At 42.0% G+C, this 144,179-nt stretch overlaps 1 protein-coding gene across 1 annotated transcript; it reads right to left on the minus strand.

Moving 5' to 3' along the window:
* Positions 1 to 23,856: 23,856 nt before the first annotated feature.
* TES (testin LIM domain protein) lies at positions 23,857 to 84,330 on the minus strand. Its single transcript, XM_033958766.1, has 7 exons — positions 83,972 to 84,330; positions 61,288 to 61,373; positions 40,772 to 41,024; positions 38,756 to 39,088; positions 35,719 to 35,934; positions 34,079 to 34,237; positions 23,857 to 25,715 (listed from the first exon to the last, which is right to left on the minus strand). The coding sequence occupies exons 1-7, from the start codon at positions 84,008 to 84,010 to the stop codon at positions 25,524 to 25,526; spliced, it is 1,278 nt and encodes a 425-aa protein (XP_033814657.1). The 5' UTR covers positions 84,011 to 84,330; the 3' UTR covers positions 23,857 to 25,523.
* Positions 84,331 to 144,179: the final 59,849 nt, after the last annotated feature.

The raw sequence follows: 144,179 nt of genomic DNA on the forward strand, positions 1-144,179 counted from the left end.
AGCGCACCTAAGGAGCAGGACATGCTCCTTAGTGTGCTCCTTCATGTGCAACCTGAGAGTGCTGCTCTATTACATTTTATCCTTGCTTTCTTCAGGAAATATTTTAGGCATCTAAATTTTAAAAATGTCATCTTTGTTGTATTAATATTTTTTTTATGATTCTTGCGGTTCTGAATTTATTGACCATATTTGAACTCTCAATTCATCCTCACTTATCCAAAACCAACAATATGTTGGCACAACAAGATAATATCCCTACTATATGGGGTCATCATCCCCAACATCTAAAAAAGCCTCCCTCTTATAAATCAACACTTACCAAGGTTCCTATTTCTACATATGTTCCACTCAAATGCCAAAAATACAATACTACCCTGAATTTAGGACTTATAAATATAAGATCTCTTAAAAACAAATACCACATTATTAAAAGAAGCTATTTCCTTGCAAAACATACATATTCTCTGTCTTACCGAAACATGGTTAACAGAAGGAGACGAAGCCTACCTTTCCTATTGCTGTCCTTTGGGCTACTCTTATTTATACAATCACCGATATAATCGTAAGGGAGGGGGCTTAGCCATAATTTTCCAAGATAATATGGTCAGTAACATCGATCACTCTACTGGCACTGTACCCATTGAATTTATCCAAGTTAGATTTAATACTAAACCAGTTTTTGACGTTCTACTTTTATACATTCCCCCACCTATTGGGCAAAACAACTTATCGCTATTACAAAACCTAATCTTTGATTTTTGCACCTCATCCATCAATCCATTAATCCTAGGTGATTTCAACATTCATTTTGATGATCTAGCTAACTCTTTTACTAATGACTTATTATTGCATACCAATACCCTAAATCTCCAACCAATAATTCATAGCCCAACCCACTCAGCTGGTCATACACTTGATATGATTTTAATGCCTAAAGACAAACAGCTATATCATTCCAATCCTCACATACTACCCGTCCCCTGGTCTGATCACTTTTTTATTTCCTTCAATATCTATCTCAAACAACAAATTACACATTCGCAATCTAAACAAATTTCATACCGAGATTACACTAAACTAGAACTATCAAACTTTGCCCCTTATATTACTCATGAAATACTAGATTCAAATACTAATTCATTAGAGGAACAACTCAACTCTTGGAAATTGACAATACAATCCATATTAGATAAAAACGCACCATTAATCACAAACTATCTCTCTCCGCAAAAAAAATAATCCCTGGTTCTCTAATGAACTTTCATTACTCAAAAAACAATTACGTTCTCTTGAAAGAAAATGGTGCAAAAACAAATCTTCTACTAACCTAAAAAAGTATAAGGATCATGCAAATTATTATAAATCCAAAATCAATTCCGCTAAATGTAAGTATTATTCCTCAAAAATCTCAAATACAAAAAATCCTTCAATTCTTTATTCCATTCTAAAATTTATCTCACCAATTTCACAAAAGCAAAACAATAAAATCGTAAATAATTTATCAGCTCAAGAACTTGCGGACTTTTTTTGTAACAAAATTAATAACATTTGGAATAAACTAGGTTGTATACCATTGAATGAAATCTCTAATTCTCCTATTGTAGGAATGCTTCCTACTGCTAAATGTTCCACTTTCAAACTTCCCTCACTTAATGAGATAGAACTTCTCTTTCAGAGAGTTAACTTAAAGGGGTCTCGTTCAGATATCATTCCTCCTCTCATTTTAAAAATTTTTTTCTCATGCTTTGGTTCTTTCATACATTCTTTCATTACAAACAGCCTTAAATTCAGTTTAGTACCTTCTTCATGGAAAACTGCTATTATCTTACCGATAATAAAAGATCATACATCCAATTTGGACGACCCATCAAACTATCGCCCTATAGCTAATCTACCATTTCTTGCTAAACTAACGGAACAGTTAGTATTTGAACAACTATCAGATTTTATAGAAGCAACCAACGTTCTTCATCCAAACCAAACAGGATTTAGGAAAAATCATTCAACAGAATATTCATTAATCGGATTAACCACAAATATACACTATTATCTTGACCATCACAAATCCATTATTCTTTTTTCTTTAGATTTGTCTGCCGCATTTGATACTGTTGATCACGAATTACTTCTTAATAGACTGAAAGCCATTGGAATTTGTGATCAAATATTTGATTGGTTTAAATCATTCTTATCCAATCGTTCTTCGACAGTGACGTTCAACAACTCTAATTCTAAACCATACTCTCTTAATTATGGTATCCCACAAGGATCCATTTTATCGCCACTACTGTTCAATATCTTCCTATCTCCTTTACTAACGTTATGCCAATCTATAGGATTTACTACGTTTAGTTATGCTGATGACATTCAAATTATACACCCTATAGATCCTGAAAATAAAGAAGAAATTCAACAAATTAATTCAAAATTAGAAAAAGTCCAACAATGGCTTACTACACACATGTTAGCCCTAAATGTACAAAAGACTAAGGCTATATTGTTTACTTGGAAACAAGGAATCAATCTGCATGTTCCCTTTACTCTTAACAATATGTCTATTGAGATTGTATCATCTTTAAAAATACTTGGTATCACTATTGACAATAATTTTTCCTACCATGATCATTTAAATAATACTGTTAAATCATGCTTTTACAGACTCCGTTTAATCCGATCAATCTCAAAATACTTAGAACCGAAATCGCTAAATATCCTACTTCATTCATTGATCATCTCTAAACTCGATTACTGCAACTCTCTACTGTTAAATATTACACATAAAGAAAAGAAACGTTTACAAATTATACAAAACACTTAAGCTTATTTACAAAGGAAAAAAATATGATCATGCCACTCCCTTTCTGATTAAATCACACTGGCTCCCCATAAATCATCGGATTACTTACAAAATTCTATTATTAACATTCAAAACCCTCAGCACTAATGAACCCCAATTTATAAATAATCTACTTATTCCATATAATACCTCACGTCCATTACGTTCAAATAACCATAAACTTCTAACGATCCCCTCTTTAAAAATTATTGGAACCCGCCGTCAAGATATGTTCTCTGTATCAGCGCCGCAACTTTGGAATTCTTTTACCCTTACAGTTAAGAGAAGTAAATAATTTAAGCGACTTTAAAAAAAATTTAAAATGCTTTTTATTCAAGGATGCCTTTAATGTTTAATGTTTAACTTCTGAATTACATATGAGATCCTCTTACATGTAAATATCTTTTACATTACTTATAAACTTATTAGTCTACTATATATTTGTTAAGTAAATTTCTCAATTTTATTATTTTATAATTTTATAATAGTTCATATGTTATTTCCTATTTAGTATCATATTGTTTTTATTTACTGTATAAATTGTTAATTTTATATTTTATGTTATTTACTATTTTAATATCATGTTTACTCATAAATTGTAATTCGCTTAAAAATAATTTTAATTAAGCGATTAATCAAATATTAATAAAACTTAAACTTAATGAAAAAGTAATCATTTTCCCTGTAGATGATAAATGAGAGATAACCATTAGTGTAGGCCGGTAATCATAAATGGCAGTGAGTGGAGTTGAAATAGGTTCCAAGTGCAATGGATAGTATTCTATAAGCTGCATACATTGCAAGGTGACACGCCCATGAAATGCTCATGCACCAAGCACATGTTCACCCTATATCACTGCTGAATGAGCTCTGGATGATGTTTCTGGAATCTAATGGTAAATCAGTAGTTGAATAAGAACAGTGGTACAGTGGATCATGTTTTCTAAGCTGTGAAACGGCTAATTGAGAGAAGTAGCCTAATGGTTAGCATAATGGTCGGAGTACTGGGGGGAACCAGGTTTGATTCCCACTGCAGCTCCTTCTGACTGGGGACAAGTCACTTAACCTTCCATTGCCCCAAGTACAAAACTTACCCCCGCGTTAGGCTTTTTTTAATCACCGGCCTTAGCAGTATTAGCTCTGATGCTCATATGAATTCTATGAGCGTCGGAGCCAATACTGCCTAGGCCGGTGATAAAAAAAAGCCTAACACGTCTTAAAAAAAAAAAAAAGGGGGGGGGGAGGGTTAGATTGTGAGTGCACCAAGGCCAGTTAAAGTATTTACAAATACTGTATATACCGTATTTAAAGGGAATTATCTCCCATTATGTCTGCCTTCAGACTTCTAGAGGGACAGATCTCAGACTAGAATTTTGGCACTTGCATACTGCTTTTGTAAGACAGCAGAAAGACAGCATATCAGCATAGACAGAGTGGGGGCTGTAGGTACAATGTTTGCGGGGGGGGGGGGGGAGGAGGAATAAAAAAATAACAGAATTATAAAAATTTAGGAGAATTATGCTTGATTACTGGGAGAAAATCAGTGCACCAAGTAAGTTCCTTTAAATATGAAGTATTTGATCATTGGGGGTTGATGTTCAAAGCAATTTAACTGGCTAGAAATGGTTCCCAACCAGTTAAATCACTTGTTTGGGTCTATCTGCTGATATTCAGTGGCACTTAACCAGTTAGTCCCAGTGAATATCACCAAAGACTGCTAAACTCACAGTTGGCTATGTTGTGGGTGTTTTGAGGGCAGAGTTGAATTTATTTCCCATGGGAGTGACTGTGGAGTCTCTGATATGTACTGGCACAGTTTATTTGCTATCTTGCAAGAATTTTTTCTGTTTTCAGTTTGAAGTTTGCTTGTTATCAGATTAGATGGATGCCAGAAATATGGCTAGAATATGGGTGCTAGAAATATGGAACAGTAAATATTTCTTAGAGTGATTTATCAGCTAAAAGGGATTTTATGATTTTTCTAACTCTGGGCTGTTTATTGCTGCAATGGTGGTCGTTCTGTGTGTTTGTTCTTTTTTCTCTAGGTACTGCACATTTCCCTGGCTGTTCTAAGATGCAGCAAAGCTCCTGCTTTCCTGTTGCCATTTTCTTTTTTTACAGGAGGGACCTAGTTCCAATACCTTTTCTTTCTTCTGCTAAAACTACCACATGGCCTTCATGTCTTAATGAAACAGTCCAGGCTCTGACTATCCCGAATGTACACATAGAGGAGTAAATTCTATGAGTATATATGGTACCTAAAAATTTGGCACAGAAAAAGTGCTATTCTATAAGCCAAGCTTAAAGTTAGGCACAGTTTATAGAATAGCATTTACATTTGGGAACCGTGCTTAACATTAGGCACAGCCATTTGCACCAATGAAAACATGGCACAAATGCTTGCACCCCTGATCTGCCCATTTTCACACACCCTTTTTTGACTTTAACATAAAATCATAACTGATTCTAATTAGTGCCAATTATTGCTTGGTTAAATGCCATTTATTGGCACCTATTCATTTGTTGTTCAATTAAATTGTGCTTGCAAATCAGGTACCTGCCCAGCCAGGATTACAGACTAGAGAGCTGCACGGGAACGGGGATGACGGGTTCCCCCTTCGGATCGCGGGGATCCCATGGGGATGCCCCCTCAGGTCATGGGGATCTCGTGGGGACCACCCTCATGGTTGGGGGGATCCTACGGGGTTGGAGGCAGCTCGAGCTGAGTGGCTCTCATCTTCTTTTCCTGCCCTCCTGCTAAAAAGAACTTACAGTGTGCACACTAGGAAGAAGCAGATCCTCCTGCTAACTTGTTCTTGCTCACTCCCGCCTTGAAATGGTGTATCACAAACGTAATACAGTCTCTTGTTTTAAACAATGCTCCCAGCCACAGCAGCTTAGTTACTCAGCGAGTATTCACCTACTGGCGCCCTATTGTGTCCATTCAAACTGGAAAGGTACCGCCTCTTCACTTAGAGAGGAACCAGATTGGCTGTCTGCCATTCTTTAAAGACATAACTAGCCCACCTAATAAGGTAGGTTGAGCTCTTGCTACTTAGCTCCCCTTACCCGTTCGAACTGGTTAAGGGGGAGAAGGTGGGCGTGGATGGTGGTATCTTTAAATTGGTGGGACCTCGAGGGATTAGTTACCGTAGTATATCTTCGTTAGAATTGATCAACAGTCGGAAGATTAGCATGGTTTAAAAATACAAAAAAAGGAGCAAACGGAGGTGAAAACAAAAGCATTGTTGAAGAGAAGTAATTGATCAATTCTGCGTTGTATAGTGAATGTGCTGGTTCTTATGCTTGCTGCCGATTTTTTTAATTAACTAGGTTCTGTAGTTCAGACGGTAACTTCCATTGCTGCATGGATAGTGTTCTCTGCCTTTTTATTTACATTTTAAATCGTTAATGCTTTTTGAAAGTTGTTAAAGACTAGTTACTTTTAGCTTGGGTTTTTGAGTGTTTATGTAGAGACTGGTCTCTTAATATAGTACCTCTTAACTACATATGTGTTTCTATGCTTGTCCTATTATCTCGGTTGTGCATGCTGAACCATTTGTTGCTGTGCCTTAGAAAGAAATGTATATAGTGCTTTCTTGTGTAGGTTACTGTCAAGCAAGCAGGAAAGGGAAACAAGTATACTAGTCAAGTCTCAGCTGTCCTTTCCTATCATTTCTGTTAAGAAAGAGGTACTATATTTAAAGGGTTGAAGGATGACCGCAGCACTATAGAATTATTGTGTGATTAGTGGGTTTTTTTCATATAAGAGTTAATAAGGAGCTAAATGAGGGTGAATACCCGGCAGTGGAAATCTGAAAGAAAACAACTGAAGGACTAAATTTCATTCAACAGCTATGTTTAGAAAACAACTATAAGGAGTTACCCTACCTCTTAAAATATCTTATTATAATATAGCACGCCATATGTGTGTCAGTGAGAGGGAAAGAGAGATGGTGTACATGGGGAATGGAAGAAAGTGGAGAATTTTTGGTCATAGGGAGGGGGTGAGGTACAGATAGGGAAGAGAAAGATGAGAGGGATAAATGTGGTGGAAAGGGAACAGTGGGACAGATTGAAAGGGATGCATGAGGGAGGAATGTTGGACATGGTGGTGAAGGGAATGGAGGGAGAGATATGGCATGGTGCTGGAGAGGGGTGATAGAAGAAGAAATGTTGGGCATGGGGCTGGTGGGTAGGGGCGAAAGATGCTGCACATGGTCCTGGGGATGAGAGAGGGATAAATGCTGGACCATGGTAGGAGGAACCAATGGACAGCAACAGAAGAATTTGCAGAGAATGGGAAAGCGGAAAATAGGAACTGGGACCAACTTGATGGAAAAAAGTCTCCAGACAACAAAGGTAAAAAACGGTATTGACTAAAATATGTTAGCTTTGGGAAATGTATATAGTGTCTTTGTATTGTGTTAAAAAGAAAAGGAAATGCATTTCCGGTTTTATTTCTACAGTGTAGTTGAAGTACTTGCTGACCTCTGGCTGTGGCTGGTGGTGATCCCCAAGCAACGCAAGCAGAGGACCTCTTTTAGAGATAGCCAGAACTCCCCTCCACCAAGCACAGCAGCCGTTGGCAGCATCCATGAGCTACTGAGGTGCCAGCATCTGTGACTCAGGGATGCTACTGCTTCCTGCCAATCTTGGCAAAAGGGAGCACCGGCCTTCAGAGGAAGTCCTCAGCTGACATAGCTTGGGGGTCCTCATCAGCTGAGTATATTTTATATTTACATTAGAGGCTCTGGTAGAAACCCGTTTACAAAGTATGTATTCTTCCCAATTAATATTTCCAAATTAATAAACTGTCTTTGCTTATTTGTAAATGGGTCTCTACCAGAGCCTTTAATTCAGTAGCATAATTAAATGAAATAACTATTTCTGAAGTTTATAGGGACGGGTGGGGATGGAGGGGATTCTTCACGGGGACGGAGGGATTCCTCGCAGGGACGGGTGGGGGACAGAGGAATTCCTCATGGGGACGGGTGAGGACGGATGGGATTTTGACGGGGACGGGTGGGATTTCTGTCCCCGCGCAACTCTCTATTACAGACTGCACCAGAATCTGAAAAGGCTCTGCATCAAAATATTTTCTAATACACCTAAGTTTTGTCACCAAAAGAAAATATTGTTTCACTTCCATAGTACAAAGTTGATTCTGTAATCTTGGCCATCTTTCAACACCCCATTGCCTTCGCTGGAGAAAGAAGTGCATTTGGTGGCCTGAGTCACCAAGAAATCCACCTTTGGAGAAATAAATCGCCAATTGAAAGTCTCTGCAATCAGGTAAAGCTTAGATATGGCCTTGGCCACTATCAGAGCACCCTCCGGTACCTCCCAGTGATCTGTGAGCATTTTTTTGCAATGTCTAGTTGGTCAGGAAAGGAGAAAGACTGTGACTTCATGCTACTCATAAGAGAGCACTGCATTGATGAGAACTGATTAGCATCCAATTTCAACCCACTATGAAAGTGCCCGTCTGAGAAAAACATGAGAACATCTTCCGGATCATCCAAATCATCTGCCGGCAGACTGTCACCCGACTGTGCATGACTCTGCTGTTGGGGACTAGTGTCTTTGAGGGAGGTACCACGGGAACTAATAGGGACACTATGGAAAGTGGATTTGGCAAATTTTTGTTGGCTAAATAAGCTTGTAACAGCATATAAAATCTGGGGGGAAAACCTTGCTCTTGAACCCTGCTTAGAGCTCATGAAGCTTTTGTAGGCTTTTGGTACTGAATCGCAGCTGCGTTTCACCAGAAACGTACTTGTGCTGCCCTCTAACTGTAGTCTGGAGTCTTTAGACTGTTCACAGATGGACTGAGCACCAGAATTTCCTGAAGGGGCCGGGGGAGGGAGGGAAGGACTAAAGCCAAATGCCGTGTGGAACCTAAAACACGGATGCTCACTCTTTATCCATCTGTTTCAAACAGTGTATGAATCTGAAGTATCCTGCCCTGAGGCGTCCAGCTGATCTGTTTTCTTGCAAAAACAAAGTGTTTTGAAGTAGATAAAAACTTTTAATTCAAATTGAGAAAATCCAAGATGGCCACCCTAGGAACATATTTTTTCAATAAAATATCCTGGGGAAACCAATGTAAACCACAAAACATAATTTTAGGATTTTGGGGTTTGGGAGAGGGGGGTACATAGGGCTAACTCTCAGACCACTGGAAAACTAAAAACAAAACTGGAGCCCCACCCTCACCCCGCCCCAATGTGTGCTGGGAGCTGTAAGATGGAGGCTGATTCAGCTTACAGAGAGATTCTCTGCCTCAAGAAGCCTGATAGTTAACTTTCAGCATCTTCTGACTGCCTCTCGGGCCCAACGTCCCGGCCAGAGGCTTCCACCTCACCCAGAGATGCTGTGTATGTGAATAGGTGGAGGAACACAGTTGTCCCTGATCCTGGATACATCTTAATGGAGCCAAACAGCTTGTGCTCAAACCCACTGGTGGACGAACTTGGGGTGAGCAATGATCCCAAGGGAACAGTCTCTGAGCCCTAATTTGTGAATGCAGGCTGTCCATGTGAGTGTGCTGCAAGGCAGCCAATCCCCTGGAAGCAGACTTCACCAGTAAAGTCTGTGATCTCTCAGAGCCAGAGCTGTCCCCACAGGGAACCTGTGCAGTACGAATGGTGGAAGTTATGAAAATACTAGTTAGAGAAAAAAAATTAACACGAGCAGAAAGCACTAGCTCGGTGTCTTGCAAACTTTGTGAGCCGGTGGCACACTACATAGGGCCACATGACTCAAGGGCGTCTGGAAGTGTGTGGATGTCAATGTGATGATGTCATGCACAGGCATGACATCACATCACGTCAACATCTGTGCATCTACGGAGGCCCTCCAGACAGGGCCCTGAGACCCCAGTGAGGGGATGCTAAAAAAGAAAAGGTACAGAAAGGAGAGATGCCAGGTAGACTGCTTACAGGATGTGCCTTTCACTGTGAGAGGCACATCCTGTAGGCAGTCAGCACACAGTTTGTAATACACTGGACTAGCTCCTACTGTCTCTCTTGTAGGAAGACAACTGGAAGTCAGAGGGCAGTCCTGAGGTAAGAGGGGACGGCTAAAAGCTTCCTACAAGATATCTCACAAGATGGGATTGGCTACCCATTTGTCCAGGAATAGAGTGGGATTGTACAAGAATTATATTTATACTGTAGTAAGATGGGCAACTATCCTTGTTTATCTAAAATCAGTGTTAATTCTGCCCTACATATGGAGTATGATCTCAATATCTGAAATTTACTGCTAACGCTTGCCATAATACATGACTGTGGTGAGTCAGAAGTAGTGTTCCTGGTTCAAATTTAGACATAACATAAGAACATAAGCAATGCCTCCGCTGGGTCAGACCTGAGGTCCATTGTGCCCAGCAGTCCGCTCACGCGGTGGCCCAACAGGTCCAGGACCTGTGCAGTAATCCGCTATCTATACCCCTCTATCCTCTTTTCCAGCAGGAAATTGTCCAATCCTTTCTTGAACCCCAGTACCGTACTCTGCCCTATTACGCCCTCTGGAAGCACATTCCAGGTATCCACCACACGTTGGGTAAAAAAGAATTTCCTAGCATTCGTTTTGAATCTGTCCCCTTTCAACTTTTCTGACTGCCCTCTTGTTCTTTTATTTTTTGAAAGTTTGAAGAATATGTCCCTCTCTACTCCAGTTTGAATCCCAAAAGGAATCAATTAACCTTTTTAGGATTAGGGCAAAAAAAAAAAAAAAAGAACCCTTAGCAGAAAATCTGAAATTATTAAAATATTCAGATTCCTTGAGGGGAGGACAAAAAGGGTCTAAGGTGCAGTTACTAAGCTACATTCAAGTTTTACACAGGAATTTCCTTCTCATTTCCCACCCTAAAATGGAATTTGAAATGTTAATGCATTGTGACTGCACCTTACTGTTAACTAGGAAATAATTTCTCCATGTTAACTGTTAACATCCCCCTCAAGAGATGTAGCTAACTATATTGTGTGTTATCTGTCATATAGTTATCATATAGGAGTTACTTTTTCTCTGCTGGGAATGTCCCCAAACAGAGGTTAATGCAGGGGATTTGCAAATATCACATAGAAAAGAAAAGGAATCTTGTAAGTAGACTAAAGGAAAATAGATATCAGTGATGTGCAAGTTGATCCTTATTTCTAAAAAAAACTTCACATTTCTCCTCACAAAGTTAGCAGCATCAAGGTGGCTAACAAATGCATTCTTTAATTGAACTCAGGACTGGGTTAACCTAAGGACTAGAAGAGGCTCTGGATTAGGGCACTGGTGGTAAAAGGCACCAACTGACCAGGGTTGTGACATCGCCTGCCCATAAGTTAAGCTACCCTGTGGCTACACTTCTCCCCCCTCTAATGCTGCTGCCCTGTACCAGCAGGATGCAGCTTCATAGGCCAGCTTTCATGAGGAGGGAGGGCCAGTATCAGCATCAGAGGAGGTAAGTGCAGTGCTGGCCTATGAAACCACATTCTGCTGGGACTGGGCAGCAGCTTCGGAGGAGGGAACTAACTGAAGGTTGGGGCATGGACCGGGGCTCTTTAATCTCTTGAACTAGCAGGCCCTGATTATACTGCATGAGTATTCTAACATTTTAAAATCTCTAACCTAAAATCTATTTAGAAAGATCTGTTCCATCATAGTTCTACGTCTTTCCCTTCCTTTCCTTTCTACCATTTTCATTAACGGAACAGAGGACAAAAAAAAAAAAAACTGGGCATACCTAATGATTACACAGACTGCCAACAACAAAAAAAGTCTTGATGCCTTGGGTTTGTTTGTTTTTTTTACTTGTTCCTGTGGTTATTTGGGGCACCGATTCAGAAAATTACATTGGATAGACCACATCAGCTCTAGTTTCTTAGACATAGTTGAATTTATAACCACTATTTAAAAGATCTCTTCTTCAGAATCGAGATGTCATAACAATTTTTCTTTTTTTGAATGGGAAATTTATGTATTTAAAATTATCCACCTTTTATTTTTTGTGTCACAGCTATTCATCTACTTCCTTTCCTATAATGCACACTGGCATAAAAATGTAAAGCCCAAATGACAAAATTGCCTTTGTTCTATTACATAGTTATGTGCAAAAAATTTAGATGGTAAACATGGTTTTCTTAGACTACATAAATTTGCTACATAAAGATTTCTAAACCTGATCTGTTTAAAACAGTTGCACATAGATTTAAATTCTAACGATTTTTTCAACTTTGTCTTGTTACCTGATTTGTGTTTTTGCATACAAGTTAGCAGATATAATAAGTGTTTACATATTTCCAACTGTAGTTTTACATCCAAAACTTTAGCTTGTAAAAGGTAAATAACTTAACTGTATAATAGTTATGATCATATAGGTAGTGGGTGTATATTCCAACTCATATCATTTCATTTTTGCAGATCAAATACCATCGAGATTATGGCTACTTCAAGATGGAGCTGCTTGAATTATCCCAATGTATTTTGCTATTTGTGGGGAGTCCACACTGAAAACAAGTAGGAAACCTATTTCTAATTTTGTAAAAAGAGCATAGGTAGACTATTTTGTGTCGAGATTGGAGATCAAGATAAGCCATGGGCTCCTCATATTGTATGCAAAACTTGCATGGAGCATTTGCGCCAATGGACAAATGGAAAGAGAAGCTGCCTGAAATTTGGAGTATCGATGGTTTGAAGCAGGAGTCTTAAAGTCCCTCCTTGAGGGCCGCAATCCAGTCAGGTTTTCAGGATTTCCCCAATGCATATTTAATGGGGAAATCCTGAAAACCCGACTGGATTGCGGCCCTCAAGGAGGGACTTTGACATCCCTTGAACTTTGGAGGAAACAAAAAAACCACTTTGACTGTTATTTTTGTACTGTTAATAGCATAGGCATCAATTGAAATAATTGTAACAAAGTAGTCTTACTCTGATATACCTGATAGCCAGGTGACTAAACTAAATTAACCCCCTCTTGGCTATTTTCTAAACTATAAAATTATATACTTTTCTATATTCTCCGAGTTGAGCTTTATTACATAGAGAAGACCTGGTCTATAAATCTAAGTGTTAGGCCTCCTTTTATGAAACTGCGATAGCAGTTTCAAGCGCAGGGAGCCGCGCTTCTCCTGACACTCATAGAAACTGTTATTGCAGTTTCATAAAAGGAGGCCTAACACTTAGATTTATAGACCAGGTCTTCTCTATGTAATAAAGCTCGACTCGGTTTACATCAATTGAAAAGAAAGAGAATATAGAAAAGTACATAATTTTATAGTTTAGAAAATAGCCAAGTTTTTACAGAAAAGTTGAAATGAATCTAATTGTCTTAACCTTAAAGAGATATCATTCCATATTTTTGTTAGTTCGAAAAGATAGGATTTCCCTAGTTTGCAAGCGAAAACAATTCCTTTAAGAGAAGGGAAAGATAGTTTGAGTTTGAATTTTTGTGCGGTCCTAACAAAGCTGTTTTTGAACATTCCAGGAAAGAGGTACAAGTGAAGAGCATATACCAAATAATAATAATAATAATAATAATAACTTTATTTTTATATACCGCCAGCTATCTTGCGACTTCTAGGTGGTTTACAATAAAGAATCTGTGAATACAATGAAAGAAAATGTAAATACAATAAAGAGAAACTTTACGTACAATGAATTAAAGAGTATAGCAGTGTACATCTCAATACAATAAAGGGAAACTTTACGTACATTGGATTAAAGAGTATAGCGGTATACATCTCGTGCAATGGATTAAAGAGTATGGTAGTATACATTTGATAATATTAATAATGTTAGCAACAGTTTGTGTGTTGCAAGGCTAGGAAGTGCCCAGCTATTTGCACAGAAGTAGAAATGTTCCGTAAATTGAATAGAGTGTTCATAGTTAGTGGTTAGGGGTTGGGTCTGACAGTTCGCATGATCAGGTATGATCAGGTATGTGATGATGTTACGGGGGGGGGGGGTTGATGTTCCGGTTCGTTGCCTAGGTATTTCAAATAGAATCTTGAAAGTTAAACAGGAACATTTCAAGAGTATCCTAGAAGATATCATAAGCCAATGAAGTTTGGCTAATAGTGGAGATACATGCTCAAATTTACCCTTGCCAAAAATCAACCTTGCCGCGGTATTCTGAATTAACTGTAGCCTCTGCAAACTAGTTTTGTACTCGTTCCACCTTTCCGTGAACTACTACAGCTCTCAGAAGATGAGTCTGGTATGCCTGATATTGCACAAGGTAAAGAAAGTGAGGGCAGCGACAGTAATTCCCAAACAACTTCACATAGTGAACATTTTGACCAGAATGAATTGCGTGATCTGATTAGGGACTTAAATCTTTCCAAGTAGTCTACTGAATTGTTTGCCTACAGACTAAAAGAAAGCATGTACTTGCTGCCATTCTTTATCGAAGATAACTTAGTATTCTGCAATGATACTGGAAACAACCTGGGTCTTTCAGAATATAATCCAAGCGAGTGGCGTCTTTGAGTTCAAAACATAGTTTGAAATGTGTTCTTTTAAATAATGGCAACAAATATGGTTCTATTCCATTCAGTCACTCCACCAGGATGAAAGAAATGTACAAGGCCATCTCTTTAGACTTGGAAAAGATAAATTACCAAGAACATGAATGGGCAATATGTGTAGACTTGAAGATGGTTAATTTTCTTCTTGGTCAACAAAGTGGCTACACAAAGTATCCTTGCTTTTTATACCTTTAGGATAGTAGAGCCAAACATAACATTGAGCAAAAAAAGATTGGCCTCTGAGGGAACATATGGTGATTGGAGGACAAAAATGTAATCAATGAACCTTTGGTAGCACGAGATAGAATCATACTACCACCATTACATATAAAGCTAGGCCTAATGAAACAATTGTAAAGGCTTTGAATAAAGACAGTTCGTGCATTGACTTCATAGCACATGTTAGCTGGACGTCCCTTAGAAAAACTGAAGGCATAAATTTTCAGTGGTCCACAGCTCAGACAACTTATAAATGACCTACATTTCATAGCCTCAATGAATGAAATCGAATCATGTCCCTGGTCTTCATTTGTTCTTGTTGTGAAAAACTTTCTTGGCAACAAGGCAGACAACTACACACAATTAGTAGAGGATGCGCTATTTCATTTCAACAGACTTAGCTGTAATGTGAGTGTTAAAGTCCATTATCTGCACAGATACTTAGATCGCTTTCCAGAGAACATTGGTGACTTAAGTGACGAGCAAGGTGAAAAATTTCACCAAGACATAAAAACAATGGAAACCAGATACCAAGGAAGATGGGATACACACAGGATGGCAGACTATTGTTAGAATCTTATGCGGGATTGTCCTGGCAGATTCCACTCTCAGAAATCTTACAAAAGGAGCTTCTTGTGTGTCAAATGACTGGAAAGTTTGTATCACAATCTAGTTACTTTTGAGCAGAACAATGTTTAAGCCTGTTGCTACAGGTGTCTCTACTTCACATATATTGGGTGGCTCTATGTTCTTAGGTACTATGTGAAGGTGGAACATAAGAACATAAGAATTGACGCTGCTGGGTCAGACCAGTGGTCCATCGTGCCCAGCAGTCCGCTCATGCGGTGGCCCTCTGGTCAAAGACCAGCGCCCTGAGATTACCCTACCTGCGTACGTTCTGGTTCAGCAGGAACTTGTCTAACTTTGTCTTGAATCCCTGGAGGGTGTTTTCCCCTATGACTGTCTGGAAGAGCATTCCAGTTTTCTACCACTCTCTGGGTGAAGAAGAACTTCCTTACTGGCTAGAGAGCCCAGTGGAGTACAACAAAGGCAGAGTGACGTTCTTCTGCAGCAGCATGTAGCTACAGGGAAATAACTTTACTGTTTAGAATGTCTCACCTATTGCAATGAAAGTAGATTTTCATGTTGTACACTTTTCTTTTAATTTTTAATATGCTTCCTTCATGCTTAAGAGATGTTTAAACACTACATTAAAATATCCTGATTTTTTAATGGGCGAGCAGAGTGAAGAGTGGTATATGGCACATTCTGTATCTCAAAAAGTAGAGCCGATGGGAGAAAATTGGTGACATTTTTGGAATCAGCAGGTCAAATATGCTCAGAAACAGGTCTAACCTTTGAGGCACCAAAATGAATGCTGGCCAGTGTTATAGATGACATTTGCACATATAGACATGAAAACAAATATTGCATGCAGATTCATTAGACATACCATTATCTAGGGCACAGTTCTTCAACCGCCGGTCCGCAGAAAATTTCTGCCGGTCCGCGCAGGGCTGGCAAGATCAAGTCGGCAGTTAAATTTCCTCCCGACTGCGGTTCCTGCTGATTAATGTTCCTCCCAGCCTCAGGCGATCAAGATAGGCTGCCAACGTCGGGGCCTTCCCTCTGTGAGTCTCGCCTGTTCGGAAACAGGAAGTTGAAACAAAATAGGCGGGACTCAGAGAGTGAAGGTCCCGACGTCGGCAGCGTGTCTTGATCGCCGCCCCTGCCGAGTTGCTGAAGAGGGCCACGGGGAAGTTGCGATTAGACCGAAGAGAGCTGCAGATTCAGGTGCAGGTGGAGGGAGATGGTCAGCGTGTGCAAACAAGGTCCTGGGGAGCCTTCACAGTGGCTGTCTCCCCTTCCACCAGCTCTCCTATTTGCCAGGGCAGTGATTTACCGGCAACTTCCTGCAGGCAAGTACTGAGAGCTGCTGGAAGGAGAGGAAGCCACTGTAGGAGGGTGGGAAGGTGCTGGATAAAGGGAGAGCTGTTACTGGACTTGAAGGGAGTTAGAAGGAGAGATGCTGCTGGGAGGGGAGGAGGGAAAGGGATGGGAAGAGAGTTAATGTTGGATAGAGGGAAGAGGGAAGGGAGAAGAAGGAGAGATGCTGCTGAGAGGGGAGGAGGGAAAGGGATGGGAAGAGAGTTACTGTTGGATAGAGGGAGGAGGGAAGGGAGAAGGAGAGATGCTGCTGGGAGGGGAGGAGGGAAAGGGATGGGAAGAGAGTTACTGTTGGATAGAGGGAGGAGGGAAAGGAGAAGAAGGAGAGATGCTGCTGGGAGGGGAGGAGGGAAAGGGATGGGAAGAGAGTTAATGTTGGATAGAGGGAGGAGGGAAGGGAGAAGAAGGAAAGATGCTGCTGGGAGGGGAGGAGGGAAAGGGATGGGAAGAGAGTTACTGTTGGATAGAGGTAGGAGAGAAGGGAGAAGGAGGGATGCTGCTGGGAGGGGAGGAGGGAAAGGGATGGGAAGAGAGATAATGTTGGATAGAGGGAGGAGGGAAGGGAGAAGAAGGAGAGATGCTGCTGGGAGGGAGGAGGGAAAGGGATGGGAAGAGAGTTAATGTTGGATAGAGGGAGGAGGGAAGGGAGAAGGAAAAAAAGGAAAGAGGGTAGGGAGAAAGAAAAAAGGAAGGAAACAGCTGGCAGGGAGATTACAGGAGGGGAAGGGGGTCAGGGTGGAATGGAGAGATCAGATGAGAGAAAGGGGAGAGAGAGGAATGAGAAAGTAGAGAGATATTGATGCTGGAAAGGGGGTCAGCAGAGAAATAAGAGAGGGATAAAGATGCTAGATCTGGTGTAAGAGAGATAAAAATGAAGAAGGCAGTGAAGCTGGAATGAATGATGTAAAAAGGAGAGAGGAGGATGGACAAGGAAGAGGTGCATAGAAAGAAGTCAGATACATATGGAAGGGGGAGAGGGCAGACATTGGATGGAACGGGCAGATGCTGGCAGAAAAAGAGTGAAAAGAAGATGAAAGCAGAAACCAGAGACAACAAAAGGTAGAAAAAAATAATTTTATTTCTATTTTGTCATTAGAATATATTAGATTTGAATTATATATCCTGCTAGAGACATAACTGGGGACTGCAGTATTCTGTTAGCATATTTCTATGTAGCATTCTATAATAACTTGGCTTGTTCAGTTTTCTTGATAGTAGAGGGGATATATGTGAAGGGGAGGGGAGACAGGGGTTTTGTTGGTCTGTGCTCTGTATATTTGTGTTTATAAAATCACAATTGTTCAGAATATTGTTTCTTTTTATACTTTAATAAAATACGTTCAATATAAAATCATAATTGCGGCTTGTGCAGATGGGATCAGATGATTTGCGGGGACCGAGCTCGCGGAGATGGGGCGTAAATGGGGTTTTTAAATTTTAGTCCTAGTAGTTTGCCGGTCCACAAAATAATTCTTTTATTTCTGCCGGTCCACGGGTGTAAAAAGGTTGAAGAACACTGATCTAGGGGACCCATGAATTGGTTTGTGTGATCACTTGATAAAATCAGGTAGACCTAATGGCCTCTTTTACAAAGCCGTGCTAGCTTGCTGCCGTGCGACAACAGCCCCAAAGCCCTTTAAATCTCTATGGGCTGTGGGGCCATTTGCGCAACACAGCTGCTAGCGTGGCATTGTAAAAGAGGTTGCAAGTGTTTTCATCATCCCTCCAGGGTCCTCTTTAAATGTGCCTGCTTAGCCGTCAAGTTCCTTCAGGGCATCCTCCCTCCCATTATTCCACTCTTTTGGAATTCCTCAAACCCTAATTCCGCCAGATCCTCCCAAAAATTGAAACTATCTTTCCCTTCTACAAAAGGTATATCCCACACAGGAAAACTAGGAACATCCCTCCCCTTTAGAACCACAGAACTCTGGAATAACCTCACATCCCCGCTCAGAAATTCTAGCTCCCTCCAACTTTTCCGCAAACACCTGAAAACTTGGCTCTTCTCAAAAATCTAATACCTCCCGTTCTCTGGTACCCTGGCCCCTCTCTATCCTCTTAGCTCCTTTCCTTTAACCCTTCATTGGAGTTCCTTTCTATCCTAACTCTGTAAACCGTACCGAGCTCTACGCTTGCAGAGATGGCGCGGTATACAAACCTAAGGTTTAGTTTAGTTTTTATTGCTACATTTTTATATTCAGCTGTCTCTTAAATCCCCACAGAAGAGCTAGACTGCAATTTAAAAACAAAATACCAAAACGTGATACTCTGTCAAGCTGGAAGTAATTCAGCTATTTTAATCTGTTTTGATTTTGAAATAAATTCTATTTGATGTCTTGGTGCCAGCAATTTCTTAGAGTAATCATATCAGGTTATCTTAGAGAGTGACTACCTAATTGGATTGAAACCATTTCTAGGTTCAAGTTGCTAGTTAATCTATGCTGATTTGCTATTTTGGATTAAGCTATTTTCGTGTGTATTTGTTTTGTGGCGATGTTAGTTCTGAACAGTTTGCACTCTGAATTCTTTGTTCTTATTTTTGAAATGTTAAACATTTATTGAAAGAAAAATACCTCTTACATATTCAATCTGTTTCTTTTTAACTTATGTTCCACCCACCCAAGTTGAATAGTATAAAGATAGACCTTCTGGGTAGGTATGGAGAATTTTTCATGTTAACCCTTTATTTGGCAGTTGGTCAGAAGCAACATGTGTTTTCTATGGCTCTTATGGGAGATCAGAAACTCCAAATGCTTGTTACTTGGCACTGTTGTTCTCGTTCAACACCAAGTTACATAAAGAAGCCTTTTCACCATCTGCCAATTAAAGGGTTAACTAAAGCTATGATGACCATAATATAGCTTTTAATTTGTATCACTGCAGCACAAACACTTAAGGAAATACTCTTGCTATGACTACAACCCAGATGACTCTTCAACCCAGCCATGAAAGTACTTTCTTTTCCTAGCAAGAATGAACTTTGAGAGCAGAAGAGCATGTGACAGTCATACTAGAGTCCATCAGATCTTTATTAAAGAACAATTCAGACAAATACATGTCTACACTCTTTAATTATGCTGTGATGTAGTTCATTATAAAATAATTGCATTGTGTGAACAGAGCAGTTTAATTTACAGAGGATTAGCTTGCTTTAAAATTTTTGATTCCATGTATCATAAAACCATTAAAGATTGAGTTTTTAGATTTTTCTATTTTGGAATGAAGTTAATAGTCCCATTGTCATTACTTTAATTCTCACCATGTAGATAATCTGTAACATTGTACCTATATGAAATATGTAAACCACTTCTGTTGTACCACAGAAAGGCTGGATATCAAGAACATTATCTGTAAAAAAGTACTTAAATCACTGAATTGTCACAAACCTTCCACACTGAGATGATGATTGTACTGTGGTATCTGTCACCATCTAGTGGTACATTCTGAAACAACATTAAACAGGTAAAGTGAGAAAAGTTTAACAACTCTTAACATTACTTGTTTCTTCAAAAGAAAGAAAATGACATTAATTTTTTTTTTGTCTGGGCTAGGGGTGCTCAAGCTCAACTCTCATCACCTGCTCTGGTTTTCAAAAGTATCCACAATCAATATACATGAAATGGAACTGTAGGCAGTCCAGAAAATATGACTTGTTGGGTTAAGAACCAGTGATCTGGCTGGCAGTAGAATTACTATAGCAGATGGCAATTGCTATAGCAAGTTTGTTTTGATTTAAAAAAAAAAAAAAAAGAAAAAAACCAGAACAAGTTATGAGTTTTTTTTGCCTTCTGGGATGATGATATATTTTAAACTTTTAGAGACCTCTGCATACCTGAGAGAGAATTCAAATATTGGTGGGATGGTGATAATTTAATATACTTTTCTTCCATTTTGTCGCATCTCTCCCCCACCCCCTACCAAGAATGAGCACTCAGGTGCCGTTGATAGAATCAGGGTCTCTCATTATGCACTAGATAATATTCATCAGTGGTACAGACCACATGTAATTATATTTCACCTCATTAAGTCACACATATTGTTAAAAACTGTATTTAATACAACCCACATCATTCTTTCCTTAAGGATTCCTGAGGAAAGTATAGACTGACGAAACATGAACCATCTTGGATCCTTAGTATATCCACTCATCTGGATTTTGCAGCCTTATTTTTTATAGCATTAAAAAAAGTGATTTTATTTTGAACTCCTGTTCTCATCCTGGTAATAAGTGGCTTTTCCACTTTGCATTTTTAATGCCCTGGAATGTGCCAATCACAAGTTAGGCATCATTAATATAATTGCACCTAGTGCTGCCTAAAGCAGTCTTAGGCACCATAAGAATTGCCGCTGCTGGGTCATACCAGTGATCCATCGTGCCCAACAGTCCACTCACATGGCAGGACTAGCCTTACCTGCGTACGTTCCAGTTCAGCAGGAACTTGTCTAACTTTGCCTTGAATACGTGGAGGGTGTTTTCCCCTATAACAGCCTCCTGAAGAGCGTTCGAGATTTTTACCACTCTCTGGGTGAAGAAAAACTTCCTTACGTTTGTGCGGAATCTATCCCCTTTTAACTTTAGAGAGTGCCCTCTCGTTCTTTCTACCTTAGGAGAGGGTGAACAACCTATCTTTATCTACTAAGTCTATTCCCTTCATTATTTTGAATGTTTTAATCATGTCCCCTCTCAATTTCCTCTTTTCAAGGGAGAAGAGGCCCAGCTTCTCTAATCTTTCACTGTATGGCAACTCCTCCAGCCCCTTAACCATTTTAGTCGCTCTTCTCTGGACCCTTTTGAGTAGTACTGTGTCTTTCATGTATAATGACCAGTGCTGAACACAGTATTCCAGGTGGGGGCGTACCATAGCCCGGTACAGCGGCATGATAACTTTCTCCAATCTGTTCGTGATCCCCTTCTTAATCATTCCCAGCATTCTGTTCACCGTTTTCGCCGCCAGAAAACATTACAAACTTAAGTGTACTTTATATCAGAGCTTTCTTGGCCTAAATGAGTGTGACTAAGTCAAACCATGCCCAAAACACACCCTTAACCATGCCTATTTTCTGGTAGGCACCTTGGAGTAGACACCTATCAAGTTAGGTGCCTACTAGCTAATTGATTGTACTTTGTTTTTTTAATTGTAATTTTCAAATTAATTGTGCCAATTAAGGCTATTTAAATAATTAAATTAAGCACCTAGATCAGGTAAGTAGGCCTATCTGGACACCTAACTTTAGGTGTCTTTTATAGAATCAGGGCCTCAGTGACAAAGGGACTTTCTTTAATACTGGATTAAGGCAAGTGAGAAATCAAAATGTAAAGAATGCAGAGTACCACCAAATAAACACTAAGGGCTCCTTTTACAAAGCCACGGTAGAGGTTTCTACAGCAGGCCGTGAGGTATATGCTCCAATACTTATAGAAATTCTATGAGCATTGGACCATTTACCTTGCCGGCCTGCAGTGGAAACCTCTAGTGCAGCTTTGTAAAAGCTAGCATAAGTCTCAATTACAGATATGGATCTTCAGCCATCTTGAAATGAATTTCCCTGTATAAAAAACACAATCTAAAAGTGTTATTGAATAAATTTTATCTTTCAAAACCCAAATATGAATACGTGGCTTGGAAAAACTATATTAGAGGCTTCTTCTTATTTTATTAAACTGTTAAAGACACATCTGTTCAATAGGCAGATATCTTAATGCGTTCTGTTTTTTTAAATTATCTATGTTTCTAATTGATATATTTCAATTTTAACTGCTTGTTTTTACCTTTGTTATTTTATTCTACACTGTATGTATTAACTTTCCTGTTGTGAACCGCTTCAAACCTTTGGTATAGTGGTATACTCTATAATAAATCCCTAAGCACCTATGCGCACTTAGGGTTTTGTGATCGCTGCGCCATGCTGTGTCCCTCCGTGCTGAATTCCATTTTGGAACACGGAGGCAGGGAACACGCCAGCAACTCCCCCCTCCTCCCCTCACTCACTAACCGCTGCTGCTGCTCTTCAAAGTAGCCTGTTGAGGTTCGCCGGTCGGCTGTAGTGAACCTCGCAGGCCGCTCTCCACCTCGGTAGCACATTCCCTCTGAAGCGGCCAGTAAACCTCAGCAGGCTGCTTTGTTGAAGAGAAGCGGCAGCAACAGTCGTGCCGGTGGGCCAGAAGACACCAGGAACCATGGATGGAGGGAGGATAAGAACGGGAGGGGGAGAAACAGAAGGGGGCCACGGAGCAGGCAGGCATGGCACAACAGGGGACCATGGGGAGAGGGAAAGGTGGCTGCTTTGGCGGGAAGGGTGTGCTGGGGGCAGACAGCAATCATGGTTGGGGGGGACAGAAGGGGGCCACGGAGCAGGCAGGCATGACACAACAAGGGGCCAGGGAAAGGGGGCTGCTTTGGGAGGAGGGGGTGTGCTGGGGGCAGACAGCAATCATGCTTTGCTCTGGGAGGGGGGAACATAAAGGGGCCATGGAGCAGGCAGGCATGGCACAACAGGAAGCAGGGGGAGAGGGAAAGGGGGCTGCTTTGGGGGAGGGGTGTGCTTGGGGGAGACAGCAATCATGTGTCCCATGCTGGTAAGAAGTGGAGGGGGAGAGGGAAAGGGGGCTGCTTTGGGGGGAGGGGGAATGCTTGGGGGCAGACAGCAATCATGCTTTGTTCTGGGAGGGAGGGAACAGAAGGGGGCCACAGAGAGACAGGCAGGCATGGCGCAACAGAGAAATACAGACAGCTAGGGGGCCAGGGAGAGACACAGATAGAAAGAATGATAGACAGCATCCAAGGAGAGAGAGAGAGAGAGAAAGAAAAAAAAACCCAGACAGACATCTACTCTAGCACCCGTTAATATAACGGGCTTAAACACTAGTATAAAAATAAAATTATTATTATTAATAGTAGAAATCACCTTTTGCAAGAAGCTCCAGTGGTAAACATCTTTAAATAATAAAATAGCAAAATGCTTGAAAGTGGAAAGAACATTTAAACAGGAGACGTGTCAAGATCTTTCATTAGGCTTGTAATCTTCTCAATATAGCAATTAAGGATTACTTGAATAAATGCATTCCTTTTGTCATTTAGTTTGAACTTTAAATTGGTAAAACTGTATGCATTCAAAATGTCCCTAATAAATGTACGCATTTTCATTATATGAGATTCAGCCTCTTCACCGAGTTTGAAATGTAATGTGAACCATCTTAAATAGCTGTTATTTGTATAAGCATGAATAAATTCAGTTCCCACTGTTATAAATGGTGGCTATTCAAAGTCCGGATTCTCTCTTTTGAAACCATTTTGTACTTTAAAGCAAACATTTAATAATAAAGACAAATCACAAAGTTTCTCTCTTTAATGTGAATATTAATATTTTCACAGGAATAGCGTAAACAAGTTCAGTGTGAATCTGCATAGTTATTTTTCTTCATTAAGTACATTTCAATTCCATACTTGGCAATGTTGCAAAAGACGAATGGATTTAGCAAATGAAGATAGCCATGGAAGGCAATCAGAAATTCTAAGGCTCTTTAATTTCAATAGTCCCCACTCATAAGTCACTCAGAATTACAAACAAAAGACAGATTTATTTGACAGTGTAAGACATATCTGAGGGTTTGTACCATTAAGGCCAATTCTTTGTATTACTAGACAAATACATTTTTAATCTTCTGTTACTGGGATAAGTTGAAACATGACCATACTGGATTTGTAAACATTTTAATTTTTCACATTTGTAGACAAAGCCATAAAGCTATGTAAAGCTATAGTCTGTTCAGCAAGAAATATACAAGACCTATATAAAAATTGAGAGTATTCTCAGAGAAGCTGGAAAATTGCATCTCAGCTCGTTGCCTTAACCAATATACCAAATATTCAGGGAGAAAAAGGGAAAACCACCCCAATAACTTTCAACTCTAAACTATATCTTAATTAGATCAGTCTAATTCTAAACTACATCTTAATTAGATCAGTCATATTAGAAAACAAATTAAGAATAAAATAGCTGCTATACATTGGCAAAACAAAGAATAGACAATATTCCAGCATTCTATACTTGTACAGGCCAAAATAACTTCTATTATTGCAGGAATAGATATGAAGAATTCATACAACCCAACAGTTCAGTAATGGGGTACCCTACCACCTTTAAAAGAAAGGTCCATGAATCCTTCCACTGTCCTTAGTCCCCTCTCCCCTTTGCTTTTAAGACAAGCAAGTAGAGCCAAAAAAAAAAAAATAAATAAATTTTTTTAAAAAAACTTTTATAAAATGTTTCTAATGTTGATTAGTTTACAAATGTGATGGAAAGGAAAGGCTCGACAGGCAAACTATCAGTTCTACAGAGTCTACTGGGACAACCATCAGGAAAGCCACAGATCTAATAATTTTGCACACTAGAACTTTTCCAACATTTACCCCCTCTTTTATTAAACTGCATGTTGGGAGCAGCGCGGGCCATTCAGGGCGGCTCACCGTGCTAAAAACTGCTAGCGCAGTTTAATAGAAGAGGGCCTTAGTAAACTGGAAACGGAAGCATAGAATGGGTTCCAGATTTCAAAACAGAAAAGTAGACGACTTAAGTAATCAGAATTGTACACTGGGTTTCCCCTGCTTCTTCATTTTAAAAGAGCAACTCTCTTACAATGCAGGAATGCTAAGGAAGAATTTGGGCACAGTACAGATCAGTGGTCTAAAGAAATACTCAATGTAATGTATTATAGGTAAAGATTTTGCGTATACAACCTAATACTATAGCTAATATGGATGTGTGAAAACTAGTTTACTTGGGTAATAAACTTTAGTTACTCATCAATATTCAGCCAGAGAAAAAAATACCAAGTACATTTCTTAGCTTTCTTCAATTTGGGGGGGGGGGAGGGGTAAAGGAAAGTAGACTTGAAATTACACTTAAAATTCTTTAATATTGACTTGAACATTTCCCAGATTATAGTAGCATTGCATAACATTTTGTAAGGCCAACACTGCAGTTTTACTCATGGATTCTTATGACGACATTTTCTTCTTGCACTCTACAGAGCAGAAGACCATTTTTTCAACTGGCATGAACTTCTGCCCAATCAGACATTTGTTGCAGCAGGAACAGAGAAAGCACTCAGGTGTAGCATGCCAATGGAAGCTATTGTAACTCACGCGTTGCACTTCTGGGTCGATAGCATTATGACAACCTTGACACAGCTGAACGGGGAGGTGGGGACACACAAAAAAAAAAATGATGAGAGGTATGCATACATGCAACTTTTGTTTCTGGTTAAAAATATAATGAGCCTACCTTTTATAGGTTTGACTTTTGGAATTTAACATTTAATAGACTCAAAAAAGAATACCATAATTATCAATGTATTTCTAATAGTATAACCAAATCAGCAATTAAAAAAAATAAAACTGTTAAACTAAAAAAAAAAGAAAGAATACCATGAGTCAATCTCAATCGCCACCCCCCCCACAAATTCACGCAGATCAAAAATGAGCATATATAGTTCGTTTGCTGTGACCCCTTTCACTTTTGTCACATACAGCACAGTTACTTACCGTAACAGGTGTTATCCAGGGACAGCAGGCAGATATTCTTGACTGATGGGTGACGGCACCGACGGAGCCCCGGTACGGACAATTTTAGAGTGATTGCACTCTAAGAACTTAGAAAGTTCCAGTAGGCCGCACCGCGCACGCGCGAGTGCCTTCCCGCCCGACAGAGGCGCGCGGTCCCCAGTTAGGATAAGCCAGCTAAGAAGCCAACCCGGGGAGGTGGGAGGGACGCAAGAATATCTGCCTGCTGTCCCTGGATAACACCTGTTACGGTAAGTAACTGTGCTTTATCCCAGGACAAGCAGGCAGCATATTCTTGACTGATGGGTGACCTCCAAGCTAACAAAAAGAGGGATGGTGGGAAGGTTGGCCATTAAGAAAACAAATTTTGCAAAACAGATTGGCCGAAGTGTCCATCCCGTCTGGAAAAAGCGTCCAGACAATAATGAGATGTAAAAGTATGAACTGAGGACCAAGTAGCAGCCTTGCAGATTTCCTCAATAGGAGTGGAACGGAGGAAAGCTACAGATGCCGCCATGGCTCGGACCTTATGGGCCGTGACAGAACCTTCCAGTGTCAGTCCGGTCTGAGCATAACAGAAAGAAATGCACGCTGCCAGCCAATTAGACAACGTACGCTTAGAAACAGGACGTCCCAATCTATTCAGATCAAAAGACAGAAATAGTTGGGGAGAAGATCTGTGGGGCTTAGTGCGGTCTAAATAGTAAGCTAGAGCCCTCTTACAGTCCAAAGTATGCAGAGCCTGTTCCCCTGAATGTGAGTGGGGTTTCGGAAAGAAGACAGGCAAAACAATGGATTGGTTGAGATGGAATTCAGAAACAACCTTAGGAAGAAACTTTGGGTGCGTACGCAGAACCACCTTGTCGTGATGAAATACTGTAAAAGGTGGGTCTGCAACTAGTGCATGAAGCTCACTGACCCTCCTGGCAGAGGTAAGGGCAATAAGGAAAAGAACTTTCCAAGTGAGAAACTTGAAAGAAGCGGTAGCCAAGGGTTCAAATGGAGGTTTCATTAAGGCGGAAAGAACCACATTGAGATCCCAGACAACAGGAGGGGCTTTAAGAGGTGGTTTAACATTGAAAAGACCCCGCATGAACCTGGACACCAAGGGATGAGCTGAGAGGAGTTTTCCATGGACTGGCTCATGAAAAGCCGCAATAGCACTGAGATGGACTCTGATTGAAGTGGACTTGAGACCAGAGTCTGACAAAGAAAGAAGATAATCCAATAAGGTCTCCACTGCAAGGGAAGTGGGATTATAATGATGAAGAAGACACCAGGAAGAAAACCGTGTCCACTTCTGATGGTAACATTGCAGAGTGGCCGGTTTCCTGGAGGCATCCAGAATTGAACGAACAGGCTGAGACAAAAACGTATCATGAGAAGTCAGCCCGAGAGATACCAAGCTGTCAGGTGCAGAGACTGGAGGTTGGGATGTAGAAGGGTCTCCTGATGCTGCGTAAGCAGAGAAGGAAACAGTGGAAGAAGAAAAGGTTCCCTGGAACTGAGTTGAGTTGAAGTAGAAGGGAGAACCAATGTTGCCTGGGCCACCTCGGAGCAATCAGAATCATTGTGGCTCGTTCCCTCTTGAGCTTGAACAAGGTTCTCAACATGAGAGGCAGAGGAGGGAAGGCGTACAGGAACAGATTGGACTAGTCGAGGAGAAATGCATCCGCTGCTAGACGGTGAAGAGAGTAGAGTCTGGAGCAGAATAGGGGCAGCTGGTGATTGTAAGGAGCTGCAAAGAGGTCTATCTGAGGAGTGCCCCATTGAGCGAAGATGGATTGTAGAGTTACAGGATCGAGTGTCCACTCGTGAGGTTGGAGAATTCTGCTGAGTTTGTCCGCTAAGGAATTCCTTTCTCCCTGAATGTAGATAGCTTTCAGGAATAGATGGTGATTTATGGCCCAAGTCCAGATCTTCTGGGCTTCCTGGCATAAGAGGCGAGAGCCCGTCCCACCCTGTTTGTTGATGTAGTACATCGTAACTTGATTGTCTGTGCACAGCAGGAGAACTTGAGGAAAGAGAAGATGTTGGAAGGCCTTGAGGGCATAAAACATCGCTCTGAGTTCCAGGAAGTTGATGTGATGCTTCTTTTCCTGGGCTGTCCAAAGGCCTTGAGTTTGGAACTCGTTCAAGTGAGCTCCCCATGCATAAGGGGAGGCATCGGTGGTGATGACTAGTTGATGAGGAGGTAGATGAAACAGAAGACCTCTGGATAGATTTGAGGATACCAACCACCATTGTAGAGACTGACGAAGAGATGAAGTCACAGATATGTGTCGTGAGCAAGGATCCATCGCTTGGGACCACTGAGTAGCAAGGGTCCATTGAGGAGTGCGCAGGTGAAGACGTGCGAGGGGTGTGACATGGACTGTGGACGCCATGTGACCCAAGAGAATCATCATTTGCTTTGCCGAGATGGAACGCTGTGGAAGCACCTGCTGATACAGAGATTGAAGCGTTTGAAGATGGTTGGATGGCAGGAACGCTCTCATGAGGACTGTGTCCAAGACAGCTCCTATGAATTGAAGTCTCTGAGTGGGGATGAGATGAGATTTGGGTAGATTGATCTCGAACCCCAGAAGTTGAAGAAACATGATGGTTTGGTTGGTGGCCAGGAGAACAGTCTGAGATGAATTGGCCTTGATTAACCAGTCGTCTAGGTAAGGAAAGACCTGAAGGTGGTGAGATCGTAGAAAGGCAGCCACCACAATCAGACATTTGGTGAACACTCTTGGAGAGGAGGCAAGACCGAAGGGCAGCACCTTGTATTGGTAATGACAACGATTGATCATGAAGCGTAGGTACTGTCTGGAGGCCAGATTGACCGGTATATGAGTGTATGCGTCTTTGAGATCGAGGGAACATAGCCAGTCGCCTTGATTGAGAAGAGGATAAAGAGTGGCCAGAGAAAGCATCTTGAATTTTTCCTTGACCAAACATTTGTTGAGATCGCGGAGATCTAGAATGGGTCTGAGATCTCCTGTTTTTTTGGGGACTAAAAAATAACGGGAGTAGAACCCCTGCCCCTTCTGATCTAGAGGAACCTCCTCTATGGCGTTCAGAAGGAGGAGGGATTGAACTTCTTGGAGAAGAAGGAAAGACTGAGGAGTGTGCAAAGCAGACTCTTTTGGTTGACTTGGAGGAGGTAGAAACTGAAAATTGAGAGAGTAGCCGTGGTGGATGATGTTTAGGACCCACTGATCTGACGTGATGAGTTCCCAACGGCTTATGAAATAAGTAAGGCGTCCTCCTATAGGCTGTGGAAGGTGGGTAGAAGGAACAAGACTGGCTATGTTCTGGAGAACTAAGTCAAAAGGGTTGAGTAGATTTTTGTGAAGGTGTAGGTTTTACCTGCTGCTGTTGTTGAGGTTGTCTAGCAGCTGGTCGTTGTTGTCTCTGACGTCTAGGCTGTTGTGCAGCTTGAGGCAGAGGACGAGCCACAAATCTACGTTGGTAGGTAGATTGTGGACGAAAAGGCCTGGTTGGTGGAGGCTTCTTAGTTTTAAGAAGCGTGTCCCATCTAGTCTCATGAGCCGATAGTTTCTGAGTAGTGGAGTCCATGGAATCTCCAAACAGCTCATCCCCCAAGCAAGGAGCATTGGCTAGTCGATCCTGGTGATTGACGTCGAGTTCTGAAACCCGAAGCCAGGCTAGCCGTCGCATGGCCACTGACATGGCTGTGGCCCTGGAGGTCAGCTCGAAGGTATCATAAATGGACCTGACCATGAATTTACGAAGCTGTAAAAGAGAGGAACAAGTTTGGTGAAAAGTAGACTTTTTCCGATCAGGAAGATATTTCTCAAAAGCAGTGAGATTCTGAATAAGCTGCTTAAGATAAAAAGAGAAATGAAATGCATAGTTTCCTGATCGATTGGCCAACATTGCATTTTGGTAAAGTCTTTTCCCAAACTTATCCATGGATTTGCCCTCTCTGCCAGGAGGGACCGAAGCATATACACTAGCCCCTTTGGACTTTTTTAAAGTGGACTCAACCAAAAGGGACTCATGAGGCAGTTGGGGTTTGTCAAACCCAGGGATAGGGATAACCTTATACAAGGAATCCAATTTTCGGGGAGCTCCAGGAATAGTTAAAGGAGATTCCAGATTCTTATAAAAAGTCTCTCTCAAGATGTCATGGAGAAGTAACTTAAGATATTCCTTTGGAGGCTGGTCAAAATCCAAGGCATCTAGAAAAGCCTTGGATTTCTTTGACTCAGCCTCCAAAAGAATGGAGAGAGAGTCACACATTTCCTTTAAAAAGGAAGAAAAAGAAGATACCTCTGGTCTAGAGGAGGGTCCTAAAGCAGACGGGTCCTCATCACCAGAAGAGCATTCCCCCTCAGAAAGAATAGGATCCTCTGAGTCCCCCCACAAGTCAGGATCTCGAATTTGAAAACTCCGGTCTCGAGATTCCGGCGTGGAAGGCTCTAAATGACGGGATTTACGAAGAGACTTCCCTGACCTGCCTGACTCGGTACCGGGAGATGTCACTGTATGCACCGGAGCCGAAGTCTGTACAGCTTGATGGTGAGCTCTCGGCTCCGGTGCAAGAATCGGCATGGAGACCGAGGAAACAGATTGTACCGGTACCGACAATGTGGACGTCGATAAAATAGGACGGTCCACTGTCGGTACCGGTGGCTCAGACCGAACTGGTACCGGCAGATTCGGTGCCAGGAACGAAGGCAGGAGGTGCTGTAACTGTTCTTTAAGTTGCGCCTGTAGAACAGCAGCTATACGGTCCTCGAGGGAAGGCACCGGTACCGCTTTTTTCTTTTGTGGTACCTGCGGTGCCGCTCTACGCCCCGAGGATGAGGAACCCGATGTAGAGGGGCTCACCTCTATTGGGGCGGAGCGCTTCTGTGGGCGCCTCGAGGTCGGCAGGATTGGGCTTGCTGCCATCGAGACCGGAGGACGCTCCAACGGGGAAGGCTTCTTAGCCGGCTTACCTGAAGGAGTCGACACCGACGCGGTATCGCGTGGTGTCGACGATGTGGGTGCCGACTGCGCCGGTGCTGTAGAATCAGACATTTCGGCACCAAATAGTAATTTCTGTTGAATTTCTCTATTTTTAAGAGTTCTCTTTTTCAAAGTCGCACAGCGGGTGCAGGTAGACGCTCGATGGTCGGGACCAAGACACTGGAGACACCAATTATGTGGGTCAGTTAGTGAAATTGGTCGTGCACACCGCTGGCACTTCTTGAAGCCGGGTTGAGGGGGCATGAATGTAAAAACGGCTTCAGCCAAATCGAAGGCCGAGGCCTCGATGGTGGCAAAAGGCCCCGCCGGGGCAAAACCGAAAAAGAAGGAAAAAAACCAAAGTTTTTTTTTTTTTTTTTTTAAATAAAGAAAATAAAGAAAAAAGAAAAGGAAATAAAATTTCCTTAACAAGTTTACGCGAGCGGGAAGTTTACACAAAAATTCTCTCACAACGGCCGTTGAGAGAGACGCGTCTTCTTAGCTCCGCGGAAACTAAGAAACTGGGGACCGCGCGCCTCTGTCGGGCGGGAAGGCACTCGCGCGTGCGCGGTGCGGCCTACTGGAACTTTCTAAGTTCTTAGAGTGCAATCACTCTAAAATTGTCCGTACCGGGGCTCCGTCGGTGCCATCACCCATCAGTCAAGAATATGCTGCCTGCTTGTCCTGGGATAATTATAGAAAACATATTTCCATGCAATCTCTTTGCATCAGAAAATGTTCATTGGTTGAATAGTACACACTTCTCTATCAGGCATCTGAAATTTGTAATATGCAGCATACTTTTAAAACATTTATTCAGGAATCTGGAAACATAATTTAATAAAGTTTTGCTAATTATGAGATTTTGTCACTTAAGATAAGGCCACTAGTGTTATTTGCTTTACCAACAGTTTTAGGTTCAAACAATTTTTATTGATGCAAACAAAATCAAATACAACATACGAGTACCTCATGGTGCATAATACAACAAATAAAATAAAATAAGAAGCATATATACCCCCCACCTCCCCCCTAGCCCCACCCTACCCAGTGGTATTCTCTATTTCACCTCACTATGACACATCAATACATTCTAGGACACCCATCTTAAGACCGCACTTCGGCCCTTAGGATGCAAGGTTTGTAAGTAAGGATCCCATATATGCATAAACAACATCTTTCACTTCTCAGGCCTACCAGCATCTCTCGCCTCCCAGATGGCCAACTGATGTAACTGTTTTCACCAATGCTAAAACTTTGGAGGGGTCATACATTTCTTGGCCAATAAACTCATCTTCCTACACAGAACCCTATGACCCCTAGGCAAATGACTGGAAGCCTCTGGTAAATCTAAAACAAAAAGGGTCGGAAGACTATGTAAAGATCTCCCAATTATTTTTGATATATAGGATATTATTCTTTTCCAAAAATTTTGAATAATGGGACAAGACCAAAATGCAAGTCCCAAAGTATGACTCCCAATCCCACATTTATGACATAATGGTGTAGGGAGACCTCCACTATAATACAACTATGTACGAGAGTAATAAGCACGCAATGCCACCCTACAATATGTTTCTCTTAACCATGCACACTGGGTCACCCCAGGTGTCGCCCTCAGAGTTTGAACTATATCCCAATGTCCTAAATTAAGCTGTAGTTCTCTTTACCATATTCTTTAATCAATTCCAATAAAGCCTTTAAGGAATGTAAAGGATCCGTAAGGTGCACTAAAATATTGTCTGCAAAGGCCGATAACTTAAAAATAATATTTCCAATGTCAATCCCTCTTATAGATGGCATTGCAAATATGTCCCTAATAAAAGGGTCAAAGTAAGCACAAATAATAAAGGCGATAAGGGACAACCCTGTCTCATCCCCCTGTAAATCAGGAACTTTTCCGTTTCAAAATCCTTCAACACTAATTTTGCTTATGGAAAAGAATATAAAGCTCGCACCGCTGATACAAAAAAAACACATCAAAACCATAAGCTGTTAAGATATCATAAAGGAAGTCCCACCTTACTTTGTCAAACGCTTTTTCAGCATCAAAGCTAACCAACACAGAAGGAAAACAGTGCATCATTCGCTGCTCCAAATACAGCAACAGATTTAAAGATAATAGAAATAGGAGGAGAGAAATTGTGGGATCTAAAACTGTTATGTTCACCACAAAATGTACTTTGATCATGAAAATTACTGAAACTAGACATTTGTAAACTGTACAACAATGCTCATCATTTGTATTATACAATAGCTTATGAATTTTTTCTAGTCTTACTACTCATAACGCAAAGTGCTTGCAAAAACAAAATTCTGCTATTGTAAATATGAATCACAGGACTATCCAATGATGAATGGAGGCAGAGAAGACTAATCTTTTCTCACTCAGAATGTGGTATCTAGTAACTCCAGATAAGAACCTTATCTGTTTACACTACCAAAATTTGCCCTTTTTTTTAATCTGTGTAATGACTGGTGCTACTCATCCTCTTATTGAGATAATCTTTGGCTACCATAAAGGGAACCCTGCCGTGGGGGGAAGAAACAATGCTGAAGGAATCTGCCTGAGTTGCCATGCGGGGAGTGAAAGAGAGACTTTTCCATCTGATCCTGCAAATAGAAATGTCCCTGCCTCATTGGTAGAAACTGTGCTGCTCCACATTGCCAAAGGTTCTGCTCCTCCATGGAGGTCACTACAGGTCTCCACAAAAGGACAGCCTGCCATAGGTAATGGATTAACAACTAAGGGTGGACTGAAGGGGGCATTTTCTATGTGATGTCCAAACTTCCAGTGCCAAATATGGTCACTGAACCAAAAAGTCTATACGGTATAAAAAAAGTTTTACATAAATATTATAAAATCAAACACTTGGCACTCATTTCTATATACTACATATTAAACCACTTACTAAAATGGCAAGAATATTTAACATTAACTTCTTTTCTGCACCATGATCCACTATTCTTACGCTTTTATGATCTTGGAATGTATCAATCATTATGGATAGAGAGTAGGTGCTTACCACCGCATAATTCTTTACATAACAAGGCTTGCAAACAGGCTTATCATTCACCATGACGTAGATCTCCCCTGCCAGGACACAGTCACAGTCAAAACAGCAAAAATGCTTCAAGTGCCAGCTCTGACTTTCTGCCTGCGTATACTCATTGCTGAATATTAGCTGGAAAAAAGAAATAAAATATTTTCAACTTACAATTTTTTAAAGATTTTCTCATTGATAGTGACCATTTTTGGTCACTTATTTGAGGTCCTCTATTCATAAAAGTATTTCTTGTGTGAACTATTAGCATTGCTTGTATGCATAAGACCAACTCAGGGGTGAAGAGTATATAACCAGTTCATAAATTAGGAAAAATCGTACCTGACTATATTTGAGTTCTGCATACTGAAATCTTTCACAAAGCATTAGGACCACTTTTTATATACTCAGGCTGTACAGATTAAAGAGCAATGTAATGAGACCACATGTCATAGAAAGCATTACTATGATCATGTGGTTCACTATTATCATATCTAATCCTAATGGACTGCATAGATAGGGATCTCTATTTCTATTTTCAAGATACCATGAAATTTCCAACTCTGCAAAGCATAGCTTTACCTCTAAACAATTCTAATGTTTCTGTTTTAAGTCTGGGGAAACTGTCTGTGTGTGTCTCTTTAAATCTAACCTACAAACCTGTTGGTTTCCTGCCCCTACTTACCAAAAAATGATTAGATTCTATTTATCAGTTTAAGAGACACAAACATTTAAGGAAAATGGTAAGGCTGATTCCAAACTATAACGATGGATGGGAGTAGGGGGAAGAGTAAGGCTGATTCTGTACGGATAGGGAAGGTAGCAAGGAAAGGGTAAGGCTGATGCTGGGCTACAGGGAGGAGAAAAGGGTAAAGCTGATTCCAGGCTACAGAGATGGGGGGGAAGGATAAGTATGTAGTTTATGTTGATGCAGGATAGCTGTTGGGCAGACAATTTACTTAGAAATCCATCAAATTCATGCTACTCATACCTATATACATAGTGCCCATTCAAATTAGCTCTGGGACCGCCCAAAATGTCAGATCTAGCTATACCACTGCCCTACATCCCCACAAGCAGCTGACTCCTGGGATACCATCAGCCTAATTTACAAAACAAAACAATTTGCACTATTCTGCCTAAGGCAAAAAATCTCATGATTAACAGACTCTTAATACCAGAACAGCACAGCCTACTCAATATTTCACAAGTACTTTTGTTATAGAAAAGCCCCAAATAAAAAAATCCACTTTTCTATAGATTTGCTTGATATTTTTTGTAATAAATTAATCTATAAATTAACTTATTACAAAAAAATATCAAGCCAAAAAACCTCCCAAACAAACAAAAATCAGTCTCATGTGCTAAGAGATGTCTGAACCTGTCTGTACCCTAGCCCTTTCAACACACACAAAATAACATTTCTTGAATATGCTGAAGGTCAATAATATGCTACTATAAGCTTCACAAATATGTCCAAGCATGGGACACACCAAAACAAAATTAATACAAATGTATGCACTTCGGCTATATCTATTGCTACCAGTTTCTCTCTCTTTTTTTTTAATTCATTTTTTTAGATTTTCAACATAAGATGGCTTTGTAGGAACAGCATTGCCTACCTCATCACAGCCAGCACAGCGCGGTTTCTCGCTGTCGCAGTAGTGCCTGCCACAGTACAGCATCCCACCCTTCCAGAAGTAGATCATGTCCACCAGCAGCTCCTGGCAGACCGAGCAGATGAAGCATACAGGATGCCAGAGTTTGTCATAGCCAGCCCGCTCTGCATACACTGCAGGATCACCCTGTTTCATGTTCAGTTTGCAGCGGTAGCAGGACTGTAATAAAGCAGGATTTCTATAAGTCAAAAGGACATGACTTCTTGAACATAAATGGAATCATGCAACTTGTGATCTGCCAATTTGCTTCTTTTAATATGTAAACAAATCTATAAATATAGGAAAAACATATATACATATAAAACACCTGACATACTAGGTGTGTTTAGTACATGCTGACCTGAGATTTTTGATTAAGGTTTAACAAAATGCTAAGTAGTCATTTTGTACTGGAGTAATTCATTTCTCTCTAAGGATTTAATAGTTAAAAAATGACTGTTACTTGGCTACTAGCATTAAGTGGTTGGACAAACCCAGTGCATTTATTCAGGGGGTACTAGTACTTGCACCTTTTCTACTACTGCATGCCAACAATGACCCATAATCCTCATATATTATATCCCAGGCTCTGTACGAGGAGTCGCTGAAAATTTTTCAGCCCAGCCAAGTTGAGGCAGTCTCCATCAAGAACTATATACTCAGTCCAGTGTTTTATTTCCACTTTTTTTTCATTCTGTTATTTTTCTGAAGGAACAAAAACAAGTGGAAAATCACTAGACTAACTGCTTTGTCCTTGATGGAGACTGCCCTCAACTTTGTTGGTCGAGTTGAAAACTTTTCGGCAGCCCCACTTTTCGTACCTCTCCTCCCAACAGTACCTGGTGATCTAACACAACGTGGAATCCCACTTTAATTTCCGTTTGCATGCTATCATTGGTCCTTGTAATTACCATCACTCATTTGGTATACTGTGCTGTCATGCAGAAAAGTACCACCATCTGAAATTTAACAGCTATTGTCCCTGTGCAGTAATAGTTTTTATATACCGTATATAAAATTCATTTTTTTTAAAATTCAGAATTTCAATTTATATACATATACACAACGTGAGAAAGAAACATGGCATATTTCTAAAGAAAGGAAGCACTTCAAAACAATAATCAAATAAAGAAACATTATGCCAATAACCCACATCATGGGTCCAGGATGATAAATTTTAACAAGGAAAAAATTAGGGGGAAAAAAAAAAAAGGCAAGGCCCCTGAAACAAGAGGCCCTATACATATCTATCTAGATCTTATAATAATGAAAACATACTACACTAAAATAATTTATATTATCTTGTTTGCTTTCAAAAAAGTTTCAGAATTGGATCTAAAAATACAAAATTCTTTCCTTGCCAGCTCACCAGACATTTACATAGGCACCGAAGAAAAAAAAATGTGGCTCCCATAGTCAATGCCTGGGGTTTAAGGCAAAGAAATAACTTTCTATGCAATCGTGAAGCTCTGACCACATAAAGAAAACATCTTTATTCTTGAAATATGATTTTAGGACAATCAATTTGTGTTTCTTTGAAGAGAATGCCACAAAAGAGGGTTGCTCTGGTAGAATCATCATCAAAACTTTCCAGGAAATTAGTGAGATTGAGACTAGCTCCTTCCAATGTATCCAGGCCACCCTTATTGGGATTCTCTACACAAAACCTTTGAAATATAGGGTTCCTTTTACTAAGCTGCACTAGCGGTTTTAGCGTGTGCTTAGCGTGCTACATGCTAATGCCTCCATAGTGCTGGCGTTAGTATTTCTCGTGCAGCACGGGGGTTAGCGCGTGCTAATCTTCAGCATGTGCGAAAAATGCTAGCGCATCTTAGTAAAAGGAGCCCATAGTAACACTATGCAAATTCATTTTTAGTCTTGATTAACAAAAACAAATAGTACTGGGAAATGGCAACATATTTTACATACAGCCACCATTTAAAAGGCGTGCTTTACAAGTGTGAGCAGAGGGTTACTTTAATGGGGTTTGTTTAAACCTGTCCATCTCAGTGGTCTCCAAACCAGTAAGTTTTCTAGCTGAACTGTGATGAAATTCATAAGATACATGTATACATCCATTTAGTAAACAGAGTTAATCTGTAGCCTGTTATTACCAGAACACCAAAACTTATTTGGCAGCTCATGGAGGACACATACTAGGAATCACCGATATAATCAGAAGAGAAAACAGATATACTACCATAATTTGAACTCATCCCCATGCTGTCAATGATCCAGTCTTCAGCTGGATTTCTTCAAGTATGCTTGCAAAAGCCATGTTAACTAAAAGAAGTTCCTATGGCTTATAGAATTCTTACCAAGTGCCCTTCAAGCATATGAAAGGCTTTAAAATCCTTTGGACAGATAACAAGAAAAGACCAGCACCAACCAATTGCAATTTTAAAAAGCTTTCAGAAACTGAAAAATGGATTTGTTGAGATGAGTAATATATAAAACTATTTCAATAATCCCTACATCAGGACTGGTATGCAGCCTAAATGAATTTCTATTAAGGTTATAATGAAACTGTTATTTCCTAAAAAATAATGTTAACAAATCTCTCCAGGGGAAAAAAAAACAACAAAATATTGATATCAAAATGTGGATTTTTTTTAAAGTTTGGTCAAGAATCCAATTATTTCAGGGAGGCAAAATGTGTATGTAATTACATACTTTCACTACAAAATATCTGTGCTACACTATGATCACCCAAATAACTGTACTATGCTGCTGCCATCATTATATATTCTAATTCAATGATCATAAAATCAGCATTTCAACTAAATCTTGCCAGACATCTTTGAAAAGTTTGGTGCCATTAAGTATTAGAAATCTGTGCAGAATACTGAAGTCTTAATTCTCTTTAAGCATCAGTGATTTTGCAATAATGTACTAATAAATATTTTCTAATCATCAAAATAATGCCAAATGCATCAAATTAAAAGTATAGGTTTATCTGTGTTAAATAAGATCCAGGTCTGCTATTCACTATATTACTTACATACTGGGTTTCCTCTGGAGCTCCCAGTTTGTCGCCCAAAGCTCCAATGGTTGCAGTGGTACTTTTGTCCCCATCACTGAACTTGCTCTTCTCTGCAGGCCCATCCACCTCTTTAGGAAGCTTGACATCACCCACACCAAGCACCTCATTTTTGTATTTCTTCACAAACTGTTCCATCTGCTTCACCTCATTGGGGGACAATTCATGGCACTTAGATGGGTCCTGGTCATGAGCAGGCAGCTGCTTAGCCAACTGCTTCTTCCTGTACTGAGCTCCTTCTGAACCGGCCACAGGTTGTTTCTCCTTTGGAATCATTTCCATATAGCGCCTAGCCTATTATAACAGAGATTAGCAGCATTAGATTTCAGATGCCATGCCAATTAGTGAATCCAGATTTTTAAACAGACAGGCTGAGCCAGCCTATGCTTTTATTTCTGAAGTTATCAGACCAACAAAAAGTCTCTTCTATATCAGTTATTAGACAGAATCACTTGAATCAAAGCAAAAATAAGATTGCCTAGGAATGTTAATCAGGCTTTCCCATTCCCCAATAATTTTAAATTAAATGTTTTCTCTTTTTCAGCTATGACGACATTCCAGTTTTCTCATTTCTTGGGGACAAACAAGATTTAGTAATAAAACCATCAAAAGTAATACCTAGATTTAAGATTACACCCCCCCCCCTCGCCAAATAAATAAACAAATACATTACTGGAAAACCGCACAGTGAAAAAGACAGCAAATGACTGTCTACAAGGAAGTTTAGTGTAACCTTAACTAGGCAAAGTAAAGAGGACGGATATTGAACTTAAGCACAGCAGAAGTATGTCAGATCGCCCTCTTCCTGTTATATCTCATGCTGCAGTCCTATACACACTGTCAACAGGTTTAAATTTTAAGCAACATGTCTAAGAGTCTTATCCTCTGCTTCTGTATCACAGTGGACAGGTTTGTCTTTTCCTTCTTCTGAACCTTGCATTTGACTCCTGTGCTACAGTCCTTACCATATACAGTAATAAAACCCTGTACAACTCATGAATGCTTTCTTTGGCTCTGAAGCAAGACAGATTATGCAGCTTTCATCAATGACTTAAGCCATCCTAAAAAAGCACTAGGTTAAAGGAAAATTTGGAAAATCTTCACAGACAGCTCATCAAATGTTTAGTTTTAATTCTGCACCCCCTCCAAATCAGATGAAATCTATTGCAGGACAACATGTGACCTTTAAGAAATTCCATTTGATTTTAAAATAATCCAGAGAAGAATTTTGTAAGCTGTGCAGCTCAGCAGTCTTTTTTTGAGGACAGCATAAATATACATTAACATGGCAAAAGTTATTTTTCTTGAAAAATCTGGCAAATTAACTGGCCTTGAAATGACTACAGACTGAGCATTTAAGTGGAAATATGGGTCAACAATCAATTGTTAGTCGAAAAAGATATCTGATAAAAACGTTTGAGAAGTTATGTTATCATCAGGTCAGTGAAGAAACAATGCAATTATACCGGCAGGAGATATGCCCACTCCCCCCCACCAGTGTCCCCACCCCCCATTTACATCCCTGGCAGGAGGGATACCCAATCCCTCCTGCCGGCAGCCCCCCTGAACATCCCCGGCAGTAGGTATGCCTAATCCCTCCTGCTGGCAGCCCCCAGCCCCCACATTTATCCTTCTCCGTACCTTTTAGTGGAAGGCCAGCGAGAGGCATGCTCACTCCCTCTGGCCGGCAGGTCAGCCTCTTCCGAATGGCGGGCTTTCTCTTTCCCGGTGTATAAGGCCCTGATTGGGCCAGGTGCCTAAGGCTCCTCCCATAGGAGTGGCCTTAGAGATCTGGCCAACCTAAGTCTTAGGCCACTCCCAGTGCATTTCAGAATGCACTGGGAAGGAGGCCTAAGACTCCGGTTGGCCCAGGTGCCTAAAGCCTCACTTTCTACATTTGATTAAATAAACTGAATTCTTTTTGAATATCAGTTCTAAGCTATTTTTAAGTTTAACAATTTTTTAAAATGTCTTTACCAGGGCCTGATTTTGGACAGGAGGTGCCCATTCATATGTGACTGTATTAATTGAGATATCCTTCTTGGCTACCACTGGATTTGTCAGAATCATCACGTTGCGCTTATATGTAGGAATTCCATCTGTTTTCAGTTTTGCGATAAGAGTGGTATATTTTGTATCTTCAAAAAGTTTTCCCACTTTCCGATCATCTTCGTTGCTTGAGAGAATGTCATGCTCCTCTTGACCACATTTACAGTTTCGACAAATTTTTCTGGAAAGAAAAAAGGAAAAAAAAACTCAGATGTTTTCAAAATGATGATGCAATGGTCTAAAGAAAGGAGGGACCTTTATAGTCTCAAAAGCTCAATTCATTCTACATGCTTTTTTTTTTATTTTTAAGAAAGGTATTTACAAAAGTTTTCCAGTGCAAATAATGATTCTGGGCTAGCATAGCAAAAACATATTACTTTCAAGATACAAAACCTAGCTAAAATTTTATTACAAAAGTGAAGTAGAAGATTCTCTAACCGTCTCCTACATGACACTGTTCTTCCTATTAGGAATGAATGAATTCTCCATCAATTCCTATACAAGTGCTTCTAAACATATTTAAATACATCACTGAAAGAACTCAAAACATAAAATTGCTGATCTGCAACCTTGTTGCTAAAATCATCTGCAGTAACTAAAGTTTAGAGGGTGGCCAATATTATGCCAACATTTTAACAAGGGTTCCGGGGGAGATCTGGGAAATTACAGACCAGTAAGCCTAACTTCAGTGCCAGGCAAAATAACTGAAACAAAATATAAAAAATAAAATTGTGGAACAAGTAGACAAAAAGAATTTAATGGGACAGAGTCAAGTATGGGTTCAGCCAAGAGAGGCCTTTCCTCACCAATTTGCTTGACTTCTTTGAAGGTGGGAACAAACATGTGGATAAAAGATGAGCCAGTCGATGTGAATTTAGATTTTCAGAAAGCTTTTGACAAAATTCCTCATGAAGGGCTCTTGAGAAAATTAAAGAACAATGGGATAGGAGGCAATGTTCAGTTGTGGATTAGAAATTGGTTTATCAGATAGAAAAAAGAGGATAAGGTTAAATGGCCATTTTTCTCAATGGAGTAGGGTAAATAGTGGAGTGCTGCAGGGATCTGTAATGGGACTGGTGCTATTTAACTTATTTATAAAAGATCTGGACATTTTAACGACAAGTGAATAAACTCGCAACTGAATAGACCTGGTTCAAGGCAGGGATGGGTCCCATGGAGAGACATGATAGAATATAGACAGTCATATGAAAAAAATTAGGACACCCCATGAAATATTCAGTTCTTAAGAAATGTTCACATATCCATGTCAAATCTTTTTTTTCTTTATCTCTGGAAAAAAAAGTAATGTAATTGCAGGTAAACAACAAAAAATTTCTACTTATGAAACAATAGATATCCACAAAAATGTGTATAACTGAGGAATAAATTAGGACACCCTACACCCTAATAGCTAGTGTTACCCCCTTTGGATGAAAAAAACTTCAGTAAGTCGCTTCTTGTAGCCATCTACCAGAAAAGTTTGGCCCACTTCTCAATGCAGAATTCTTTCACCTGAGGTGTTTGAGGGGTTTCTTGCATGTACAGCCTGTTTCAAATCATTCTACAGCATCTCAATGGGATTAAGATCAGGGCTTTGACTCGGCCACTCCAGGACTCTCCATTTCTTAGTTTTATGTCCTTGGTGGATTTACTGGCATGTTTTGGGCCATTGTCATGTTGCAGGGTCCAGTTCTGTTTCAGCTTTATTTTTTTACAGATGGTCTCGCATGTTCCTCAAGTACCTTCTGATACACGGTAGAATTCATGGTGGATTCTATGATGGTGAACTGGCCAGATCCTGCTGCAGCAAAGCATCCCCAAACCATGACACTTCCACCTCCATGCTTCACAGTTGGCATGAGGTTCTTTTCCTGGAATGCTGTATTTAGTGTACATCAAACATGTCCTCTTTTCTGGTGTACAAATAATTCAATATTAGACTCATCTGTCCAAAGAACATTATTCCAGAAGTCCTGGTGTAAGGGAAGGTGTGTGAGGTGTGAAAGACTGAAGGAAAAGAGAGAGCGAGAATCTTTCTGAGACAATGGCTCTTGCTAGATACTATCTATGTGTCTTAGAACATGCAACTAGGGCTATTCTTTATCTTAAGCACTTGACCTTAGAACATCTATGAAAACTTTGTCAATCTTAAGTATTAATAATTTCTAATGTCTTTCCTGAGATTCAATGACCAGGAGCCCTGACGTTTATCTGCACTGACATTACTAGGGTCAGATCCGTTTAATATCAATTTTTCATAGGCCTTTGCTGACATTGGTTAGGCCAACAGAAAATGCTGACAGCTAGCCTTGCAAGGCTGATGAGGATGACTTTCCTATCAGAAAAGTCTAAAGCAGCTAGGGCTTTTCGGCTTGGAGAAGAGAGCTCAGGGCTCACATGATAAGAGGTCTATAAAATACTGAACGGTAGTGAAAAGGGTAGATGTGAATAGTTTTGTTTACTCTTTCCAAAAATACTAGGACAAGAAGGCATGTAATGATGCTAAGTAGTAAATCTAAAACAAACCAGGAGAAAATATTTCTTCACATAACATGTAATTAAACGCTGGAATTTGTTGCCACAGAATGTGGTGGAATCAGTTATTTTAGCAGAGTTAAAAAAAGGTTTGGATAATTTCCTAAAAGTCCATAGGCCATTATTGAGATAGTTTGGGGAAATTCATAGCTTATTCCTAGGATAAGCAAACATAAAATCTGTTTTACTACTTGGATCTTGTTAGGTACTTGGGACCTGGGTTGGCCACTGTTGAAAACAGGATACTGGGTTTGATGGACCTTCAGTCTGTCCCAGTATGGCAATTCTTATGCTCTTATTTGTTTTAGTGACTATTTTTTTTTAAAGGCTAAATGGTTGTATACATATTATCTCTGGAACTTTTCTTTTCATATTGAAGTTCCTTTCTTTTCCATGGTTTGTTTTTAGCAATTATGTTTACTGTTTAGGTCCTTAATTGGTAAAAGCGGGTCTATCAATAAATAATAAGCTGTTCAAAGTTGTTAAAAACAAATGCAGACTGAAAAACTGCAGGAATACATTAAGAAACCGAAAGTCTGGGCATCCAAATGGCAGATGAAATTTAATTTGGACAAATGCAAAGTGATGCACATTTGGAAGAATAGCCCAAATCATAGTTACCACCTTGGGGGTCAGCATCTAAGAAAAAGTTCTGGGTCTTATTGTAGACAATACGCTGAAACCTTCCGCCCAATGTGTATCGACGGCCAAAAAAGCAAACAAGATTCTAGAATTATTATAAAAGGGATGCTAAACAAGACTAATATTATATTGCTTCTGTATTGCTCCATGGTGCACCTCACCTTGAATATTGCATTCAATTCTGGTCACCTTATCTCAAAAAAGATATAGCGGAATTAGAAAAGGTTTCAAAGAAGAGCGACAAAGAAAGGGGATGGAACGCCTCTCGTATGAAAAAAGAGACTAAAGAGGTTAGTGGTCTTCAGCTTGCAAAAGAGATGGGTGAGGGGAGATATGATTGAAGTCTACAAAATCCTGAGTGGTGTAAAACGAGTACAAGTGGATCCAATTTTTACTCTATCAAAATTTACAAAGACTAGGGGACACTCAAATTTACAAGGAAATACTTTAAAAACCAATAGGAGAAAATATTTTTTTCACTCAGAGAATAAACAAACTCTGGAATGCATTGTCAGAGGATGTGGTAAAAAGAGATTAGGTTCTTACCTTGCTAATATCTTTTTTAGTAGATAGGTGTGTCATTTTGGATGAGTGGGTTATATCCTGAACATTTGCCCTTTGAAAGGAAGTCTGCTGAGAGTAGCCTTGGAGGTGGAGTCACCATTGCCTAATCAGAGTATCCTGCAAGCTGAGATCAAATAAGCTGAAGTTTCGCTCATTACTCTGATGATGTCATACAAAGCATCTGCTATATAATCCACTCCTGCTAGTAGGAGCTGGGGTAAAGGCTTATTGCTCTCGCGCTGAAGAGTCCGTAACCTGGTGTGACAGACACGGATCACAAAGGATGCCACTGCGGCTACTTTGATTCCTAAGGCCAAGGCCTTGAACAGCCTCTTGAGAACCACATCCATTCTGTTGTACCAAGGAATCCACCTTGGGCTGAGTGAATAGCTGGTGACACTTTGGTGCCATTGGATACAGCCGAACCATAGTCCTGGCAACTTTAAAAAGGGACCCTTCCAGAGCATTGCAAAGCTCCATGACCAAATACATTAATATCAGGATACCAGGGAAAACATAAAAAACTGAACTCTCACTCTAGTCATGATAGAGGAGGAAGCAGGGGACCTGCCGAGAGTCCAAGTTTAACTCCCAATGCGAATCAGATCCAACAGTGCTGAGGGTTTAAATAACCAGAGAACTGTGGGATCAACTCCCAGATAGAATGCCACCTGATCAGGAGAGCGTGTCCTGAGACAGCAATGCCACAGTAAGAGAGCTATCATCGTCTGAATCTCCCTCAGAAAGGTCTCCTACAGCCTGGCCAGCTACAACCAGTGAGGTAGACTCACCCCGAGAGCTCCTGCCCCCTCGTGAGCTGTCTGACGCGCTGCCAGACTTCTCCCTTGGAAGGCTGTTTGTCCTGAAAGGCTATCCACATCAAATTAAATTCTGGATAGAATGCCTATCTAGGCAGTGCTGGATCTCTTGTAGGTGACTCCAGCTTGCATCTCTTTGGATCTATGGACCCCATGCCACTGCACTTAGGGCAACTGCCATTCTGAGGCCCAGAAAGGAAAATTGTCCCAACCTAACAGACTCCCCGCTCATTCTTCGGTCTTAGAGAGCAAAAGGGGAGGCTAAGCTAGCTGCTCCTGTCCCCCTTCATGTGCTGTGCAAGGGCATTCTTCAGGTACTCATCCAGCACAAACTTGGCATGAACTAAGGTCAAAAGAGCCTGAGGACTCCATCACTGCCAGCTTTGAGGCAAAAATGAGGTGATTTGAAGCTTCTGGAGAACTGTGAAAAAAAATTTGGAAAATCTAAGATGGTCACCACAGCAGAGTTATTGCACAAAAAAGTCTAAAAAATGGCAGAACAAAACAAAACTAGTGATTTTAGGATTTTAGAGGTGGGAGAACAAAAAGGAATAGGCAGAAACCTTCAAAAATATTTGCAGAACCCCCCCGAACCACCACTGATGTTCCTAATAGGTTGTAACAGCCATACTCACTGTGACCTTTGCTGACAATGTGCTGAAGCATGCCTCAACTCCACAAGTAGCTGGATCTGCGAGAAGAAATCATTGCCTAAAGTAGCTGGATCTGGGAGAAGAAATCATTTCCTCAAACAGAATGTCCTGCCAGCGTTGAATGTTTGGGCTGCCAGTCTGACTAAGCCTCCAAACCCCACAGACCACGGATGAATAGAAAAAGAAAGAGGGGGGGAGGATGTGAAACACAGCAGGCACCCTCTGAGACCTTATTGAGCCCCCTACAGATGCCTAGTGGCCTGCATTCAAACCTCTGCAAGCAGTAGGTAAGCAAAGCTACCAACGAATGGCCCTGAGCTAACAGGTGCCATGAGGGATTGGCTTGTCAGCTGCAGACCTCAGTCTGTTCCTCCTTCACACAGGCAAAGCTGGACCCTTGACTAGGGAAGCTCTTGGCACTGAAAGATGAAAATAGGCAGGGGGGGGGAAAACCCACCCAAAATAAAGGAATATGCAGAGCAGATCAGAAACACCCCTTCTGGCTTGCGTGAAGAAGGAGAAAAAAAAACTGTAGGGGGCAGCAGAGCCCTCAGTGAAGTAGGAGGGATTAAAAAAATCCGAAGTGGATTCCTTCTGCAAGGCTCGTGAGAACTTGAATATAACCTGCTTGTCCAGAATGACACTAGAATGTACTAGAAGAGCAGTTAGCACAGCTGGTTTTAAAAAAGGTTTGAACAAGTTCCTGGAAGAAAAGTCCATAGTCTGCTATTGAGACCAACATGGGGAAAGGCACTGCTTGCTCTGAATCAGTAGCATAGAAAGTTGCCAACAATTTGAGTTTTTGTCAGGATCTTGTGACCAGGATTGGTCAATGTGAAGACAGGATACTGGGCTAGTAAGGCTATTTCTATGTTCTTATACACCAACACACAATAAAGTAATTCATTTAGGTGCTCAAGCAATATGTAGTAAGAAAAATTATATTTTAAAAAGCAGAGGTACATATTCCTTAAACAGACAGATTACAACCACTGTGTTGCAGAAGGTTGTTGTTGTTTTTTTTAGCAGTGGATTATGTACCTATGCTTCTATTCTTTGGGCAATTTGAAAAGGGTGAGAAAGTTTCAGTTCTTCTGTTAAAGTTTTTGGCTTAGTGCTCAACAAACTATGGTCTTGGTGTACTGTACGCCATTTGCTGCAAAGTAGTCCACTGCATAATGCAGAGTTAATAAGTGACCCTCTTGATGAACAGTTGCAAGGCCAGATAAATGATGTTTAGATCACAAAAAATCTTGCCTAAAACAAGGAAGTCATTAGTATCTTTAATCTTTGGAAATTTTACTCTCTTGATTGTTCACACTCCCTTACATGTCTTATATTGAAAAATAAACTTCAGTGATTCTCAGCTCTTTACAAAATATCTCACTTGTTGCTTTTTGGTCTTATATCTCCATCTAGTGGGAAAATGTGATTAGAATCCTACAACTCCACATGAATTCAAGCTAGAGTTCTCATTTTTCTTTACTACTACTATTTATCATTTCTATAGCACTGAAAGGCATACACAGTGCTGTACATTTAACATGTAACAGACGATCCCTGCTCAGAAGAGCTTACAATCTAATTTGGACAGACAGACAGGACATATAAGGGTTGGGGAGTTACCGAGAGAATGAAAGGATGGATAAAGGTAACTTTATGGTGAGTGGGAGGTAGCAGTTGAAAGCAGCCTTAAAAAGGAAGGCTTTTAGCTTGAATTTTAATACTGATAAGAGACAGTGCCTGATATAATGACTCAGGAAGTCTGTTTCATGTATAGGGTGCAGCAAGATAGAAGGCACCGAGTTTGGAATTGGCAGCAGAGGAGAAAGGTATGGATAGGAGGGACTTCAGAGGGGGAGATAAGTGTGGAGAGATATTGAGGGGCTGCAGAGTGAATGCACATGTAGGTCAGTAAGAGGAGTTTGAACTATATTTGGAAATGGATGGGGAGCCAATGAAGTGACTTTACAGTAGTAACAATTATAAAGTAAACTTAGCTAAGTTTACTTTATAACGATTTCTAAAAAAAAAATTAAACACTTGGGAATATTTATATGTTATGTTATGTTATTCAATATAAGAAGATAGTTAAAGAATAATTGATGAAGATATAAAATTGATCCAGGGAAGATTCTGCACATCAAGCTAAACGTTATGATAAAGTTTGAATGTGGAGTGGTGCATCTGAGGATCAATATAGCATTCTGTAAGGCTTGATTCGAAGTGTGGATCTGGCCTTGTAACATTTTGTGAATTGAATGCTCTATAGAGATACAGTGCTATTAATTGATTTGTTTTTACAGTAATAACTACCGTATTTGCCGGCGTATAAGACGACCCCCCAACTTTTACAGTTAAAATATAGAGTTTGTTATATACTCGCCATATAAGACTACCCCTTCTTCCGCACACCTTCTGCACAACAAATAAAACTTAAAAGAACATCAGAATTTATTTCAACAATTTTAATTAATTCACTAAAGCTGAATAGAACAATAAACCCATGGGAGCTGCCATGCTATTTGTTTTCTAAACTGTTAACCAAACTGAAACTGTCAATGATAGAAGGAAGATAACACATAGAGGGAGAGAGCAAGTGCCGGGCAAGTCCCTAGCAAGTTTGCTGGCATGACAGTTTCCCTTTAAAAGCCTTCAAAAGCCTCCTGTTCGCCCCCGCAACTTCCTTAAGGGCTAGACTCCACACACGGCCGCATGTGCGAGAGACGTAGTAAAGAGAAAAGGGGTGGGGCCAGAGCGCCGCTGCTTCCCGCTGCGCAGGATGAAGGAGCTGGCACCCTTGTCACACTGATGTCCCGCCATGGCCCCGCTGATGTCCCGGCAGGTTTACTAGTACCGTAAGCACCGTAAGGAGGTAAGGAAGGAGATGTTAGGGCATGTAAAGTAAGGGCATGTAAACCAGTGTTCTTCAACCTTTTTACACCCATGGACCGGCAGAAATAAAAGAATTATTTTGTGGACCGGCAAACTACTAAGACCGAAATTTTAAAAAACACATTTTCGCCCCATCTCCGCAAGCTCGGTCCCCACAAACCATCTGATCCCATCTGCACAAGCCTCAGTTATGATTTTATATTGAACGTATTTTATTAAAGTATAAAAAGAAACAATATTCTGTACAATTGTCATTTTATAAATATAAATATTCAGAACAAGGACCAACAAAACCCCTGTCTCCCCTCCCCTTCACATATATCCCCTCTACTATCAAGAAAACTGAACAAGCCAAATTATTACAGAATGCTACACAGAAATATCATGCTAACAGAATCTGCAGTCACACATGACAGGAATAGTGTTAGGCTTTGCAGTCCACAGTTATGTCTCTAGCAGGATATATATTTCAAATCTGATATATTGTAATGACAAAATAGAAATAAAATGATTTTTTTCTACCTTTTGTGGTCTCTGCTTTCATCTTCTTTCCACTCTTCCTTCCAGCATCTGCCCATTCCATCCACTGTCTGGCCTCTCCCCCTTCCATATGTATCTGACTTCTTTCTATGCCCCTCTCCCCTTTCCATCCAGCCTGTGCCTCCTCTCTCCTTTTTACATCATTCATTCCAGCTTCACTGCTTTCTTCATTTTTATCTCTCCTACACCAGATCTAGCATCTTTATCCCTCTCTCATTTCTCTGCTGACCCCATTTCCAGCATCAATCTCTCTCTACTTTCTCATTCCTGTCTCTCCCCTTTCCCTCCTCTAATCTCCCTGCCAGCTGTTTCCTTCCTTTTTACCTTCTCCCTTCCCTCCTCCCCCCTATCCAACAGTAGCTCTCTTCCCAACTCTTTCCCTCTTCCCCTCCCAGCAGCATCTCTCTTTCTACCTCTCTCTAGGTGCAGTAGCAGCTCTCCCTTTATCCATCAGCTTCCTAGCCTCCAACAGTGGCTTCCTCTCCTTCCAGCAGCTCTCAGTACTTGCCTGCAGCAGTGATTTCCTTAGGCAGCTTTGGGTCCGTTGCCGCCTCTGAGGAAAGGGGAAGTTGCCAAAGTGAATCACTGCCCTGGTAAGTACAGAGCTGCTAGGAGAGGAGACAGCCACTGTTGAAGGCTCCCCATGATCTTACTCCTGCTGTGCCCTGCACATTCGCGACCCCCCCCCCCCCCCAAGCCGGCAAAAACAGCTTTGCACCGCAGGCCCAGCCGCCCAAGACGAGTCGGAGGCCCCTATCTGCCGCATCCTGCACTTGGGCAGACTCAGCACAAACGCTGCTGATGGCCCCAATCGACACGCTGACCTCCCCGCGCACGCTGACCATCTTCTCTCTGCCTGCACTTTCCCCGCAGCCCTCTTCGGCGACTCAGCAGGGGCAGCGATCAAGACAGGCTGCAAACGTCGGGACCTTCCCTCTCTGAGTCCCGCCTATTTTGTTTCAACTTCCTGTTTCCGCATAGGCGAGACTCACAGAGGGAATGACCGCCTGTCTTGATCGCCCGAGGCTGGGAGGAACAGAAGATTTCTGCAAACACCATCGGGGCAGAAAATTTAACGGGTCCATCTCGCCGGTCCTGTGCGGACCGGCAGGAATTTTCTGCGGACCGGCACCGGTCCGCGGACCGGCGGTTGAAGAACTGTGATGTAAACAGTACCCGGCGTATAGACGACCCCCGACTTTGGGGAGGATTTTAAGGTACTGAAAAGTCATCTTATACGCCGGCAAATACGGTACATGTTTTTAACTAATAGATGGTAGAGTTTTGGGATAATAACAAACCAAATCAGGATGAGACTCAAGCCACAAATCTTGCTGATTTACATCCAAATAAGCCCAAATTCTTTTACCTTGAAATAGTTCCTTGGAATTTTGAAAATATTGGGGGCATTTACCGTATTTTTTGGACCATAAGATGCACTTTTTCCACCCCCAAAAAGGAGGTGGAAAAGGGGGCTGCTTTGGGCTTCCCAGCACCAGACACACCTATGTGTAGAGGAGAAAAAAACCTTTTCTTCAAATTTTTTTTCTTGGTTTTTCCTCTACAGGTGGGTGCATCTTATGGTCCAGTGCGTCTCATGGTCCAAAAAATACAGTAAGTCCTCTTCAAACACGAAGGAAGCCAACAGGGTAGTTCTAACCGAAGAGTCTGTAATAGATTATTCTAATATAGCTGAATTATTATTGAGATCCAATTGGGCAGATTGAACATTATCCCTTTCCATTACACCCTGGGTTTGTTTAGAAGGTAAAGGTAAATAATAAATCTTATTCACCGGTGGGATAAATTCAGCAAAAATATTTTAGTATCTCAATCAAATAACTTTTGAACATATCAAGAGGAGAAATCCCACGGGTTTTAGGAAAATTCAAAACCTGCATATTTAGGGCTCCTTTTACTAAGCTAATACAAGAACAAGAGGGCATTCGGAAAAATTAAGAGGAGACAGATTCAGAACCAATGCTAGGAAGTTCTTCTTCACCCAGGTGGTGGACACCTGGAATGCGCTTCCAGAGGGTGTCATAGGACAGAGTACGGTATTGGGGTTCAAGAAGGGATTAGATAACTTCCTGAAGGAAAAGGGGATAGAAGGATATAGCTAGAGGATTACTATTCAGGTCCTGGACCTGATGGGCTGCCGCGTGAGCGGACTTCTGGGCACGATGGACCTCTGGTCTGACCCAGCAGAGGTACTGCTTATGTTCTTAAGTTAAGCTGCACTAGCGGTTTTAGCGTGCGCTAGATGCTAATGCCACCATTGAGCTGGTGTTAGTTTTTACGCGTAGCGCAGGGGTTAGCGCGCGCTAAAAATGCTAGCACACCTTAGTAAATGGAGCCCTTAATCTTTGGTTACAATTTTCTAAATTATCAATCTTTTTGTGTAAAATCGTATTATCTTTAATTGCAAGAGTTTTATAATCTTGAAGAGATTGAACTTTTCAGTTTGAATTTGAGTTATTGATTTTTTTGTCTCAATGTCACTTCAGTGTAAAGATCTGGAAATTTCATCTATTTCCCTCTAAAAGTACCTCTCCAGATGTCTTCAATGTTACAGCGTCCAATTTCTGGAAAATTTTCTTTTTTTAAAAAAAATTTTTCACTATTTTATTTAGTTACAATAGTGTAATACATTTTATTGAAAGTAACAAAATATTACAAAGAATAAACTATCTCAAACAATATTACAGAATCATAGCTATACCCAACCCCTTTCCATCAATTATTAATGTTGACAATATTAAACATTTTAAATATGAAGAATTAATATCCATATATATCAGTATCATTTCCTACCCCATCCCCCATCCCAACCCAGATGTGTAATGAAAAAAACTCAGAAGGTATTATATTATCTTTTAATGTGAATCAGCAAATAAAGCCAATTGTCTCCATATTTTGTTAAATAAAACACTAAACTCTAAACATTCTGCGTTCATTTTCTCATATCTATATGTATTACATACATTTGTACACCAAAATGTATAATTTAACCTTTGGTTACAATTTCTAAATTCTCAATCTTTTTGTGTAAAATCGTATTATCTTTAATTGCAAGTTTTATAATCCCTCTAAAAGTACCTCTCCAGATGTCTTCAATGTTACAGCGTCCAATTTCTGGAAAATTTTCCAAATTGCTTCAAACATCACCTCCCTGGGGGAACTAGACTCTATTGATGTAATTTCCTTTGGTGGAAGCTCATCCGCATTAGGGCCCCCATGTGCAAGAACTCCTGCTGCAACTGGCAGCTCGAGATTCTACTCCTTTGGCACGGCCAATGCTGGACAGAGAGGAGCAACTGATGTCGGCAATAGAGATGTCTCGTGTCCCAACAGGATCAGACCTTCTCCACCCTTTCTTGCAGTAGGGACCGACTCCCCGTTCCCAGGACAGACTCCAGCGAGGAATCGCTCAATCGTTTGTTGGGCTGGTGGTTGTAAAAGGTATCGGGGTAGGGGGGGGGAACACAACCCTTACACTACTTTTACATTTTATGAGGCATTGTGTGAGGCAAGAAAAAAAAAAGAACGCTAACAAAAACAGTAAGCGCGAAGTCACAGATGCATGCACAGTGCCGCCATCTTGGCCACTCCCCCAATATGAGATGGATTTCTGTTTTCTGACTAGCCTTTCTAAGAGTGCCATCTGAATGAATGGGTTTAGCCCTTAGTTTAGGGGGTCACTAGTTTAAGCGCCCCCTTCCGATAGTGTCTCCCTATAGCACTGTTTTCTGTCATTCAGATTGCCTGTTCTCTCTACAGATGTTCCTGGCTGCTTTGTCACCAACTAAATTCCTGGGGGGCAGTCCTGCGTTAAGAGAAGAGGACTCAATACTTTTGTTATGAGACGTCCTACAAGCTCTGGAAACTATGGGAAAATAACCCACTAATCCAGGAATAGAGTGGGATTTTACAAGAATTTCCCATTTTCCAAATTGATTGCTATGTGCTAATTTTGCCATTAGTGCACAGTCATTAAAAATATGTTACTAGGAGAGCCCCTACCATCACCTATATTGTAAGCAGTAAATCACACAGACCCTGCGATAATCAATTAGGGCGCAGCAATGCCTCACACACTGATTAGCATTCTCATGCCCACTCTTCACCCCCTAGCACACCCATTAGAAGAAAAATGGTTTTGTTTTTTTTCAGCACATGGTATACACATGCAGGGGGCAAATTTACCATGGGATGCTCAGCACTTTCTTTGACACGGAGGGAAAAAATGGCTGACGCAAACTTAAAAGGCTCAATGGGCTGGGGAGCTTGAGTGAAAAGAATACTGAAAAATGTCAATTCACCCTGGGTCAAAAAAAGGCCTTGAAATGGCCAAAGGTAAAAAATGGAAAAATTGACAGAATTTAACCAAACAAACAAAATATTGAAAAATATAAATGAATAATTATGAAAAGAAAAATAATAATAATAAAATATCAGGAAGTCACCAAAAGAAAAAAGAAAAAGTGGGGACTTCAAATTGAGACTCACTGAGGAGAGATCAAAGCTTCTCAGCTCCTAGGAAAATTTAAAACGGTTTTTCTCATGCACCAATGTCACGTGGGAAGGCACCTGCATGCACACAGTATGGGCACTGCCTAACTATTTAAAGTGACAGTGCATTTGGCAGGGTCCGTAACGGATTCCATGGATGATGTCGCCCACGTGTGAGAATATATGCCTGCTGCCCTCAGAAAACACCTGCTACAGGGTACAGTAAGTATCTTCATTATTTTGCTACTTACATGTAAGTGGCTGATTCTATAAAACTGACTCCCACTAGTAGGCTATTAAACCACCATCCTCCAAACTCAAATATTTTTGCAGGGTGCTTTTGAAAGGCAGACAGATAAAGAGCATAATTCCTTTCTCCTAAATGGTTCAAAAGCGAAGTTAACCAGGGATTGTGTGTACATCACCAATGGGGAAGTTTGAGATATTGCTGTTCTTAAATACAGAATAAAATCCTGCAGAGCAGGAATGAACTACAAGCCTTCCACAAATACACTGGAGGTTGCAGTTCAAAGTCTTTTATTAGCAACAGTCCAACAGAAAGGACCTGATAAAGCAATAAAGTCTCAGAGGCCAAGGACCTGATAAAGCAATAATGTCCACCAGAAAATAACAAAAGATGAACTCAGGGGACCCTATGTTGATGTTCTTAGCTAACGAATGTATACCAGTCGCCAATGTGGTGTCTTCTCAACATCAAATGCAGTATTTTATCCATCAGACACTGACTCCTGAGGCAGATGTTGCATGCCAAAACATGAGTCTTATCAGATCCTTGAGTTCATCTTTGTTATCCTCTGGGGGATATTATTGCAAAATCCTGAGTGGTGTAGAATGGGTACAAGTGGATTGATTTTTTACTCCATCAAAAATTACAGAGACTAGGAAATACGAAGTTACAGGAAGACACTTTTAAAAGCAATAAGAGGAAATATTTTTTCACTCAGAAAATAGTTTGATTAATGTGTGTTTTTCTTTTTACCCCAATTTTATCATTATTTGTAAATCGCATTGGATTATGATTTTGCGATCACATCAAATTTTTAATTAAACTTGAAACTTAAACATGCTCTGGAATGAGGATGCAATGAGAACAGTTAACATAGCTGGTTTAAAAAAACAAAAAAGGTTTAGACAAGTTCATGAAGGAATTGAGACAGACATGGGGGAAGCTACTGCTTGCCCTGGATCAATAGAATGGAATGTTGCTACTATTTGGGTTTTTGCCAGGAACTTGTGACCTGGATTGGCTAACATGAAGACGGGATACTAGGCTAGATGGACCACTGGTCTGACCCAGGCTATTCTTATATTTATCAGGTCCTTGGACTCAGAATTTATTTAGGTACTTTTCATTGGGCTGTTGCTAATTAAAGGCTTCAAACTGCAACCTCAAGTGTACTTGTATTTGTGGAAGGCTTGTGGTCCATTCCTATTCTGAAGATTTTGTTGTGCATTCAGCATAGGGTTTTTATCCTCCTGTTTTGGTTTAGGACTAAAATACACAATATGCATATACTTTGCAGAACTGCCCAAAGCACGCACAAAAATAGGCCTCCTTTAAATCTGTGTGCTGCCTCATATGAATAAGTAATGTATTTTCTATAACCAATAAATGTTTTATGCCAATTACATATGTAAATCAATTTTTTACATCTGTAGACAGCTTTCTAAAGTTTACTCCACAACAAGTGCATGTGTTTACCTGAACTTCAGAGTTGTTCCTGGGCGACAGCATCTAGGCAGGTTAGCGTTTACACACATTAAACATGCACATATTTCTAAGTTGAAACAGAATATATGTAGGTATTTTGAAATAGGTAGGTGGAGTAATCTTAAAGGGAAAATATGTGCATATAGCAACTTAAAAAAAAAAAGGGCAGTAATTTATGCACACACATGTTACATGTCAGGATGCACGTTGTATTAAAAAAAGCTACATCATAATCTATTAATGTTATCCTAACTATCAATACAAAACTATGTCCTACCTTTTAAGTTCTCTAGTCTTCTTTATGGATATGCACATGAAAGTATTTCTGGCTTGCAGGTCCCTATTTCTCTGAATTTACTCCCCAAACAGTGTTGGACTGGGAGAAAAGTTGCTGTCCCAGACAGGAGAGCTAGTGATCTCATCCTACCTCACAAACCCCACCTGACCAATAGGAGAGGACTCCTATAGTTTCTGAATTATTTGAAGTTTTCTTCCTGAAAGTGGTATGTAAATAGATTTATGTAATTTCTGATACTACTTATTTCAAGAGCATTATCAGACATACGCAGCGCTGTATAGAGTTAAGAAGGAAACAGTCCCTGCTTGAATGAGCTTAATAACTAACTAATCAAGTCAGACAAACAGGATGCCAGTGTAGGGGTTACAGTTAGAGAGGATGGTTAAACTGCTGGCTAGGGTGGTGAGCAGAGGGCAGTGGGGAGTAGGGTTATGAGTTGAAGACTAACTTGAAAAGGTAGGTTTTCAGCCTGCTTTTGAACAAGGGAAGAGAAGGCATGGGACGGTTGGACTCTGGTACTTTATTCCAGGCATACAGGGCAGTGAATGAAATGAATAAAGTCTGGAATTGGCAGTGGAGAAGAAGGGTACAGATAAAAGCAACTTATCTGAGGAATAGAGTTCTCAGGGAGGCGCATAAGGAGAGACAGAAAGGAGAGAGACTGAGGGGCTTCAGAATAAACCCACCTGTAGATTAGTATGCGATGGCCAGTGAAGTGATTTGATAAGAGGGGTAAGGTGAGTGTAGCGAGGTTGGAAGAAGATAAGTCGTGCAGCAGAGGTTTTTTTTTTTTGCAGGGAGGAGAGGCGGTTTAGCGGGAGACCTGTTAAAAGTAAATTGCAGAAGTCTAAGCATGAGGTTATGAGTGTGGACAAGGGTCCCAAGTAGTGTGCTCAGAGACGAAGGGGAGAATTTTGGTGATGTTGTAGAGATAGAAACAGGCTTTAGCAAACAGATCAAAAAGGATGAGGATCAAGAAAAGGCCTTAGATCTGGCCAGAATAGGTCACTGTAGATTTTGGTAAGGGAAGTCTCAGTGGAGCATATGGGGTGAAAGCCAGAATTGTAGAGGATCAAGAGACTGTCACGACGAGAAGGAATCAAGGCAGCAATGGGCAATGGTTGGAGGGGCAGGTCCAGTAAGGAGGCTTAACCACTGCATGTTTGAAGGCATCAGGTACAGTTGCAGTGGAAATGTTTAGGATAAGGATATAAGATAGCAGGGATAACAATTATGTGAGATGGTATTAAGTAGAGGGGTGGGAATAGGGTCAGAGGGGTACGTAGTAGGCTTGGCTGAGGACAGAAGTTGTGCAGTTTGTTCCTCTGTGATTTCAGAGAAGGAAGAAAAGTTGGTGGGATTTGAAGGAGGGTCAAGAGGGTGGGACTGGGCAAGGGGAGGTGGGCCAGGAGGGGGAGGATGTGCGGGTACTTCCGGAGTTGTCTGTTTAAGTGAAGGGATGGTGAAAACAGGAGAAGGATGCGACTTTGCAGTAAATTCAAGGGCAATCTTCTGTACCTTGTCATGGATTCAGCCATCATCTGATGAGAGAGAAGGAGGGGTCAGAGAATGGTGCGCTGTAAGGAGGGAATTCAGTATGGCAAACATGGTAGGGTTGGAAAAATGGGAGTTTGGAATAGAGAGAAGCAGTTTGTCTCTCTCTGGTTAATAGTTTTGTGGGAACTGGCAGATAATTTTTCTAAGCATCTGGTTACCTCTATACATATAGCTCTGGGAATCAGTGTCCCAGAACCCTGAATTTACTGGAAAGGGTGGATTTCTATTTACCCTCTTTTCACCTGATAGAAACATAGAAAGATGACGGCAGAAAAGGGCTATAGCCCATCAAGTCTGCCCACTCTACTGACCCACCCCATTAAGTCTGAGTGCTAGTGACCTAGTTCCTTAACTCGACCCTCGTAGGGATCCCACATGGATGTCTCAAGCACGCTGGTGGCCTTTATCACCTGCACTGGAAGCTTGTTCCAGTGATCTACTACCCTTTCTGTGAAGAAATACTTCCTGGTGTCACCATTAAATTTCCCTCCTCTGAGTTTGAGCGGGTGCTCCCTTGTGACCGAGGGTCCTTTGAGAAAGAAGATGTCGTCTTCCACCTCGACACGTCCTGTGATGTATTTAAATGTCTCAATCATGTCCCCCCTTTCCCTGCGTTCTTCTAGAGTGTAGAGCTGCAATTTGTTTAGTCTTTCTTCGTACGAGAGACCCTTGAGCCCGGAGATCATCCTAGTGGCCATCCGCTGAACCGACTCAACTCTAAGCACGTCTTTACGGTAATGTGGCCTCCAGAATTGCACACAGTATTCCAGATGAGGTCTCACCATGGTTCTGTAGTGGCATTATGACTTCAGGTTTACAGCTGACGAAGCTTCTATTGATACATCCCATCATTTGCCTTGCCTTGGCTGAGGCCTTCTCTACTTGTTTGGCAGCCTTCATGTCTGCACTGATGATTACTCCCAAGTCTCGTTCTTCTGAAGTCCTAGCTAGTGTTTCTCCATTTAAGGTGTAAGTTTTGCATGGATTTCCGCTGCCGAGATGCATGACCTTACATTTTTTGGCGTTGAAGCCCAGCTGCCATGTCGAGGACCAGTTTTCCAACGTAAGCAGATCCTGCGTCATACTATCCTGCAGATTGCTTCCACTTACTATATTACATAGTTTGGCGTCATCGGCGAATAGTGTTACTTTACCCTGAAGCCCTCGGGTCAAGTCCCTTATGAATATGTTAAAAAGGAATGGACCCATAATCAGCCATAGGGTACCACAGGGGACCATATAGATACTCTCTGCAAGCGCAAAGGCTATTAAACTACCTCTAGTGTAGGATAAAGATAGAAGTAGCTGAAGTTCTTAGTGTGTCTGCTTCCAGAGTAGATCATACATACAAAAATTTACCAGGAGGAGGAACAGGGTGGTTAACACTAAGATAAGGTCAGCTATTCTGAGCTGAGGCTGTGCTCCTCAGCAGCAAATCTTACTCATAAGTCCCTAACAGAAGGAAGGCTCCTGCCTGGAGGCAATTGAGTTCAAAGTCAAAATTGTCCAAGAGATGGAATGGACACTGGAAGTAGAGACTCTCTCAACAATGAAAGAGTTTGGAAGCAGAGTTTGCTCCCCCAAATTTCTCCTATCTTTAGCCAAAAACACTGTATCAAAGTAGTACCATCAGAGTAAGACAAAAACGACTTGGCAATCTCTTCAGAGAGTCAAAGGCAATGACAAAGCTGGTGCTGTTTAATCATGTTGGGAGAACACAATCATATTCAGACAAGGATCCAGATTCAGTCTTTTTCAGTTGTGAAGGTGGTTTCTATTTTTCACCTAGTACTTTTCAGAGACTGCTGGAAAGAATGAGTTCCATGAATCTGGAAATTACCCAGGAACCAAGTCCCTATATCAGTTTCTACTTGTACACCAAAATTTATTAAACCAGCTCTCTTTACTTTAGGGAACTCCAAAGGGATCCATTTATAGAATAGTATTGATCTATATGCTGCTGATTTTTTAAAAATGTATTGCAGACTACTAGATATTTGTTTTATGATATAATGTAAATGTATGAAGCTATCTTATATACCTTGTTTGTACTCTTTTCCCCTGCTGAAGACCATTATCCAAAATGGGCTAGAGCAGTGTTTTTCAACCTTTTTACACCTATGGACCGGCAGAAATAATTATTCTGTGGACCGGCATCGGTCCTTGGACTGGCGGTTGAAGAACACTGGGCTAAGTCGTGGGCCAGACCCCGCCCATCTCTAACCAATCTCCACCCAAGACCCCGCCCCATAATAGTACTAATTACACCTTGTACACCCCTAGCCTCATCTGGAAGCCTTCCCTCTGACATTGCGACGTCAGATAGAAGGCTTCCGGTTCAGGCGCAGGATGCCTGTAGGAGTCACTGCCCGTAGGAGCCACTGCCCGTGGCTTTGTGCACTGAATCAGTTAGGAAGAGGGAGCTGGCTCGAAGATAACGCCGCATCGATCGCACCGTGGACCAGCGGTTGAAGAACACTATTTTGGGCTTGATGCATGTGCTGGCCCCGTGGACCGGCAGGAAATTTCTGTGGACCGGCACTGGTCCATGGACCGGTGGTTGAAGAACACTGAACTAGAGTACCCAAAGGATAAAAAAAAAGTTAGTCTTCTGCATACTTTTAGCCTCTAAAATTCTCTTAAGAAGTATTACCACTTCCCTCATCAAAACAGGAGGGCGGGGGGACCAAGGGAATACTTATTGCAACACTTGCTAGTGAACCTTCTCATGAGTAGCTCCCACACTGTGGAATTCAATCCCAGAGTGGCTATGGCTAACTCAAGACTATCTCTACTTTTGGAAGCAGGTGAAAGCTTGACTTTTCCCAAACCTGTAACACATCTGGAAATTATCCATCCACTTACTCTGTATCAGTTTAGCTTGAATTGAAGACAAGTTCCACATGCTTTATTCAACTGTATATTGAATTGGTCTTCAACTGTATATTGAATTGGTCTTCAATTTATCTACCCATCTATTTATCCTAATGTCTTTGTCCTACCCACCTTGTCTGGCTTTATTTATTTAGATTTTTATCCCGTCCTCCCAAAGCCTCAGAACAGGTTACCATAAGACATTCATAGTGTAGATAAGGACATGAGATTACAGACAGTAATCTACAAAGGACAAGAATCTACATAAGGACATGAGGTTACAGATAGTGGTCTTTAAAATGTGTTTGTCCGCAGAGCATTGTTAGTGTAAAAGGAAGGTCTTCACTGCTCTTTGGAAGGCCATCAGCGAGTTTAGTGACCTGATCCAAGTAGGTAATTGGTTCCATAGTCTTGGAAGAAAGTGGCTGTAGGAGCGTTTGCTTGCCATTTCCATTTTGAGAGATCTTTCTGGGGGGATGCTGAGTTGTCTCTCTGAGTCAGAGCAGAGAGAGTGATTGGGGATGTATGGTTGTAGCTTGGATGCTATGAAGGCGGGAGCTTTGCTCCACTTGGCTGCCTATTAAGGTATTTTACTTGTATTGTTGCTGATATCATGAGCACTCATATCTATGTTATAGGATTTCATACAAGTTCATGTTATAGGTTAAACCCACATAAAAGCTGGAAAGTAAAATAAGTATTAAATATTTTCTTTCAACAATTTTGCCCTAAAATGCTATTTTTTGGAAGAATTATAAATCAAAAATGAGATGAATAGAATGGAAAGAAATGTATTTAAAAAAAAGGTGTTGCATTGCACTAACCTCCAGAAGTGTAGCTCAAATCCTTCACATTTATCTTTACATTTTAGACAGGGGGCACCAGATCCTTGTTCATGACCTAAAGTTATCTGTTAAGACAAAATGAAAAAAAATTAAATTAAACATACATTCTTACTGTGGCGTATTAAGGGGGGGGATCCACCCCGGATGTCATGTTGGTGGGAGCGCTAACATCCCTCCTTCCCAAGCGCGCACGCCCATCCCTTCCCTCTAGTTGTTCACCGCCACAAGCAACAACTTCAATGTGCTCCTCGCAACCCCGTTCTCTCTCCCACTGACGTCGCTTCCAAGTGCCACACATAGGAAGTGACATCAGAAGGAGAGTCAATGGGGTCTTGAGGAGCACGCTGAAGTTGCTGCTTTCAACGGTGAACAACTAGATGTACAGGGGAAGAGAAGGGGTGCGATCAGGGAAGGAAGAGGCGGAGGAGGAGCACCTCTCATCCTCGCTATGTCACTGCATTCTTGACTCAGTTTAAACTAACTTTACATCACTTCTACTGAAATTTCAGTTTTTGCTGTCTTCCAAAAATGAAAACAAACATTTTAACCACTCATTATAAACCCATCATTCAGCTGTTCTTTTAAGTGAAATACATTAGAGTCTCAGTTAACAGGGTCTCTCACACAACTGGCAAAAAGAAATCACCAGTGGGGGAAAAAAAGTCCCCTGATGAACCAGTGGTCCTGTGCCACAAACCCCCTCCCTCCCTCAAGCCTCAAAAAACTAGTCCTGAGCCACGAACCCCACCTCCCTCCTGACCCGAAGCCCCAGCATGGCAGCATCCTGAGCCCCAAATCCTCCCTCTCTCCTGCCCCGAAGCACCAGCGATCCTGAGCTGCAAAGTCCTCCTCCCTCCCTCAAGCCCTGAAGTGGAAGAAGCAAGCAGCGATCCCGAGTCACAAACTCCCTCCCTCTCTCTTCCTTACCCAAAATACAGCAGAAGGCAGCCTCAAAACAGGCTGCTTATGTCCAGACCTGGCACGGCCATCTGCGAGCAGCCCATTTTGATGTTGTCTCCTGCTGACCACTGTGCTGCAAGAAAGACAGAGAGAGTTTGTGGCTCTTCAGGGCTTGAGGGAGGAGGGCTTTGCCGCTCAGGACCACTGTTGCGCTGGTACTTCGGGGGGGGGGGGGAATTGAGGGTGTTAGACAAGGTTTCTGAGAAGGAGACCGTACACAGCAACCTGAGGTGGAATTGAGTTTAATTATTTATTGAATACAATACATATAAATAATCATCATTTCATATTGTATATCTTTGCAGACCCACAGTCTATCTTGTATATCCTTTCAGACCCGACATGGTCCGTGTTTCAGCTTCAACACTGAAGTCTGCACTCCATCTAAAATGTAAAGATAAATGACGAACCGTAAGAAGGCATAAAGGACGACTACCTGGGTCTATATCTCCTAACATCCCGAAAGCGAGGCCTGGCAGACAACACCTTCAAAAGGTGCCTTAAGCTTATCTTACGGCAACCTCTGCATTTTGGAATCGCTGAAATCTTTCACCAACTTGTCCAAATCTTCACCAAACAATAGACAGCCCTTAAAAGGGAGGCACACAAGTCGAAATTTGGAAGCTGCATCCGACACCCAATTACAAAGCCACAATGATCTGCGGGAAACTACCGAAAGAGACATTTGTTTTGCAGAAGCCCGAATAATATCATATAAGGCATCCACTAAATATGCTAGACCCATTGCCATATCTGTAAAATCAGATGGAACAGAAACCCCAGTCTCCATAATCTTAACCACCATTCTTTGAGCCCATTGCAGAAATACCCGTGCAGCATAGGAACTACACACAGCAGCCTGCGTATATTTCCCTGACATATCTCTAGTGACACAGGAAAGAAGAAAGGACTCTGGCTATAGGCCAAGGGCTCAAGCTTTGTGTGTATCACTGGGGGGAAGGGGGGATTTCCTCTTTTTTTAAACCAAAACAATTGTTGAACTTTATTGTGGCTAAAGAAAGATATAATGAACCAACTACCAAACTTGTTCTCTATTGCCATCCTTTTGGTAATTTTCTAATAATTTCCTCTTGACCTTTTCTTTTTTTGGATCATAAAATTTGTGGACTAAATAATTATTTCCTATTTGTACCACATAATATGGGAATTTAATTTCCAAATCTATGTCAAGTAATATTTGCTTGTCTTTATTTTTTAAAACTGGAAAAAAAAAACCCCAAAACCTAGTCCATTGCTGACTAGCATAGAAAATTCAGCCCTAGCCATCTGAGGTTTCTCTTCTTTCTCTCAGCCATGTCTTTTGAATGCCTTGTTTAGTGTGGTTAAATATGGCCACCTAATTAAACCAGGATGCTAAATTAGTAAATCCATCCCTGCAGAATCATTAAAATATTGGGTCTAACTTACTAGCTCCTAAAGTGAAGCAGTCTGTTCTCTACTTTAGCCACAAACATATTAGGGACCTAAGTATGAAGGTGCATATCTCAAATCCATGAAAACCAGCTGCCAAGTGCACAATGTTTTGACATTTCATTCTATCAATGCTAGCGATTCACTAATAGAACATTTTAAACAAGACTTGTTAGGAACAGAGTTGGGGTGGAGTTCAGACTCAAAATAGCAGGCCACTTGACCAAAGTACTTTTACCTTTGCAAAACTAATGGGAACCCATTAGCTTAAATACTTTATAGTCTTTTTCTCAAGACTAGCTATAAGTAAACATGTAGCCGTTTTAGTTTATAAATGGGCATGCTATTTCATAAAGAACATAAATCATGACCACCTAAAAATGTTATAGGGTGAGTGGAGGTCATACTTAACTGCACCACTAAATAAAAGACTGCTTTTAAAAGGATGAGAAGAATCAGATCAAATTCCATCCTCTTCTCAGTGATGTCAAGAACCAAAGATATATCAGGAGGATATGAATTCACCTTCATGTAAATCAAAATAAAGTTCAATCAATGCAAAATGCAATCTTCTGCAAGAGGTAATCTTCCTTTACTGGCTTCTGCAATCTATGGAAGAAGCAGCATCTTAACGATTTCATGCGCAACTTAAGTTTGTCCACTTATTCTCTATCTTCTATTATTCTGTCAGTATGTTCCACTGTCGTTGTCTATTACAAAGTTGACATAATACACAATAAAACATTTTGGAGCCGATTCTACAAACGAGTGTCCTGATTGTAGGCAGCGATAGGTGCCCTACCACCATCTGGCAGCTAATCGGAATACAGGTTTAAAAAAAACACAAACACTCCCTGAGGTAGGATGCCTACACTGTAGGCATTTGTCGCAGGTCTAAGAGAGACACATAGGTACACTTAAGTTCACCCATGGCTAGGCGTGGTTTCGCCCGGAAGTAGCCTTTCTTTTTAACAATGCTTTTAGTCTTTAAATTAAATAGAATTTATGCAGTGCAGTTGAGTTATCCCTCCTTATGTTTTTTCCCTGGATGGCTCTCTTTTCTTTTTCCTAAACATTAACTATGTAAGTTTTCCCCTTTATCCTCTCGTATTTTTGTTTTGTTTGTTCATGTGTCTGTTTTTATACCCTCATTTACTAAATTTTAATTTATATGTTTATTAGTAAGTTTATTATAACTTATTGTAATTCGCTTAGTAAATCATGGATAAGCGATTCATCAAATTTATAAATAAACTTGTAAACTTGAAAGCGTCACTACGTGTCTCCCTAGAGCCGTGACAAACACCTGAAATGACGACCAGCAAAATGCTGGCCTACATTTCAATGCTAAAAGTAGACACTGCTACCGGCTCAGCTGATCACAGCAAGGGAATCCCCTATCAGCTGATGTGATTCTGTATAGGACACAGTGTGCAATTTTCAGCCGCCAATACCTGCATCCTATATGGAATCAGCCCCTTTACATATAATATTCTGCTACAGTACGCACTTTTATGTGAATATTTTTTTCTGCTGAAATTTAGTGCCCATGGGGCTGAAAAAATTATGTAATTTGCACAACAGGCGTTTAGATAACACCCACAAGTTGTGACATCAGAGCATCATAATGAAACACAAACAACCTATATAGTACTGTATGTGCTCAAAATCTAACCAAAACATATCAGAAGAAACAACCAATTGCTTACCTTTCTGATGTTAAATCAGTCATTCCTAAACACAAAATAACTACACAAATATTACAAGCAATGTCTATAAACAAATCAAATAATATTTATGAATATCATACATTGTAGAATTAAAGTAACTGGAGTAATGGTTGAATAAAGTTCTGCGATCTTGAAAAAATTGAAGCGTTTCTACAATTTTGGCCACTAGTGTTTTAAAGCACACATTTAAAATTTAAATTAATGCATGATATAAAAGGAAATTTAGGGGGAAATCCCCCCAAAATTAACAGAAAACCAACCAACCATATTTGCCCTCTATCCATCTTTATTGCTTACCAACACAGCCCTTCATGTACTACAAATACAAGTCTTACCTGGCCTAGAAACCAAGGTGACTAGAGGAGATGGTCTAACAATGTTTCCTTAAAGAAAAATGTAATGCTAATTCTTTCTGAGGGGAGTAACCTACACAGAGCAGCAGGTACAACCCTATCTATCTTTCTGGGGAAACCAGGTGAGCAAACTGTATCAATGAAATGAATTAAACATTTAAGAGAGAAATTAAAACTCCTTTTTATGATGGAGTCCAATATTATAAATGTCATTGTGATTATACTGGCCATTTGAAAAATTGTTTAAAGTTTTGGGTCAGTTTTGCAGTTATTTGTTCAGATCAGATTTCTTTTTTTTTTAAATTACAGCCAAGTACAGTAGAATTTAATTATGTTTTATCGGCTTTTATCTATTTTTACGGGGTATTTTTATGTCACCATTTTTGTTTCTGCTGTTGAATTATTGTGCATGTTTGATGGTGGAATCTGCCAAGAATGATTTAGATTGAGCAGATCATAAATAAAAGTTTATAAATCTATGAGCATTGGGGATAACAATTTGCAGGAGTTCAGTATGACTAACTTTGAACATTGCTTCTCCATGAAAATACTTTGGGTTCTACTGGTCAAGAATTATGTGGTCTGTCCCAAACTAAGACCTAAAAAGTGTCCCAGAGCATCAAATTTAGTGTCTACTTGTACTCCTTTTAACAGATACCAAAACTAAAATGTCTCCGAAATACATAAAAAAAAAAGAAAATGTCAAAACATTTCCCTGCAAGTCTCTTTTACTTTTATATAATGATCACTGTGAGAAGACTGCCAATCCCCCCCCAAAAAAAAAAAAAAGAAACAAACAAACAAAAAAAAAAACCCTACAGTTTAGAATAACAAGTTTTGTGATGTTCCCAAGGTATATTTCCCATACCACAAATCAGTTCTTGTCTGGAGCCTTCTGATATTTTTAAGTAAAGTACTTGATATACTGCTATGCATAGGATCAATATCCAGAACTGGTTGCTATTAATTCCTATCAACACTGTAACAAACAGCATCCCTGAAGCAGGCAGTCATGTAGGATTAATGTTTTAATATTTTGATGTAATCAGGTATCTTAATTTACTGATCAATTGTAATTTGGATACTATTTAAAAGTTCTGTATTATGAAATGTTCTTTTTCTGAGTTATCAAGTGCCTATGATTTTTAGTATCTTTGTACTGATCTATTATAAATTTTGCAGTATGGTTGTATGGTGTTTTTTCCCTTGACATTCTAGCATCCAACTCTCCCCTGGATTGGCCATCGAGAGAACAGGCTACTGGGCTTGATGGACCATTGGTCTGACCCAGTAAAGCTATTCTTATGTTCCTCCCCCCCTTTTTTTTTTTTTTTAACAAAACTGTAGTGCAGTTTTTAGTGTCGGCTGCAGCGGTCACAGCTCTGATGCTCAGAGAATTCTTATGAGCGTCAGAGCTGTTACTGCCATGGCCGGTGTTAAAAACTGTGCTACAGTTTTGTAAAAAAGTGTGTGTGGGGGTGGGGGGGGGGGGGGGTGGGGGGGAGTGTAAAATGCAAGTCTATTCCAAAAATGTTCAAGACTGAATTAACTGGTTTGGACTACATGTTATGTAAAACATTTTTTCTCATATTCATTACAGATAATTTCTCCCTATAATTTAACATATTTTAGGAGGAAATATTCACATTAAAATATATTTTTTGATGTCTATATGTTGTACCTTAAAAAGAGAGAAAGGATAAGACATCTGGTATAAGAGATGAGTTTAGCCACAGGTTGCATAAATTGCTCTTTTCAGCCTCTGTGGCATTTAAAAAAAGAAGATGTAGGCTCACATCTATTTTTAGGATGTTTAACTTTTTTTTTTAATGTAAACTTTAGGAAAGTATAGTTTGGGTTGTTAAAAAAAAAAAAAACCCACACTTTTCATTCCAAATATACTAAGATATTAGGAAGTTTGTGGGTGTCTGTCTTAGAAAATCCACAAATAATTTATGAACCTTGTGCTTCAAAAGCCAAGAATTGTACCACAAAAACGCAAGTCATGAATATCTGTATACTGCAACTGACATGACAGCAAACTGAAAATTCCATTTAAGGACATTTGCAAACTGTTTTTGCATCAGTAACACCAACAATGTTTCTTTTCCAGGTTTGATATTTATCACCAAGAATAAAGAAAATAATTTCATAGTGACTTAGTTTAAATTGACCAGCTGGCATGAGTTATCAGCCTGTCAATGGCCGACAGCCAAACACTGGATTTTTACAAAGACTTAAAGTAGTATTTGGCTGTGGCAAATTAATTTGTGTGTGAAAATTTACCACAGCCAAATTCTTCTTCTATGTTAACTCTGCTAGAACCAAGATTTATTATTTAGAAAGTAGTACAGAGAATAAGAAATTGATTTATTTTACTTGAAGAATTAAAATCCCAGCCATAAACTGGCAGCGTTTACTGGATATTCCTGCCTCAAATCTTAAAATACAATTTATATTCTTTTTAAATTTAGGTAATTTTCTTGTAAACAATTTTGAAAGGCACATTTAGTCCAAAATAGGCAATGTATAAAATGGGTTATAAATATTTTTAGTCACCTAAAGAAAGACCTGTAGAACTAAGGGTTCTGACAGACACAAACTGTCAAAAAGGTACATCTAGCTCAGTATCTTGCCCCCAGCCTTGAAAGATACCATATATACTTGAATATATAATGATCTGAATATAAGTCAAGTTACCCTTTTCCCCCAACCAAAAAAGAAGGAAAAAAGTTTGACTCGAATATAAGCCGTGTGTGTATATGTTAATATTCATGTGTTCTATCAGGCTCTGCACCGTCCACCCTCCCTGCCCTGTACACCCTGGCTCCCCTCTCTTCCAATGTTCTGCAGGCCTCCACTGAGCCTTCTGTATTACCTGGTGGTCCAGTGGTAAGCCGGGACAGGAGGGATCACTCCCGTCTCCTGTCCCAGCCAACTGACAATTTTTTTTTTTTTTTTAACCTCCCTCCCACCTCTCCCCACGTACCTTTTTGAATCCTGGTGGTCCAGCGGTTCTGGCAGGAGCGAGCTATCTGTGCTCCTGCCCTATGCTGAGCCTCTCCTTGAATGGCTGCAGTCAGTTCTTACGAGTCCCGCAAGATCTTGTGGCAACCACTGAGGAAGTGGCTCAAGGCTGGGTAGGAGCGCAAAAAGCTTGCTAATGCTCGGTACACCACTGGGCTGCAAGAACCCGAGGAAACCATTCTGGGATGAGCTCAGCGCAGGGCAGGAACATGGAAAGCTCACTCTTGTCCGGTACACTACTGGACCACAAGAGATTCAAAAAGGTACACAGGGGTAGGCGGGAGGGTGGTAAAAACAATTGTCAGAGTTGGCCAAGACAGCAAACGGGAGGGATCCCTTCTGTCCCAGCTCACCAAGTCATATGGCAGGCAGGTGGAGTCCTGCAACAAGTCCAGGAGGGGGAGGGTGGGCACTGACCCGAATATAAGATGAGACCCCCATTTCAAGTATATACAGTAGGAAGTGTATTAGAAAAAGAGCATGTGGGGAGGGTTCATCTGCCACACTCTTACAATTTTCAGTAGTCATTGTTAGAGAAGCCCTGAATGTTCAGCAATATTCTAGACCTGTTCCAATCATTACCAAGGACCAACAGATATGCTCCCTATCAGCACTAAGAAGTAGAGCTGCAGAAAAAAACCCCATTTAAGAGAGAATTAGCTTTCTGCACAGCAGGGAAGAAGGTGGAGAATAAACTTTTTCTTGCCCAGGGAAGCAGAAAGATAATGCACTGAAACACATCAAGTAAATAACACAGCAATTAGCAAGGGCAGCTAGAGCTCCATGAAGTTCTGCAGCGGTGTTGCCTAAAGGTCAGAGCAGTGAACACTAAGGAAAACTGTGTTCAGATTTCACTCTGTCCTTGTGACCCATGGGCAAATCACTTACCCCTAGATTCTATATATGGTACCCAAATATTTGCATCTGCTGCCGAGATGTGCACAAATGTTAATGGGCTAATCAATAATTAGGGTCCCTCCAATAACCAATTATTGTTAATTGGCATGCAGTTTGGCTGCATGCTAGTCTATAAGGCAGGGTGCTTAACTCCTATAGTGTGTATATTGAAAGGGTATTCCAAAAAGTTATACGTGTAGTTATAGAATACCAGTTAAGTTTGCCTAACATAGGGCTCCTTTAACAAAGCTGCAGTGGAGGTGTCTACTGTGCTCATAAGAATTGTATGAGCGCTAAAGCATTTACCTCACCATCCCACGGCAGAAACCTCTACTGCAGCTTTGTAAAAGCCCATGTTAGGCACCAGCATTTATATTGCGTTTCAGCAGGCATAAGTCTAGAAACCTAAAGTTAGGTATGATAAACACCAAGCAGAATTCTATAAAGGGCCAGTTTTTTGAGGCATTGAATTCTGCCCACCATTTGTAGAATTCCCTCCTTAATCCCTCATTGTGTCAGATTAGAGCTGCCCGATTCAGAGAAAAGTTTTTCCATTTGATTCAATGTGGCCTATTGAATCGATTTTTTTTATTTCATTCAGTTTGCTTTCAATGACATAGCTTTTTAAGTTTAGTTTTAGAATAAATATTGATTCAACTTGATTTAAACAGCCAGATTAATACAGATCAAGCCTGCAGTGTCAAAACTAACAGAAAATCATGTCCTTTTCATACATACAGAACACAGAAACACCCTGTACCACTTCCGCTGTGATAGGGGCATTAAACATAGACAGCTGTTCTGCTGAGACCTTGGGCAAGGGAAGATTATTGAAAAAAAGAATCCCTGGCCATAGTGTCATAAGGACCTTGACTATATAGATTTTTGTAGAAAGTCACAAATTGCTGTATTTTCTTATCCTCAACATGAACAGCATTCAAGCCATCCCTTATACGAGAGATGCGGGTCACTTTTCTAAAAGGGTCTCACCAAATTTGATAAAAGTTTTCCTGCTTTATTTCCCCATTTATATAACTGGAATTTATAAACATCAATATGGGTCAATGTTCTATCCGTCAAAATAGTATCTATACGTTTATGGATGTCCAAGTAAAGGCATCTACAATTCTCAGTGGATTGTGTTACCTGTTGGGTCCTACAGGCTCGTAACTGCTTAGTAAGAGAGACTAATTCAGCATCCCTCTGTGTTCAGGTATGCATCATTGTCTATGATCCTGCCCCTTAGATAGACTTTTGCTGCCTCCTAAAAAATAGTGGCAGAAACTCCCCCTCCCCAAACACACACGTTATTTTGATAATACTGTGTCCATTCCTCGACTAATAAGGCATGGAAGGTTTTGTCTATATATATATAGGGTAGAATTAAATCTCCAAATCCTCTCGTGTGACATTCCCTATCATGTTAGCATTAGTTTAACTGCCGCCTGATCACTAAAGGGGACATCCAGAACAGGTGTGCAACTAACTCTACCCAGCAACCAAGGGGATATCAAAATGTAATCAATGCGGGAGTGGCTCTGACGAATTGAGTAAAACGTAAAATCTACCTCACCAGGATGGTATGCATGTCGCAAATCTATCAAATCTAACTTCCTCCATCAGAAAATTCACTTGCACCCGCTCATTATCCCTTCTCACAGGTCTAGGGGGTTTACAGTCAGAGGGATCACTGGTGACATTAAAATCTCCTGCCACTATCAACTCATAATTAGGAAGGGTAAGCAATTTAGACAAGATGTTTGAGAAAACGGAATGAGTATATATATATATATATATATATATATATATATATATATATATATATATATATATATATATATATATATATATATTAGGGGCATAAAGATTACACAGGACCACTTTGTGATCCTACGGTGGGACAGAGTCCTGTATAATCTTATGAGCAACAGCCACCACTGCTTTATGTATGAGAATCGCCACTCCCCACTGCCTAGAATTGTACGGATGTGGAGAATATCCCCTACCCAATCACTAACAAGTTTCTTGTGCTCCTCCACCGTGAGGTGTATTTCCTGTAAGAAGGCCACGACATCTTTTCCCCTAGTTTTTCAAGATGGCGTCTGACTAAGACGTTGTCTGCACTGCCTCTCATTCTATTTCGGTTTTTGGTCTATTTTGGTCCATCTTGCTTTTAGCTTGCATTTAATTTGTTTTATTTCATTTTGTTTTTTTTAATTCTTGTTCTTATACAAATTAGCCATTTTTTACTTGATTTATTGATCTTCCTTTGCTGCCCAGTCATTACAGCTAGTTAACAGCCTTCCCACTGCCTATCTCACCTTTCGATCCTCTTCTTGAGATCGCTGTGGGGAATTCACTGCTAGAGACGGGACCAGTGGAGGCGTGGCTGATCACTCCACTAGTCATTTCCCAGACTGTGTGCGGCATCTGCTCTTTTATTTGGGAGGAGCTGGAGGTATTCCTGAACATAAGAATTGCCGCTGCTGGGTCAGACCAATGGTCCATCATGCCCAGCAGTCCGCTCATGCGGCAGCCCTCTGGTCAAAGACCAGCGCTCCAACCGAGACAAGCCCTACCAGTGCATGCTCTTGCTCACCAGGAACTTATCTAACTTAGTCTTGAATCCCTGGAGGGTATTTTCCCCTATGAGAGACTCCGGAAGAGTGTTCCAGTTTTCTACCACTCTCTGGTATATTCTACCACTCCTTATATTCGTATGGAATCTATCCCCTTTCAACTTTAGAGAGTGCCCTCTCGTTCTCCCTACCTTGGAGAGGGTGAACAACCTGTCCTTATCTACTAAGTCTATCCCCTTCAGTACCTTGAATGTTTCGATCATGTCCCCTCTCAATCTCCTCTGTTCAAGGGAGAAGAGGCCCAGTTTCTCTAATCTTTCGCTGTATGGCAGCTCCTCCAACCGCTTAACCATCTTAGTCGCTCTTCTCTGGACCCTTTCGAGTAGTACCGTGTCCTTCTTCATGTTCGGCGACCAGTGCTGGACACAGTACTCCAGGTGAGGGCGCACCATGACCTAGTACAGCGGGATGATAACCTTCTCCGATCTGTTCGTGATCCCCTTCTTTATCATTCCTAGCATTCGGTTTGCCCTTTTCACCGCCGCTGCACACTGCGTGGACAGCTTTATCGACTTGTCGATCAGAACTCCCAAGTCCCTTTCCTGGGAGGTCACTTCAAGTTCCGTCCTGGACATCCTGTATTCGTGCATGAGATCTTTGTTACCGACATGCATCACTTTGCATTTATCCACGTTGAACCTCATCTGCCATGTCGATGCGCATTCCTCGACCCTGATTATGTCACGTTGCAAATCTTCGCAATCCCCCTGTGTTTTCCTGGATCCGTCGACGAAGGCTGCACCTCCCTGCCAACGTCCTGCTGGTAACACATTGGTGCTGTCTTGGCGTCAGGGATGCCTCTGCCGGCTTGTTCTCTGCCTGAAGAGGATTGGATCATCTGTGTCTGCTTGATCATTGAATGTTGGGAGTTTGCTGCTCTGCTAGTTCTGATCAAGCCACCATCCTGCCCTGGTCATTTCTCTATTAGGCCAGGTCCTCGAGCCTGCATCAACACTTGGGACATCCAGCTAAACATCGCCTTGGAAATCCTTCTACTAAAAAAATTATTTCTATCCACATCTTCCGATTCTTTGATAAACTCCATATCCTTAAGGGGTACCATCTTTCCCACACTCAGAATCCTGGGCGTGCATCTAGATAGACAACTGTCCATGTCTACCCAAATCAACCATGTCACACGCAAAGGGTTCTTCATGCGCTGGAAGCTTAGATCCATCAGAAAGTACTTTCACCAGGCATCTTTCATTCTCCTAGTCCAATCACTAGTCTTAAGCATCCTGGATTACTGCAGCATCATCTACTTGGCAGGACTACGCATACACTTCCAGAAACTAAGCATTATTCAAAACATCGCTGTAAGGCTCATATTCAACCTGAAAAAATAATTTGACCATATAAACACCTTTCTATCAAACTAAGGGCCGCGGGAGCGGACTGCTGGGCACGATGGACCACTGGTCTGACCCAGCAGCGGCAATTCTTCCTCTTGACCGGAGAATTATTCCTGGCCACATTAAGAGAGTGAAGCATGTTAACTTAGCAGTAGCCATTAAACTGGAAAAAAACAATAATCCAAGAACATAGAACTTGACCCCCCCCAGGCAGACCTCCAGGGGACCACAAACAAATCTGTCACCAGATTGCCCCATCCATTTCTGAACCCCACTAAATTTGCACTCTCCATATATATAACCCACTCTATTGGGATCAAATTCCATATGCCCCAAACAGCTCCCCTGACACACCCATGCACCAACCCCTATCCCTCCCTCAATCTGGAATTCCATGAAAACAGAAAAGAAAAAGCCCACCCCTCCTTCCCGCCATATACCAACACCCACTGAGACACTCAATCCATTGGGAAAAATGAAAATACAGCAAAAACTTGCAGACTTATGGAAAAATAAACAAAAATAGAGGCCAAGTCATGTCCAAAGTCATAATAAAGTCAAAATCAAAGGAGGGGAGTCAAAATACTCTCTAAGAGGTAGGAAGGTTCTCAAACTAAACAAAATATCTCCAACCCCTCTTTCAAATGAGCAGAAAATTCCCAAATGCTACGATGTTAGGTCATGCACATATGATCATGTGACTCCCTTATAGGAAAAATTCCACTGGTTACCAATGGAATTTAGGATTAAGTTTAAGGATCTTGATATTGGCTCACAAAGCACTATTTGAACTACAACTTCATATCTTTCTAACCACTGGTCTGACCCAGCAGCGGCAATTCTTATGTTCAGGAATACCTCCAGCTCCTCCCAAATAAAAGAGCAGATGCCGCACACAGTCTGGGAAATGACTAATGGAGCGATCAACCACGCCTCCATTGGTCCCATCTCTAGCAGCGAATTCCCCACAGTGATCTCAAGAAGAGGATCAAAAGGCGAGATTTAGCGCACCTTAATAAAAGGACCCCTTAGTATTATCTTAAGCTCCGAGGTGAGCCAAGATCATTAAACGATAACAGAGTAGCTATACCTAATATCAAAGGCTCATCTTGCTTCAACTAGAAATTGTACATTTTTCTATTTGGTTCCAACTTAATGGAATAGTTTACCTTAGAATGGAATAGTTTACCTTAGAATCTTTCCTAAATTTTGAAAGAGATTTAAAGGCACATTATTTTCAATTGGCCTTCTTACATTGATGGGATTTGAATTCGGGACTTCAGTCTTCTTTAATTAAATTAATTTTTATTTTAACATTGTAGATTGTTACATTAAAGGCTCCTTTTACAAAGGTACGTTAGGGCCTTAACGCGCAAAATAGTACGCGCTAAATTGCTGCACACGCTAGACCTTAACGCCAGCATTGAGCTGGCATTATTCTAGAAGTGTACCATGCCGTAATTTTGTGTGTGCGCTAAAAATGCTAGCGCACCTTAGTAAAAGGAGCCCTAAATGTTATATATTAGAAATGTTTTTTTTTCTCTTTACTATTTAGATGGCGTTCTTTTCATTACTTTGATTGAATTATGTTGTTAACTGCTTTGATCCTTTTTGGCTAGTTAAACAGTATATAAAGATTTTTAATAAATATGTAAACAAACAAATCATGGCCAAGATCCAACCAGAGCACCCTCGCTCGAAGTACACAAACCAACCAAGGCAGGTCAGACCAAAAGAACAGCCCGGGTAGATCAGGCTTCTGTAGAAAAAGAAAAAGTAAGCCCAACTAAACGCTGCATCCATTTTAGGTTATTCAGAGGTGATGATGAGATCAATTAGGACAAGCCCTGAACATAGGTCTTTAGTTCCTCCAAAGGGTCATACATCCTGGTCCCCGCTGCTGCCAGAATTCTCACCTTTGCAGGGTATTGGACCACAAAAAACCTCCCCAGTTGCACAATTCAGAATAATACGGCACCAAAGCACGACGATGTGCAGCTGCCTTATCCGAATAGTCATTGAAAAGAAGCACCTTAGTTCCATTATATTCTAAAGAGCCCTTCTTCCTGTATAGGAACAAACGTGCTTTAATCGGCAAAGTTTAATATTTGGGCCATAACAGGACATGGTCGATTGTCTCCCTCTTTGTAGGGGCCCAGCCTGTGAACACATTCCACCATAATGCATGTGCCAGCTGGTGAGAGGCCTACAGCTTCTGGAAGCCACTTCACTACAGACCAAAGCGCCTCATCTTTGATGAATTCAGCCAAGCCCACAATTCATATATTATTTCTGTGGCCCCTGTTTTTCTGGTCCTCAATCCGGGCATGTAGTAGAGTACAGTGAGTCTCTACAGCGCAAACCTACACCTCCATATTGGTCACTCTATCCTCATGCTGGGCAATGCGCTGTTCAGCATTTTTGGAGCCTCTGGCCATGTCTCTCCAAGCTATCTCAGATGTCCTCAATAGTGGCCTGCAGCTTGGACAGACGATCGTCTATCACTGTTAATAAGTTCAAGTTCTTTTACAGCTGCATCCTAAAACATGATAGTCAATGGGGAGGGAGGTGCTGATACCATATTGCCAACACTGTGCTTAACTTGCCTGGATGCTTTTATGAGCATTCCTTCACTCCCAAATTACAGAAAACGATCACATTCAGCTCCTCTGAACCAGTAAAACTTACTACACACCCAGGGAGGCTTGAAAGAGCGGGCAAGATAAAAATAGATAAAAAAAAAAAGTTTTATTTGGCGAGAAGGGGTTGGAACTTAGGTCAGGAGCCTCCACTCAGCACAGCATTAATATGTGACCCCCAGCCTAAAGACTTGATTGTAATGCCAAGCATTAGGCTCTGGCTTGGTCAACAGGTCTTCAATCTGACCACAAAGCTTCTGTTTGCATGCTTCTGGAAGAAAGAATCAGCCTTCTGCTGTGTTGACTAAGACCCCAAGATATTCCAGGGACTGTGTCAGAACCAGGTGGCTCTTTTGAATGTTTAAAATCCATCCCAGACTCTACAGCATCTCCATAACTGCTGTTACTGCCATTTCTCTGTCCAGTCGGGATGGTGCTCTGATGAGCCAATTATCCAAGTATGGATACACCTGCAAACCCATTCTGCGGAGATGAATGGCCAACATCATCATAATTTTGATGAAAGCTCAGGGCACTTTTGCTAGCCCAAAATAAGACAGGGATTTTCCAACACATGGAATCTGAGGAACTTCCTATATTCTGGGAAGATGGGGATGTGAAAGTAAGCTTCCATCAAATCTAAGGTGACCAGAAACTCTCCTGGCTTCACCGAGTGAACAGTCTCTATCCAAAACCGAGGAACCCTCAGGGCTGCGTTAACATGTTTGAGATCCAGGATGGGCTTCCACTCCTCTGAGCCTTTCTATGGCACAACAAGTAGATGGAGTATCTGCTGGAGCCTGAAACTTCTGGAGGGACTGATTCTATGGCTTGAATATCTTCACAACGTTGTTCGGATACTGTTTGCTTTCTCTGGCTGGCCTGCCAGTGAATCCACGAACCAGTTGGAGAGAGGGTACGCAAACTCTTATCTCGTAACTTTCACTGATAATATTAAGGACCCAGCAGTCGGACGTTATCTGTTCCCAAGTCTCCAGATTGGAGGTTGGCTCTCGAACTATCTTCAGAGGAGCAGCTTAAGGTCTGGCATCATTGTGTCTTTTAGGCTGGCACAGTGGAGCGGGAACCTAAGCCTTGGTTCCTCCAGTTCCTGGAAAATTTCTGTCTGGAACCCTGAAAAGCTCTCTTGATAGAGGCTCCTGTGGAATACTGGTGAGAGCGTCGGGAGCCAAGAAAGGACCCCAAGCTCTGGCCTCTAGCTACTTGGGGTCTGCTGTCTGGTAAAGAACTTGGCCGGCAAATTTGTATACTGGCCATAAGATCACCTAGGCCCTTGCCAAACATCTATCTCCTGAAAGAGAGCCTGCTCAGCATCGCTTTAGAGGTCAAATCACCCACCTATTGTCTGATTCAAAGCATATGACAGGCAGACATAAAATATGCTGAGTCTTTCTTCATGACTGATTATATACTGTAATACAGTGTGTCTGCTACGTAATCTATGCCTACCAGCACAAGCTGAGATAGGGGCTCACAGTCCTTCAGGCTCTGATTTCGTAGCCTAGAATGACAGCTGCATGCCACGGAGGTTGCTGCAGGTGCAGTCTTAACCCCTAAGGCTAAAGCCTCATACTGCCTCCCGAGGACTATATCCACTCTTCGGATTCTTTAAAACTATGCCTCTCTCGCTTGGTAGGGAAGTGTGTTTGGTCACCTGGGCTACCAGGGAATCTACCTTTGACATAGCAAACATATGCTGAAATTCCTAATTAATGGGATACAGTTTAGTCATGTTTTAGCCATGTGGCACAAGGGCACTCCTTCAGCCGCCCATCCAGTGCAAATAAGGCACGATATAGGGGGTATTAGGATCTGAGAACTCTATCTCTACCAATTTTGAGGCAAAATGAGGTATTTTAAAGAAGTTTGAAAACTTTGGGGGATGTGGAAAATCAGGAAATTCAAGATGGTCGCTGCAGATGCATTTTGGAGAAAAATAAAAAAAAGTTTAAAAATGCTTCAGCGCCAACCAAAATCATAAAAAAAAAAAAATAAGTCTTTGGTTCCTAAAATTCTAACTGCAGAAACATTCAGACACCCACCTCTTGATTTTTTTTCATAAGCTGTCACAGCCTGTACTCACAGACCATGTGCTGGGGAAATGGTGCTGCAGCCCGCTTCAGATCCTTGAAAGTGCCACTGGATCTGGAGGGGATTCTTTACCTCAAATCGCCAGTCAGCTGCCATACCGAGATCTTTGGGCTGCCTATCGGATCTTAGTCAGACCGAATCTGTACACCCCTCCCCCCCCCCCCCTGACAGATGCAGAAATTAAGGGGAAGGCAAAACTGCAGCTAGCACCCAGACCACCCCAAGGGATTTTATTGATGCCTGAGCCTGCATTCAAGCTCCTGACCAAGTCAAGGAAGCAAGTGTTGAGAGCCTGGAACCCTGAGCTCCACAAATCTTCAGCAGGCTGGCTTTACAGGTTTCCAAAAGATATACCTGCCAGCAGCCACAACCCCCCCCCCCCCCCCGGAAACACCACAAAATCAGAACGACACCTTCATGCTCGCCATCAGAAGGGGGGGGGGCAGCAGAGATGGAAGAGGAGGAGGAGGAGGTGCTGATAAGCTATGACTGACATCTTCTGCAGCATAGTTGTAAGTACACAGACAACCCTACGGTTCAGCATACCATCCCTATTGTACTAGAAATATGGTTAGTCATTGGGGGAAAAGCATGACAAATAATAAGTTTTCAAAGAGGGTGTGATGAAGTTCTTAGATCAATGGTCTTTATTAATTTTTAAAACTGGAGCCACTTTGGATTCTGAGTGGAAGAAGAGCAGACATATGCCATATCCATGGGGGATATGGCACTGCTGACTAGTAGGTGTCAATGACATTTATTCACATCAGCCCATCTTCAAACTTCACTAGGGATATCATCAAGTTTGTGAGCATTTCCAAATGCATTTTCTTATCTACCGAGAAATGCTTTGTCCTTCAAGCATGTTGCTCTTCCCCTATCCACTTTCCCCTTTCTGTCTTAAGCTTGAGTAGAGAGGCAGAGTAAGCAGGAAAAAAAACACACACACATACAAGGCCTTGCATTGAAAATATACATATACGGCTTTGCATTGAAGAACACTGTCTTAAAGGAAGGCCTAATGTCCAAAGGTAAGCTGTTTTATAGAGTTGGTTCAACTACAATAAGTAGGTTCTAATATACCGTATTTTCTCGCATTAAAATGTGCGCGTTATACGTGGTTTTTACGTACCGCGCATACCCTTGCACGTTATACGCGTGAGCGTGTTGTACAAAATTTTTTTTACATAGTTCCCCCCCCCCCAACGTCCGATTCCCCCCCCCCCCCACAGGACCGCTTGCACGCACCCGCACCCCGAAGGACCGCTCGCACGCACTCCCACCCGCACCCCCACCCTGAAGGACCGCTCGCACCCCCACAGCCTCCCGACCCCCCCCATCATGTAGAAGCTTCTACCGGTGTCCTGCTGCTGCCTCTTGGCGGTCCCGACACCCGACACGATCGGGGCATGAGGGTGCTCAAGCTCTCTTGCCCCAGCCAACCGCGGCACCCCCGACACGATCGGGGCAAGAGGGAGCTCAAGCCCTCTTGCCCCTCCGACTCCCCGACACGATCGGGGCAAAAGGGAGCCCAAGCCCTCTTGCCCCGCCGACTCCCCAACTCCCCGACAATATTAGGCCAGGAGGGAACCCAAGTCCTCCTGGCCCTGGCGACCCCCCCCCCGCTAGTTGTTCGGGCCAGGAGGGAGCCCACACCCTCCTGGCCACGGCGACCCCCTACCCCCACCCCGCACTACATTACAGGCAGGAGGGATCCCAGGCCCTCCTGCCCTCGACGCAAACCCCCCTCCCCCCCAACGACCGCCCCCCCTAAGAACCTCCGACCGCCCCCCCAGCCGACCCGCGACCCCCCTGGCCGACCCCCACTACACCCCCACCCCCCTTCCCTGTACCTTTGTGTAGTTGGCCGGACAGACGGGAGTCAAACTCGCCTGTCCGGCAGGCAGCCAACGACAGAATGAGGCCGGATTGGCCCATCCGTTCCAAAGCTCCGCCTACTGGTGGGGCCTAAGGCGCCTGGGCCAATCAGAATAGGCCCGGCAGCCTTAGGTCCCACCTGGGGGCGGGGCCTGAGGCACATGGGACGTCGGGGGGGCATCAGGCTTTCAGGGTGGGGACAGGACTTCAAGGGGGAGAGGAGAGTCGGGGCGGGCGAAAGGAGAGTCGGGGTGGCCAGAGGAGAGTCGAGGCGGGCGAAAGGAGAGTCGGGCAGCATGCACGGTATACGGGTGTGCGCGGTATATAAAAATTTCTGTACATAAATTTGTGTTTTTTGCGTGCTATACCAGGGTGCGCATTTTACACGGGTGCGCGTTTTACACGTGAAAATACGGTAATCCAGATGAACTGATGAAGTCTTAACTTGTCAAGACAAGCAACAGTACAGCTACAGGAAGCAAACTCCACCTTTGCAATTTTATCTGAGTTACATAGAAACATGACGACAGATAAAGGCCAAATGGCCCATCTAGTCTGCCCATCCACAGTAACCATTATCACTTTATCTCTCCAAGAGATCCCACTTGCCTATCCCAGGCCCTCTTGAATTCAGACACAGTCTCTGTTTCCACCACCTCTTCCAGGAGCCTGTTCCACGCATCTACCACTCTTTCCGTAAAAAAGTATTTCCTCAGATTACTCCGGAGCCTATCACCTCTTAACTTCATCCTATGCCCTCTCATTGGTTTCCTTTCAAATGAAAGATTCAACTCATGCACATTTATATTACGTAGGTATTTAAAATGGCTCTATCATATTACCCCTCTCCTGCCTTTACTCCAAAGTATACAGATTGAGATATTTAAGTCTGTCCCCATATGCCTTATCACGAAGACCACACACCATTTTAATAGCCTTCCTCTGGACCGACTCCATCCTTTTTATATCTTTTTGATGGTGCAGCCTCCAGAATTGTACACAATATTCTAAATGAGGTCTTACCAGAGTCTTATACAGAAGGTATGAATATGTATGCTAGATAAACAGCTGCTTATTAAATAGATGTATAGTTAAGCTACCCTTTTTTTCCTAAATGAAGGGAAGGGTTTTTGGATTTCATTTTAAATTTGGCAGGGCTGTGAAGTTGGTAGATAAATCCTTTGACTCTGACTCCTCAGTTTCTGGTAGCCATAACTCCGACTCCAGGTACCCATAATGTCTCCGACTCCTCAGCCCTGGTATTTGGTCTTTATATACAGATCAAAGCAGTGTACAATAACAATAACAACAACAACAACAATACATTAAAATTATCAAAAGGAACTCCTTAAGTAAGAAAGAAAAGTACTTATTCCCAACAAAGGTAAAGAGTATTGAAATATATTGGCAGAGACAGTATAGAATAGACTAAGCTGTGACACACAGGACTACTATCTTCAAGAGGGGATGTTAGATCTCAGTTTGAAAAAGTGAGTTTTTAATAGCATACTAAATGATAAATCATTCCAAAACTTAGGAACTTAAGAAGAAAAAAAAAAGCTGTATTATGTGTAGATTTGTAGTGTGCTCTTTTGACAAGGGGTAGGATTAGACAGAGGAAATCAAGGGATCCAAGACTGTGGTGTGGAGTATATGGTATCAAAGAGAAAAGATATAATAGTGTTCAGGTGGAGAGCCTCACAAGTAGGCAGAGAACATTAAAGAAGACACTGAGATCAATAAGAAGCTTCCTGTTTAATCAATAAACAGGAGGCAGTGTCCGCCCTGCAGACGAGGCATGCTGCTGCATTCTGTAGTGTTTGAAGACAGCATAATTGGGCTTTACTGATAGCAGCATATACATTACAGTAATCTAATCTATAGATCAGAAACACATGAATCAATGTGTGCAAGGAGGGAAAATCCAGAAAATGCCTGATAGAATAGAGTCAACGTAGTGATAGGAAGCCAGATTTGACTACATGGGAGATTTGCTGTTCAAACATAAGCTTGGAATAAAAAAATAATCCTCAAGTATCAGAGTAAATCAACAATACCTGCTATACACCATAAAGACAGTCTTAACCTGCTATTTTTAATACATTTTGTGTTTCAATTGCCAAGTTCCACAGGCATTAAGGACTGCAAGTCCACCAACTCTAAGATTTAATGCAGTTTACACCAGAACACCCAATAAGATTCACCAAGATAGCCTCTTAAGAGAAGTTTGGGGACCTGAATACAGCGCTTTTGGAGGTTCCCATCCTATTCAAATAACCCAGTTGAGTTTTATTCCTTTGCTACCCCTTTATGAAGAGACATTAATACAAATCTATTTCTAGATTATCAACACTTTAAAAAAGCATTCTCTCGGTCTATACTAGGCAAGCAGCTTCTCCAGCAAGCAGCTTCTTCTTCTTTTTTTAATTTAGCATCTGAAATATAACTAAAGTAAAATCTTATGTCTTTTGCAGCAATATTTTTCAGGATTACTATTTTTCAACTTGACATTCATATTTCTAAATATGTTTTAGCAAATTTATAGCCTCCCCCCAACCTACCTTTATATTTAGAGCTCCAATACAGCTGTATCTTGTACACTAATATACCTTCTGAAATTTGAGGTGTGCCGCAAGACGCTGGGGAGGAGAGGCACCGGCTTGCTTCTCACCATGAGAGACATATCCTGTAGGCAGTCAACCAATGCCAGTGCTTCTCCTTCTCTCCGTGCATCTTCACTGCCGGCACCCCCCACTGGCAGTTCAGGACCTGTCTGGAGGGCCTTCACACATGTACGTGACATCATCACGTCGACATCAGCGCATTTCTGGATGCTTCGAGCTGCAGCCACTACATTTACTATGCCATGGCTCAACAAAGTTTGCAGAACACTGTTGTAAAGAATGACCCGTTATCGAATACAAACGCACACATCTTCTACTATAAAGAGAAACTCTGGAACTTGTCCCTGGTACACATATTCCAGTTTATAAACACTTTTGAAACATTTAGGGCTCCTTTCACAAAGGTGCGCTAGCGTTTTTAGTGCGGGCACCAGATTAGCGCGCGCTACCTGAAAAACTACCGCCTGCTCAAGAGGAGGCAGTAGCAGCTAGTGCGTGCTATTCTGCACATTAAGGCCCTAATGCACCTTTGTAAAAGGAGCCCTTAGAGATAGTGCAAGTGATTTAATTTAATACAGATGATTTAAGTAATTTAAAATTTCCATATTTATATCCCTCTTAACCACAAAATTCCAAGCAGGTAACAATAAAATACCATATTAAAAAACCCCAAACAAACCGTTAAATACAATCTTAAACATAACCATAATATCCAATCTACTTAATCAAAATTATTTCAGAAATAATAACCATATTTTTTTTTTATCGCTTTACAAGTTTTTATTTCACTTTTTAAGAACGTTCCCCAATTAGCCCTTCCCTATACACCATACATTGCCACTACGCCCATCATCACCACCACCTCCCAACTAATCATGATTTTTAGTCACTTTAACTGTCAGGTTGTAAAGCCCAAGGCCAGCCGTTAAGAACTGCACCTCCAGGTGGTGACAGCGTGGGGGAGGAAAAGGCGGCTGGGGCCTGGCCCGTTCCCGGACAGGTACCTTAGCGACGAACTCACCTTCTTCACCCTGCTTTCCAAATCCATGGTCTCTGACATGACAACAGCCCCTGAGGCGAGCTCAGCCCAGTAGAAGCCCCCGGGGAATTAGGAGAGGATGGAACTTTTTCACAGGAAACGACTATCAGTAGCCGAACGCCTCCGCCTTGGCGCTCACCCCGCTACTTTTAACTCAAACTTCCGCCGCTCCTCAACAGCTGAGCAAAGCCTCGGGGAAACAAAGGCGGCGTCTCAGCCAATCAGCGCCCGAGCGCCCGCGGGACGGCCGCCAATCGCTGGCCGACGCAGCAGCCTTTAGCTGTGGAGAGCGGCGAGCGCGCCCGCTGCAGCCCCTGCGTCTGCCAAGTGGAGAGACCGGGCGCGGCTGGAGTGAAGTCCTGTGGCGTTCGGCTGGAGGGAGGGGCTGTCCCACTGCGAGTTCCTGAAGACCGGACATCATCCGGCCCTCATCTTCTCTGACGAAATACACACAAAAGGGGTTAAATTACTTTAGCACAAGTCTGGAATTTATAAACAGTAGCTGTACTCAAGGGTAGCTAATGTGATTTACACACTGGGCTTTAAAATGAAATAATAAAAGCAAGAACATGTTATGTTATCTATTACAAAACAAACAACCTTTTTTTTTTCCTTCAAATGAGCCAGTGCTCTAAAGTTGCCAAGTTTATCTACTAGTTCCAGAACTGAGACTTTTGGCAGTCCTGGATTTAAACTTACAGCACAAAGCTGTGTGGTATTTGTAAACCGTCTAGATACTTTTTTGATAGCCGGTATATCAAATAAATAATAAACTTGGAAACTATATCAGTACTGCAGGTGCAGATGTCAGAAATCCAGACGGCTATAGTCTCCTTCCTGGAACTGGTTAACTTGCCAGTTTCTGACACTAGAACTAGAGGAAGCAACCAATGGAAATAATTCTTCAAGGAAAGAGTGGTGGATCCATGATGCCATTCCAAAGAAGTTGGAGGCCAAAACATAGAAACAGAAACATGATGGCAGATAAAGGCCAAATGGTCCATCTGCTGTAATCTTTATCTCTTCCACTCTCTCTAAGAGATCCCATGTGCATATCCCATGCTTTCTTGAATTCAGACACAGTCTCTGTCTCCACTACTTCTACCGGGAAACTGTTCCACACATCTACTACCCTTTCTGTAAAAAAGTATTCCTTAGATTACTCTTCATCCTATGCCCTCTCATTCCAGAGCTTCTCTTCAAATGAAAGAGACTTGACTTATGCGCATTTACATCATGTAAGTATTTAAACGTCTCTATCTTATCTTCCCTCTCCCGCCTTTGCTCCAAAGTATACAGATTGAGATCTTTAAGTCTGCCCACATACGCCTTATGACAAAGACCATGCACTATTTTAGTAGCCTTCCTCTGGACCGACTCCATCCTTTTTATATCTTTTTGAAGGTGTGGCCTCCAGAATTGTACACAATATTTTAAATGAGGTCTCACCAAAGTCTTATACAGGGGCATCAATACTTCCTTTTTCCTATTGGCCATACCTCTTCGTATGCACCTTACCATACTTAGCTTTCGCCATCACCTTTTCAACCTGTTTGGCCACCTTAAGATCATCACATACAATCACACCCAATAACAGCATTTTGGGTGGTCGCATGGTGTGAAAGTCTAACTAAGGGATTGTAGCCCTGAGGAAACCCTTCAAGGGTGAAACATGTTGGTGTACCTGTCCCTTACTATTACCACCTAAGTTAAGTATGAAAGCAGTTATGCTATATTAACCTATTACACTGATGGTTTAAGTTATTCCGTTGGAGTTATTATAAAAAAGAGTATAACATTCATAAGTGACCTGGTGAAGATTGAATGTGTAAATCCAGTTGTTATGAAAGCGATTGAACACCTGGTGGCATTTCTGAGAGTCTGAAGAAGAATATTTTCAATAGAAGGTGATTTAAGGGTGGTCAGAAGGAGACCATCTTTTAAGAGTGGTAAGTCCAACACAAGCCATTGATTTAGCAACTTGCATTCGGACAGATGATTGAATGCTGTTTGGCATTTGAGGAGATGGAGGAGAATCCAGGATAAACTGGAACAGATGCTCCCTGGCAAACTGGAAGTTTTTGACAAGCTCATCTAATATTTGGTTATTCCTCAGGTCAGGTTCCACTACAGAAGCAGCAGAGCCCTCTGATGGTTGGTTAGTTGGAGCCCAGAAGAGCGAGAGGCTTACCACACAACAAGTTGGGCATTGTGTTTTGTAGGATAAAAATTTGTGTATGCAAAGAGAACAGTCAAAAAAATTGATCAGATTTGTCTGACAAGATCTACAGTAGCTCTAGTGAATCCATGTTGCCTCCGGTCCTGCAATCCACAGGATTCCAGAGACTTCACCATTCTCTGTTTTAAAAGCAATTCAATTAATTAGCTTACCACGAAAGTCAGATTACAGGCCTGTAATTCCTTACTTCTTCCTTAGTTCCACTTTTGTGGAGAGGGACCACATCCGGCCTTCTGTGGTCCTCCCAACTCTAGAGACTCATTGAAAAAGTCAGTCAGCGGAGCCACCAGAACTTCCCTAATTTCCTTCAGCACCCTCAGATGTACACCATCTGACCCCATCGCTTTGTCTACTTTTATTTTAGCTAGCTCCTTATGAACACAACCCTCTGAAAATCAATCAGGGTCTACCACTCCTCCATCTGTATTCATGTTTGTCTTCTGCGGTCTCGCTCCTGGCGCTTCAGCCGTGAACACAGAACAGAAATATTTTAACTAGTTTTCAAAATCAAAACTTCTTTTGGCATAAATTATCATAATTTATACATATGACCAAACACTGCAGTAAAAAAGTGATTTTACTTGATTTACTCCTTCCCCCCTTCACAAAAGCGCGTTAGTGGTTTTTAGTTCCAGTTGGCATGCTGAATGCTCTGCGCTGCTCTGATGCTCATAGAAACTCTAGGACAAATTCTATAAGAAGGCACTGATATAGGCACCGTTCAGCACAATTCAAGTAAAATTGGGTTCTGTTTAGTGAATCGCGCCAAGCGGCATCTATTTGGGCACCTATTTTGGAGGCGCCAAATAAATAGGCCAGCTCTAGGCACAACTAAAAGTTAGGCGGCCATGCGAGCGTTTAAGCAAGCTTAAGAGCAGTGATTCTGTAACAAGGCGCCTAACATGAAGCCACGCCCACTCCTAACATGCATAGCGCCTATTTTTTTTGAAAGCCGCCTAAATTTTTAGAGGTGCCTTGTTACAGAATCGCTCTTTCTTGATAGGCGCCTAAGTTTCAATTATTGCTGATTAAAAAGCTTAATTGAGCTTATTCAATTTAGATAGGTGCCTATCTAGATGGGCACCTCCATAATAGGTGCATATCATTAGGCGCCGGTTACAGAATTTGGGCCAAAATGACCATCGGAGCAGCATAGAACATTCAACGTGCCATCCGGCATTAAAAACCTCTTCTGCATGTTTGTACAAAGGGAGGGAGAGGAGTAAATCAACTAAGATCACTTTTTTACTGCAGTGTTTGGTCATAAGTATAATTATAATCATCACCCCTTTCTACCACAAACTCCACTGGCTCCCACTAGAATCCAGAATCATATTCAAATTCGCCTGTTTTTGCTACAAAACAATATTTGGTTTATCCCCAAGCTACATCACCCCTCACTTCACCCTTAACCACAACTATAAGAACACCCGTAAAATTCAACTCTTCGCCTTCCCCTCCCTAAAACTATGCCACTCAAAAAAATTCCTGGACAAAACCTACGCCTTCCAAGCCGCCAAACTAAACCCCTGGCTAGCCCAAATGGTCCTCAAGGCCTACAACTACCTTGACTTTAGAAAACTACTCAAAACTCACCTATTCCGAGACCAAGACCCTTAATGCCCCTTTTCAATCCTTCTCCTCCCCCCCTTCTGACCTACTCCTCCCCCCCTGTCGCCCTACTCTCCCCCCTACTTCTCTCCTTGTTGTTCGCAACTCCATGATATAATTGATATGTAACCACTTGTACCTACTCTCTCCTTGCTGTTTGCAACTCTGATCAATTTGATATGTAACCACTTGTAATCTCTGTCTAACTAATGTGAACCGCCTAGAACTCTTCGGGGTATGGCGGTATACAAAAATAAAGTTATTATTATTATTATTATAGACATTTCTCTTAAAGGGCAAGAGGATGGGCATCAAGACGGGATCATATAAGATGACAATAGCTGTCTAATGGCTGTTGTTTTTATCCTAAAAAATCATCGGCAAAATAACCTGCACTGTGTGGCAGGTACAAGCCCCCCCCCCCCAATAAAAACAAAAGCATGGAGAAAATAACCTGCAGTGTGCAGCCTATTCAGTTCTCCAAAAATGAAAGCAGGCATGTGACAAGCAATCTACATTGTGGAGAAGATCCTACACTGCCTTGGAAATCCTACCGTGCAGACTGTATCCACCCAAATCCCATCCTTATATATGCTATATAAACATCCCTCATAGTGCCCAACAAGCAATATCACTTGACATGTTTTTATGTGCATCAGGATAGCATCTGTAATGATCAAAAAATAAAGGAGAACTTTAGGAGAGTGACATTAGAGAGTCACATCTGCAAAATGGCCATTTTTGTAAAAACAACACAGACGTTTTGAAAATGGGAATGTTTGGTGCTGGATGTTTGTGTATGTTCCACAAAACATCTAAACTCAGATTTGGACGTCATATCAATAATAGCTCTCTATATAAAATAACTAGACATCATGGCCACCTTTTATCAAGCTGCGGTAGAGCGTTTTAGCGCAGGCCAGTGAAGTAAATGCTCCGATACTCATTCAATTCCTATGAGCGTCAGAACATTTTACCTTGCCGGCCCGCCCTAAAATGCTCTACTGTAGCTTGATACAAGGGGGCCTATAATACTCAATTCTTTTACAATGATTATGGTTGCTCATTACTTTGAAAAGTAATATACCTCCAGTAATATATTACTGGCCAACACTGTATTTAAGCCTAGGAAAGCAAGCATCAATATGTGCCTGCATTTTCTGCTTTCCGTAGACCAGTGTTTCTCAACTTCTTCAAGCCAAGTACCCCCTAAGTCTAACAAATATTAACCAAGTACCCCCACCCAAGCTGTGCCCCAGACCTGCTCAGGCTCCACCCAAGACCCACCCAAGCTCTGCCCCAGACCTGCCCAAGCTCTGCCCCTGACCCCACCCCCATAATAATAGTAGTAATTGTAATGCAATTTCTTCTATCCATTTTTTCATATACACACAATATAATCTTATTAATACATAATGGTAACCACAACATTTAAAAAAAAAAAACAAAACCCCAGAAAGCACATTGTACGCAGAGAAAAATCTTAATTATCATTTATATTTGTTTTATTTATTTTTTTCAAAGAGGTCAAGGCAGATGACTTTAAAATATGCAATGTCACCTCAGTAACAACTATAGAAAACTAGACAAATATAGTGCAAAATAAAGACAGCAGATATAAATTCTCAAAACTGACACATTTCGATCACTAAATTGAAAATAAAATCATTTTTCCTAACTTTGTTGTCTGTTGATATCATGAGTCTCTGGTTGCACTTCCTTTTCAAGTTTCAAGTTTTATTATTTTTAATATACCGACCATCAACAAGTATCTAGCCGGTTTACAATACTAAAATAAAATAAAAAAATATAAATATAAAATAATACTTATAGAAGGGGGAGAAGTGAACATTAAAGATGTTTTACAAAGACAAAAATGAGAGTGGGGGTTGAAGGGAGGGTAAAATTACATTGTTAAAGATAATAAAGAGAAAAAGAAAAAAAAATAAGTTAATAGAAGAGGAAAGGAGAAGGAATATAATACTGTATTAGGAATTGGGTCGCTTCATAAAAGCGGTTGGCAGACTTATAAGAATAAGAAATTTAGGAGCTGTGGAATGCATCTTGAAATAAGAACGTTTTTAATTTAGTCTTGAATTTATCAAGAAGATTTTCGTGGCGGAGGTGGAGTGGCAAGGCATTCCATAAAGTTGGGGCGACTACGGAAAAGTTGGTTTTCCTAATGTAATAGAATTCTTTGATGGAGGGGACAGATAGTAGGTTCTGATCTGCTGATCTGAAAGTCTGAGAGGGGCAAAGAGGGATGGAGGTAGTTAGGGGGTGGGCCATTAGTGTGGGCAGACTAGATGGGCCATGGCCCTTTTCTGCCGTCATGTTCTATGTTTCTATGTTTCTATGATGAGTTTGTCCAGAAAGGGTGGAAGACGCGAGAGTTTGATTTTGAAGACTAACATGTTTCTCATTCATGTAGGCACAAACGACACTGCTAGGAATGCCACAGAGAACATCCCCAGAGATTTTGGAGCGCTGGGAAAGAAGTTGAAGCAGATAGGAGCACAGGTGGTCTTTTCATCAATTCTTCCAGTAAGAAACAAAGGCAGAGCTAGAGAAGAGCGTATTCAACGGACTAACGAATGGCTCCGAGAATGGTGCATAGAAATGAACTTTGGATTCCTAAACAACGGCGAGACGTTCCAGGGACTACAAGGACCAGACGGACTCCACCTAACCAGAAGAGGTATATGGGCGAATAGGGTATGGATATTTTAGGTTAGGTAGGGAACACTTTCAGGTCATGGACCTGGGGGGCCGCCGTGGGAGCGGACTGCCGGGCACGATGGACCCCTGGTCTGACCCAGCAGAGGCAATGCTTATGTTCTTATGTTATGCTCTAGGTAGAAAAGTATTTGGACATCGATTGGCCCCCTACTCCATAGGGCTTTAAACTAGGTAAGTTGGGGGAGGGTACATACTTATATCCCAGAGCAGTAAGAAACCACCCTGAGGAGGCAAGTCGCACTCACACTACCAAGTCTAAGGTAAGTACCAATGATATCCACAATAATTCAGGGAGAAATATCACTGATAATTTAGGAGCCACACTAGCTCGTAAAGAAATATCTTCACAGATATGGAGAGCTATGTATGTTAATGCACACAGCTTGGGCAATAAAATTCTAGCTTTAGAGACTGAGATAACAAACGCCGATCTTGACGTGATAGCGATATCCGAAACCTGGTTCACGGAATCGCATGGGTGGGATATGGTTATACCAGGGTACAACCTACTTCGTTGCGACCGAGAGGGTAAATTGGGAGGAGGAGTAGCGCTATACACTAAGGAAAGCATCAAAGCCACCAGAATCACAGATGTTAGATACACCGGGGAATCCCTCTGGGTGAACCTGGCCAGAGGGAATGAAAAATGCCTATACCTTGGGGTGATATATAGACCTCCCAGGCAACAGGAGGACAAAGACATGGAATTAATCGAGGACATAGAGAACATCACACTGCGCGGGGACACAGTAATGCTAGGAGACTTCAACATGCCAGATGCAGATTGGAACACCGACTACGGGTAGCAGCAAAAGAATATTAACCTCCATAAAGGGTGCACGTCTCAAGCAATTGGTATTGGAGCCCACCAGGGACCAGGCGTTACTAGACCTAGTTCTCACCAACGGAGATAGCGTCAAGGAAATCTTAGTAGGAGACACACTGGCCTCCAGCGACCATAATATGGTATGGCTCAACCTCAAGAAAGGTTTCCCTAAGACAAACACAGCAACAAGGGTTCTCAACTTTAGAGGCACAGACTTCAACCGCATGGGAGATTTTGTCCATCAGGAGCTACATAAACAAGCAATATCTGACAATGTGGAGGATATGTGGTCGTCTCTGAAGTCCATCCTACACGAAGCAACAGACCGATACATAAAGACAGTAAGTAAACGCAGGAGAAACAAAAGACCCCAATGGTTCAGTAAAGAAATTTCAGACCTAGTTAAACAGAAAAAAGACGCATTTATCACCTACATACATTTAGGCAGAGATGGGGCGAAAGAGGACTATCTAGACAGATCTAAAGCTGTCAAAACAGCATCAGAGAAGCCAAACTCCGAATGGAGGAAGAGCTAGCACGGAAAATTAAAAAAGGGGATAAACTTTCTTCAGCTATATTAGTGACAGGAAAAGAAACAAAGATGGGATAGTACGCCTGAAGCAATCGGACGGTAACTTTGCGGAATCAGATTCTGAGAAGGCAGAACTACTAAACAAATACTTCTGTTCAGTGTTCACCCGCGAAGCGCCGGGAGCTGGTCCACAGCTGCAGACGGGAGATAACCAGAAAGACCCATTTCAAGATTTTGAATTTACGCCCAGTAGTGTCTATGACGAACTATCAAGACTCAAAGTAAACAAAGCCATGGAACCGGATAACCTACACCCCAGAATGCTCAGGGAGTTAAGGGAAGTCCTGGCAGAACCATTATCTGTTCTTTTCAATCTTTCCCTAAGCACAGGAAGGGTCCCCTTGGACTGGAAAACCGCCAACGTAATCCCACTCCACAAAAAGGGCTGCAGGACAAAGACAGCAAACTACAGACCAGTGAGTCTCACGTCTATAGTGTGTAAACTCATGGAAACACTGATCAAACAGAATCTTGACACAATCCTAGATGAAGAAAAACTGCGTGATCCACACCAACACGGGTTCACCAGGGGTAGATCCTGCCAATCTAATCTGATTAGCTTTTTTGACTGGGTTACTAGACAACTGGATGCCGGAGAGTCACTGGACGTGGTATATTTGGACTTCAGTAAAGCATTTGATAGCGTCCCTCATCGAAGATTACTGAACAAGCTGAAATCGATAGGATTAGGAGACACTCTAACTACATGGGTTGGGGATTGGCTGAGCGGTAGACTTCAGAAGGTGGTGGTGAACGGTACCCCATCCGAAGCATCGGACGTGATCAGTGGAGTGCCGCAGGGCTCGGTCCTGGGCCCGATTCTATTTAACTTATTCATAAGAGATATGACGCAAGGACTTAGAGGAAGGGTATCACTGTTCGCTGACGACGCCAAACTTTGCAACATAGTAGGCAAAAACTTATTACCTGATAATATGACACACGACCTACTGTTGCTGGAACAATGGTCAACTACTTGGCAGCTAGGCTTCAAAGCTAAAAAATGCAAGATAATGCACCTGGGTAAGAGAAACCCGCGTAGAACTTATGTACTAAATGGTGAGACCTTGGTTAGGACCACGGTGGAACGCGACCTAGGGGTGATCATTAGTGAGGACATGAAGGTTGCCAATCAAGTGGAGAAGGCTTCCTCTAGGGCAAGACAAATGATGGGGTGTATCCGCAGAGGTTTCGTCAGCAGGAGACCTGAAGTTATGATGCCATTGTTCAGAGCCATGGTGAGGCCTCACTTGGAGTACTGTGTTCAATTTTGGAGACCACACTACCGAAAGGACGTGCTGAGGATCGAGTCGGTTCAGCGAACGGCCACCAGGATGGTCTTGGGGCTCAAGGATCTCACGTATGAAGAAAGATTTAAAAAATTGCGGCTGTACTCACTTGAGGAAAGAAGAGAACGAGGAGATATGATTGAAACATATAAGTACATCACGGGACGCATCGAGTCAGAAGATGATATCTTCTGGCTCATGGGACCCTTGACCACCAGAGGGCATCCGCTGAAAATCAGGGGAGGGAAGTTTCATGGTGACTCCAGGAAGTACTTCTTCACCGAAAGAGTAGTGGATCATTGGAACAGTCTCCCACTCCAGGTGATAAAGGCCAGCAGCGTGACGGATTTTAAGAGAAATGGGATACTCACGTGGGATCTTTAAGGGAGTAAATTCAGGGGAGGAGATACTTGGAATGGGCAGACTTGGTGGGCTATAGCCCTTTTCTGCTGCTTTTTTCTATGTTTCTATAAGTGTTTTATAGGTAATGCGGTGTGTGATAGGTAGCCAATGGGCTTCTTTCAGAAGGGGGGGTAACATGATCATATTTCCCTAACTTATGTATGAGTTTTATTGCCGTATTTTGACTGTGCATCCAGTATTTCTTTCTGCCTCCTGCATGCTTCCTCTCCTCCGGACCTCATTCCCTTCCCCAACCAACATCTCTCTAAGTCCATCTTCCTCTCTCCTCCACCCCCATTGGCAACATGTCTCCCTCTCTCTCTCTCTCACTGTCCATCTGTCTTGAGAGATCCAGGCATCTCTCCCACCCCCTCTTCTGTCACATTCAACATTTCTCCCTCTCTCATCCCCTGGATCACGTGCAGCATTTTTCACCAATGCCCACCAGCCCTGTGCCAATTTCTCCTTCTATTACCCCTCTCCAGCACAATGCCACATCTCTCCCTCCATCACTATGTCCAACATTTCTCCCCTTGCATCCCCTTCAATCTGTCCCTCTGTTCCCTCTTTACCACCATATCCAACATTTCTCCCTCTCATCCTTCTCTCCCCCATGCAACTCTACCTCTCTCTTCAAAGTTTTATTATATACCGCTAAATCAGAATACAAGATAAAAATACAAAGATAAAATTGGGTCCAATAATAATAATTAAAAAGACCAAAAAACAAATAACAATTGACAAAAAGATGAGAAACAGTAGACAAAAATAAATCATCAACAAAGATGAAACAAAAGAATAAGGGAAGAACTACAATATTTTAAAAGAAAAGAAGGGAGAAGGGTAAAACAAAAGGGGAGGGAAAACAAATCAGCTGAAAGTGAAACAAAATTAAAATGCCACTAAAATGAATGTATGCCCAATTTTCCTCTTTCTTTTTTTCCCCATGTGCACTATCTCTTTCCCTCTCACTCACACACTCATGCCTAACAATTCTCCCTTTCTATTCCCGGCCTCCTATATCCCAAGTTAGTGCCCCTTCCTCCCTCCCTTCTGTGTCTCATGTTCATGTCCCCAAACTTCCTTTTCTGTGTCGAGCTCGTGCCCTCCCCCTTCCTGCCTTCCAGCCTTTGTCCCAAAATCGTGCTGCTCCCATGGACAAACATGCACCTCCCCCCTTCCTTTCTCCCTTTGTCGCAGAAAGATCATGTCCCCTGTAGCTGCTCCAAGTACATGTCCCCTGTAGCTGACCCACAAGCCTTTCCTCTGACATCAGCTCTGACATCGGAGAGGTTTCTGGGTCAGCTACATGCAGTGTGTGAACCGCTGCCTGCAACAAGTGCCGCTGAAGGCAGAAGGAGCGAGTGCGGCTCGAATGAGGTAACTGGGAAACTTCCCCCTCCTCCCTTGCTGACCCAGAAGGCTTTCCTCTGACATCAGTTCTGACATCAGAGGGAAACCCTCTGGGTTGGCTTTGGTGGAGGGAGACAGGCAGGAAGGAGGGATCACCGGCAGCAGCTTCTGTGGGCAGGTGGAGGGCATCCCCAGTGGTGGCTTCGTTGGCCGGGTGGAGGGCAGGAAGGAGGGATCTCTGGCGGCAGCTTTTGCGGGTGGGCAGGCAATATTTTCAGCGGAAGCCAGAGCCGTGTAACCCCAACAAGCGGCTTGCGTACTCCTAAGGGTACACCTACCACGTGTTGAGAAACACTGCCTTAGACTGACACATATTTGATTCTCAGCTTTATAGATGGCATAGTTTCAAGTTTTCAAGTGGGTTTTTTTTTTGGGGGGGGTTTGGTGGGGACGGGGGTTCCAGTGATGTCAAAGATGTCCAGGGATGTTGAGGGATGTCAGGGTCCAGAGATGGTGGGAGGATGTCCTGCTTCAGTGTGGATTAGCCATGTGTGTTTAGCTCATAAAAGCCAATTCGGCAGTAAAATGGGTAGCATTTGCCTTAATGTGATTGTAAATGAAGTGTACTGGAAGTATGATGATATCTACTACATGAGCAAATAGAGCCGTGCCTTCTGTTCATTAATGGAACTTTTAGTGCTTGAGCCTAGTGATTGAACTTAAGCCATGCAACCACAAGATAGCATGGCTCTCACTCTAGACATAACAGGGATTAGTGCTTATAAAAATATTCTATAGTGTAAACAAATAAGAATGGCCCAAAAAATAAGTTAGGAAATTACCAAATAAGGTTAGCTTTACTTCTTAGTTCTCTAATAGGTCACTTCCCTGATAATGTTCCTTAACATTTCATGTGGTATTTGACAGCCTGGCAAGCTTTTATCGACGTCTCAGAAAACCAGTCAACACGCTGGTATTAGAGAAAGATCAACGAGCTGGTTTTGTTCCCTAATTCCTTTGCTATTTTTTAAAAAAATGTTTTCGTTGCTTTTTATGAAACTCTCATATTGTTTAAAGTTTTGTGAATTTTCTCTGGCACGTTTAGCGCAAATTAATTCCACATATTTTCCTAGGGGTCTTTTTATTAAGGAGCGCTAACCGAATTGGCGCGCGCTAAATGCTAAGGCACTCATTATATTCTATGGGCGACATAGAGGGGCATAATTTAAAAACAACAACATCTAAGTCCCCTTTTGGCTTAGGCCCTAAATACTGAAAGTAGAAGCAAGGAAAATGTCCATTCTCAAAAAAAAAGTCCAAAAGGAGTTTAAAAAAAAAAATAATGGCCTGCCTCTACGTTCAGCTGTTTAAACGCCCAGACCACCACAATGTCTACACTTACCACATATAATCAATTAAAAAAAAAAGCCTAAGTCCCAAACGCCCAACACAAGAGCTTTTAGGTGAAGGAGGAGCCAGTTCTTCGCCTAAAAGCTGGATTCTGTAACTGGTGTCTGCCAAAAAGAACACCGGTTACAGAATCCACTCCCCCCCAGCAACGATCATAGCAAGAGAGATGGCTCATTTTGCCTGCCGCGATCCACCCCCCTTCCCGACACGACCGGGGCACGAGGGAGCCCAAGCCCTCTTCCCCGAAGAACCACTACCCTCCCCAACATGATCGGGGCAGGAGGGAGGCCAAACCCTCCTGCCCCTGTGACCCCCCTACCCCTACCCCCCACTAAAATACGGGCAGGAGGGATCCCAGGCCCTTCTGCCCCGACGCAGCTCCCCACATCCAGCCCCCCCGAACCCCAGATTGTACCACCGAACACCCTCCCTGATGACCCGTGAGACCCCCCGCTGACCCCATGACTCTACCCCCACCCTCGACACCCCCGTACCTTGGGACCCATCTGGCCAACGTTCTTAAGATCCGGTGTGGGTGTCGGGGGGGGGGGGGTCACAGGGTAGGTGGGGGTTCTTGCGGGTCAGTGGGTGGTTGGTGTTCAGGGGGGCCGATCGGAGGTTCGGGGGCTGGACTTGGAGGGGGCTGCTTCGGGGCAGGATATAAAACTGCTAGAGAGGGTGCAGAGACAAGCAACAAAGCTGGTGAAAGGTATGAAGAACCTGGATTACGAGGAAAGATTTAAGAGACTCGGGTTGTTCTCCCTTGAGAAAAGGAGACTGCGAGGGGATATGATCGAGACTTTCAAAATACTGAAAGGAATTGACAAAATAGAGCAGGAAAAAACATTATTTACAATGTCCAATGTGGCACGGACAAGAGGACAAGGGCTGAAGCTAAGGGGGGACAAGTTCAGGACTAATATCAGGAAGTTCTGCTTCACACAATGAGTGGTGGACACCTGGAATGCTCTCCCAGTAGAGGTTATTGCGGAATCCACCGTTCTAGGATTTAAGGGTAAGTTAGATGTACATCTCCTTATGAGTGGCATGAAGTGACATGGGTAAGGGTAAGCTAGATGCACTTCTCTTTACGAGAAGCTTAGAGCAATATGGGGACCAAAACTATGCCAGGGTACACCTGGCGGGGCCTCTGCATGTGCGGATCGCCGGACTTGATGGACCTAGCGTCTGTTCTGGAGATGGCGCTTCTTATGTTCTGGGATCCCTCCTGCCTGTATTTTAGTATGGGTGGAGGGTAGGGAGGGGTCACTGGGGAAGGAGGGCTTGGGCTCCCTCCTGCCCTGATCGTGTCAGGGAGGGTGGCGGTTCTTCAGGCAGGAGGGCTTGGGCTCCCTCCTGCCCCGGTTGTGTCGCACCCCCACAACTGCAGCACTTCGGGGTGAGGATCGCGGCAGGGCATCTCCCCTGCCATGATCCTCACCCCGAAGTGCCACTGTTTGGGGAGGGAGCGATCGCTATCGTAGCAGGAGAGATGAGCCATCTCTCCTGCCACCATCGTTGCTGTTGGGGGTAGGCAGGTTGCCGGGGCCGCTGAACTGATTGCGACAGCCGCCATCAGCTCAGCAGACCCTTTTTCAGCACTTATACCTGTTTTGACTTGGTCTAACTCAAAATGTATAAGTGCCAACTAGGCAACCTGCCTAAACCTTTGGTTATACCTGCTGTACGACTATGTCTAGGTCGGCCCACCTCCCGCCCACCTCCCACCCTTTCTCTTCCTCTAAAAATGCCTCTTTTCGCTCTATGCATTTAGAGGCAGGGGAAAGACCTAAGCTGAATTTAGATGCATCTAAAACCAGCTTTGGTTATGGATATTTGGACTATCAGGCTTTTTGATCATCCAAGTACCCATTTAGGCCACTTTTTAGACTTAAAAAAAAAAAAATTTATTATGAGCCCCATGGGATTTAAAGCACGCGCTAAATTGGTTAGAGTGCCTTAATAAAAGGACCCCCTAGTGAGATAATTAAATTTGCTGATGACACAAAGTTGTTCAAAGTTGTTAAATCGTAAGAGGTTTGTGAAAAATTGCAAGAGAACCTTGTAAGACTGGAAGACGGCATCAAAATGGCAGATGACGTTTAATGTGAGCAAGTGAAAAGTGATGCATGTATTTTTTAATATATTTATACCTTGCCTTTCCCACGGTGGGTCACAATGAAATACATGCGTAAGCAAAATCACACACATTACAACAGATAAAACATCAATAAAACATAAGCCTCCTAAACAAAGCCTCCAAAAATTGCAAAGAGGCTATCAGCGCCTCACATTAAAAAAACCTTTAAATCAAATCCCAAATTTCACCTTACAGAAAAGATGTTTCTTCAACATTTTCTTGAAACTACTCAAATTTGTTTGCTGTCGTAAATATCCTGGGAGCTCATTCCACTTCTGAGAACCCACGCACGAAAACGTGCTAGCTCTAGACACAGCTAGCCGCAGCTGTTTCACTGTCGGAATATGTAGGTCAGCGTGAATCACTGAACGCAACGTATGGCAGAATGCTATCTTTCAAGTGCTTCGGCGTTTTATTCTGAATACAAAGATACACCATAACTAATAATTTATAAAGAATTTGATGTTCTAATTTTGACCAATGTAGGAAAGAGGAATCTGAACTACAGCTATGTGATGCTGGGTTCTATGTTAGGATTCACTGCCCAGGAAAAGGATCTAGATGCCATTGTTGAGGATACATTGAAACCCTCAGCCGAATGTACGGTGGCTGCTAAGAAAGCAATTAGAATGTTAAGAATTATCAGGAAAGAAATGGAAAACAAAGATGAAAATTTTATAATGCCCTTATATCGCTCTATGGCACAGTTCTTCAACCGCCGGTCCGCGGACCGGTGCCGGTCTGCAGAAAATTTCTGCCGGTCCGCATAGGGCCAGCGAGATCCAGTCGGCAGTTACATTTCCTGCCGACTGCGGTTCCTCCCGACTAATGTTCCTCCAAGCCTCAGGCGATCAAAACAGGCTGCCAACGTCGGGGCTTTCCCTCTCTGAGTCTCGCCTGTTAGGAAACAGGAAGTTGAAACAAAATAGGCGGGACTCAGAGAGTGAAGGTCCCGATGTCGGCAGCCTGTCTTGATCACCGCCCCTGTCGAGTTGCTGAAGAGAGCCGCGGGGAAGTCGCGAGTAGAATGGAGAGAGCTGCAGATACAGGTGCAGGTGGAGGGAGATGGTCAGCGTGTGCGAGCAAGATCCTGGGGAGCCTTCGAAGTGGCTGTCTCCCCTCCCACCAGCTCTCCTACTTGCCAGGGCAGTGATTTACCAGCAACTTCCTGCAGGCAAGTACTGAGAGCTGCTGGAAGGGGAGGAAGCCACTGTAGGAGGCTGGGAAGCTGCTGGATAAAGGGAGAGCTGTTACTGGACTTGGAGAGAATTAGAAGGAGAGATGCTGCTGGGAGGGGAGGAGGGAAAGGGATGGGAAGAGAGTTAATGTTGGATAGAGGGAAGGGAAAAGAAGGAGAGATGCTGCTAGGAGGGGAGGAGGGAAAGGGATGGGAAGAGAGTTAATGTTGGATAGAGGGAGAAGGGAGAAAAAGGAAGGAGGGAAGGGAGAAAGAAAAAAGGAAGGAAACAGCTGGCAGGGAGATTACAGGAGGGGAAGGGGGTCAGGGTGGAATGGAGAGATCAGATGAGGGAAAGGGGAGAGAGAGGAATGAGAAAATAGAGAGACATTGATGCTGGAAAGGGGGTCAGCAGAGAAATGAGAGAGGGATAAAGATGCTAGATCTGGTGTAGGAGAGATAAAAATGAAGAAGGCAGTGAAGCTGGAATGAATGATGTAAAAAGGAGAGAGGAGGATGGACAAGGAAGAGGTGCATAGAAAGAAGCCAGATACATATGGAAGGGGGAGAGGGCAGACATTGGATGGAACGGGCAGATGCTGGAAAGAAAAGAATGAAAAGAAGATGAAAGCAGAAACCAGAGACAACAAAAGGTAGAAAAAATAATTTTATTGATATTTTGTCTTTAGAATATATCAGATTTGAAATATATATCCTGCTAGAGACATAACTGGGGACTGCAGTATTCTGTTAGCATGATATTTCTATGTAGCATTCTATAATAACTTGGCTTGTTCAGTTTTCTTGATAGTAGAGGGGATATATGTGAAGGGGAGGGGAGACAGGGGTTTTGTTGGTCTGTGCTCTGTATATTTGTATTTATAAAATCACAATTGTTCAGAATATTGTTTCTTTTTATACTTTAATAAAATACGTTCAATATAAAATCATAATTGCAGCTTGTGCAGATGGGATCAGATGGTTTGCGGGGACTGAGCTCGCGGAGATGGGGCGTAAACGGGGTTTTTAAATTTTAGTCCTAGTAGTTTGCCGGTCCACAAAATAATTCATTTATTTCTGCCGGTCCACGGGTGTAAAAAGGTTGAAGAACACTGCTCTATGGTACAGCCGCACCTCGAATACTGTGTGCAGTTCTGGTCACTGTATCTCAAAAAAGATATAGCAGAATTAGAAAAGGTACAGAGAAAGGTGATAAAAATAATAAAAGGATGGGACAACTTCCCTATGAAGAAAAGCTAAAGCGGCTAGGGCTCTTTAGCTTGAAGAAGAGACGGCTCTGGGATGATATGGTAGAGGTCTATAAAAGAGTGTAAAGGGTAGATGTGAATTGCTTCGGAAAATTGCGAGCCGTGGAATTGAAGGTGAAATACTCATGTGGATTAAAAACTGGCTGGCAGATAGGAAACAGAGAGTGGGGATAAATGGACAATACTCGGACTGGAAGAGCATCACCAGTGGGGTGCTGCAGGGCTCGGTGCTTGGACCCGTGCTCTTCAACATCTTTATAAACAATCTGGACATTGGTATGACGAGTGAGGTGATTAAATTTGTGGACGATACGAAGTTATTCAGAGTAGTGAAGACACAGGGGGATTGTGAAGATCTGCAACGTGACATAATCTGGCTCGAGAAATGGGTATCGACATGGCAAATGAGATTCAACGTGGATAAGTGTAGTGAAGTATGTTGGTAAGAAAAATCTCATGCACGAATATAGGATGTCTGGGGCGGTACTTGGAGAGATTTCCCAGGAAAGAGACGGGAGTTCTGATCGACAAGTTGATGAAGCCGTCCGTGCAATGCGCGGCGAAGGCAAAAAGGGCGAACAGAATGCTAGGAATGATTTAGAAGGGGATCACAAACAGATCGGAGAAGGTTATCATGCTGCTGTACCGGGCCATGGTATGCCCTCACCTGGAATACTACATCTAGCACTGGTCGCTAGGACACGGTATTACTCAAAAGGGTCCAGAGAAGAATGACTAAAATGGTTAAGGGGCTGGAGGAGTTGCCGTACAGTGAGAGATTGGAGAAACTGGGCCTCTTCTCCCTTGAAAAGAGGAGAATGAGAGGGGACATGATCGAAACATTCAAGATACTGAAGGGAATAGACTTAGTAGATAAAGGCAGGTTGTACACCCACTCCAAGGTAGGGAGAATGAGAGGGCACTCTCTAAAGTTAAAAGGGGATAGATTCCGTACAAACGTAAGGAAGTTCTTCACCCAGAGAGTTGTAGAGAACTGGAACACTCTTCCGAAATCTGTTATAGGGGAGAACACCCTCCAGGAGGACATGTCCAGGGAAATCTGGACATCTGGTAACTTTACGCTTTATTGGCGTTCTGGCAGCTGTTTGCCACAACCATGATATTTTAAATAGCAAATGTCCCACAATGATGACATCAGCTGATGAGACAGACCTTACCAACTGTACTGTTAATTTTTTTGTGTGTACTGTGCAATTTTTAAAATTGACGTAATGTGCAGCAACAAAAGGCTAGCAAATTTGCAGCTGGTACACTCATAATTAATGAGGGCAAGAGATAACTGACAAGGAACTGTAATAGTAATGTCCTTAATAGACTTTGAGGTCAATATTTTTAACCTATGGGTCAACTTCATACTCTTAACAGATATCCTATCCTGGGAAAGATGATGGAGGCACTGATTAAGGACAGCATCTGTGAATACATCGAAAACAATGGGCAGCTAAAACTGAGTCAGCATGGCTTCTGCAAGGGTAGGTCATGCCTCACAAACTTATTGTATTTCTTTGCGGGGGTAAACAGCCAGATGGACAAAGGGGAATCTATAGACATCATTTACCCATAGACATCATTTACCTCGATTTTCAAAAGGCTTTCGACAAGGTGCCACATGAAAGGCTGCTTAGGAAGCTGTGGAACCACGGGGTGGGAGGGGATGTGCACAGATGGATCGAGCACTGGTTGTCGGGTAGACTGCAGAGGGTCGGAGTAAAGGGACAATATTCTGACTGGCGGAGAGTCACGAGCGGTGTGCCACAGGGATCGGTGCTGGGGCCGTTACTCTTCAACATATTTATCAATGACCTGGAAAAGGAGGCAAAGTGCGAGGTTATAAAATTTGCAGACGATACCAAACTGTGCGGCAGAGTTAGATCCAGGGAGGAGTGTGAGGACCTGCAAAGAGACCTGGACAAGCTGGAAGACTGGGCAAACAAATGGCAAATGCGCTTTAACGTGGAAAAATGCAAGGTCATGCATATAGGGAAAAAAAACCCGTTGTTCAACTACAAATTGGGGGGGGGGATTGCTGGGAGACAGCAGTCTAGAGAGAGACTTGGGTGTGCTGGTGGATGCATCAATGAAGCCATCTGCGCAGTGCGCAGCAGCCTCGAAAAAAGCCAACAGGATGCTGGGCATCATAAAGAGGGGCATAACAACCAGGACGCGGGAAGTCATCATGCCATTGCATCGAGCGATGGTGCGTCCACATCTGGAATACTGCGTTCAATATTGGTCGCCATACCTCAAGAAGGACATGGCAGTACTTGAGAGAGTCCAAAGAAGAGCAACGAAACTGGTAAGAGGGCTGGAACACTGCCCATACGCCGAGAGGTTGGATAGGCTAGGGCTCTTCTCTCTGGAAAAAAGGAGGCTCAGGGGAGATATGATAGAGACCTTTAGGATCATGAGGGGCATAGAAAGGGTGGATAGGGACAGATTCTTCAGGCTGAAAGGGACAACAGGTACGAGGGGGCATTCGGAGAAACTGAAGGGAGATAGGTTCAAAACAAATGCAAGGAAGTTTTTTTTCACCCAAAGGGTCGTGGACACCTGGAATGCGCTACCGGAGGAAGTGATCAGGCAGAGTACGGTACAGGGATTCAAACAGGGATTGGACGGATTCCTGAGGGATAAAGGGATCGTGGGATACTGAGAGAGGTGCTGGGATGTAACACAGGTATAGAAAGCTAACCAGGTAATAAGTATAGAAACCCAACCAGGTCGTGCATGTGCAAGACCGGAGGGTTAGGACTTCGATGGGAAGATAGGACTCAATGGGAAACCAAGGTGGCAAGGGGGCCCCTTCTAGTGATTCAGACAGGTCGTGACCTGTTTGGGCCGCCGCGGGAGCGGACTGCTGGGCAGGATGGACCTATGGTCTGACCCGGCGGAGGCACTGCTTATGTTCTTATGTTCTTCTTATTTACCTCGACTTCCAAAAAGCCTTCGACAAGGTACCACATGAGAGACTGCTTAAGAAGATATGGAACCACGGGGTGCAAGGGGAGGTCCACCGATGGATCAAAAACTGGCTGGCAAACAGGAAGCAGAGGGTTGGCGTAAAGGGCCATTACTCAGACTGGAAATGGGTCACGAGCGGAGTTCCACAGGGGTCGGTGCTGGGACCGCTCCTGTTCAATATCTACATAAATGACCTAGAGGCGGGAACCAAGTGTGAAGTCATTAAATTTGCAGACGACACCAAACTATACAGCAGGGCTCAAACCACGGAAGATTGCGAAGATCTCCAAAAGGATCTAACGACGCTGGAAAAGTGGGCCGAAAAATGGCAAATGAGCTTCAACATAGGGAAATGCAAGGTCATGCACGTGGGGAAAAAGAACCCAATGTTCACTTACAAAATGGGGGGATCACCACTAGGGGTCAGTAACCTGGAAAGAGACCTGGGAGTGATGGTGGACGCAACACTGAAGGCATCAGCGCAGTGCGCCACAGCCTCAAGGAAAGCAAACAGAATGTTGGGTATCATTAAGAAGGGTATCACGACCAGGACAAAGGAAGTCATCATGCCACTGTATCGTGCAATGGTGCGGCCGCATCTGGAGTACTGTGTCCAGTACTGGTCGCCGTACCTCAAGAAGGACATGGCAGTACTTGAAGGAGTCCAGAGAAGAGCAACTAAACTGATAAAGGGTATGGAAAATCTCCCATATACCGACAGATTAAAGCAGTTAGAACTTTTCTCCCTGGAAAAGCGGAGACTTAGAGGAGACATGATAGAAACCTTCAAGATCCTGAAGGGCATAGAAAGAGTAGACAGGGGCAGATTTTTCAAATTATGGGGGAACACAAGTACAAGGGGGCACTCTGAGAAATTGAAAGGGGACAGGTTTAGAACAAACGCTAGGAAGTTCTTTTTCACTCAGAGGGTGGTGGAATGCGCTTCCAGAGGATGTGGTAGACAAGAACACATTAAATGGTTTCAAAGAAGGTTTGGATAGATTCCTGGAAGAAAAAGGGATTGAGGGGTATAGATAGGTATAGACCACTACTCAGGCAATGGGCCTGATGGGCCGCCGTGGGAGAGGACCGCTGGGCAGGATGGACCTATGGTCTGCCTCAGCGGAGGCAACTTCTTATGTTCTTATGTAGATTTTCAGTAGTACTATCTGTTTAAGTCATTTATGTTTGTGTAACGCCACTTAAATGGATAGGTTATCTGTGTAGTGGCTCAATGGATGCTTTTTGATTAGCTCCAGGATGCCTTTAACCACACCTCTCTTTTAAAGACAAGTGGACTAATTGTTTTATTTTTAAACTAGTTTTTTAGACCATTACATTAACGGGTGCTAAAATAGATGTGTAGACTTAGGCATTTTTTTTCTTTCTTTCTTTCTGTATGTCTGCCTTTCTTTCTGTATGTATGTCTGTCTTTCTTTCTGTCTTCCTACCCCTTTTCTTTCTTTCTGTCTCTCTCCCTGGCCCCCTGTCTGTCTGTCTTTCTTTCTTTCTGTCTCTCTCCCTGCCCCCTGTCTGTCTTTCTTTCTTTCTGTGTCTCTCCACCTTTCTACCTTTCTTTCTTTCTGTCTCTCTCCCCCTGTCTATCTTTCTTTCAGTCTCCCTGCCCCCTGCCTGTCTGTCTTTCTTTCTGACTCTTTCCCTGGCTCCCTGTCTGTCTTTCTTTCTGTCTCCCTCCCTGCCCACTCTCTGTCTTTCTTTCTTCTCTCCCCCCTGTCCAGCAGCACCCCTTACCTGCTCCCCCTGTCCAGCAGTAGCCCTTATCCCTTCCTTTTACCATCCCCCTGTCCAGCAGCACCCCTTCCCTGCTCTCCCTGTCCAGCAGTAGCCTTTTTCCCTTACTTTTACCTCCCCACTGTCCAGTAGTACCCTTTCTCCCTTCCCTGCTCCCTGTCCAGCATCCGCTAGGCCGGGCAGCCTAGGGGATTTTGCTAGGCTGGCCCACCTCGCATTATCGAAGTGGGCAGGCCTAGCAAATGCCCCGCGGCTGCTTGAAACCGCGGCTGCTGCCGCTGCTGGCCTGTGGTGAGAAGAAGAGGCGTCCCGGCAGCAGTGTAGTCAGAAGGCAAAAAGTCAGCCGGCGTTGGGGGCAGGAAATCAGCTGAGGCAGGCAGTGCGCATGCACATCACGGAAGCACGGATCACGGACGCACGGAGTTTGAAGTGCGTATGCATTGGCTCTTGATCTGACTTCAAGACACAAAAGAAAACTGCAGAGCACTGTACAAGAAGCAGGCAGTGTTTATTACAATAAACAATTTGTTGTGCTCAAATAGACCACCTTTTGACAGGTAAAGGGACCCGACACGGTTCATGTCTCGAACCAACACGTCTTCTTGGTGGTTAAAAAATATGCTCGCAACAATTTTCCCTGATCTATGAGATGCGATGTCTGTGGAGGCGTGTCACTGCTGAGGAAGCTGTGATTGTTGTAATAAACACTGCCTGCATCTTGTACAGTGGTCTGCGGTTTTCTTTTTTGTCTTGGATTCACTGTGCTCTCACTGCAGACTTGTTGGATTTTGTTTCTTTGTTTCTTGATCTGACTTAGCATGACTTTTCTTGTTCTTATGTAATTATTTACAAAACCTTATGCCTGTTTTCTCCTAGTCACATCTATTAAGTTGAATTCCAATACTCATAAAGATTCTGGAATCTACAGGGGCTGTGATAGCTTTTAAAGCACCCACCAAAAAGATGTGATACATGAGATCTGATCTGTTCCTTCTCTTTGATGTTCACATGCACTTTGCTCCAATACTGCCTGAACATCTGTTGTTAGAGAAGAGATCTGCTACCATCTAGTGGATTAATAAGGTATTTCTCTCTCTATTGTAGAAAGGATAAAAATTATTTTCCTGGATTTAGAGGACTCTGTTTGTGAACAGTGCATCAAAAACCCAGGAGCTAATGTACACTAAAGCAGTGGTTCCCAACCCTGTCCTGGAGGACCACCAGGCCAGTCGGGTTTTCAGGATAGCCCTAATGAATATGCATGGAGCAGAGTTGCATGCCTGGCACCTCCATTATATGCAGATCTCGCTCATGTATATTCATTAGGGCTATCCTGAAAACCTGACTGGCCTGGTGGTCCTCCAGGACAGGATTGGGAACCAATGCACTAAAACACACTAATGATAATGCATGTGTTAATGAATGTTAAATATCTGTATCATCTATCACAAGCAATTAGAGGGTAATTTTAAAGACTACAAGTCTATAACTAGTTGACTATAATGAAGCACACAGAGAGCCACTGCAAAAAAAAAAAAAAAAAAGTATTCATTTAGATGTGACCCGTAGAGCTATTGTAAATACTTGCATCTAGATTCCAGAGTTATATGCATGGAGCGGTCTGGGTCCTCCTCTCTATGGTTCACTAGCCTACCCCCAAGACTACATAAGACCAGTGGTGTACTAAGGGGGAGGCGGTCCGCCCCGGGTGCAAGCCCTGAGCGGGTACTCCCGGTCCGGTTCCGCCCCCCCTGCACCGGGTGTCGCGTCTGGAAACAGCCTGCACAAGATCGCGATGTCAGCGATCTTTGCCTGCTTCGGCTGTTTCCTCTGCTGTGGTCCCGCCCCTCCTCTGACGTCAGAGGAGGGGTGGGACCGCGGCAGAGAAAACAGCCGAAGCAGGCAAAGATCGCTGGCATCATGATCTTGTGCAGGCTGTTTCCCCAGGTAAATGGTGCGGGGAGCCCGGGGGGATGAGCAATCCTTCGTGGTGGTGGTGGTGGTGGGGGTGAGTGGTCCTACAGGGGGAGCAGCAGGCCTTCAGGGTGGGGCAGGTAGGCAGGCCTTGTGGGGGGGGGGAGGAGACAGGCCTTCAGGGGAACAGGCCTTCAGGGGGGGACAGGCCTTCAATGGGGACAGGCAGGCCTTCAAGGGGAGGGTGCAGGCCTTCGGGGGGACAGGCCTTCAAGGGGGACAGGCAGGCAGGCAGGCCTTCGGGGGGTTGCAGGCCTTCGAGGGGGGACAGGCCTTCAAGGGGGACAGGCAGGCAGGCCTTCAAGGGGGGGTGCAGGCCTTCAGGGGGGGTGCAGGCCTTCGGGGGGACAGGCCTTCAAGGGGGACAGGCCGGCAGGCAGGCCTTTGGGGGGGTGCAGGCCATAGGGGGGGAATAGGCCTTCAAGGGGGACAGGCAGGCACTCCTTCAAGGGGGAGTGCAGGCCTTCTGGGGAGTGCAGGCCTTAGGGGGGGACAGGCCTTCAAGGGGGACAGGCATGCAGGCCTTCAAGGGGAACAGGCAGGCAGGCCTTCGGGGGGGGGGGTGCAGGCCTTCAGGGGGGGGGACAGGCAGGCAGGTCTTCAAGGGGGGACAGGCCTTCAAGGGGAACAGGCAGGCAGGCCTTCGGGGGGGTGCAGGCCTTCAAGGGGGGGGACAGGCCTTCAGGGGTGGGATGCAGACCTTTAAGGGGGGGGACAGGCCTTCAGGGGAGGGGGGCCCTGGTGTAGAAGTACACAGAGTGAAAGGGGAGGGGTTCAAAGAGACGTGCATATGCCGGACTTTGGGTGGGAAGAAATAATGGGTCTGAAAATAGAGGAGAGGGAGAGAGATGATGGACCATGGGTTTTAGGGAGGGAAGGAACAGAAAGGGAGAGAAGTTGGACACAAGGGATGATGTGGAGGGGGGGGGATAGAGATAATGGTTAGGAAGGTAGTTGGGAAAAGAAAGGGAGAGATGGTGGACCCTGGGGTGGTGGGGAAGGAGGGAGAGCTGCTGGATGAAAGGGTAGTTAAGAAAAGGTGGATCTGTGGAGGGAGATGAAAAAAAGGAAAGATGCCAGACATCCGGGGGAGGGAAAGGAAACGGAAGGGGAGGACAGAGATGGCAGATGGATGGTTAGCACGGAGAAAGAAGAAAGAAGAAGACCCTGGCAAGCAAGTTATCAAAAGACAACCAGAGCCTTGGACCAACAAGATTTGAAAAATAACCAGACAACAAAAGGTAGAAAAACTAATTTTATTTTCTGTTTTGTGATTATAATATGTAAGATTTGAAATGTGTATCCTGCCAGAGCTGGTGTTAGACCGCAAACATGAGCTAGGATTTAACAGAGAGGAAAAGTCCTTTTTGTTTCTTTATTTTATTTACACCACAGTGCCAGTGTGGTTAGGAGAAGCCAAAGGGGGGTGAAAAAGCTATAAAATAAACCCACCAGGATGTTTGAAAAAAACACCCAATTGGGCAGGAAAATTGAATCGATAAACCAATTCAATAGGCTGAATCGAATCAAAATTTTTGTTCCTGAATCTGGCAGCACTAGTTTGCGCTACTGCACAGGTGTCAAAGTTGGTCCTCGAGGGCCGGAATCCAGTCGGGTTTTCAGGATTTCCCCCATGAATATGCATGAGATCTATGTGCATGCACTGCTTTCAATGCAGATTCCTTGGGGAAATCCTGAAAACCCGACTGGATTCCGGCCCTCGAGGACCAACTTTGACACCCCTGCGCTACTGTCTTAGACTTTAGGACCTGGGATTGGGGAGAGATGTCATCCTAAGTACTTTTTAATGCAAGTGAAACGAGGATTTGGTCAGACTTTTGAAGGGTCTGCAGAAGAAAAATATTGTATAGGCCGGGGACATGAGACAGCAGGAAATGGGAGCTTTTCTTCCTTCTATTTTTGTGAATGGAAAGGCTGAGGATGTCAGAGAGTTCAGTTAAAATATGTACTTTATAAGAAAATATAATAATGTGTTTTAAAAAGTTTATAGCATTGCTGGCCTACCCGGTAAGATGTTCCTAGTGGTGGTGGTGGCAACGTGTCAATGTGTTGAAAGGAAGAGGTGGTCTGGGAAATTCTGCTGAGCAAACTCCGAGCCCATTTCCACCCCCCAGTTAGTCCACTCCACTCAACTGGTTCACACACTGAGTGGGTCTTTGGGTGTTGTTTTGGGATCTCTTCCAGTGGTTTGTCAGTATTTCCTTCTGGTCCAAGGAAGGAAACTTTGTTAACCTTAGCATTGACCTACAGAATATGTTTGTAACAGCGCTGCTTGTGTGGCATTAGGCTATGTAGTGATCGAAAGAAAAAAAACAGACCTTTGCACGTTTTTGCACTATATGGTGGTGTATGAGGAGATTCACATTTCCTGCACAGCTAAGTCCGTGTGAAGTTACCTTGTGCTGTATTTGACATCTAGCAAGGTCTCTGTTTGGAAGGAAAGATCTAAACTTAAAAATGAAGTGGCCTGAAGTTATGGTAAAAGCAGATAGTGTAGCTGGTTTTAAGAAAGATTTGGACAAATTCCTGAAGGTAAAGTCCATAATCTGTTATTAAGATATGGGGGATGTGTCTGCTTGCCCTGGATCAGTAGCATGAAATGTTGCTACTCTTTGGGTTTTGACCAGGTATTAGTGACCTGGATTGGCTACCATGAGAATGGGCTACTGGGCATGATGGACCATTGGTCTGACCCAGTTAGGCTATTCTTATGTTATGTTCTCATCTGTAGGGCCTTTGTTTTCACTTCTTATTTTAATGTATTTTTTTTCTGGGAACTTATCAGTGTTTTTTATAATGGGAACAAAAATGGAAGAGAATTAATGTGTGTGGAATGAGGGGGTAACTAATTTCTTCAGCTAAATAATTCAATCCACCTCAACCAGACATAGGAGAACTCACGCACCATTCACACACCCTCCAACCAAAAACGTCAAAAGAAAAAAACTGTTCGACAACCTCCTAGCCATTCGAGCTGCAACACTCGACCTCCAACTCTACAAACTATTGACCTCGACCACAGACTACAAAACCTTCAAAAATAAATAAAAACCCTTCTATTCAAAAAACATATAAAACCGAACTAACACAATCAGAACTGTCCCAAGCATCACCTGCAACTATTCCATATGTACTTCTGATGTCATGACAATTCAGACATAATTTATGTTATGTTATGTTTGGAATAATGGTTATATATATGAGGTTCAATAAAATAAAATTTTCACTCCTGTTTCTATTCTGACCATTTATTCCGTTTCATGGTCATTACAAAAAATTTTTTTTTACATGGAGGGGTGTCAAAAAATGATGGGCCCCGGGTGCCACTTACCCTAGGTACGCCACTGCATAAGACACCTCTGTGCAGCTCTACTAGAGTTTCCTGTGCCAGGTGCTGATGTTCTGGAGGCAGGTATGTACTTTTTTATTCCTATTTTTATGGTGATGGTGGGGGGGGGGGAGGGTAGGAGGGGTGCCAGTGATCACTGAGAGAGTCTGTGTGGGTCTTTACTTTGTCCCTGCAGTAGTTAGCTGGACACTTTTGATACCTTCAGGGCACTTATACCTGTTTTTAAATTGTCTAAGTCACAACGTATAAGTTCCGTCTAGGAAGTCTCATTGAACTTTCGATTATCGCTGCAGGATGACTAAGTCTAGTACAGCCCACATCCCACCTATCTCCCACCCTAACCACTCAGCAGCAATGAAAAGGCCTAAGCTGTTTTTTGATACATCTAAAACTCATTTCGATTATTATCGGCACTTGGATGACCTGTCTTTTTGATTGACCAAGTGCCGATTTAGGTGTTTTTTGAAACGTATTTACATTTTCTACCTAAGTTCTTTTAAGTTGTAGTGATTGACACTATATATCATCATTTGTAACATTGACTACTGGTCAATTGCTGGATGTTTATTATAAAGAAATTGTAAATTTCAATAAAAACGATTGAACTAAATATATATATATATATATTTTCATTTCGATTATGTACATCATAACGTATATCAATCAATATTCAGCCTGTGGCTGTCAGCATTTTTAAAATTGCCAAGGATAGAATCACCCCAGATATTCAATGCCTGGTCATGTCTAGACAACAGTATCAAATATCTGGGAGGAGACATGATCGAAACATTCAAGATAATGAAGGAAATAGACTTAATAGATAAAGACAGGTTGTTCACCCTCTCCAAGGTAGAGAGAATGAGAGGGCACTCTCTGAAGTTAAAAGGGGATAGATTCCGTACAAACGTAAGGAAGTTCTTCTTTACCCAGAGAGTGGTAGAGAACTGGAATGCTCTTCCGGAGTCTGTTATAAGGGAAAACACCCTCCAGGGACTCAAGACAAGGTTGGACAAGTTCTTGCTGAACCAGAACAAACAGGTAGGGTTGCTCTCGGTTAGGGCACAGGTCTTTGACCTGGGGGCCGCCGTGTGAGTGGACTGCTGGGCGCGATGGACCACTGGTCTGACCCAGCAGCGGCAATTCTTATGTTCTTACTAATTTTTTATGTGCTATCACCATGTTTTATTTGGGTCCCAGATGAACATCAGCCAGAACCCACATAAAATATTCTGACCTAATTACTAAGCCCTGAGCATCCAGCCACACCCAGGACTTCCTAAGCCTCACAGCCCACTTCACCCATTTCATCCAAGTTAACCAGACACCCAGTAGGATTGTTGCCGCTTCCCTCCCCCCCTGACAATCCTTCCTCCCTAACCTCATCAATACTAGTCCTTACATAAATAACCATCCATGACTGATTACATTTTTATGCTTGTCACTCATCCTGTTGGCGGGGTCCAGTATCCCCCTGGCCCCTGCGCTCAGCTACTTACCTGCCCGCTAAGTCCTTCACAGCTACATTATCAGAGACAGAAAACTGCAACAACAGTTGTTCCAAGTGGGGAGAGAGCTAACAGAGGCATTAAGTTGCCCTGGCTGCTGGTCCATGAAGCTAGCTGTTGCCAATGGGTGTTGGCCATCACCACCTTGTCTTCGCCGATCCACGGCTTTTCCATTTCTTATTTTTGTCGATCGGCTTGACATCTCGATCCCTGACTTAAAAAAAACATTGGTCCATAAAGGGAGAGGCACAGCCTGTAGTGAGCCTGCTGCACTTCTGTCGATTCTTATGGATGATTTATTGTGATTTTAAGCACGGGGCCCTGGAGTGCCGCAGACCTGCATCTTGCTCAAAGGCATCATGTGGTCTCTTCCAGTATAAATGATTATATTTTTTTAAAAACCCTTCTTCTTTGGATGTTTTTTTTCATGGGGGTTTTCCTTTTTGGACGTTGGCTTTCGATATTCAGCCACTATCCATACCGCTGTATGGATAAATTTAGTCCAAGACAAAGGCTGTTCTAATAACACCTCTCATTACAGCTGGCATTGAATATATGAAACCAATTTATATACTATAGCTGGCATTTAAAAGGAACTGCTGCTGACCATGGCTTTTGGATATTGGATCATACATAATTTAGATATGCATTTTTCTTTCTTTCTTTTATTTATTTTCTGGGATTTATTAACTGCCTTTATGAAGAGATTCATCCAAGGCAGTGTACAATGGACACAGCTTGACATAAAACTTACAATTTTGTTAACAATATTTTACTATAGGGAGATGGATTTTCTCAATTCCTCAGCTCTCTCATATATATATATACTGCAAACTACTGTTACTACACACACACGCATACACCCTCCAAAAAATTCTAAGTTGTATCACTGTCTTGTGATTTAATTTGTTATTCATAGAGAAATAAATTTAGAAAATAAAAAGAACGCAGCTCCTTTACAGTAATGTCAGATGACTGAGTGACTCAGCAATCAAACTTGCCTGTATAGAACGGTAGTGTGTATGCCCCTGGGGATTTTTCAACATAGTTTTATCAGCGACTGTTGTTATTTCTTCATTAAAATAATGAGGAAGTCCCACCAGTAACTAAAATACACAAACTGAAATGAACGTGTTCTACATCTGCAGTAGCTCCATGGAGTTAAAAGAAACTACATAGAGTTTGGTGGGACAGATTTATCAAGACACGAACTGCATCAGAACTGATAGAAGATTTGAATTACTTGAACTTCTGTGGCTCTGTTTCTGCTTGCCCGTTCCTGTTGCTATGTATGACAGTAAGCTGTTACCAAAGAAGACAAACTTGTTTTTATGGAGAACTGCTTGTTAAAAATGAACTACCTAGAAGCTGTTCTGATTGGCGCAGAAAAGAAAATGGAGCCAATTCAAAACAATAGTGAACAGACTTATTTAAAAAAAATATATATATGGTAAAACAAATAGAGGGGCATAATCAAAATCAACGTCCAAGTCCCCTTTTGGCCTAAGGTCCTAGGCGCACAAAGTAGATAGCAGGGAAATTTCCATCTCTCCTACTGGGGAATATTAGGGGTGGGTAGGGTGGGGGGGGGGGAGTTGCGGCATCCCTCCTGCCGTGATCATTACGGGGGCGGTGGGATGGGTTGCCTGGGCCGCTGAGCTGCCGCGATCAGCTCTGCGGCCTGATCCGGAACTTATACTTGTTTGACTTGGTCTAAATCAAAATGTATAAGTTCCATCTAGGCAACCTGTCAAAATTTTTAATTATGGCTGCTGGACGACTAAGATTAGGTCGGTCCATATCCCGCCCACCTCCCGCCTTACCCACTCCTCCAAAAATGCCCCTTTTCACTCTGGGCGCACAGAGGCAGGAAAAAGGCCTAAACTGATTTTAGATACGTCTAAAACCCTGTTTGATTGGACGACCTGTCTTTTTGATTGTCCAAGTACCGATTTAGGTAGGTTTTTAGATGTATTTTATTTTTATTATGAGCCCCATAGTGTCCTATGAGTAGCCTAGTGGTTGGTGTAGGACTTGGGGAACTGGGTTCGATTCCTGTTGTAGCTTCTTCTGATTCTGGGTAAGTCACTTAACACTCCATTGGCCCATGTACAAAATAAGTACCTGTATGTATCTAATCCGCTTTGATTGTATCCACAGAAAGTTGGTATATCAAGTCCCATTCCCTTTGAGGACAGGGTGGCATAGTGGTTAGAGTGGCCCATTTTGCCTGTATCACACCCGGCCCCCAGATGACATGCGTGTGTGATGTCACCGTGTTGCATTTGTGCATGCGCAGGCGCCCCTTTCCGATGTGACGTTGATGGGAAGCATGTCAAACCCCAAAAAGGAGGACATATCCGGGGAAATCCTGAGGCCTGGTAACCCTAGGTTAGAGCTACAGCCTGCACCTTGTGACCCTGAGCAAGTTACTTAATCCTCCACTGCCCCAGGTACATTGTGAGTCCATCAGGACAGATAGGGAAAATGTAACCTGTTTTGAGCTCCTTTGGGAGGACAGGCTAAAAATTCAAATAGTTTCATAGTTTATTAAAATTTGATTAAACACTAAACATAAAATTCAAAGCGTTGTACATTAAAATAATCCGTGACAATTAAAAAAAAAAAGGGGGAATTAACATAAAAAAACAAACATGACTTATCATAGGGTAGGAAAGTAAAACAAGAGGAAAGGAGGGAGAACTACATTTTTAAAGAAAAAAGAGAAAAAAAAAAAACATCGCGGAAGGGAAAGGGCTAAGGTAAAAATAATAAAATATCAAGAATGGTAAATTACTCATAGACATCTTTGAAAAGAAAACATTTTAAACTGCCCTTGAATTTAACTAGATTTTATTCTGCTCTAATATGTGATGGGAGGGATTTCCAGATAATAGGGGCTGTGACAGAAAAAAATAGAGGTACGGCACATACCAATAATTTTTAACGAAGGAACAAAAAGAGTATGTTGCGATGCAGATCTTAGAGTTCTGGGGGGCTCGCAGGGGATCAGGAGCCTATTTTTTTTTTTTTAATTCTTTATTTATTTTCAAAATTACAATAAGTGTTATATATATTCAATCACGTTAACAATAAATACATCACTTATAAGCTATCATTGGTACATTACATAAACTCTTATCCCTCCCCCCTTCTCACTCCTCTCTACCATATATTCCATTATCATATAGAATATAGAATATATAATAATAAAATATCCCCCCCTACACAATTAAACAGATAAATTTAAGGGAAACAATTTCAACTAATCCGTACAATATTTTGTTAATGGTTTCCACACATCCTGAAATTTCCTGAAATATCCCCGTTGTATTGCGATAAATCTTTCCTATTAATAAATGCAGGCTCATTGATCTTTTGGGATTTGAAAGTTAAGAGAGCAATTTTGTGTGTAATCCGGTCTTTCTGCTGTCTTAATTTTCCTGAACCAATCAACCACCCCCACCCCTCCCCTCCTTCTTGCAGAATGTAATTTAATTTCTCCATTGCCTTCTTCCTGAATTCTTACCATTTTATTCATTAGGATTTACTAACCCTAGGTGGTGGACAGTAGTGCTGCCTGATTCAGGAAAAAAAAAAATATGATTCAATTCGATTCAATTTTCTTGCCCAAGTGGATGTTTTTTTCAAATATCCTGGTGAGTTTATTTTCTTGCCTCTTCACCCCTTTTATAGCCTCTTCACCCACTTTGCCCTCTCCTACCCACACTGGTGCTGTGGTGTAAAGAAAATAAACAAACAAAAAAGATTTTTCCTCTCTCTCTTAAATCCTAGCTCACGTTCGTGGTCTAACACCACAAAATAGAAAATAAAATTATTTTTTCTACCTTTTGTTGTCTGATCATTATTCAGATCTTATCGGTCCCCAGCTCCGGTTGTCTTCTGATAACCTGTTTGCCAGGGTCTCCTTCTTTCTTCATGCTTACCATCCATCTTCTATCTCTGTCCTCCCTTCCGTTTCCCTTCCCTCCCCCAGAGGTCTGGTATCTTTCCTTTTTTCATCTCCATCCACAGATCCACCTTTTCTGAATTACCCTTTCATCCTTCATCTCTCTCTCCTTCCCCACCACACCAGGGTCCACCATGTCTCTCTTTCTCTTCCCAACTACCCTCCTATCCAGTATGTCTATCCCCCCTACAAACCATCCCTTGTGTCCTTTTCTGTTCCTTCCTTCCCATATCTCTCTCCTACTCCTGTTTTTAGATCCTTATTTATTCTATTCTTCCCCCATCTCCCCTCTCCATGATCTCCCCCAGGTCCATCTCCCCCCTACACTAATTTCATTTCTCCCATCTCTCATCATCTCTCCTCCAGTCCACCAACTCCCCATCTCCCCTCTCCCTCCATCTACCTTTTTAAAATTTTATTTTATGGCACTCCTAAGCCTCCACCACCACCACACCCCCGCACCTTTCCCAAAGAGAGTCCGGAAGAGGTATGCCGGTGGCGGTAGCGATCCACTCCTGCCACTACTCCTTGCGTCTTTTCTCCACTGCGGCCTGCCCTCAGTTAAAATTTCCTGTTTCCGCTTGGGCGGCCGAATGGAGAGAAGACACCTGGAGTAGCGGCAGGGTAGTGAATTGTATTCACTACCGCCACTGTTGCCTGGCCAGGGAGGAGAAGAGAGAGCCTTGCTGCCGCCGATCTGCACCAGAGACCCGTTCGGGATGTCCCTCTGCCACCGGAGTCCTTGCTTCAATGTAACTTCCGGTTTTACAAAAACCAATACAAAATTAAAAGCATTCCAAAATGGATACAGAGAAAACTCTGTATAATCTTATAGAAATCAAGGATAAACAAATAATTTCTCTGGTCCATAAGGTACAATCATTAGATGGAAACAAGAAGGACAGGGGAATAATGGATGGAAAGAAGAAAAGAATAGGGAAAGACTACCTTCAAAGAGGAGAGGAAGGAAAAAATATAATGAGAGGACCCTCCAGAGGCCAAAGAGAAGAAAGGAAAGAGAAAAGTATTAAGAACCTACAAATTACAGTTAAAGTTGTGTATGGTTTAAAGCCGTGGTCTCAAACTCAAACCCTTTGCAGGGCCACATTTTGGATTTGTAGGTACTTGGAAGGCCTCAGAAAAAAATAGTTAATGTCTTATTAAAGAAATGACAATTTTACATGAGGTAAAACTCTTTATAGTTTATAAATCTTTCCTTTTGGCTAAGTCTTAATAATAATATTGTCATTTATAGCTAAAGAGACATATGATCAAGAAACTGTTTTATTATACTTTTGTGATTTATGATAAACATACTGAGGGCCTCAAAATAGTACCTGGTGGGCTGTGAGTTTGAGACCACTGGTTTAAAGTGAATCCAAGTAGTGTACAAGTTCTGAGTTATATACAAATCCGACTTAAAAACAGTTTTAAAAACTCGTTCTTAACCCGGGACTGCATGTATGGTCAATCACCCTATGTTGCTAAAGGCCTGGGTGAAGAGCCAGGCTTTGACCTGCTTCTTCAGCTTCTTCTTCTCTATTTTACATCGTTCCTTTTCCTGCCTATCTTCTCTTCTTATGTCATTTTCCATCCATACATCCACCCATCCTTCCATCCTTTTCTGTTTTATTTTTAAAACCACTTTGCTGTCTTGAGGAAAGATGATATATTAATAGGAGTAATTTTATAAAATTACGTACGTTAGATAGATTGTGAGCCCACCGGGACAGATAGGGAAAATGCTTGAGTACCTGATTGTAAAAACCGCTTAGAAAACCTTGATAGGCGGTATATAAAATCCTAACTTAAAAACTTAAAAAAAATTTAATTGAGTAACTAGCCAATAACTAGCAATAATTGGGCACAAACCAATTATTGCAGCTAATTGGCTCCAATTAATAATAATAATAATAATAATAATTTATTTCTTATATACCGTCCCACTAGCAGTTCTAGGCGGTTCACAACAGAAGAACTGAAACATTTCAGTTAAAAAATACAATTTCAAAAAACACAACTAGTATAACTACAACATCCATTAAATACAGCATCAGATAAAAAGTACATTTAAAATACAGAGCCTTTAAAATACCTTCTTAAATATCAACATTCTTGTTTATCAAATAGGTGAGTTTTCAATAATCTCCTAAATGCAAGATAAGAATAGGCTTGAACAATCAGATGTGATAAACATATCGCTTGCATTTGGCTGATTTCCTATTTTTGACGTATACGTTGTGTTATGCCTGGTTGTGACCTTTTTCACTTTCAATAAAAATATGTCAAAAAAACCCAAAACCCAACAATCAGAGGACTCATCCAGGAGTTCAACTTCCTCCCCTGATATTCCAATGTCCTGTCCAAAAAAGTCTTATAGCGACAGGCCGTTGGGGTAGGGAAGAGGAACATATCTGAATTTTTGGCACATTTTAATGAATTAAACAGTTTCAGGTAAGATACCAAATAGGAAGGTAATAAACCAAAAAGAGCCTTATAACAGATACACCCAAACTTAAAAAATACTCTGGTCTCAAAGGGCAGCCAGTGCAGTCTAGCATAAAAAGGACTAACATGATCATACTTCTTAAGACCAAAGATTACATGAACTGCTGCATTCTGAACTAATCGAAGTCTTAATAAAATCTTTTTTGGTAGCCCCAAATAAACAATATTACAATAATCCAGAGCTGACAGTACAGTAGACTGGACCAGCAACCGAAAGGATTTATATATGCATCTTGCTAACCACTAGCCTATAAAGATGCACATGTAAATCTTTTAATGTGCAGCTAAAAAGTTGCGTGCGGTATAATAGAATTCAAGAGATCCACGCCTTACACTTGAGGATTTACACCAGGTTTCCGTTGGTGTAAATCCTCACATCCACAGTTAGTATGGACCCTGGTGTTATGCTCTATTCCAGGGGTGGGCAATCACAGTCCCCGAGGGCTACAACCCAGTCGGGTTTTCGAGATTTCCACAATGAATATGCATGAGATTGATTTGCATTCAATGGAAGCAGTCCATGCAAATTCATCTCGTGCATATTCATTGTGGAACTCTTGAAAACCCGACTGGGTTGTAGCCCTTGAGGTCCAAGATTGCTCACCCCTGCTCTGTTCTATAAATGGTGCATAGCTCAGCGCGCCATTTATTGAATAGCCCTCAATGTGCATTTTTTTCAGCACCCACGTTTGGATGCCATTTACTGAATCTTATCCTATCTGGAGAATGCTGCTGGAAGCATCCTTGACCGCCTCAGCCTATCTGGGTAATGTTTAGGCAGTCTGGCAGTAGAGTCAGGATGAAACAGGAAGTTATCAGAGTACTGCGTGCACCTATAAAACTATTCAGGGCCATGATGCTCAAAGGTCCAATGCTAAAGCCAACAGCGCAGACCCCATAGCACAAGAACAGCACAGAAACCTATATCCCCAATACTCAAAGAAAATGGTATTCAAATTACTGCATATATATGCACACTATGAAACCAAAAGCAAGGGAGAGGAATGTGCCTGGTGCATGTGCGTAAGACTTTTGCGGTAAGCGCTGCTCTTGTGTACATGCCCATGCAAGACTGGAAGTGCAACGCACGTCAGTGCTGTTCTTTGTCTTTCAATATAAGCTTTTCAAATATTGTTTTCTCTTGAAAGGCTCATATTTAAGCGGAGAAAATCAGGCACTGAGGTGTGTTTGCACTTTCTGTTTTGCTCGGACTTGCACATATTTGTTTCTCGCTATCAGCGTTTATAGGCTACACGGGCTTCCTTCTGCTTCTAAAAGACAAAACCAGCAGTTTAAAGTGAGAAATTATGGAAGAAATTCCCTCATCAAAACCTGCAACACCACCCCAAGCTGGCAATAAATTTCCAGTGTTAAGGGCAGCATTTGGTTCTGCTCTGTTCTCTGAGCACTGGGAGGGAATACCAAATGAGGTGCACATTGTTACCCACGCTAGTGCTCTTTGTACATTCTGCCCACAATGGGCACACTAATGCAGTGCTAATTGTCTCTAACGCTGGCATTAGGCTTTGAGTATCAGCCCCCAGGTAAGTTAGGACAGCTCTTTTGCACTCAGATAACTCTCTGGGTACCAGTGGTGATATATTGGTGGTACCCAGACAAAGGGTTACCAGATGTCCTGGAAATGTACTCTTTTTAAAGGAGTGTCTGGGTGTCAACAGAGGTTTCCAAAACTCAACAATTTGTCCGGGTTTTGGAAGGCCCTGAACTTGGGGCCACTTCTGATGCCATTGCACCGATAGCCACACAAACGCAGAGGCATTCCAGACGCAGCCCCAAGCTTGAGGAAGGAGACATGAGGTTCATGTGGGGGCGGGGTTGGAGTGGAGTGGGGCAGGGCGAGGCTGGGTGGAACAGAGTTGGGCTAGGGCAGAACGGAGCTGGGCTAGGTGTCCTTGGTTTTTTAAAAGGAAATCTGGCAGCTGCTCTATATGCAAACATTTAGTGCCAATATCTGGTATCAGCAGGCCCTGAATATTTAGATACCAATTTAAATTGTGTGGTCAGAATTTGAATACAATGCTGACCATGATGTTTAAATATTGGGAGGATACTGCCTACTTTTATGCATTATCCTCCAGATTCAATAGTAGGTGCCCAAATTTGTGCACCAAAATCTGGGCACGATCCTGAGATGCACATACAACTTAATTGGTTAAAGAGACAATTAGCAGCAATAATTGGTCACTAACAATCAATTACTGAGGTTAATTGGCGCCAATCGAAAAGGGGCATCGAAAAGGTTGACAAAGACAGATTTTTCAATTTGAAAGAAACCACAAGAACAAGGGGTCACTCGATGAAATTGAAGGGGGACAGGTTTAAAACAAACGCAAGGAAGTACTTTTTCACACAGAGGGTGGTGGACACATGGAACACCCTTCCGGAGGCCGTGATAAGAAATAGCACAGTACAGGGTTTCAAGGATGACCTGGATAGGTTCCTGGAAGACAAAGGGATTGAGGGGTACAGATAAGAGCAGTGGAAGGTTTAGAGATAAGTGTAGAGGTAGGCAATAAAATTAGTCAGGGACCGCTGACCAGGCAATATGCCTGATGGGCCGCCGCGTGAGCGGACCGCTGGGCTGGATGGACCTCTGGTCTGCCCCGGCGGAGGCGACTACTTATGTACTTATGTACTTAATTAGGATTAGCATGTGTATCTACCTGAATGGCATTCTATAACACTGGGCGCTCAAATCTCACTAAGCAAACCCATCATGTACCTATCGGTTTGCGACCACTTAACTATCAAATTTCCCTTTGGCCTGATTCACTTACCTCTCCTGCGATCTGCTTGGAATCCTTGCATGCAAATGAGGTGAAACGCATGCAAATTGGAGAGCGACCCAATTCACTACACAAAATTTCTGATCCGACTGGGCTGGCCGATCACCTGAAGAAGCAACTGCTGGGGACCAGTCGAAAACGTCTTTCGACTGGAAGCCCTGCTCAATGGGGTTTGGGGTTTAAATGGACCAGAATAAGAAGTGTTTGCTTTTGAACTGTGCGCTGCTCTGGGGACACTCCTAGCAGGCATAGGCTGCATACCACAAGCTACGGGCTCCATTTCTCTTTTTGTGAGGGTGGCAGCTGGCAAAAGCGGGACCAGCCTTTAGGAGCCACACGGGTTGGGGTCAATGGAGGTGGCGGCGTTTCCCCGAAGTCAAAAGTAAAAAAAGTAAAAAAAAAAAAAAAAGATTGCAGGCAGATGGGGGCGTTCCTCCGATCGCCCTCATCTGCATGTTTTAAGTTTACTGAATCAGTCGGACCTGCTGGGATCGGGACCCGATTGGGCCCGATCGGGCAGGTTGGTGAATCCAGCCCATAGTATGCAACCAAAAATTCGATGTGGCCATGGGAGGGTATGGGCATGTCTGGCACATTCTGAAAATTCGCATGCAGTGTTATAGATGGGTACCATGGCCCAGATTCTATAAATGATGCTTAATTTAGTTGCCAAGAACAGCATGCCTAGCCGATCTGGGCACCTAATTATTCAAAAAAGCTTAATTGGTACCAATAATTTGTAATTAACAACTTGTAATTTATGTTAATTGCACTTAATTGGATGGTAGGTGCCTAACTTGGTAGACACCTACCACTTTTGATTTATAGGCTCATTAGCCAATCAGGAAGAGTATATTGCTTTGGTAGGATTTTTCTTTCATGAGATATGAGCACGTCTACAACCACAATATGGCTGGGAAACATTGCGTCCTGTTGCCCTTCACAGATGAAAGAAGTGGACAGAGACTTAACAGAAGATATTCACAATATAGATGTAAAAGGTGAAATACTATTAATAGGAGATTTTAATATGCCAGATGTTGATTGGGGTATCCTTATTGCAAAATCTCCTAGAAGTAGGGAGATCTTGGATTCTCTATAAGGAGAACTGTTCCAGCAATTGGTAACGGAACCGACATGGGATTGGGCCATACTGGACTTAGAGCTTACAAAAGAGGAACGTGTTTCTGATGTTATAGTGGGTGATAATTTGGATTCCAGTGATCACCGCATGGTTTAATATTAAGAGAGGTGTAGAAAGGGCTCATTTGGAAGTAAAGATTCTAAACTTAAAAAGAGGAGCTACCCAGATAGATGCTTTGAATATTGACCCCTGAAAGCATTTTTCCCATAGATAGTCATTAGGAACTTAAGCTCGGATTCTCTGAATGGCGTTGGTTTTGTAGGCGCTAGTAGGTACCCAAACTCAGTAAAAAAAAAAAAAAAAATGCTGTTGAAATGTTTTTAACTGTGTTTCAAGGCTCCTACTGATGCCTAAAAAATCAGTGCCAGAATCGTGCCCCCATAGGCACTTTAGGCTGCCTAATGCCACTGTGGGCGTGGCTAACACCAGACATGACATTAGGTGGCCTAAAGCACCTACGAAGGTGCAATTCACATCTTAGGTAGGTGCTGGAAATGTAGGCGATTCTGTACATGGCACCATCACGTGCTTGACATATGACCAGCGGCCACTTTTATGGCGGCCGCCAATAACAGTGCCGGTTAGAGAATCTGGGTCTTAATTCTGTAAATGGCATCAAATTTGAGTGGTGAAAAAATGCGTGCTAAACATTCTGTAAACGGTGCTCCAAGTCGGGCGCCATTTATAGAATAACATAGTGTCATGATTGAACCCTGGTGTAAATCCCTCTGCCTAAATTAGGCACAGATTCTCTGAATTCTATAACAATGTGCACAAATCCTAGAAACACTCTGACCCACCCATGCCCCTCCCATGGCCACACCCACCTTTTTGGATCTGCATGGAAAAATTTGCATGCATATCTTTATAGAATAGTGACTATAAAAATTCATGTGTATATTCCAACCATTGCTAGCTAGCACCAATAATTGATTTATTAGCACCCAATTATCGTCACTTAGGGGCAAATTCTATAAGAAGTGCCCAAATGTTAGGCACCGCTATAGGCACCGTTCAGCGCGATTCAAGTACGGTTGGCTGCTGTGTAGTGAATCACGCTGACAGGCACCTATTTGGGCACCTATGTTTGAGGCCAGCTCTAGACACAACTAAAAGTTAGGCAGCCATGCGAGCGCTTAAGCACGCTTAAGAGCAGCGACTCTGTAACAAGGCGCCTAACACGTACCCAAGCCCACGCCTAACATGCATAGTGCCTATTTTTTTTAAGGCCGCCTAAATTTTTAGAGGCGCTTTATTACTGAATCACTCTTTCTTCATAGGCACCTAAGTTTCAATTATTGCTGATTAAAAAGCTTAATTTAGCCTGTTATTCAATTTAGATAGGCGCTTATCTAGATGGGCGCCTCCATAATAGGTGCCTAACATTAGGCGCTGGTTACATAATTTGGGCCTAAGTGGCTTGTACAAACTAATTTGCATATGACATTTTGAGTTCTATATATGGAATTAGAGATGGATGGTCAATTTAATATCACAAGCAAGAACCTTGTTGAGCATTTCCAACTTTAATACATATGATAATAAGGCCGATTATGATCAATCTAACACTCACTGGAAAGTGCATAATTTATGCCATTCACATATTCAGTTCTCCCGAGGAACTCTGCCATAAGCCTAACTTGAGGGGGGGGGGAACCCTCAGACAGCGTGGTATCCAAAAGAGGAAGAAAGTTTGATCTATATCTCCTGACTGCATCTGATAGACACAGTTTCTCTTTGAAAGTGAAAGAGAGCATCCATCTGAACAGCAATAGGGAGGAAACGTCCACCGCCGATCAGATTCGTATGAGGATACCTGAGGTAACCGCTTTTTTTAAACTTGGCTCATAGGAAGCAGATCTTGCTGCTTAAAACTGACAAGAGTAACGTGTTTTTTAAATATATATATAACCACGTTATTGTGAGGTAGAATATTTTAGCAGAGTTTGAGTGCAGATTTAAAAATGTTGTTTATGCTTTATTTTAACATTAAGAAGTATATTTGCTTATGGATTACTGTTAAGGGAACTTACCATGCTGTATTGTATAACCTTTTTTTTTTTAAATCATCTTTAGGTTCCACTGGTAGTTTTCAGTTATATTTCTATGAGAATGCATTTTCAGCCAAGAGTGAAAAGGATTAAGGCTTCTTTGCATGCCAACGATACTTAAATAAAGTGGCTTATCATAGAAATGGTGCAGTACAGACAGAAGTACACAAGTATAGATGAAATGGGTCACTTATAAAGCTTAAAGACCATTTTTGTTTTGTGCACTAATTTTAGGGTAAAGTATGATACAATTTGGAAAAATATGACTGCCTTCGAGAACAGGTGACTAAAGTAGTGGATCCAAATTGTTGAGAATGGCTGATTTATCATATCATTGGTCCATAAGCAATCTGAAAAAAAAAATATCATACGTTTCAACGTAACATTTTTATTTTTGAACATAAAAGAACAGGGTTTGGCCTGTTGTATTATAACTTTGCTCTAACATACCTCCTCCTTTACTAACGCATAGTGCGGGTTTTAGCGCCGGCAGCGGCAGTCACTGCTCCGATGCTCATAGGAATTCGATGAGCGTCGGAGCAGTGACCGCCGCTGCCGGCACTAAAACCCATAGTATGCATTAGTAATGGAGGGAGATAGTTCATTAAAATCTCATTTTTGTTTTGTTTCTGGTGATTTTAGCCATCTTTTCCCAGGGATGGTCACAAATGTGATAATATTTGAGAAATGGAGATTCCTAGTGTAACAGAGGTAGAATACTTCTATTGTAAATGATGGATCAGATATTTAAAATGATTTAAATGGCAAAGAGAGATTCCTGCTATTTAAATTGCCTGTGTGGGGCCAGCCAAGCATTTTTACATAAGAACATAAGAACTGCCATCTCTGGTTCAGACCTTAGGTCCATCGAGTCCGGTGATCCGCTCATGCAGAGGCCCATCCAGGTGCTAAAAATGCCCAGTTTGCACTCAAAGTGAAGAATTGCACAAAGATAGGATTGTGTTTATGGTACTGTAACTGGTGAAGTGCTGATATTGGCTGTGTTCTAGCCAGCATCCTATTGCTGAAATTCAGGGCTCCTAGGGCCTTAACGTGCGGAAAAGCACGCGCTAAACCTTAACGCCAGCATTGAGCTGGCGTTATTCTAGAAGTGTACTGCGTGGTTTAGCGCGCGGTAATTTCGTGCATGCGCTAAAAACAGCACACCTTAGTAAAAGGAGCCCTCAGTGCTGGAGCCCAGACATGGCCTAGCATTGAATTTCTGGGTTTAATGCTGGTTGATGGTCAGCAAAACACAAAACCCCACCGACTGAATATCAGACTCAACATTTTCAAATCGAATGTCATACTGGACATATTAATCTTACCTTTTATAGGTGAGTTTCCCTAAGCAATGACATTGTGTTAACATTTCAGAGAATGCTAAAATGTACTCATTGAATATGGAAAGCAATTTTCAGTCATTTTAGTATATAAAACAATATATTACCTATGGAAGTTGGTCTTTTGAAAATTGCCCACCTTTTTTTTTTTTTTTTTTAAATCATGTTTATTAAGGAGTCAACAAGAGAAACAAGCATAGTACAATGTAAATACATGCCAACATCACCAGCCAGAAAAAAGAAAACATCAGATATCAACTAGAAAGGAGAATACATCATGAAACCACAAGGCTGTCCAAAAGAGAAAAACAGAAGCAGCTTCTCTCTCATATCAGCTCCCCATATTTTCAGTGGGAGAACATAGCAAAATTATGCATACGTATAGGCATAGGAATCAGCTCTGTGGGTGTTAAAGTACCCCCAATATTTATCTACCTGAGTATGAAAGAAAGTAGTAAACATGTTGAAACAAGTCTGAGCATGTTGTGACATGTCTCAAAGTTACTCATGCACAGTTGTGTCTCCATGCAAGTCTAATATTCCAAGAGACAGGATGTCAGGAGAGTCCTCATGCAAATCAAGTAAGAAACTGCTAGATTTGGAGTTCAGTGATAAAATTTCTCACAAAAGAAGGGAAAAATCCCAAAGGAGATCCATGAATGCATAACTTCAGTTTATGCTGAATCTGCCCCATCATCCTACAAAGTAAAATTTTGGAGCAAGCAGTCTAGGTGGGGTAGAGAGTCCATTGAAGATGACTGTCACACTGGATGGCCTGTGGAAGCAACTTCCATAGAAATGAGTAAGAAAGTTGAGGATTAATTTTGTAAGATAGATGAATTAAGGTTTCCTGAATAGCTGAAGAAATGGACATCTCGGCAGGTACAGTTTGGAAAATAATTCATGAAAAGTTGGTCATGTCCAAGGTTAGTGCAAGATCGGTTCCAAGAATGCTGACGCCATGTCAGAAGGCCAAGAGGTTCCAGTGCTGTCAGGGGAACTTAGAGATGCTCCGTGAAGACCAAGTGATTTTTTTTTTTTTTCATCATTTGGTGACTGGAGATGAGACTTGGGTCTATCACAGAGATCCTGAGTCCAAAATGGAGTCAATGCAGTGGAAGCACAAGTCATCTCCCACCACAAAAAGTTCAAGACAGAAAAATCTGCTGGCAAAGTCATTGGCAACTGTCTTCTGGGATGATGAAGGACTTTTGCTTTTGGAGTTCATATCTCACAAAACATCCATAACCGGGGAAAGTTACGCCAACACAATGATCACTTTGCAGGAGTCAATCAAGGAGAAAAGATGAGGAAAACTCATAGCAAGCATGCTGCTCCTTCACAACAGTCACAGGCAGTCATCCAAGAATGTGGGTTTCAGCGGCTGAACCATCCACCCTACAGTCCTGACTTCTCTCCCTTGGATTATTTCCTGTTCCAAATTTTTAAGAAATCTCTGCATGGACAGTGGTTTTCAAGTGATGAATATGTCACGGAAGCTGTGACATCCTGGTTTGAAGGTCAAACAGAAGTATTCTTTTCAAAGGGATTAGTCATTGCAGGAAAAGTGGATGAAATGCATGGAGCTCTTAGGGGACTATATTGAAAAACAAAACAAAAATTTTTGAAAACTCTTTTCTTTCCGACTGAGGTAGATAAATTATTGAACGGCCCTTGTAGTCCGTACTAATGACGACACAGCTGATGAGAACAATGGTGATTTTGAAGAACCAACGTTTCATGACTTCGAAATTTTAACTTCTTTGCAAAGAATTAATGAGTGGATAGAAAAGCATAATTTATTTATTCCATTTTCTAAACCATTTTCCCAGGGGAGAAAAGAACGGGTTACATGAATTTATTCAGGTACTCAAGCATTTTTCCCTGATGAATCAATTCCCTGATGAATTCAGTTAATTCAAACTTGTGGCATTACTAGTTTTATCTAAAGGGAAAAATTTTCAAACCTAAAGCAAAAGAAGCTTACTGCATATTTTGTTTAAGGAAACTGGATTTATCACACCTGTATAAAATTTTTTTTAAAAAAAATTCTGGCTTGTATTTGTAATCTTTGTTCTAGAACTTTGATGTGCAGTAAACGGAGCTTGCAATTTTCTCATGTGGAGTCCCTCATAGACCCATCCTCTTGCCTATCTTCAGTCTTTTCTTGGTCCTCTGGTGATACATATTATGCTGACAATATTCATCTTATCTATTATACAGTTCTAGGGGGCATACGATCAAGCTACTAAGTAGTAGATTTAAAACAACCCGGAGAAAATATTTCTTCACTCAACATGTAATTAAACTCTGAAATTTGTTGTCGGAGAATGTGGTGAAAGCAGTTAGCTTAATGGAGTTTAAAAACAGGTGTAGATAATTTCCTAAAATAAAAGTCTGACTCTCCTGCTAGATAGGCATTGATCAGTACTGTATTGATAATTAATATTCTATGATTCCTTCTTTGTGCAGCTTGCCTGTATCTTGCCTTGTTAACATTTTTTTGTATTTCTGCTGTATGTTAAAATCAATAAAAATCTTTGAACAAAAAAAAAAAGATGGTTTGGGGAAATCCACTGCTTATTCCTAGGATATGCAGCATCAGTGGCGTAATAAGAGGTGTGTGTGTGGCCTACCCAGGGTATGATCTTCCTAATGACGCAGTGGCACCTCTTCTCCTCTATGCCCCCTGCCACTTGCCTGCCTGCCCACCTGCTCGCCCACTCCCCGCTCCTCTCCTTGCCATCCCCCGTACCTTTTTGACGCTCTCTCTGATGTCAAAGTGGAGCCGACACCGACGTGGGCAGCATGCTGCTCACGCCAGAGAAGTTTAAAAGGTACGGGCCTACAAGGAAAAGAGGGAGGGGGGAAGAGGGCGCGGGAGGGGTGCCACTATCTTGGCCACTGCTCACCCTTACTACACCACTGTGCAGCATGAAATCAGTTTTACTCCTTAGTATCTTGCCAGGTGTTTGTGACCTGGGTTGGCCTCTGTTGGAAACAGTACACTGGGCTTAATGCGCCTTCGGTCTGTGCCAGTATGACAACTCTTATGTTCTCTTATGCTCTTATGTACATTTAGGCATGCACACTTACGCCATGCCAATAGAAGGTGTAAATGGGTGCACCTATGTGGAGTGTATGCAACTTACAGTATTCTAAAAGTTTTGCATATTAAGTGAGGGACATGCCCTTGTCTCACCCAAGCTCCATTCATGTATTTTTTTATGTATTTATTTATTTCTCCGTTTATATCCCACTTTATTAATGTACGGTTGGGCAGACTGGATGGATGATTCGGGCCTTTATCTGCCGTCATATACTATGTTATTATGTTACTTTAAACCAAAGCAGGTCATAATAAAACATACATAATATAGGACAAATTACCAATCATAAAAATCAAATACATGCTAGCAAAATAATCATCTTAAAAACTCTAAACAATGTGATATAATTTGTACAAATCAATCATTAGATATATGGCTCATATAATAAATAAAGTATACACCCTGTTTATATTTATGCACTAAGACAGTTGTACACTCACGTTAGTGTCCGCCGAGCACACAACTCACACTTACATGTGTAGGTGCTTTATTGTACAAACAGCAGGTAAAGGTATTCAGATAAAATATTCTTATACTCAGAAAAGGGCATTTTTTTAGTTTTTCTACTGATTAGTTAAACAAAGCTTTTAAGAAACTGAGATCATGACTCAGCCACCTTTTGTTTTGAAAAAATTGTAAAACTGAGCTATTTCAGGAAGCTGTTTTGCAATAGGATTATTGATGTTAGGGAGTATTTCAGTTGATATTTATGATCATGTGAAAGGCAATTCTATAATTATGTGAGAGATCTACCTGAACCGGAAATGGTTTTCAAGGGTGATGATGCAGAGGAGGGTGTTGATGAGCAACTTGAAAAACTGAAGGTGGACAAAGCGATGGGACCAGACGGGATCCATCCCAGGATACTAAGGGAGCTCAGAGAGGTTCTGGCGAGTCCTATTAAAGACTTGTTCAACAAATCTCTGGAGACGGGAGTGATTCCTGGGGATTGGAGGAGAGCGGATGTGGTCCCTATTCATAAAAGTGGTCACAGGGATGAAGCAGGAAACTACAGGCCGGTGAGCCTCACTTCAGTTGTTGGAAAAATAATGGAAGTGTTGCTGAAAGAAAGGATAGTGTATTTCCTTGAATCTAATGGGTTACAGGATCCGAGGCAACATGGCTTTACAAAAGGTAAATCGTGCCAAACGAACCTGATTGAATTTTTTGATTGGGTGACCAGAGAGCTGGATCGAGGACATATGCTAGATGTAATTTACTTGGATTTCAGCAAAGCCTTTGATACAGTTCCTCATAAGAGGCTGTTGAACAAACTTGAAGGGCTGAAGTTAGGACCCAAAGTGGTGAACTGGGTCAGAAACTGGCTGTTGGACAGACGCCAGAGGGTGGTGGTTAATGGAAGTCGCTCGAAGGAAGGAAAGGTGACTAGTGGAGTCCCTCAGGGTTCGGTGCTGGGGCCAATCCTGTTCAATATGTATGTAAGTGACATTGCTGAAGGGTTAGAAGGAAAAGTGTGCCTTTTTGCAGATGATACCAAGATTTGTAACAGAGTAGACACCGAAGAGGGAGTGGAAAATATGAAAAAGGATCTGCAAAAGTTAGAGGAATGGTCTAATGCCTGGCAACTAAAATTCAATGCAAAGAAATGCAGAGTAATGCATTTGGGGATTAATAATAGGAAGGAACCGTATATGCTGGGAGGAGAGAAGCTGATATGCACGGACGGGGAGAGGGACCTTGGGGTGATAGTGTCCGAAGATCTAAAGGCGAAAAAACAGTGTGACAAGGCAGTGGCTGCTGCCAGAAGGATTCTGGGCTGTATAAAGAGAGGCGTAGTCAGTAGAAAGAAGAAGGTGTTGATGCCCCTGTACAGGTCATTGGTGAGGCCCCACTTGGAGTATTGTGTTCAGTTTTGGAGACCGTATCTGGCGAAAGACGTAAGAAGACTTGAGGCGGTCCAGAGGAGGGCGACGAAAATGATAGGAGGCTTGCGCCAGAAGACGTATGAGGAGAGACTGGAAGCCCTGAATATGTATACCCTAGAGGAAAGGAGAGACAGGGGAGATATGATTCAGACATTCAAATACTTAAAGGGTATTAACGTAGAACAAAATCTTTTCCAGAGAAAGGAAAATGGTAAAACCAGAGAACATAATTTGAGGTTGAGGGGTGGTAGATTCAGGGGCAATGTTAGGAAATTCTACTTTACGGAGAGGGTGGTGGATGCCTGGAATGCGCTCCCGAGAGAGGTGGTGGAGAGTAAAACTGTGACTGAGTTCAAAGAAGCGTGGGATGAACACAGAAGATTTAGAATCAGAAAATAATATTAAAGATTGAACTAGGCCAGTTACTGGGCAGACTTGTACGGTCTGTGTCTGTGCATGGCCGTTTGGAGGAGGATGGGCAGGGGAGGACTTCAATGGCTGGGAGGGTGTAGATGGGCTGGAGTAAGTCTTAACAGAGATTTCGGCAGTTGGAACCCAAGCACAGTACCGGGTAAAGCTTTGGATTCTCGCCCAGAAATAGCTAAGAAGAAAAAAAAAATAAAATAATAATTTAAATTGAATCAGGTTGGGCAGACTGGATGGACCATTCGGGTCTTTATCTGCCGTCATCTACTATGTTACTATGAAATAAATTTTGGTGAATCTGGAAGATATACCAAGCCAAATCGACAAATTAAAAAGTGATAAATCACCTAGACCAGAAGATATCCATCCTAGGGTACTAAAAGAAGTATAAAATGAAATTTCTGACCTGCTATTTGTGATCTGTATCATATTTCCCTGTATTTAGGCCATGGCCTATATATGGGTTTTGCAATCCGGCCCAGTGGGTGCGGCTTGCAAAACTGGGGCAGCTTATACAAGTTTTAAAAATCATCCCCCCCACCAATGTTCCCTCTAAGCTGTGCGCTTGTGCGCGCGGACACAACTTGCCGAACCCTCGCACACAAATTAAAATAGCGCACACAAAAAAAATAAATTTTTGCCTAAAATGATTTTCACTGCTAAAATGAAATGTTGCAGAAGACCTGCTGTTCCGATTTCCCATTTATCTCATTTATTGAAGTGCTATAATATAAATTTTAAGTCATTCACGTGATTCTGTTATCTTTGGCAATTGAACTTGACACGTCACGTGCCCCATAGGGCCATAGCCTATGGCCCATAGGATAGGAAACACTTCCGATTCTTTGACTTCCTGAAGTTCCGCCATGTTGTTTATTTAGTGGAATTGTAGTGTGCAACGTGGTACTGCGGTTGTATAACTGTATTCGTTTATTAAATTGCAACCAGATATAACTCTTAAAATGTCTAAACCGTGAATGGTGAAAAGTGTAAAACACAAGAGAGCTGCAACAGCTTTTAGGTCTGAATGGCTTGAAGAAATTGTTGAAACGGAGACACCGGAATCTCGAAATACAATGCGTGTTCAACTGTGTGAAATATTTACCTATGACGAAGACGATGGAGTTGTGTGTTGTTATTGTCAAGATGCCAAAGCAACTGGAAAATTCTCTACTGGAAAAATATGGGATGATGTTTGGAAACTGGACTTTCTGAAATGCCATCTATCAAGTAAATCTCATACCAACAATATTAGGCAACTCAGAAGGAAAAACCCGAATTTAAGAGGGGGACTGGTTAACATGTTGCTTGAAAGTCCAACCAAAAAAGAAAACAGGCAAATTAGTAATGAATGGAAGCGTTCCAGTCCTGATGAAATTAAGGTTCTTGTTGACAGTGTTGTGCTGGCCATTAAGATGAATATCTCAATGCTCTCTGTTCAAGATATTAATGAGCATATGGCAAAGTATGTTAGTATACCTGATAGCTGGAGAAGCAAAAACTATGCGTTTGAATTTCTTAGAATTATCAATGGCATCGTGCAAGATGATCGTATGGCAGACATTAAATTAGCAACGTATCATACGTTAACTGTTGATGAAAACACAGACATTTCTGTCAACAAGTACTTAATAATCTACTTTAAGTATAGGACATCATTTGGTGGGATGCTACAGTTGGAAGCATGTGATGCTACATCAATAGTAACAGCAATTAGGGAATTCTATAGGAAACATGAACTTGACCTGAATAAAATGGTTATGTTCACTTCTGATGGTGCCTCTGTTATGTTGGGCAAAATAGATGGTGTTGCAGCACAGCTGAGAAAAAAAATTCCACATTTAGTGCAGCAACATTGTGTTGCACATCGGGAAGATTTGGGACTTTCTGATTCATGGAAAGAAGTAAAATTGAAGAAAGAAGTAGAAACTGTAATGAGAACTGTGTACACGATATTCTGTCGGTCTTCTACTAAACGATGCAAATTTCAAGAAATAGCAGATGCATCTGAATGTGAATCAATTGCTTTCAGACCTCTGAATGAAGTGCGCTTGTTATCTAGACACTTTTGTACTTAAAGCAATTTTTCGAAATTATGATCCCCTGTTAAAATATTTTGAAGAAGACAAAGATAATGATCCTATTGCAAAGTACTGCTATAAGAAGCTGAACAGTGAACAATTTCATATTACACTTGAAGTTTTGAATGATGTCTTATCAGAACTGGCTTCCTTAACCATGGCATTTCAAAAATGTGGTTTGACCCCATTGGAAGCTTATCATCTTGCACAGGGTAAATTGAACAAACTTCGAATGCAATACTTAGGCGACAAGTTTAAGTGGAGTGATAAAGTCAACAGCCTTCTAGACAATAGGATGAGGTCTGGAGAAAAAGTTTCAGTGGATACTAATTCCATATTAACCTTCATCAACATCCTATGTTTGCATCTGGGTGAAAGATTTCCTGAAAATGAAGTTGAGGAATGGTCTGCTTTTGACTGTACAGCAATATCACAATGCGACTTTGACTTCGGAAATGGACATATCAGATCTCTTTGTTTAAAGTATAAACAATTTCTTCTGGAGGAAAGTGTTATTATTCAGCAATACAATGACTTTAAATTTCTTGTTGCAGAAAAAATCAAAAGCAATCTGATAAACAGCTTTCCAGATATGACGAAATTTGCATTTCAGAATGATCAATTTGCAGATTTAGCAAAATTGATGAACATTGGTGCCACATTCTTAGCATCTAGTTCAGATTGTGAGCGTGGTTTTAGTCTAATGAACAATTTGAAGACTAAACAAAGGAATTGTTTACATTTAGAGCATTTGGAAATGCTGATGTGTGTTAAGAGTCACCTTCAAGATGGAGGCTCAACAGATCTTGACAGAATTTATTCGGACTGGATAAATATGAAAGATCGCAGGGAAGAACTTTGAAAACTAAATTGCTGTTATTTTCTAAATTTTAAATGTAAAGTACAATGATACCTTATTTATAGCTAGCGCTCAATGAAACATTTCAATGAAACATAATTTATGTTTATTGAAATGAGACTTTATGTTACATAAAATGTAACTAACATAAAGTGTAACTAAAATTACACTGTGTTTTCATTAATTCAGACTAAACTCAAAGAAGTGCCCATAAATGCCCATAACTGAACTCCTGGCCCGCTGGCAATCATTTTTATAGCGCACACAAATTTAGTTTTTCTTTACAATGCGCACAGATGAAATTTTATGCGCACACAGCCTATGAAAAATTAGAGGGAACATTGCCCCGCACCTTACATCCCTTGTTGGATGGCCTGAATCTTTTTGATCTCCATCCCAGCCCCGCGCTGCTTCCTGTGTGCTGACGTCATCAGTTCAGTTCTCGTGGAACTTGCGAGACTCGCAAGTCACGCAAGAACTGATGACAAAAACACGCTATGTTTCCTACATATGCAGATAACTTATTTATCCCCCTCCCCTTTTATAAAACGGTGAAAGTGTTTGTTTACATTAGGAAGGAGTGCTGAATGCTCTGCACTGCTCCTGACACTCATAAAGTTATGAGCGTCGGGAGCGGCATAGAGCATTCAGCGCACCGGCCTGCGATAAAAACCACTTCCGAGGATTTGTAAAAAAAGGGGGGGGGGGTATTTTTATTTATTTATAAAATTGATCACCTAAGTGGTTTACAAAAAAAACCACCACAAGAAAACAGGAGATGCTACATTCTCAAAGTAGAACAGCAAGAAACACAGCGAAGGCGACCTTGGGTGATCAATTTCTTTGTTGTATCTGTATAGATACAATAAAGAAATTGAGCACCCAAGGTTACCTTCACGGTGTTTCCTACAAAGAAAACACTCATACACAGATATAACAGTAAAAGAACATGATAACTAATAATGCTCTGTGACCAATATTCTCTGCTCCCAGCATAACAATACAAATCTACTCCTGATGATAATTCAAAAGAGTGCCCTCACAAAAAAGTGTGTCTTTAATACTTTTATGGAACCTGATCCACTCACACATTTCACAGTGCTGGACATGCCACAGAAAAAGCAGATTGTCAGTACTGACATAATGTACCAGAGGTTTTGTTAAGAGCGGATAATATAGCTGGTTTTAAGAAAGGTTTGGACAATTTCCTGGAGGAAAAATCCATAGTCTGTTATTGAGAAAGACATGGGAGAAGCCACTGCTTGCCCTGGATTGGTAGCATGGAATGTTGCTACTCTTTGGATTTTGGCCAGGTACTAGTGACCTGGATTGGCCACTGTGAAAACGGGCTATTGGGCTTGATGGATCATTGGTCTGACCCAGTAAGGCTATTTTGTTCTTAACAATATAGCTTTTGCTGACCTCAGTGATAGTTTGGGAAGGTAAACATGCAATACTGCGGTAAAATACCATGGCAGTTTACCATACAACCATTGTTCCCTCTAAGCTGAGCGGGTGTCGTCTACCTGTAGTCCTGCCAGTGGAGGGCACTGTTTCACTATTACATTTTCAAAAGTGAGAGAGAGGCAAGCTCTGCAGTGCTCCAGATAACCTGCTTGACCCCAGTGATGGAAGACACAATATTGAAGACTACCCCCAACTGATAGTAATGCAGTTGGAGGATTCCTGCCAAGCCTACAGGGAGCAGTGCAAACAACGCATGATTTATAAGTAACAGCACTTTGTACTGTATCCAACAATGGATTGGTAAGCGATGTAGCTATTTCAAAATTGGTGTGAAATATTTTAATTGAGAAACACTCATTGCAACCGAATTCTGAACCATCTGCAATGCCTTCACTCGGGCACTAGCCATGCCAAAGTATAAGGCACTGCAGTGGTCCAATTTAGACAACGAAGAAAGAAACAGGGGAAAAAACAACACCACAAACACAAATATGCAAAAACCAGAGTGGAATTGTCCAAATAAGAAATGATGTGCACTAAAAAAGTGTCCTCCAATTCATCTGGTAATATGAAGATCTTTATTATTCAAACATCAAAATGACACATTCAATGACTCAATGACTCGACATGTACATGTTTTGGCCATCAGGCCAGCTTCAGGAGTCTTAAAAATCGCAAATGATGATATACGAAGTATGCTGGCACTCAAATGGATTTGACCAAAAACCAAAGAGGAGTGTCATACCGCGTATGATATGAGTGCTGTCAACTGACACCGTGCGTCTGGTTGTGTCATTTTGATGTTTGAATAATAAAGATCTTCATATTACCAGATGAATTGGAGGACACTTTTTTAGTGCACATCATTCTTAGTTGGACAATTCCACTCTGTTTTTTGCCAATTTAGACAACACCATACTCTGAAGTATGGACTTCCATAAAGTCTAATCCTGTCCAACCCATACAGTCCAACCCTGAAAGCATTGACTATGTGATACGCATGTCATCTGTAGTGTTTAGGCACACTCAGACTTGCCATTGACCTAAGAACATAAGAATAGCCTTTTAACTTGTTGATTTGGCTCAGTACATCTTCTAGATTCACCGAGATTTCTTTCAGTTCCTCCACATCATCACCCTTGAAAATCATTTCCGGTTCAGGTAGATCTCTTGCATCTTCTTCTGTAAAGACCGAAGCAAAGAATTCATTCAGTCTTTCCACTATGGCCTTAACCTCCCTGAGCACCCCTTTCGCTCCTTGGTCATCCAACGGTCCCACAGATTCCTTCACAGGTTTTCTGCTTCTGATGTATCTAAAAAAATTGCTATAAGTTTATGCCGCTTTTCATATTCTTTCTTAGCTGTCTTTATCAATGCTTTGCGTCTAATTTGACAGTGCTTGTGTTTCTTCTTATTTTCTTCATGCGGATTCTTTTTCTATTCTTTAAAAGATTTTTTTTGCTCTAATAGCCTCTTTCACTTCACCTGGCATCATTGTGCCTAACATTGTGTGCAGATCTTTCAGTTTTGCCCAGTGTTCTATAACAGTGCATAAAAATTATTCTTTCAAAACGAGCTCCCTGAGAGATATTATTCATTGGAAACCACACTATCAAATTCTGTGACAAAAGTAAAAATTGTGGAAAGTGAAGGTCCTCAGTATTCACAACTCATTTGCAGGAACTTCCTGCTCCGAGAGTTGTTAGTTTTGTATTATACCCCAAAGGGTAATTAAGCATGAAACATCCTTGGACCTTTTGGTGTGTGTTTCATAAACCAAAAATAACGTGAAAAATCAACACTTGTGAAATCTCTTAAAGTATGCTCTTTCTTATAACTTTTCCACAATTTACTTTTGTCACAGAATTTGATAGTGTGGTTACCAATGAATAATATCTCTCAGTGAGCTCATTTTGAAATAATTTTTTATATATTGTTTCAGGCTTTATTTATTTATTGGCTTTTTTGTGTTTTGAAATTACAGTGTTCTATAATGCCATTTGTGTACACAGATACCATTATAGATTGGTATACAGCACTCACTATCGTGATGCCTAATACATGATACCCCTAAAACATGACACCCAGTTATAAAGCCCCTTATGTTTTTAATATATTATTACTTTTTTTTTTTTTTGCGCTTTAGCTAGTTTGTGAGCCTTTTGGACAGACAGGGAAGTTCTGAGTGCCTAATATTACTTATTGTAAGCTGCATAGAATTGTTGGATATGCGGGCTATAAATATTTAAATAAAATAAATCCATTTTTATTTAATATGTGTTTTGTCTTATTGTAAATTTGTCTTATATTTTTGTATTTGTTGTATCACGTATGCTGGTTATAAGTATTTTGAAGCATTTTATTGCCAGGTGTCTCATAAATTCTAAAAAAAATGAATGAATAAATGAAATGATTATTTTCCATGAATGAAGAAGGGGATTAATGGAGATTTAGGGCCCCTTTAACAAAGCTGCGGTAGTAATGCTGCCTCTGTAAATGCACTGAAGCCCATATGAATTGAATGAGCTACGGTGCATTCATCATGGCAGCATTATTACCATGGTTTGTAGAAGGCACCCTTAATGGAATATATTGTAGACGATAAGGTTGACGAGGAATAATAATGTTTTTAGTAGAGGTTTTAGAAATGTTTAAATTTTTGTTATATTTAGGATTATTAGGATTTAGGAGAACGGGAAATAGGGTGGGCTGTTTTTATTGTACGCTGCTTGGATAGTTTTAATTCATTCTTGAGTGGTATATAAGAGATTTTCATAGTACAGTAAGGCCTTTTTTTGCTGTGATAAGCACTTGCACTTACTACAGCTTAGTATACACATAGGCACCTTAATCTTATATAGTAGAAAGAAGGTACATTAAACAAAAAATTATTTGCAGAATGAAAAGCACACATATGCTGTTAAATCTTTAATGAGCTAGCAATGACTAAAGGTGCCTATGTGTAAAATATTTACAGGCCAATGCTCAAACCTAAACATGGGGGTCAGAAAATATCGTGGGAACAGTGCAGATAAAAAAAAACTTCCCATTGCTCAAAACTAATAGCATGCAAATTATATGCATGCTGCTAGCATTGAGCTTGTGTGGTTACACATTCAAAGTGGTTTACATATTGTGACAGGGAAGTGCCTGTCAGCGGTTTAAACCCGGTTTTAAACCCTGCCTTGCAAAGGGCTGTCCCTATTCCTAAGCCCAGGAAACTGTCTAGTATCCCTGTGCCTATCACTAAGAGCCAACAGGCAGGGCAAGGCAGAGAGGCAAGGACAGAAACCATAACGTCTAGTTTGGGGCACTATAATTCCTTTTATGATTCCTTGGGCAAAGCTCTGACAAAACCTCTGAGAAAGAAAACCAGCACAGGCATGGTTAATGAGGGGTGTGTGGCTAGCAAGCAGGACGAACCCAGAGGGAGAGTGAGATTAGGCTTGCAGCATAAAATGAGCCCAGGTGGAAACAATAGGAGGAGGGCTGAGGAGATTACGAACACTGTGGAGAATACGGGAGAGAAGACGGGAAGGAGGAATGCAGGGAAGAGCCAGGCTGCACTAAGCAGGAGAGAGCCTGCCAAGAGGTCTCTGTCCCAGACCTTAGCTAAAGCACAGCTGGTCTTACAACCCTCCCGAGTGACCAGACTTCTAACTCCTCAACAGCAGTGCAGGGAAGTAGCAAGACTTCCAGGACAGGGCTGTCCGTTAGCTGGCCCTGAAGGGAGTTCTTACCCTAGCTCAGAGAATGGTGATTCCCTAATGGAATTAGAAAGGGCGTTATCTGAGAGCAGTGACATGGAATGCAATCTCGCAGCATGGGAGCTCCAGGAGAGTCACAGATAACGAGGTATGAATGGGGGAGGGGAATGAAAGTGAATGTTTGGAAGTAGCGTTCTTTCTCCCTTAGTCTAACTGTGAACTAGCATGAATAAATTACTTAGAGCCCGAGAGGAAAACTTGTGAAGATAAGGAAGGAGGTGAGAACCTGTAATTAACCTCCTCAGTAAGCTTGCACGGAACTTAGAGTCCCGATATAGTTTAACCCTGAAGCAGGAACTTTGGGAGGGGACTAACAGCAGTCTGAAACGGTTGGGTTATAAAGTTCCCTAGCCCTACCCTGAGAGCTTGGGGTAGTGGGGGCATTGGGCTTCAGGTGGGACAGTGCTAAAGCTTCCTAAGGATTTTTCAAACAGAAATAGCAAAATCAGGAGAAAACGTTTTTGGTTTTATTTTTGGCTTTTCTGCCTGGACATCAGGCTGGACTGTATGAAAATATGTTTTGTTTAAGACTCCTCAACACAGAGGGACTGCTTGAACCCTAGTGCTGTAAACTGAGGGAAATAAACGAAAAGCTGAACTTTACCACTAACGCAGCCTCCATTAATTATTCCACTGTTTCCCAGCGGAAGTCCTCCTGGGAGCGCTTGGTCCTTACGCCTGGGGCGGGAGCTGGGTTGCTTGCGCTAGGCTTACCCCCGGCCCCGCCACAATATATACAGGTACTTATTTTGTACCTGGGGCAATGGAGGATTAAGTGACTTGCCCAGGGTCACAAGGAGCAGCACTGGGATTTGATCCCACAGCCTCAGGGTGCTGAGGCAGCAGCTTTACCACTAGGCCACATCTTTCCTCAGAGTAGATGCCTACCTTGAAGTGGTAGGCGCTTACCAGCTAATTCATTTCTAATGTTTTTAATTGGCTTTTTTTAAATGGCACTTTCAATTAACAGAGTTGATTAAGTCAATTAAGAAAATTAAGTTAGGTGCCTAGATTGGCATCATTTATACAATTGGGGCCAGATTCTATAAATGGTGCCTAGAGGTGCCTATAGTGTAGGTGCTACTTGGCACGATTGTCAATCAGTCGCTAGTTGCCTTTTATTGAATTCTGCCTAGTAGTGCCTATGCATGCTTAGGCATCGCTAGATGTCCTGGAGATAGGTGCCAGTATACTAGGCCAGGTTTTACTTGGCACAATTTACCTGTGCCTATCTCATATGCCCAGTGATGCCTAAGTAAACCATGCCTATTCTCTACCCTCTACTGTTCAGGTAGGTGTTGTTAGGCATTGGGTGCAGCGTGGAATTTTGTGCCTGACTTTTAATGGTGTTTTTAAAAAATTAATTATGCAATTAACTTCAACAAAGTGATTAATTACCACACCATTTAAGCTAATTAAAGTAATTTAGGTTAGTTGTAGATTTTAGTTAGATGTCACTAGGTGGTCTCAATTAGGGCACCGTTGACATGTAGAATTTGGCCCTCCGGGCCCTTCTGTTCATATTTTAGCAGCTGAAGGTTTCTAAGCTTTATTTTAAGTACTTTGTTTCAAGCACTTTGAAAACCAATTAGCAACTCGTAAAATCCTCCCTCGCTCCAGATTGGTTAGGATGACTGAATTCCAGTTTGATATGTAACATGGGGCTTTCTTCTAACACTTACACAATCATTAGTTGCCTTTTGAGCAGCCTCTGTAAGTAGCAGTCTTCTGACTTTGCAGTGTTGCTCAACTTTTTTTTTTTGCTTCAAGTGTGGAGTATTGTGAAATTCTGCTTATTTCATGCTGTCTATGGTTGATTCAAATCACAGAACTGATCATGAAAATAACATGTTAGGATTAAAGTGATAAGCAAGCTCTTTGCTGGTAAACTAGGGCCTTAAAAACTAAATTAAGGATCTTAGTAGTATATCAAGCCTCTGGAGACCCTAGAATTTCTCTAACCGAGTTAAGTGGAAATAGCTGTAGAGTTGCCCAGCTTATTAATTCATGGGGATTTTAATGCACTGTAAAGGTTCATTCAACTTTGTCAGGTCACGTTCTTGAGTTATGCCAGCTATGAGTATGATGGGTTTTCACAGTTTATTGGAGAGCTCACTTACATTATTGGTCATGCTTTAGACTTGATTTTTAGACCCTTCAGTTTTTTAATATTAATGGCTTTCAATTTACCTCTCTGTCTTGTTCTAACCATTTTATGATTACTGTTTCATTGAATTCTACCTTACTGGATATCATTTTAGAAGGATTAAAGATATTTGCAAATGAAGAAAGCTGGTTTATATCATAAAAGGGCTTGTGCATGAAAGCAGTGATTTCAGAAAGCCTCTATTTACACGTATATACCAGGGACAGCATCCATGCTAGGGCCCAGGGCAGAAATTAAGGAGGGACCCCCAATTCCTCATCTCCCCGCCCTCTCCCCTGATTTCCCCATTGATCAAATGCCCTCCTATCCAGCATCTCTCCCTTCCTCCTTCCTCCCTCCCCACCACCCTCGGGTCCACCAAATGTCCTCCCATCCAGCATCTCTCTCCTAAAATCAGCTGCACCAGGGAGCCCTGTGGACTGAGATGTCCTTCCCTTCACCCCCCCCCATCCTGGTCCGAAGCCCCCCCTCACCTTTTAAAATGCAATTTTGGATTTGGAAGGAGGTTACCAGTATGGCATCAATTCTCTAGTCACTGCTGGTGGCCTCCTCAGCGCTGTTCCTCTGCTGTGGTCTGCTCCCCTCTGATGCAACTTCCTGTTTCCACTTGGGTAGACTGCAGCAGAAGAACAGTTCTGAGGAGGCCACAGGCAGTGCAGGAAGATCCAAATCGAAAAAATAATTTTAAAAGTTGATTGGGGCTTTGGACCGGGGTGAGGAGAAGGGAAAGACATCCCTGGCTACGGGGACCCCCTTGAGCCCAGTTCAGCTATCAAAGAAAACTAAATACCTTTGCCTAAGTTGTTCACAGTTCAGGTGTATTGTATAACAGTGCACCTAGCTTGTAGGAATGCCCATGATCTGCCCATTCTCCTCGCCTGGCCTTGCCCCCTTTTGAGAATCATGCAGTAGAAGCGATGCACACAACTTTATAGAATGTGACAGCAAAGTTGTGCATGTAACCCTCTAATTAGTGCCAGTAAGTGTCAATTAGGTATTAATTGCCAATTATCAGCGCCAATTGACTTGTTAAACAATTATGTTGTGTGTATAAATCAGCTATGCGCGCTGATTTGCATGCGTAGCTTAGAACTTGGACCTAAGGAATTTTGGAATATATTTTCTAGAATAGTGCCTAGCAATTACATGCGTAAATATCAATTAGTGACATTATTTACATGTATAAGTGCACCTATACTATAAATTGGTGTGTATAAATGGTACCTAAATTTAGAAGCAACTTATAAAATTTCCCTTTAAACTGATAGTACTGTGACAGTCTGTGCTGATATTCAGCGGCACTATCAACAGTAGGGCCGGCCAAAAGTCATTTTAGTTTAAAAAAGTTTTCTTAAAAATTTTGTTCACTTTTTTCTTTCCAGAGTTAGACAAGAGTCCAAGAGTCCTAAAATTTTAATATCCGTTTGAATTTGAACCTCAGTTTAGGCTAATTTTATTTTGTCTTGTGGTAATATGACATCTTTTCCTGCTACCCATAACACATTTGTTTTATCTGGGCTAATTTTAAAACTATTTACAAGTATGAAAAAGGACATGAAAAAGGACATAGTACTACTCGAAAGGGTCCAGAGAAGAGCAACAAAAATGGTTAAGGGACTGAGGGAGTTGCCGTACAACTAGAGGCTAGAGAAGCTGGGCCTCTTCTCCCTTGAAAAGAGGAGACTGAGAAGGGACATGGTTGAAACATTCAAGATATTGAAGGGAATTGACTTAGTAGAGAAAGAGAGATTGTTCACTCTCTCCAAGGTGAAGAGAACGAGAGGGCACTCGCTAAAGTTAGAAGGGAAAAGATTCCGTACAAACGTAAGGAAGTTCTTCTTCACCCAAAGAGTGGTAGAAATCTGGAACACTCTTCCAGAGGCTGTTTTAGGGGAAAGCACCCTTCAGGGATTCAAGACAAGATTGGATAAGTTCCTACTGGAACAGAACATATGCAAGTAAGGCTAGACTCAAA

The sequence above is a fragment of the Geotrypetes seraphini genome, chromosome 9 (genome assembly GCF_902459505.1).
Source record: "Geotrypetes seraphini chromosome 9, aGeoSer1.1, whole genome shotgun sequence".
Taxonomy (NCBI): domain Eukaryota; kingdom Metazoa; phylum Chordata; class Amphibia; order Gymnophiona; family Dermophiidae; genus Geotrypetes; species Geotrypetes seraphini.

What these genes read in the sequence shown, in the direction of transcription:
- TES (XM_033958766.1), bottom strand. Translation starts at nt 84,010, where the DNA reads ATGTCAGAGACCATGGATTTGGAAAGCAGGGTGAAGAAG. An exon ending in GCTGTGCTGGCTGTGATGAG is followed by an intron (nt 34,238 to 35,718) that starts GTAGGCAATGCT and finishes TCTTTTTTCCAG; the next exon opens with CTAATATTCAGCAATGAGTA. An exon ending in ATGTAAAGAATTATGCGGTG is followed by an intron (nt 25,716 to 34,078) that starts GTAAGCACCTAC and finishes CTCCCCGTTCAG; the next exon opens with CTGTGTCAAGGTTGTCATAA.